This window comes from Neolamprologus brichardi, chromosome 4, assembly GCF_056152115.1.
Source record: "Neolamprologus brichardi isolate AB-2024 chromosome 4, ASM5615211v1, whole genome shotgun sequence".
Lineage (NCBI taxonomy): Eukaryota > Metazoa > Chordata > Actinopteri > Cichliformes > Cichlidae > Neolamprologus > Neolamprologus brichardi.
In genome coordinates this window covers 7171471-7284565 of record NC_142107.1, presented here as the reverse complement: position 1 = coordinate 7284565, position 113095 = coordinate 7171471, and the positions used below count along the sequence as shown (strand labels likewise).

Here is a 113095-nt window from a genome sequence, read left to right as displayed (position 1 = left end):
TGCCATTTTTTATTTGTATTTTTTTTTTTTTCTACAACACAATCTGTAACACCTGAACTCATAAGAGATGAGGAACAAAAAGAAAAGAAAAAAAGGAGGCCAACAGGAAAAATGAACTTCTACGCACCACTTTGTTTTGTTCCACTTTTGCTACTGAACTATGCCAAGCATCTCTTTCTCACCGACATTACTTTTACTAAAAATCACAGTCCAGTGGCTGTTTGCCACCAGCTGATGATCTGAACTGCACATTTTGAGCGGTCAGCCTTACAGCCTTTAATACACACGCACACACAGATACATTCATGCACTCACACACCGAGAGCAGGAAGAGACATGAAAGATCGTTGCAGATATTTTGTTCGGATATGGCATAGAATTTTCCTGTACATGAGGTTGTATTTTTGTAAACTCATTTGTTTTATCTAAAGTGTTTGTATTTAAAGGGAATTGTTCCTTAGAGAACAGTTCAGTGAAACCAACGCAACTCGCTTTTGAACAATGGTCACGGTTGACCACCTATTATTGCACTTTTACAAACAGGCCATGGATGGCTTTGAGGGGGGATGGGGTTGGCCTTTCTCCCCAGTCTTCTTTCTCCAAACGGAGACAAAGAGGAAACCTCTCCTCTCCTCACTTACAGTACCTCTTGTCACCAACAACATGATGCTCTCAAAGTTCTGCCTTGGTCTCTTTTTAGAACCGGTCTGCTTATCGACAGGTCTGAGAACCAGACGTGGTAAAAGTTGGGGTAATTTGCAGCTGCTGGCTGCAAATCAGTTTTGAATTTCTAGCAGTAGTCACTGCTTCCAAGTGTGGGCCCAGCAATTTGTGTCTCTCTCTCCCGGAACTGTGGAAATGCCTGGAACTGGCTGTAGATTAGAGGTACAGATGACCATGGCTTGGTGGAGTCTTCCTGGTCTTCCTCCTCAGGGAGGTGGAATGGAGGGCTCAGTCACGGCGAGCTCCTGAGCGAGATCATTGAAGCGAGCGATGTAGTCTATGCTGCTCTCACTCATCATACAAGCAAGCTGAGAATCCATCTGCAAGCAACACCAAAGAGCTTTCAGATTGACAACAAGGGCAAATCCAAGAAGGAAAAAAAAACCTAAAAACAAGATTTTTCCAGACATCCCTTGAACAGTTTCATGCTTTAGGTCATATCTGTCAATGAAATTAAATTATTTACTGAAAAAGCAGATGTGTTAGTCCAAACACAGGAGGCAACAGTCACCGGGCTCTATTCACCTCCCAGGCAGGTTTGGGCCCCATCCCAGGAAACAGGTTTAAGCTAACAAGTCTGCGTTTGTTAACGCTGAGATGAGTCACTTAACATAATCTGAACTAAACCTGCTCACTGGCAGGTTTTCTTTAACAAACTTAGAGTTTCTCTCTGCCTCATCCCCTCCTGCCACACCTGAACCAGCTAACTGACACTCCCGATTCATTTCTTCATAAAGTCGCTATCAAAGCACGCAAGAGAGCGAGAGAGAGCACTAAAAATGGAAACATGTTCACAGACTGAGATTCAGATATTAAATGCTGTCAGCATTTTAAAAGGTATGGTGTCTGAATCTCAGAGTATGACTCAACAAGTTTTTCATTAAAAATCACCTAAAAATCAGTGGATCAGCCCAGAACCTGATCTACCCAAAAAGGTACCATGTGGTCCCTAACACAACCGGCTCTGGGTCAGAGTCCACTTGCACAGCAGGACAGATCCAAAAGGGGATAAGGACCACATTTTCAGAGTGGATATAAATGCAGGTTATTTTTAAAATGGGAAGTGATGTTTTTACATTTACATTTTAGAGATTAATTAATAACATATAACATGTTGGTTACTAAGATTCAGAGGACTGTGTTGTGTTTGTGGCAAGTGTTGCTTCTCAGTCACAACTTTCTTTCATTTAATAAACAAGCATTTACTTACCTCTGCCACATCAGGAAGGCCACGGGATTGAAAGGAATCATGAGAATTGCAGTCCAGGAGGCTAGGACCGAGTAGAGCTGTGCCGCTGGAGGGGCCAGTGGGGGTTAGGGTGGTCCGTCTGCCCTTATCAGGAGAGACCATGCTGGCTGCAAGGAAAATAAGAGCAAAAGACTGAGTAAATGGCCTTTCATCATACAGCTGTGTCAGTAATATTGGGGATTTTACAAACAAATCTTTGTAAATGTTGACTGTACGTGCTGCTGTATGCAGCATTTTTAGTGGGAAGTAATGATAAAAATACATCCACTTAATATTCTGTCTTTCTTGGCCTAAAATTTAACTTCTGACACACTCTTGAGAAAGGAAGCTAAAAAACAAAACTCTTACAAAGGAGGCATCCCAGTGTGGAGTCAGACGAGTCGCTGGGGTACCACTGAGGGTCGTGGCTGGGTGAAGGGATCCAGCCTCTGGATGGGCTGAGCGATGGAGACGAGGCCAGCAGTTTGGAGCCGTCGCTGTTGCCCAGCTTGGCTGGAGAGAGAGCAGCCTCCTCACCTGCAGTGCAGCAGGCAAACAAAAAATGAGACATCAGCGATTAAACTCAGCAGGCTCAGATGTTTAGCCGCTTGGATGTCAACGTGCACTCTTTTCCACAACCTGCAGAGGAATTAATGCTGTGGAGCCACAAAGCTGACCTCAGTGGTAATTCCAAAACCTTTCTAACCTACTCTCACTTTTCATTTCACTAAACAAACATCAATAAGCTTTATTTAGCAGTTTCGTGTCAATATGGCTCGGGTAAGACGTCTGCACGTGCACGCACCGTAATGTGTGGAGTTGATGGCAAGCTCGATGATGGAGTCGCTGATCTGCGTTTGAGGTTCTCCGGGGGTTAGAGCCTCTTCAGGAGGGCCTGGGAGGGAGATATCAAGGAGCGAGGCAACGCTCGGTGGAGAGAGGAGTGAGTCTCCCCCGCCGGTGACTCCAGGAGACGGAGGTGGTACGCCATTCTATGGAAAGAGCGATTTAACTTAGCACATCACATTTTTTTTTAAACCATTTATTCAAGCATAGCTGACAATTTTCTTTATCAAATGGTGATCAGCTACGACTGGAAAACAAATGAGGTTACGCAGACTCGCTGCCGTTAACTAAGCCAAGTGTTCCTTCACAAAGGCCCACTGTGAGCAAGGAAACGCCCTGATGGCGATACAAACAGCTTTATTAATCCCATCAGGGCAAACTGTTTGGAGCAGCTTGTTTTTAAACCGTAACAGACAAATAAACAGGTAATCATGAATATGACAACTGTATGCAAGAATAATGTCTACAAATAAAACCTATAAAAATTACTAAAACATTTGTGAAGTCTTGTACAACAGATGCACAGTAAAAAGAAAAACATTATGCAAAACCTGGCCTACACCGCACAGATAAACAGAAAATCATTAGAGTGAGCAATAACTTTCATTAAAGTAAGATAAATCAAAAACTGACAGTTTTAACTGTAACACTCCAAGATGGTAATGGGCAATATCATTTATTCTAATGCCAAAGGCAAGGAGGAGACATCAAATGAAGGAGGCTTCTAGTCTGTGTGTGTGTGTGTGTGTGTGTGTGTGTGTGTGTGTGTGTGTGTGTGTGTGTGTGTGTGTGTCTCTCTAACCTCTGGAACATTTTGCTGGTGGAGTTGAGAGTCTGGCTCAGCATCAGCAATGGGAGTGGTGGCGAGAAGAGCGCTGTTATCCACAGTGGAAGAATCCACCTCCCGACAGGGACTGCCTGGGATGATGCCTGCAGACTTAGCTGCCAGGTCAATGGCACCTGAAAGTATTAACAGTTCAGGCAAACGAGAGATTTGTCATATCGCTCCTGATAAGCATTAACAGCAACAGCATGTGAAGAGCAGAGCAGGAAGAGAAAAAAAAAAAAAAAGGATGGTCCAAGGTCTTCTGGAAAAATGTTTTTGCTTCTGTCGTCTGCACAGAAATACTGTCTGTCACTGATCTTCTCAGAGTTCTAGATTTTGACACAGGAATCTTACACAAATACAACTTGGACCTTAAATATGTTTTTAAGCAATTTTATAAAATATGTCTGTGAAGGTTCTCAGTCATCCAGGTCATCGTAGTCAAAGGAGCTTGCAAAGAAAAGCGCCTGGACTTCTTTAAGTTACTTGAAGACGTTTCACCTCTCATCCGAGAAGCTTCTTCAGTTCTAAGGTCAAATGGTGGGGAGTCCCAGATATAAACCTAGTGGGAGTATCCCCCCACAGAGGAAAAGGACCCCCTGATGATCCTCTAATCGCCTGATCCAAGGTGTGAAACTGGGTGTTTATAAAAGCAAAGTTTCAAAAAGAAGGACAAATTTTTCCCAAGGATCTGGTTGCTGGTGTGATAGAAGTCCTTTACAGAGGTTAAAAGTAAATAGGATGATTAATATGTAGGTTAATTTAAGTGCTTGTGGTATTTTACAGAAATTCCCAAGTTGTTGACCCCATAAAAACAACAATATGTAATTTTTTTGCAGTATATTTGGTGTAGAGTTTATCAATATTTCAATAAAACAGAAAAATGTAGTAGATAACAGAAGAAGTCCATACTAGAGAGCTGGCTGGCCCCCACAGAGCTGGATGTTGCTGGGGTCGTTTTAGTTTGGACAGAGCGAGAGGAAGGAGCTAGTCGGGGATGGATCGGCCGGAAAGATCCAGTTCCTGAAGGAAGAAACAGGAAGTGAGAGAGCAGACAATTACCAGAGGGTTTTGCTGAGAAAGAGAAATTGTTTTTAGCTGTGATTTCATTAATGCATACTGTAAAACTATGCCCTAAACATTTCCAGTCTCAGCTGACGACATATTCTATCGTTCTGTCCTGTCATCTGAGGAGTACCTGTGGCAGAGGAGTTGGAGAGGATGGAGAAGGAGCAGACGTGTTGAGGAGTGTCTCCTGTAGTTCTGGGCAGCAGTGTTCGCTGTGAACGAGAAAGAAGTGGCCAAACAAAACACACTTAGGAAAACCCGCCTTCCACCCAACCAAGCGCAGAACTGATGAATGGATAATGATCCTGCTCTCACCTGAACTACAAGTGGTTTGCGAAGTTGTCTGTTCCGAGGTTTTCTCTGTCTAGAAAGGAAAAGATCTGACTGCATCTGTGAGAAAAAGAAAAGAAAAAAAAACACATATTAATGCTCGTTAATACATCAATTATGTCTTTGTACAACTGGCATAAACAAAACAAAAAATGATGCATTATTTTGGCTTACACTGATCGAGTCGAGCTGCTGTCTGAAGGCTAGCTCTGCCTCTTTGTTAGGGGAGAACATTCGGTTGTGCCGTGAGCTGTTGGGTGGCAGCGTGGTGGGTACTGCGAACACGCTGCTTTCTGATTCGCCAACTGCAGTAGAACCCAGCAGAGAGCGGGGTAGGTTGCGCCCACCTGAACAGGATTGAAACAGATGTGGTGCCACATCAGGAAAGGCAGCTATTTGAAAACAACTTCTAAAGAGGAAGCATCGGTGCTGCATAATTACTTCTCGCTGTTTAATAACTACAGCACTATAAGTACAAAAATGACTTTAAAAAGCCTGCAGGAGAGAGACATAAATACCTCCAGCACTTGGCAGCTGCAACTTGGGCATGCGCAAAGATGCCTGCGGCCGCCCACAGCTGGGGCTACGGGCGCCTGCAACAGGACCCTTCGCCGGAGGTGTGAGGACCTGGTTTTGCTCCTCCTGATAGGTCTTGAGGGGTGATGTGGCTGTGGAGCACAGCTCTGGAGCCTGAAGGAAAAGGCACATGATATGCTCCTATCTCGAAATAGCACTTTCATTGAAAAAGACAAAACAAAAAAAACAAACCGTGGTGTTCATAGTACATAACCAGTAACATGTTTTTCATCAGCTGGCTTTGTACTGAATATAAACTCTTCACACTGCTGCGTCTTAAAAATTTTTAATTTTAAGCCTTAATGCCACTGATAATTACACATTTTTCATCTTTTCAACTTGTAATTTAAACAACACACCAGGCCACAATCTTGGAAGACAGAAAAGGGAAAACTTACCAGAGGTTTGGGGTTGACTTCAGTGGAAACCAGCTTGAGTAAGCAGCGCAAAACTCGATTTGTCCTGTCGGGCTTTGGCTGCACTGAGGCTTGTCCCTCTTCTGAGTTGCTGGGTGGAGCTGTGACCGGCTGCCACTCGTACTCCAGCTGCAGCTTGCCTGGCTTCCCAAACATCAGGTACAGCTCGGCCAAGGTGACGTTCTCTGCGTCACGGGCGCTCCAGCCTTCCTCTCTGATTTGCTCAACGACCCGTTCTTTGGTCGCTGGTGGGGAAGCTTGCGACGCGGCTTCGTCTGAGCCAGTCACTGGAGGTTTGACTGAAGGAGGCTGGTTTGCCTCCGAGGAAGACGCGCTGGTGCTCTGCTCCTCTTTGTACTGCTCAGCGGAGCCATCGGCACCACTACATGACCTGTCCGTGCTTCTGGTCATGGCTAAACCACCACTGACCTCAACGCCAGTGCAGGCCTTTCCTGGATCAGAAGATCCCATCCCATCTCCCTCTTCTCTGACAGTCTGCTGAGAGGAAACTGGGACACAAGGGGACTGAAGTCTCTTCTCCTCTACCTTTGCAGAACTGTCTGCTGATGGATCAGGGTTGAGGGTTTCAGTTCGACGAGCATCACCCGTAATAGTCAGTGAAGCACCAGCAACAGCAGCGCTTCCCCGCCCAGATTTGCTGCCAGTTCGAGGTTGTGGAGCTGCATGGATGCCCAGGATCTGGGCAGCTGGCAACTCCTTGGCATTAGGCCGGCTCTTGCCACTCTCGATCCAATGGACAGTGCAGGAGGCTTTGGAGTGAACCACACGTGCCACCCCAGGCAGTGCAGTCAATGTGCAGCTCTCAGCTGGAAAAAGAAAAAGTTCTTCCTTCTGAGTTATGCTGGGAGAGGCTGTGCTGGTCTGGTTGCCTTCTAGAGCCTCTCTCTCCATGAGACTCTTAAGCTGAGTTTTCAAAGTTAAGGACCAGTTTATATTCGACACAAGCTGGTATATGCCCCAGAAAGCAGCATGTTAGAGCAGTACATTTCTAATATGTACACTAGGAATGAAAAACACTCTGAAGAGTTTTGCATACATATTGCACTGTAATGTTTTTTTTTTTTTTTGTAAAGGATACAATCCGCTGGTCATGATAAGCCCACTTCTGTTTCAGATACTCTATGAGGCTGGAGACTTTCCTGTGGAGCTCCACCACCATCCTGAGAAAACAGAAAAAAACACTTGATGTCAACTTTGCAAAATACAACACTACCAGGTCTAATACGTCTGACCTAAACTACTTCTACATTTTACACTTAGACTACTGTGGATCAAATTTAATAGAGTTTTCTAAAACCAAAATAATCCTGTGTGGGAAAAATCAAAACGCCAACTACGTGCTCCAAAAATAACTAAAATAAAACAGAAATTTTCATTAATGTATAGTTTTACTATATTTGTTTTGTCACGTTTGCAAACAAATGCATACTGACATTGTGAAAAGGGCTGAATTACAGCAAAGTCTTTACTCTTCTTCAACCTACCAATGATAAATAACCCCTTATTATCATAATAACTAAAAAAAAAAAACCCTAACACTGAAACCAACGAAAAACGAAACTGTGAACCTCAAAAGAAGCAAACCCAGTCTGAACACTAACTGAAAACTGAACTGAGAACAAAAATTAAAAATGAAAGAAATAGAGTTTAAACTTTAAACCGCATCATGTCTGAGGGAGTTTACACTTTTCAAATTTCACGAGTTAACTTAAAAAAAAATATATACACATATTTAATTTGCACAAAAAAAAAACAAACAAAAAAAAACAAAAAACCAGACATTTCATTACTTTCATTTCTCAAGAGCTGACCCAGAAAACGGTGGAAAACATGCAAACCATCAAACTGAAATAAGCAGTCTGAAGCCAAGAAGAGGTTCTTAAATTAGCTCAGGCTTTGTTGCATCGCCATGGCTTGAACTAATAAAATAAATAAATAAAATAATAATAGAAAATGAATTAAATAATGAAGGTATGACATCTCTCTGACTCTTGGATGTTATGCTTTTGAAAATATATTGTGGTTCTTATCCATGTCAGACCTGAGCCGAGGGTTGTGGGCAAGACTCTGAACTCGGGCCCAGGAGTGGTTACTGCGTGGTTGGAGCTCCACTGCCACCTTCAAGGGCAGACGCACCGGCTTCTGGTCCTCTTCATCACTCACTCCTGCAGGACACAAAATTACAGATTCAGCCACTATATGAAAAGCCCAAAACCTGTAAACTCAACTATGCTCTCTCACTTAATTACGACAAAATGAAAAGGCAGTCATCAATCTCAGTGGGATCCATTCACAGATTTACATACAACAATGACAAGAGACAGTCTTTTTCTATCCTTGATTAAAGCAAATATTTTCAGTAAGTGTGATGAGTGGGTGTTATTGAGCAGAGGGGTTGATGACAGCTGGTCAGAACAGTCATCTCCTTCATCCTCCTCACTTTGCACCCAAAGTTACCATGGAAACACCACCAGCCCACTTGATGCCATGGTTTTTGTAAAAGCCCCGCCCCCGTGAACCCCCCAGTCTCACCATCGGTGAGGTTTTCAGTGCTTGTTCTGTAACGCGTGTGCAGGGTTTCTGCAGGCTCATACTCACCATCTGGATCACAAAGTTTCTTCAACGCTCTGCACATTGGAGCTTTGATCCGCAGGTTCCTCCCCTTAGAGCGCACGGTGGTGGCCCTGGTGGAACAGAAGAATCTTTATTCAAATATGTTGTAAGCTCTAAAACTTGCCGTGCCACAGAGAAAGCATCTGACTACATACTGTCAACTCAGCCCTCAGATTTGTTTTTCATACTAGCAAAGTGCTAATCTGCATCTTTCCAAATGTGATCTAGTGCATCAGTTTAACGTATCACAATCCCAGATGTGTGCATGTAAACCCACTAACCAAAGCTTCTGCCACAGACTTACCCTTGCTGGATGAGTTCGTTCAGCTTTGCCACATTCTTATCATCCATCACTGTCAAAGACAAAACACAAGACAGCTAGTTAAGACATGCTCCTCAGGGGCAACTGCCCCGAGCCACAGGGATCATCTGGAGTTTAATCACATCCCCTGTGTCCTCAACCAGCAGAACAAAACAGCAAAACACACGCAGTCTACGCTGCATCCAAGTGCTTTCACAGGCCTCACTTACATCCTCCAACTTTTTTGCGAAGCTCGGCGTAGCAGATGAGGCCGTACAGTTCTTGAGAAGATTTCTTTAACACCCTGGAGTACACTGAGAAGGAAAGGAAGCACAAGTCACAACACTGGTGGAGGCCTGTGCGTGCTACATAAAGATAACATAAGAGTAACACTGGGTGCTTTGTGTAGGGGAAAAGAGCTCCAGCTTATCTGGTGAGCTTCTTTAACATATGTTTTGCTTGCTAAAAAACCAAAATGTCAGTGTGAGTTCTGTTGTAAGAAAAAATAATAATATATGTGGCTGTTTGACAGTATCTCTTCTTTACTTCTCATTCACAGTGTCTGCAGTAAGTAGCATAACTGAAACAACTAAACACAAACCTAAAATAAACCAATTAAGATCAGCCTAAGAGATCACCTTGTTGTATGAATTGTACACATTTTTATGAGGTGTCATTCGATAAAGTCATTACAGTGTACAAACTTAATATTTGGGGATCAAAAATTCCAAGGTGAATTCATTTATTCACCCCACGTGTTCCACATGTTTTCTGTGTTTAACAAAAAAAAGAGAAAAAAAAGCAACTCACCGTTAGCGAAGTCGATGTGTTTGGAGATCTTGTGCCAAGTTCGGTAGTAAAAGTGGCGGACCTGTTCCTTGTTCTTCACCATATTTGCTGGCTTGCCTCTCTTCTTGTACTTCATTGCAATGTTGTTCTGGATGGCCTCAAAATCCTTCCCGTGCTGGGAACAAAGGAGGGCAGTCGTGAATCTACGACGTCAAAAGATCTACACATGGTAAACTTTTAACTTGGTAAAAGGTTGTTGCAAGCTTTACCTCATAAAGACCCTCAAAAAAGCTGTTTTTGTCCTCGGCGCTCCAGGATTCCCACTGCCGACGGGCTCTTTTCTGGTTACCAGCTTGTTCTTCCTTCTCTGTAGACCCTTGGCCCTTGGAGGTCTTGGATACTCCCCCCGTGGAGCTGACCACAGGCCCGGTCTGTCCCACCACACCCTGGGAAGAGGAGCCATTCTCTGCCCCTGTTTTAACACAGAAACATTCAGAGGAAAGGCACAACTTAAATATCAGCTCACCACCCTGGCTGTTTTGTATGTCATAACAAAAAAAGGTTGATCTGAGGTGTGTGATTTGCAAGATGTTAAAATACATGCACACAAAGCCACCCACTGCCATTACAGCGCACAGAACCTGCAGAGCTTCCCTCTCTGTGGTTAAGCTCTGGCAAGGAGACAGGAAAAGCAATCAGTCCCTATGGTCAGGTCTACATTACACAGTTCCAAAACAAACTCATGGTGGGCTCCACTGGCCAAGTTTTCTGGCCCAGCACTGCGCACAACGCCATGAGACATTAGCAGGAGCACCCAGAGAGTTGCTGTTGCAGTACTGTGCTACATTAAGCACTTTTTTCTTTATTTTTTTTATTATTTTTTTTAGCCCAAATAGGTGTTAATTTACAAACACAAGCATGTGACTGGCTCACAGACAATAACCTAGATGTGTCGCCTTCAAAATAGAAGTGCACCGATATAGCATCACATAAAAATAAGTGAGGCTTTCTTGGTCAGACGGTCAAACGTTTGTGCTCAATCTAAATATAGTTTCTGAGACAATCAGAGCTTTTCTGTTTCAAACAACAAAAATCCACCAGTCATACCTGTCAAAGGATACACAAGTAAATAATATTGTTTCTGATCTGATCAATGGCTGCTGTTTTGTGGACAAAGCAATTTTAAAAGGAAAAATGTACAAATTAAAATCACAGATATATAATGTACTGAAATATTTTTCCAAATAAATTCCACTTTTCAATGAGGAACACACAGATTACTGGGTGGCATAGCCTCATTAACAAACTCAAAGACCACCACCACCTTACTAAGTCTCAGCCCCACCCAAAGCTGTCTGTGCCTCCAGAGAGACAGGTAGTGTGGAAACCCAAGAGGTAATGCCTCGTCTGCATAGATAAACTGACACCAACCAGCTCACACTTAGCAAATACAATACTATTAGTGATTGGTAGCCTACAAGGGAATCCTTCATTGTGTTTAAAAGTCATCCTGAAAGCCTTAAGTCATCTCTAGCTTTGATTTATTGTTCAGAAAGTTCCTGATATCGGTCACCCTCTGAGTTACTACAAAGGCTCATTCAGATTATTTGCAAAATCAAAACTGAATAATGGCAAATAAATTACAACCTCTGCTTTACTGGTATTTGTTGTAAGGGGGGGGGGGGGGGGAGAACAAAGGTAGCCTAGGCTAAATCTGTGGGTCAATGAAATGATTGGCTGAAAACTGCAATACCATTCTTGTCCAATTTCCTATATAGTCCCAGAAAGACAAAAAAACTGTAAGCAACCCTGTTCAGTAATGTCCCTTTCCTGTTCTGATATCAGGTCCATTTTAAGCCTGTGATTTATTCCTCCTGCTGATAACAACACCATGCCTTTATTGTTATTGCTGCCAGTTTCCAAGAAACTGCAAAAATCAAGTGACATCTTAATTAAAATCTAACTTCTGGCCTCTCCTGTTTTTTGCTTCTTTTTTTCCCGCATAAGTGGTGTACAGGATGGTGTTGCAACATGGGCTGGAGCAGCCAAAAATGTACCCAGAGAACAACCCAGCAAGTGGCCCACAGGGGATACACGGCAACACAACGGCATCACAGACAAGCACACTGCAAGCACCGACAGAGAAAACTAAAACTGACAGCGCAGCCCCCAATCTCTCCTGATCCCACCTGTACACACTCTTTCCCGAGCTGGTCACTCACTTACCTTTCGATTTTGCCCCGCCATGTCCATTGATGGAGGAGCCGATTGAATCCTTCCGTATCCGTTTGCTCGGAGGTCGAACGCTTGATCGGAGAAAATGATGCTGGTCGGGGCCCGGAGGGCCGGGCTCAGCTGATGTCTGAGGAGGCTGGGTCGAGCCTGGTCCGGTTCGGTTCGGAGCAGAAGCAGGAAGGACCGGGGCTGAACCGGAGCTGAGACCCGTGGTTGATGGATTAAGAATTTCCACTCCGTCCTCTCCCTTTGTACTGCGCTCCTCGCTCGCCTGCTCTCCGTTCTCCTCTTCGTCGCAACCGTCGGGCTTTCTGGACGGATTCCTCCTCCCATCGACACCGATCCCCTCCCTGGAGCCCGGTGTCATGCTGCCACAACACAATTACACAAAATTTGTCACATTAGGAGCAAAGCGATGAGCAAAATTAACTTCTAAAGACGACGTTCACTGTCTCTCAACATGGCCGCCGCTGTTTGTTTCAAATCCCCTCTTCAGTCCCGTCAAAACAACACCAAATATATGCATTTCATGCCTTGAGATAAATTAGATTTAACAGCTGAAGCAGTTAGAAGACTGGCAGCGATGCTTTTCCGAGTAGCTTTCCGCTCTAATGGCCAATAATAACGATTTAATTTAAACTGAATTCAAAAGCAACCGCTTTTCAGTTTAGCGCCCTGCAGAAACGACAACGAAAACCCCCTCGGTGCCTTCGACCTCTAAATAAAGTGTTTATTTCAAACCTAATTTTACCCATTTTGGTGCTCCTCTGTAGTAGACGATGTCTTCTTTCTCTTCACCATGGGTCCGAGCGGTTAGACTGGCAATTAGTGGTCAAATTGAGCATAATAAAGCCGAGAGCGATCGCTCCGCTTTTATGCCCTCTCCTTGCTCCTGATTCGACTGAGCTGAACTCTCTGCGCAGTTCAACTGTCTCTTCTATCAGCAACAACATTACTCAATGCTTTCCATGCAACGAGACATAAATGACACAAAACCAGCCGCAAATACGAGATATTTAACTGCATTTTGATGGATAATAATTTACAAAAAACCCGTGTCGGTTGAGCTCATTTGAATTGATATAAGCAGGGATAGTTTTATTAAGCTGTGAGTGGACTTCGCTTCACACTACGTCATCATAAGCAGAAATTGTGCCTGCAAAAGAAATCATTTTATGCTCAAACCTTTGCCATGGTAATGTTATTAATTGCCAGCAATACTACAGCCCCTCATAAATACACACGACGATGGCACATGAGGAAAATCAGGACGTGGCTTTAAGTACACGTTGAGTAGAAGGAGTAGAAGGAGCTGGAGGAGTAGAAGGGGTGCTGCACTTGTGTTAAAATGTGTAAACACTGCAGAGTTTCTTATCCTATGTGCTCTACTGTTTTTCCACAACTTAATTTTATGCTTGCTGAATAATCAGGAGAGGGGGTGTCCAGTGCTTAAGGACGACAAAAAAAAAAAAAAAAAAATCAGACCTGGGCAGCTTTAGTATGGGGAAACATCACGAATGTCTTCTTTTGCCACACAGCATTTAAATCTCTCAGTTCGTGTCAGCATACAGCTGATTATCAGGCAATTCTGGCACAAATTGAGACGAATTAATAATTTATGAAAGCCTTAGATAATTGCTTCAGCTATTTAATGTTTCAATTGAGCTTAATTAGATCTTTAAACTTCAAGTGATGGACAGCTATAGCTGTCACTTATTCTGTTTTATCATATTCTTTCAGTGCAATCTGAGTTGACTCGAACACACTTACACTGAAACACCGCGGTTCTGTTTTTACTTCACTAAATGACATTACTCGCGTCCCACAGCAGTGTTACATTAAAAACTACTTAGCAGCTGTAATAGTCTCATCACGAGTATAATATTATATCGGAAGCTTCACGTGTATTTGGAAGTACAGTGGTGTAATAATTTGAGGTGTTTACAAGCAGTTGCTAGTAAGTAGATGTAGCAAAATATATTAAATGCAGTCAAATATTTCTTCCGTGGATAGCCCGCTACTATGTCCAGCATGGCTGCTGTTGTTGGCTAGCTAACATTAACAGTATAACAAGCCAAACAAGATTTTACGTTATAAAACTGCTCCTAGCATAACGGCTATTTTGTACAGAGTCCAAAACATGTTGTTGAATTGGTAAATATTACTGAGCTTACCTAAAGCAGAAGATTGCTGGTAGTATTCCCAAACGAGACACAGTTTAGCATTGCTAGCTGACTGTAGACCTCCAGCTTGCTACCGATGACAGCTCCAGCTGCTCCGTTGTCAGCGCGCGCAGACACGCCCATTACTATACAAAAACAAAGACTGTGATTGGCTAAAAAAACACGAGGTCGGCGGTTAAAGTTTGATTGACAGAAACCTCCGCCAACTGTTAGTGGAAGAGTTAACAACGAAAGACCAATTGTCATTCTCTTCCTGTCACGCCTCGCCAAGTTTACCGACTAGTACACTAAACATTTTAAGCGACTCTGGGTAATATATAATCTAACCTTTTTGTTTAGCTATTAAATTTTTGTTTGTTTGTTTTAACAATAGTTTATCACTGCAATTAACATTTCTGGTCCTGTAAGACAAGTTCCGCCCAAAAAATGATTGACATTTTGACGAACAATTCAGTAGGCGGAACTCAGGATGCGCTTGAATTTTGTATTGGAGTATAAAAAACCCCACATGTCTAAGAAGAACTGAAACAAAACATTAACTATGTTGAGCACTACGTTTGAGTTGATATCATCATCTCAGACTTAGCTGTTTAAGAATAAAACAAGCGCACACGTGGAAATTAGTCCATGTCTACTACTGTTTAAAGCGTTTTTGAGACTCACAAGGCGAAACTTTCCTGCTTTTGTAGAAGATGTGTATAACCTATTGCAATAATTAAACAGCCGTGTAAATCATATTTAAATAAGAAAACTATAGCCTCAGTGCTGTTCCGGGAACAATGCACAGTTGCTTCTCCAAAGTCTTTCACTTGTAATGGGAGTCTGGGTGCAGTGAAACGAGCGCACCTCAGCTTGGCAGAGGACCAGTTATATTCCTCTGTGTCATAGTTGGGTGGGCTCGAAATTCTTCACTACGGAGTTGAGCCGGGCACGCGCAGGCAGAGGGGGAGCTCGCTCGTCGTCCAGTTGGCAAACTGACGAAGAAGTTGTCTTTGGAAACTTGAAGGGTCAAAACAGAGCCACCATGACTTCGACTAACATGTTTCAAGGGTTGGATAGTGGTTCGAAACCGAGTTCAAGGTAAAGACAACAGCTGCGCGGCTTGGTTATGTGCGAATAAGAGCCGCCAGTAATGTTTTATTCCGACTGCAGCCAGGAGCTCGGACAGTTAGCAGCCCAGAATTTAGTATAACGTTGCCTGTCAGAACCTCGTAGGGTTTTTTTCTTCCACTAATTTCTTTAAGCATATCTCAAACACGCAGTGCTCCCAGAAAGCTTAAATGTCTCAGTGGACGCTTAAGTGGAGCTGCAGTGGTTTGAGTTAGCAAACTTGTTAGTCATGATAGCTTTCGAGCTAGCCATTCAGGCGTTGTCTACTGCGCCTGCGGAAGTGTGAAATGCTCCTCGGAAGGCTCTTCTTTGTATCCGCCAACAGAGGCGTTATGGTCACACTTTCCTTAAAGCAAGAGGTTCGGGTGCTTTTTTTTTTTAAATCTCGAAAGCACCAGTTTCCGGATCAACTCCCCTAAGTAGACTGATCAAACTTTCAATAACGAAAAAAAGTAAAGCGTCTGTCTGATATAATCTATAGCAGACAATGGTTTCCATGCGTATATGGCGCCATTCCCGGGTCTATAATCAAGTAACCTGTTATTTAGCTCAGTTGACCCAGCTAACATATTTATAGCCCGGTTACTTAACGTTTCCTACAAGTCTTTGAATGTAAGACATGACAGTAACAGTAGACGGTAAACATGAATCCGCATTCTGTTTATTTAACTTGTATGTTAATCTGTAGGGTGTTGCAGCCTCCTGGAGGTGGCTCCAGCAATCTGTTTGGTGGCTATGAAGAGGATTCTGCAGCATCAAAAAGACCCAATAAGATGGCCTCCAAAGTTTTTGCTCCACCAGAGGAAGCCCAGAGTGCACCGAAACGCTCCAATCCTCCAGGTGAGATTAACCTGCTGGTGGCTGATGCTTTGGCTTTTCTGTCTCTGCAAATCCATGTTCAGAGTGTGACAACTATTACTACAATGTTATATTTCCACTGTAAACATGTTGGCTGTTCTCTGTGTTGGCTGCACATAATACACCTGTTCATATTACTCTGGTATAGCTGGGTTTATTTACAGTTCAGGGTACTTGATTGCCCTGATGGTCATAAATATTTTTCTCTGAAATGGTCAGAACATTCTTGCCATTTAGCAAGTGCACACAGTACGCAAAACTAAACTGGGTATGTGCTACATCTGGCACAGAAGAGTGACTCTTTATGAAATGGACACAGAGATTTTTTTTTTTTTTTTTTTTTTTTTAACCATTGCTGAATTATTTTAGAAGAATGCGTCACTATAAGGTATGTTTGTTAATCTTTTGTAGGTGGAAAGAGTAGTGGAATATTTGGTGAACCTGAGCCTGCTGCTCAACCACAGAGACCCATGCCACCAGGTGGACCAACCAGCAACATATTTGGGCCTGAAGGCACGGCACCTGCCCAAAGTCCAAGCCGAAGCCACCCAAATAAGCCAAAGGTACTTTTTGACTTGTATTTTATGAGTTGCAGAACATTTTTATTCCAAGCCTGTGCAAAAAAAAGTCTCTTTAGTGAGGAATACATAGGTTTGCGACAGGCAGCACTTCAATAATAATCTCTAATAAACACACACTAACTAAGCCCCACCCTAACACCTACCTGTCTGTGCCTCCAGTGAGACCAGTGGTATGGTAACCTCAGAGATGATCTCTAATTTGCATAGATAGTGACTGTAAACCTGGCTGATGTCAGCCTGTTATTGTAGATGTCTGTGATTACTAATCAGCAAAGGTGTGTTTAAGTCAGCACAAAAGCCTGAAGCCACCTCTAGCTTTAGCACATTGTTTAATGACTCAACAAAGGTCCTGATATTGGTAACCTTTGAATTGTAGGGTCATTCAGATTATTTGCAAAAGTAAAAAAAAATGTGGCAAACATAACCATTATGACCTTTAAAACTAAAGAAATGTACACAGTCATGTGTAATAATTGCACTTTCTTGTCCTGTTCTCATGTCCATTTGATATGCATTTTTATGCCCATTTACTCATCTGTCATTTCAATAAACACACCATCTAGAGAGGTTTTAAATGACAAGCTGACATTAAAAAGAAATGAGTTTGTGCTTGCACGTCACGTCTTTGTGTTGATTTCTTTCTTTTTTTTTTTTTTTCTTTTTTTTTTTTGGCAGATTGAGAGGATTTACCTTCATTAACATTATTAATTTCAATTTTAACTGTGTGCAGTGAAACAAGAACACCTGTGGGAGTTTTTTCTTTCATCCTTATCTTTACTGTTTTGTTTTGTTTTTTTTTAAATACAGGACAACCTAAGTGTGGGACCTGAACCTGAATCACCAGGTGAGTACTGTACATGTTCTTTGTGTATAATTTATTTTCATTATACTATTAAACTACCTCTGCTAAGCCTTGCTGTTCAGACAGATCAGATTTAATCATATTGTACTGTTTTCTAAGTTTTACACCCTAAACTTTTAATCAGTGTTCAGTTAATGAGAGAGAAAAATAAATTGAGTCTATTTATGTGCTCATCTGTGCATTTCCACTGCTTAACTGCATATAGCTTCATGCAAACAATAAAAATATGTGATGGTCTCAATAAACTATCCTCCATCTCTGCAATTCTTTTTTTTAACGCTTATTAGTTTCACTTAGATCTCAAATGTAACAAATATGTGATTTAACCCTCCTCTGTTAGTTAGTGAACTGGACTTGAAAACGGCAGGGCTTGTGGTGTCTTACATGAACTCAAGCTTTCTGGCTTTAGATTATAATTTGGTACTCCATGCTCTCGTATAATGATCATCACTTCTGGATCCAAAAAATCAACATGGTGGTGTCCATCACACTACACACAACACACAGTGCAAAAACCAGGGGGTCGGGTCACGCTGGCTGTGTCCAATTTGATATCACATGTCAGCGTGTTTGTTTTAGTTCCTCAAGCTCCTGAAGCCAAAGCCATCCAGCCTGAGGCGAAAGAAGAAACGGCACCCCCAGCCGATGCACCAGCCAAGGAAGAGCCACCCGCTGCCATTGCTGCTGCTGTCTCGGCACCCTCGGAGCCTGAATCCACACCTTCCCCATTTCCTGATGACACTTCGCTGAAGAACCACGAGCCTCACCTGGGACCCAAGCCTCGCTCCCACAACAGGGTCCTCAATCCTCCTGGAGGAAAATCTAGTGTGGTGTTCTACTGATCAGCTGAGCGTGCCACCTCTCCCAATTTGTGTCCATAAACCTCTTTGTGTGCTCCCCTGTTAATCTTCTCTCATTCCTACACTGCTCTTTTGATGGTCGTGTGATCTGTACACCTAAATGCAGCCCAGTTATTGTTGTTGTTCACACCTGACGCCTGGGTTCATAAGTTGTCCTCAACATCTTGCACTTTCATCCCTCGTTTCTGACTTCCTGCCATCTGTCTTCTCCTTGATATTCTTCTATAATGAAACCTGCAATCATTACAATCACCAATGAGTCAGCTGAATGGTTAGCTGTCACCTTATCACTTTAACTGTAACACAGTTCGGTTTCAACTTTGCAGTTACTGTTTTCATCGTTTGTGTTACAAGCATTTGTAAGTGTAATTTGTCTGGAGGCACAATCATCTAATTTTTGTGTGTGTGAAAACGTTTCTGCATCTCAAGAACGGTTTAGAGTTTGGCATACTTGCACAATTTTCAGATTTAAAACTGACCTGCAATTTGGTTTGGCTAAAAACTTCACAGCAGACATTTGCCCAAATTTTTGGGAGCTTTCTGGGGTGAACACAGATTCTCATCAGTTTAATTTATGAAGTGCCAGATCTTTATTGGATGACCACTTAATTTCAGAATTTAAGAAACGATCCATGTGACTGAGGCCTGATATAAGCTTGGCATCCTTTCATCTCTCTAGCCTTTTTGTTAATTATGCCTTACTAAAAACGTGTACAACAGAGAGCACAATCTGTGATTAGGAATTGAAACAGCTGTTTACTCCCCAGATGTTTCTGTGTCCTCAAAGAAATTCCATTTTGATTTATGTGAATGTATTGTGCAGGTACTTTCTCTGCTTCGACCTCATTGCTTGCTTTATCTGAGAACATAATCTGCCTTCTTTTAGCTTGGGGTAGGCCTCAGTTTATGTTTTAAATTAAAACGGCTTGAAGACAAAGTGAACTCTGGACAAGCGTGCGGCCTACCTGAAGTCCAGGTGGGCTCGATGATAATCACATTTTCACACTTATCTCGGGGCAGACCTGTGGTGTTCTGGTGCCAGCCTGTCTCCTCCGTGTCGATGTGCCTGGTAGGCAGCGAGCGCAGCAGAAGAAAGAAATCCTGTGTATTGCAATAAAATGGTTGTTTTGCAGTAAGAGTTTGTTTACTGTGTCTGCATTCATCATCTACTAAAAACTGAGAAACACTCAGGGGTGATCAATTTAAACACGTACATTTTGTTAAACTGGAATTCGTCTCTCCTGTTGATGGTTATGAGGATTTGTGTAAATCTGACATACAATCCAAGTGTTGTCTGTCCCATTTTGAGTCTCTGACAGTGGTGCTTTTGTCTGAATTTGTCCTCGGGCAGCACTCTCTGGAAGCCGCTTCTTTTTTTCTCCCCACATATAAAAATGGCCACTTCTGTCTGGAGGGAGTTTATTTTTGCTTCGCAGCCGCAGAATCTGTATAGAATTTTTAAACATTTCTATTTTAAGCAACGGTACAGATGACAGCACATAAAACACTGTTTGCTTGTGTGTGTGTGTTTGTGTATAAAAACTGTCCAAAAGTTGATTCTGTTCATCTGGACGTATCGTTTTCAGTGGGAGAAACGTTTCGTCACTCATACAAGTGACTTTTTCAGTCTCAGCTGACTGCAGGTTTCCCCAATCTTATAAATAGAAGAGTTACCTCATCAGGCCAGGACTGCAGTCTATTTCCACCTACAGGGCAGTGGACACTGTTTCAATGATGAGGATGTACACATCCTGGATGGGGAGGAACGCTGGTTTAAGCAGAGTCAAGGAGGTCATTTACGTGAAAAAGGAAAGATCATCTCTGAATCGAGGAGGGGGCCTAAGGGTACATCTTTCGCCATCTTACAAAGTATTAAATAGCTTGACTAGTTAAAAATCATGAGGAGCAACAACTCCATGACTGCTCTTCTTTTATGTGGGATATATTAAAAATGGACAAGCCGTTTGAAAATATGATGTGAAATCACTTAAATAACCTGCTGGGTTTGCTAAAAGTTAAAATATTTATACTACTTTGGCTGATGGGTTTTGCACATCACTTTTAATTTATTAAGTGGATATTAGTGAGGGTCATGATAATCAGTTCAATTGAGTAATGGGTTGATTAAGTCCATTTCCAGACTAAGAGAAAAAGTCAGTGAACATATCAGTAGGTTTAGGTGAAGGCTAATCCATGTCTGGTTATGGATGTTCACTGACATGGTGTCTTCTTACTTGGATTTATCCAAATGTATGTAAGTTTTGGTCTGTTGAGCCTTCATGTAGCACCAAGCAGTAGACCTAAACCTGGATGTGCTTCTGGGTTCTGCCTCTAATGAAAACGGATGAGTGTAAAATGCAACCATTGTTTGCAGTTTGCTGCCACCTACTGAGTGAAAAAAGAACCGAAGCTGTAAAAAGCAAACAGACATTACAACAAAGTCAGTATTCCTAATGATAGGCTTCATTCATTGTTTCAGTTTTAGTTCACCATACAGCTCATTAGACTGTTTTCCCTTTGCATTTTGATATAATAGCTTTTTAGTGCTACTGATACACATATTGTAAATTAATTACTGCCTTTTTCTTCCATTACAGTAACTTTATATTTTCTTGAGCTGTGTAACTGGATTTGTTCAAACACAGAGGTAGTTTGGATTCACTTGACACAGGAGCCATAAGCACTTTCTGCAGTTTTTGTGCTTCGTTAGCTCGTTTTTGCCTCAATTGTTAATTCTCTCCTGTGCAAACAAAAGCCCAAGCAACACTTGTCTGACTGAAAGAAGGTTCAAGAGAAGGACATTTGCTCTCAACTTTTCCCCCCTTTAAATGTTATTCCAAGAAAGTGAGTTTCCTACAGGGTATGGAGGGTCCAATTTGAGGGAGTAACTTTCACTTTTCTTTTATTTAGTATGTGTTAATGATTTCAGTGTCACACAGAGGAAAGTAGCATTCAGTGGAAGCTTCTTGTTGATTGTTTTAAATCTAAAGATGACCCTTATTTGTGGCGCATGATAACGTACACTCACCTCAGGAGTTAGTATCAGTGATCTGGTTTTAAAATGAGTAAATACAGCCTCAGATCATCACACAACAATTAGGAAAAAAAACAAGATTCAATTAAATTATCAACAAAAATTTAATGGACTCTTTGCTGGCTGAAACTCACGCGCGTGATCACCTGTAATGTAAAGACAGACATGTGACCATACTGTATCTGCAGGTGAATCAGTGAAGCTACATAAACATTTACATTAGCATAGCTTTCCAGCCATCATGGAAAACCCGGTAAGAACACAGTGGGGGGGTCGCTTGACATTCTAACTTTAAACCGAGGATTTTACAAGTGTTTGGTGTAGGTTAAAGAAGTGCACTAGTAGGCTACATGTTTGACATCCACCACACAACTTTCACTGAATCACAAAAACTGTGGATCATCGTTGATCGTCACCTTGGCATACCCTTGGTTTTTAAGTGTGTTTTATAAATAAAGTTTATTATTATTATTATCTTAGCAGTAGGATTTACATTTTCACTCAAACAAATTAAGTTTGAGTGAAAATGTAGATTTTTGCAATCTCTTCGCTCCCTTTTAGCTTGCGCTTTGTTTAGACCCCCAAAATGGCGGATCGGGCCAAAATCCTTTCCACGCCCACCCCCGTGACATCACGCTCCAAAGCCCTATAGCGGTTGCTAGGTAACGGCACGTTGCCGTCATCAAGGAGGTAGGCGGAGCTTAGCGCTAGAATGCCTTTGATCCTTTGATCCTTTGACGTCTCAAACCCCCTAAATACAACCTTAAATACAGGGTTAGTTACCCGTTCAGTTTAGTAAGAAGCATTAGTGTTTCACAGCCAAACGCAACAGTTTACAGAAAACGCCTGAAAATATAAACATGAATTCTTCCAGTCAAATTAGGGAAACTATAAAAGACAAAATTAGGGACTTCTTTATTACTATGACAGACGAACAGTGGGGTGCACTGAAAACAGGGTGCCCAGATGAAAACACCATGCGGTCACTTGGCAGCATTACATCATCCGTGATTCACATCGGCTTAACGGAACTCATGGCAATGATCAAGGACTGTGAGGGTGGTTTCGGCCAAGGGCAGGGTGTCAACTTGGGGGAGAAATCGGAGCACTGTGCATGTTGCCCCAATTCATGCACCCAGCAACTGAATCATGAGGGGCCAAAAGATGCACCAGTGCCTGAGCCCACCAAGGACTCCACAAAGGAGTGTGACGTGTGCGAGGCTCAGCCCTCTGCACCTTGTGATGATGTGACAGTGGAAGCTCCACTGTCAGAGGAACAGTTGCTTGTTAAAGAGCTCATAAAGGCAGTAATCACACATGCCTCAAGAGAGGCAAATGTGTCGCCATCCGATGAGATTCAGCAGGGTCTCTTCATAGCTCTGTGGGCGCAACTTAAAAAAGGAACTCTAAATATTAAAAAAAAGAGGATCAAAAGTCTTGAAAAGGCAATTTTCAAAGACATTACAAAGGTACTGGGTATTACACCTAACCTTGTTATCATTGCGTTGGCTGTAGCTTCGCCGTACCAACAAGTGGTGATTTCGATATTCAAAGACCACCTGTTCCGAAAGAAGCAAAACCTACTTACAAGGTTTTTCGCATGGTGTGGAAAAACAGAGGACGATGAAGACCAGCTACCAGAAACTGACAATATCTCCCAGACACTTTTGAACGAATTTAAAGATATTATGTTTCCAATACCGGGAGAAAAATCATCATCTGGAGTTACTGGCAGATCTTGCGATGCTGACAAAAATGAGCATGTGAGCGCACTTATTCATGGTGTACTCTCACACGCTGAAAAAACGTCCCGCTACAAACCTTCAGCTAAACTACACAAGCTGCTCTTTGATAACGTGGTGTCTGATGTCAACATCAAAGACCTGTATGTAGATGAAAAAAAATTAAAAGGTCTCGATAAGACCATTTACCAAGAGCTCCAAACACTTTGCAAAGAAAAACCTTTGTTAAAGTTACTAAATGACAGGAACCCCTTAATGCGCAGGGTGACGGTTCATACAATTAAAAATCACTTGATTGAATCGTTGCAGAATCCAGCCCTTAGGGCAGCTGGAGAGGTTCAAAAATACAAGTATTCTGCAGAAATGTGTATTGAGGACTTGGTGAAGCAAGTTGTCGAAAATGCAGACTCACCCTGCTCTTCTGAAAAAGCTGATACCATCGCCAAACAGCTGTTCAGTAAAGTCTGGCCTCGAATCAAAAGGATTCCAATCCCCGCTGTACATGTGATATTCCTCAGTAATATGGTGTACAATTCTCTCATAGAGAAGTGGAAAGACCCAGATGTAATACTGACATTCATGGCATTAGACCACAGATATGTTTACGAGCTCATTATTAGGGTCTTCAAAGAGCATGCTGTAACCATATTAGAAAGTGAACCTTTCATCGGAAGGTTCTTTTCCTCTGTGGGTCGAGCTGTAGGGTTCGCACACGCACAAAACAAAATTAATATTTAGAGTTAATCCATCAGGATTGACTCTAAATATTTCTTTAAAATTATTTGGACAGTTTAAGTGTATTAGTTGACATCAAAGTGACTCTTTAAATTGGCTAACAACAAACGATTCAAACAAGCTAATTTATTTCACATCCAATGAGTCACTTTAAAAATCCCACGACCGGTCGAGGCAGATGGCCGTCCCTCACTGAGCCTGGTTCTGCCGGAGGTTTCTTGCTTTTAAAAGAAAGTTTTTCCTCCCCACTGTCGCCGAGTGCTTGCTCAGAGGGAATTGTCAGATTATTGGGGTTTTATTTATTTTTTGTCAACTAATACACAACTCAGGGCTCGCAAAATCGTCCCGGAGCTAGCGATATCTCCGGTCGGGCGACCAAAATCTATCTCAGCCCGTCGGGTTATCATATAGCCGACGGGCGATTTTGCGAGCCCTGTGATCTTATTGGGCATTCCAAATTGATTTTTTTAAATTCATTAATAAATTCCTAAAAAGATTATATTTTGAATATTGCATGTTTTCATTGTCACACAAATGTGTACATTTTCAGCCTAGACGGAACACGTGTGTTTGTCTTCTATTCAAAATCAAACATTTTAGTAGCGACCATTGTATTAAAATATGGCAGATGTTTTACTCTGATTACACAAACTTTATGTAGGAGTAGGTCACAGATAAGAGGTATTTATTTGTAAATTTGACCTCTGACCTCACAGAGATACAGGATGACAGGATATGTGATATTAGAATCCACATATATTGGTATATAATCTCCTAAATGTTGCCAATAGCAGTAAGGAACATAGCTCTAAATAACATTATCATCTTTTTGACCCTCACTATAGTCTGTATGGCAAGTCAGAACAAAAGGTCGGAGGTCAAATGCGGCATTAAATCCTAATGCGGCATTAAATCCTAATGCGGTACATTCCTATGTTGACAATGCACACCACACTTGTAAGAAAGTTATAAGTTAAATTATAAGGCTTTTTATAAGGTGTTTCTCTATGAAAGCAGTTAAGATCAATATGCAAATACATAGGGCAGCAACTGGGGGACCCCAAAGTGCAAGCCCACCCTCAGTATATTGGGGTCCGGAATAAAACTGGAATTAATTAAAAATGTGTAATTAATTATTTAAAAATAGAAATACAGAGCATTTTAAACTAAGTCAATGTATATTTTAATTACTTATTTATATATCTAGTGAACTATTTCCTGACATATTCAGTTATTTTGCTACTCATCAGCAGCAGTGCTGTGCATCCTGCAAATTTTGTTATCGAGTAAATTAGGAGCAGTATTGCAGATACCGATACTTTTAACCTATAAAGGGAGCTTATGTAGGGGAGAGCAGTGTGTTATTATTTATGAGCTGAATCATCGTACATTTGCCAAGTTCGGAACACATTTTCATGAACACCAACACAACAATGTTGTAATTTTAACAACTCACAGTAATATACTAGTTAACACAGTTTTCTTGTGTATTGATACTGTGGATTTTTAGAGACCTGAAAAGTAAATGTGCTGTCTTTAAAGGAGTTTGTGTCAGCTTCTGTTGTGTAAGTTTGTTATAGGCTATAAAGACTTGGAATGAAAATATTTTTTAATAAAAAACAAGATTCAATTAAATTATCAACAAAAATTTAATGGACTCTTTGCTGGCTGAAACTCATCGTGCGTGATCACCTATAATGTAAAGACAGACATGTGACCATACTGTATCTGCAGGTGAATCAGTGAAGCTACATAAACATTTACATTAGCATAGCTTTCCAGCCATCATGGAAAACCCGGTAAGAACACAGTGGGGGGGTCACTTGACATTCTAACTTTAAACCGAGGATTTTACAAGTGTTTGATGTAGGTTAAAGCAGTGCACTAGTAGGCTACATGTTTGACATCCACCACACAACTTGCACTGAATAACAACAACTGTGGATTAGTGATGCGCGAATCATAAACGAATCTTTCAATACTCGAGAATCACTTTACTGACTCATGAATCATGATTCACACGCTAAACTGACTCACTGACTCATCCCTGTTGCTGTTAGCAGCAATATATCTAGCTTATAATTAAAATTGTGGAGAAAAACACAACATCCAGTATCTTAACAAAAAAAATTCTGCTCTGAACTGGAAGAAAAAACCCTGAGTAGAAGCTCACATCAAGACAATAGCTCCTCGGTTCACAGTAGCATCGCTCTGCTAACATGCTAACAGCACATTTGAGCTACTCACTCCCTCCCTCGTGTGCTGAATCGTAAGCTTAAGCGAATCACTCAGGACTCGCTCACCCCCTCCCTCCTGGCTCACAGCTTCTTCTTCTTCTTCTTCTTGGTTGGCCACCAATGTTAAGGCGCATTACCGCCCCCTGGCTCACATTTCAGTGGACATTTAGATGAGAAAATATATATTTAACACATTTAAGGAAAATACTAATTAAATAAAAAGAAACAAAATAAATGTTTATTAAGCAATTTTGATAGGAAATTGCTTCATTTTAGAAATGTTTTGCTCTTTTTGCTCTATGAAATAGTTGGGGTTTTTTTTTAGAATCATTCATCTCTCACGACTAAAAACCCACTTATTCAATCTTGCCTTTCCCTCTAGTTAATATTTCTTTTATGATTTTATATCATGCACTTTTATGCTCATTTAAATTAATGTTTGCTCTGTACCTGTTGCTTTCCTATGTATCAGTGACAGCTACCTGCTTGCATACTTAGTACTTGCTTTGGTCCTATTTCTATTATCCTCCTCCTATTCTCTATCTTACTTGTTAAGCACCTTGGCATACCCTTGGTTTTTAAGTGTGCTTTATAAATAAAGTTTATTATTATTATTATCTCAGCAGTAGGATTTACATTTTCACTCAAACAAATTAAGTTTGAGTGAAAATGTAGATTTTTGCACTCTCTTCGCTCCCTTTTCGCTTGCGCTTTGTTTAGACCCCCAAAATGGCGGATCGGGCCAAAATCCTTTCCACGCCCACCCCCGTGACATCACGCTCCAAAGCCCTATAGCGGTTGCTAGGTAACGGCACGTTGCCGTCATCAAGGATGTAGGCGGAGCTTAGCGCTAGAATGCCTTTGATCCTTTGATCCTTTGACGTCTCAAACCCCCTAAATACAACCTTAAATACAGGGTTAGTTACCCGTTCAGTTTAGTAAGAAGCATTAGTGTTTCACAGCCAAACGCAACAGTTTACAGAAAACGCCTGAAAATATAAACATGAATTCTTCCAGTCAAATTAGGGAAACTATAAAAGACAAAATTAGGGACTTCTTTATTACTATGACAGACGAACAGTGGGGTGCACTGAAAACAGGGTGCCCAGATGAAAACACCATGCGGTCACTTGGCAGCATTACATCATCCGTGATTCACATCGGCTTAACGGAACTCATGGCAATGATCAAGGACTGTGAGGGTGGTTTCGGCCAAGGGCAGGGTGTCAACTTGGGGGAGAAATCGGAGCACTGTGCATGTTGCCCCAATTCATGCACCCAGCAACTGAATCATGAGGGGCCAAAAGATGCACCAGTGCCTGAGCCCACCAAGGACTCCACAAAGGAGTGTGACGTGTGCGAGGCTCAGCCCTCTGCACCTTGTGATGATGTGACAGTGGAAGCTCCACTGTCAGAGGAACAGTTGCTTGTTAAAGAGCTCATAAAGGCAGTAATCACACATGCCTCAAGAGAGGCAAATGTGTCGCCATCCGATGAGATTCAGCAGGGTCTCTTCATAGCTCTGTGGGCGCAACTTAAAAAAGGAACTCTAAATATTAAAAAAAAGAGGATCAAAAGTCTTGAAAAGGCAATTTTCAAAGACATTACAAAGGTACTGGGTATTACACCTAACCTTGTTATCATTGCGTTGGCTGTAGCTTCGCCGTACCAACAAGTGGTGATTTCGATATTCAAAGACCACCTGTTCCGAAAGAAGCGAAACCTACTTACAAGGTTTTTCGCATGGTGTGGAAAAACAGAGGACGATGAAGACCAGCTACCAGAAACTGACAATATCTCCCAGACACTTTTGAACGAATTTAAAGATATTATGTTTCCAATACCGGGAGAAAAATCATCATCTGGAGTTACTGGCAGATCTTGCGATGCTGACAAAAATGAGCATGTGAGCGCACTTATTCATGGTGTACTCTCACACGCTGAAAAAACGTCCCGCTACAAACCTTCAGCTAAACTACACAAGCTGCTTTTTGACAATGTGGTGTCTGATGTCAACATCAAAGACCTGTATGTAGATGAAAAAAAATTAAAAGGTCTCGATAAGACCATTTACCAAGAGCTCCAAACACTTTGCAAAGAAAAACCTTTGTTAAAGTTACTAAATGACAGGAACCCCTTAATGCGCAGGGTGACGGTTCATACAATTAAAAATCACTTGATTGAATCGTTGCAGAATCCAGCCCTTAGGGCAGCTGGAGAGGTTCAAAAATACAAGTATTCTGCAGAAATGTGTATTGAGGACTTGGTTAAGCAAGTTGTCGAAAATGCAGACTCACCCTGCTCTTCTGAAAAAGCTGATACCATCGCCAAACAGCTGTTCAGTAAAGTCTGGCCTCGAATCAAAAGGATTCCAATCCCCGCTGTACATGTGATATTCCTCAGTAATATGGTGTACAATTCTCTCATAGAGAAGTGGAAAGACCCAGATGTAATACTGACATTCATGGCATTAGACCACAGATATGTTTACGAGCTCATTATTAGGGTCTTCAAAGAGCATGCTGTAACCATATTAGAAAGTGAACCTTTCATCGGAAGGTTCTTTTCCTCTGTGGGTCGAGCTGTAGGGTTCGCACACGCACAAAACAAAATTAATATTTAGAGTTAATCCATCAGGATTGACTCTAAATATTTCTTTAAAATTATTTGGACAGTTTAAGTGTATTAGTTGACATCAAAGTGACTCTTTAAATTGGCTAACAACAAACGATTCAAACAAGCTAATTTATTTCACATCCAATGAGTCACTTTAAAAATCCCACGACCGGTCGAGGCAGATGGCCGTCCCTCACTGAGCCTGGTTCTGCCGGAGGTTTCTTGCTTTTAAAAGAAAGTTTTTCCTCCCCACTGTCGCCGAGTGCTTGCTCAGAGGGAATTGTCAGATTATTGGGGTTTTATTTATTTTTTGTCAACTAATACACAACTCAGGGCTCGCAAAATCGTCCCGGAACTAGCGATATCTCCGGTCGGGCGACCAAAATCTATCTCAGCCCGTCGGGTTATCATATAGCCGACGGGCGATTTTGCGAGCCCTGTGATCTTATTGGGCATTCCAAATTGATTTTTTTTATTCATTAATAAATTCCTAAAAAGATTATATTTTGAATATTGCATGTTTTCATTGTCACACAAATGTGTACATTTTCAGCCTAGACTGAACACGTGTGTTTGTCTTCTATTCAAAATCAAACATTTTAGTAGCAACCATTGTATTAAAACATGGCAGATGTTTTACTCTGATTACACAAACTTTATGTAGGAGTAGGTCACAGATAAGAGGTATTTATTTGTAAATTTGACCTCTGACCTCACAGAGATACAGGATGACAGGATATGTGATATTAGAATTCACATATATTGGTATAAAATCTCCTAAATGTTGCCAGTGGCAGTAAGGAACATAGCTCTAAATAACATTATCATCTTTTTGACCCTCACTATAGTCTGTATGACAAGTCAGAACAAAAGGTCGGAGGTCAAATGCGGCATTAAATCCTAATGCGGTACATTCCTATGTTGACAATACACACCACACTTGTAAGAAAGTTATAAGTTAAATTATAAGGCTTTTTATAAGGTGTTTCTCTATGAAAGCAGTTAAGATCAATATGCAAATACATAGGGCAGCAACTGGGAGACCCCAAAGTGCAAGCCCACCCTCAGTATATTGGGGTCTGGAATAAAACTAGAATGAATTAAAAATGTGTAATTAATTATTTAAAAATAGAAATACAGAGCATTTTAAACTAAGTCAATGTATATTTTAATTACTTATTTATATATCTAGTGAACTATTTCCTGACATATTCAGTTATTTTGCTACTCATCAGCAGCAGTGCTGTGCATCCTGCAAATTTTGTTATCGAGTAAATTAAGAGCAGTATTGCAGATACCGATACTTTTAACCTATAAAGGGAGCTTATGTAGGGGAGAGCAGTGTGTTATTATTTATGAGCTGAATCATCGTACATTTGCCAAGTTCGGAACACATTTTCATGAACACCAACACAACAATGTTGTAATTTTAACAACCCACAGTAATATACTAGTTAACACAGTTTTCTTGTGTATTGATACTGTGGATTTTTAGAGACCTGAAAAGTAAATGTGCTGTCTTTAAAGGAGTTTGGGTCAGCTTCTGTTGTGTAAGTTTGTTATAGGCTATAAAGACTTGGAATGAAAATATTTTTTAATAAAAAACAAGATTCAATGAAATTATCAACAAAAATTTAATGGACTCTTTGCTGGCTGAAACTCACTGCGCGTGATCACCTGTAATATAAAGACAGACATGTGACCATACTGTATCTGCAGGTGAATCAGTGAAGCTACATAAACATTTACATTAGCATAGCTTTCCAGCCATCATGGAAAACCCGGTAAGAACACAGTGGGGGGGTCGCTTGACATTCTAACTTTAAACCGAGGATTTTACAAGTGTTTGATGTAGGTTAAAGAAGTGCACTAGTAGGCTACATGTTTGACATCCACCACACAACTTTCACTGAATCACAACAACTGTGGATTAGTGATGCGCGAATCATGAACGAATCTTGCAATACTCGAGAATCACTTTACTGACTCATGAATCATGATTCACAAGCTCAACTGACTCACTGACTCATCCCTGTTGCTGTTAGCAGCAATATATCTAGCTTATAATTAAAATTGTGGAGAAAAACACAACATCCAGTATCTAAACAAAAAAAAATTCTGCTCTGAACTGGAAGAAAAAACCCTGAATAGAAGCTCACATCAAGACAATAGCTCCTCGGTTCACAGTAGCATCGCTCTGCTAACATGCTAACAGCTCATTTGAGCTACTCACCCCCTCCCTTCCTGTGCTGAATCATAGAGCGAACGAATCACTCACTCACTCCCTCACTCACTCCCTCCCTCCTGTGCTGAATCGTAAGCTTAAGCGAATCACTCAGGACTCGCTCACCCCCTCCCTCCTGGCTCACAGATTCTTCTTCTTCTTCTTGGTTGGCCAATATGTTAAGGCGCATTACCGCCCCCTGGCTCACATTTCAGTGGACATTTAGATGAGAAAATATATATTTAACACATTTAAGGAAAATACTAATAAAATAAAAATAAATAAAATAAATGTTTATTAAGCAATTTTGATAGGAAATTGCTTCATTTTAGAAATGTTTTGTTCTTTTTGCTCTATAAAATAGTTGGGTTTTTTTTTTAGAATCATTCATCTCTCACGACTAAAAACCCACTTATTCAATCTTGCCTTTCCCTCTAGTTAATATTTCTTTTATGATTTTATATCATGCACTTTTATGCTCATTTAAATTATTGTTTGCTCTGTACCTGTTGCTTTCCTATGTATCAGTGACAGCTACCTGCTTGCATACTTAGTACTTGCTTTGGTCCTATTTCTATTATCCTCCTCCTATTCTCTATCTTACTTGTTAAGCACCTTGGCATACCCTTGGTTTTTAAGTGTGCTTTATAAATAAAGTTTATTATTATTATTATCTTAGCAGTAGGATTTACATTTTCACTCAAACAAATTAAGTTTGAGTGAAAATGTAGATTTTTGCACTCTCTTCGCTCCCTTTTCGCTTGCGCTTTGTTTAGACCCCCAAAATGGCGGATCGGGCCAAAATCCTTTCCACGCCCACCCCCGTGACATCACGCTCCAAAGCCCTATAGCGGTTGCTAGGTAACGGCACGTTGCCGTCATCAAGGATGTAGGCGGAGCTTAGCGCTAGAATGCCTTTGATCCTTTGATCCTTTGACGTCTCAAACCCCCTAAATACAACCTTAAATACAGGGTTAGTTACCCGTTCAGTTCAGTAAGAAGCATTAGTGTTTCACAGCCAAACGCAACAGTTTACAGAAAACGCCTGAAAATATAAACATGAATTCTTCCAGTCAAATTAGGGAAACTATAAAAGACAAAATTAGGGACTTCTTTATTACTATGACAGACGAACAGTGGGGTGCACTGAAAACAGGGTGCCCAGATGAAAACACCATGCGGTCACTTGGCAGCATTACATCATCCGTGATTCACATCGGCTTAACGGAACTCATGGCAATGATCAAGGACTGTGAGGGTGGTTTCGGCCAAGGGCAGGGTGTCAACTTGGGGGAGAAATCGGAGCACTGTGCATGTTGCCCCAATTCATGCACCCAGCAACTGAATCATGAGGGGCCAAAAGATGCACCAGTGCCTGAGCCCACCAAGGACTCCACAAAGGAGTGTGACGTGTGCGAGGCTCAGCCCTCTGCACCTTGTGATGATGTGACAGTGGAAGCTCCACTGTCAGAGGAACAGTTGCTTGTTAAAGAGCTCATAAAGGCAGTAATCACACATGCCTCAAGAGAGGCAAATGTGTCGCCATCCGATGAGATTCAGCAGGGTCTCTTCATAGCTCTGTGGGCGCAACTTAAAAAAGGAACTCTAAATATTAAAAAAAAGAGGATCAAAAGTCTTGAAAAGGCAATTTTCAAAGACATTACAAAGGTACTGGGTATTACACCTAACCTTGTTATCATTGCGTTGGCTGTAGCTTCGCCGTACCAACAAGTGGTGATTTCGATATTCAAAGACCACCTGTTCCGAAAGAAGCGAAACCTACTTACAAGGTTTTTCGCATGGTGTGGAAAAACAGAGGACGATGAAGACCAGCTACCAGAAACTGACAATATCTCCCAGACACTTTTGAACGAATTTAAAGATATTATGTTTCCAATACCGGGAGAAAAATCATCATCTGGAGTTACTGGCAGATCTTGCGATGCTGACAAAAATGAGCATGTGAGCGCACTTATTCATGGTGTACTCTCACACGCTGAAAAAACGTCCCGCTACAAACCTTCAGCTAAACTACACAAGCTGCTTTTTGACAATGTGGTGTCTGATGTCAACATCAAAGACCTGTATGTAGATGAAAAAAAATTAAAAGGTCTCGATAAGACCATTTACCAAGAGCTCCAAACACTTTGCAAAGAAAAACCTTTGTTAAAGTTACTAAATGACAGGAACCCCTTAATGCGCAGGGTGACGGTTCATACAATTAAAAATCACTTGATTGAATCGTTGCAGAATCCAGCCCTTAGGGCAGCTGGAGAGGTTCAAAAATACAAGTATTCTGCAGAAATGTGTATTGAGGACTTGGTGAAGCAAGTTGTCGAAAATGCAGACTCACCCTGCTCTTCTGAAAAAGCTGATACCATCGCCAAACAGCTGTTCAGTAAAGTCTGGCCTCGAATCAAAAGGATTCCAATCCCCGCTGTACATGTGATATTCCTCAGTAATATGGTGTACAATTCTCTCATAGAGAAGTGGAAAGACCCAGATGTAATACTGACATTCATGGCATTAGACCACAGATATGTTTACGAGCTCATTATTAGGGTCTTCAAAGAGCATGCTGTAACCATATTAGAAAGTGAACCTTTCATCGGAAGGTTCTTTTCCTCTGTGGGTCGAGCTGTAGGGTTCGCACACGCACAAAACAAAATTAATATTTAGAGTTAATCCATCAGGATTGACTCTAAATATTTCTTTAAAATTATTTGGACAGTTTAAGTGTATTAGTTGACATCAAAGTGACTCTTTAAATTGGCTAACAACAAACGATTCAAACAAGCTAATTTATTTCACATCCAATGAGTCACTTTAAAAATCCCACGACCGGTCGAGGCAGATGGCCGTCCCTCACTGAGCCTGGTTCTGCCGGAGGTTTCTTGCTTTTAAAAGAAAGTTTTTCCTCCCCACTGTCGCCGAGTGCTTGCTCAGAGGGAATTGTCAGATTATTGGGGTTTTATTTATTTTTTGTCAACTAATACACAACTCAGGGCTCGCAAAATCGTCCCGGAGCTAGCGATATCTCCGGTCGGGCGACCAAAATCTATCTCAGCCCGTCGGGTTATCATATAGCCGACGGGCGATTTTGCGAGCCCTGTGATCTTATTGGGCATTCCAAATTGATTTTTTTAAATTCATTAATAAATTCCTAAAAAGATTATATTTTGAATATTGCATGTTTTCATTGTCACACAAATGTGTACATTTTCAGCCTAGACGGAACACGTGTGTTTGTCTTCTATTCAAAATCAAACATTTTAGTAGCGACCATTGTATTAAAATATGGCAGATGTTTTACTCTGATTACACAAACTTTATGTAGGAGTAGGTCACAGATAAGAGGTATTTATTTGTAAATTTGACCTCTGACCTCACAGAGATACAGGATGACAGGATATGTGATATTAGAATCCACATATATTGGTATATAATCTCCTAAATGTTGCCAATAGCAGTAAGGAACATAGCTCTAAATAACATTATCATCTTTTTGACCCTCACTATAGTCTGTATGGCAAGTCAGAACAAAAGGTCGGAGGTCAAATGCGGCATTAAATCCTAATGCGGCATTAAATCCTAATGCGGTACATTCCTATGTTGACAATGCACACCACACTTGTAAGAAAGTTATAAGTTAAATTATAAGGCTTTTTATAAGGTGTTTCTCTATGAAAGCAGTTAAGATCAATATGCAAATACATAGGGCAGCAACTGGGGGACCCCAAAGTGCAAGCCCACCCTCAGTATATTGGGGTCCGGAATAAAACTGGAATTAATTAAAAATGTGTAATTAATTATTTAAAAATAGAAATACAGAGCATTTTAAACTAAGTCAATGTATATTTTAATTACTTATTTATATATCTAGTGAACTATTTCCTGACATATTCAGTTATTTTGCTACTCATCAGCAGCAGTGCTGTGCATCCTGCAAATTTTGTTATCGAGTAAATTAGGAGCAGTATTGCAGATACCGATACTTTTAACCTATAAAGGGAGCTTATGTAGGGGAGAGCAGTGTGTTATTATTTATGAGCTGAATCATCGTACATTTGCCAAGTTCGGAACACATTTTCATGAACACCAACACAACAATGTTGTAATTTTAACAACTCACAGTAATATACTAGTTAACACAGTTTTCTTGTGTATTGATACTGTGGATTTTTAGAGACCTGAAAAGTAAATGTGCTGTCTTTAAAGGAGTTTGTGTCAGCTTCTGTTGTGTAAGTTTGTTATAGGCTATAAAGACTTGGAATGAAAATATTTTTTAATAAAAAACAAGATTCAATTAAATTATCAACAAAAATTTAATGGACTCTTTGCTGGCTGAAACTCATCGTGCGTGATCACCTATAATGTAAAGACAGACATGTGACCATACTGTATCTGCAGGTGAATCAGTGAAGCTACATAAACATTTACATTAGCATAGCTTTCCAGCCATCATGGAAAACCCGGTAAGAACACAGTGGGGGGGGGGTAGCTTGACATTCTAACTTTAAACCGAGGATTTTACAAGTGTTTGATGTAGGTTAAAGCAGTGCACTAGTAGGCTACATGTTTGACATCCACCACACAACTTGCACTGAATCACAACAACTGTGGATTAGTGATGCGCGAATCATAAACGAATCTTTCAATACTCGAGAATCACTTTACTGACTCATGAATCATGATTCACACGCTAAACTGACTCACTGACTCATCCCTGTTGCTGTTAGCAGCAATATATCTAGCTTATAATTAAAATTGTGGAGAAAAACACAACATCCAGTATCTTAACAAAAAAAATTCTGCTCTGAACTGGAAGAAAAAACCCTGAGTAGAAGCTCACATCAAGACAATAGCTCCTCGGTTCACAGTAGCATCGCTCTGCTAACATGCTAACAGCACATTTGAGCTACTCACTCCCTCCCTCGTGTGCTGAATCGTAAGCTTAAGCGAATCACTCAGGACTCGCTCACCCCCTCCCTCCTGGCTCACAGCTTCTTCTTCTTCTTCTTCTTGGTTGGCCACCAATGTTAAGGCGCATTACCGCCCCCTGGCTCACATTTCAGTGGACATTTAGATGAGAAAATATATATTTAACACATTTAAGGAAAATACTAATTAAATAAAAAGAAACAAAATAAATGTTTATTAAGCAATTTTGATAGGAAATTGCTTCATTTTAGAAATGTTTTGCTCTTTTTGCTCTATGAAATAGTTGGGGTTTTTTTTTAGAATCATTCATCTCTCACGACTAAAAACCCACTTATTCAATCTTGCCTTTCCCTCTAGTTAATATTTCTTTTATGATTTTATATCATGCACTTTTATGCTCATTTAAATTATTGTTTGCTCTGTACCTGTTGCTTTCCTATGTATCAGTGACAGCTACCTGCTTGCATACTTAGTACTTGCTTTGGTCCTATTTCTATTATCCTCCTCCTATTCTCTATCTTACTTGTTAAGCACCTTGGCATACCCTTGGTTTTTAAGTGTGCTTTATAAATAAAGTTTATTATTATTATTATCTCAGCAGTAGGATTTACATTTTCACTCAAACAAATTAAGTTTGAGTGAAAATGTAGATTTTTGCACTCTCTTCGCTCCCTTTTCGCTTGCGCTTTGTTTAGACCCCCAAAATGGCGGATCGGGCCAAAATCCTTTCCACGCCCACCCCCGTGACATCACGCTCCAAAGCCCTATAGCGGTTGCTAGGTAACGGCACGTTGCCGTCATCAAGGATGTAGGCGGAGCTTAGCGCTAGAATGCCTTTGATCCTTTGACGTCTCAAACCCCCTAAATACAACCTTAAATACAGGGTTAGTTACCCGTTCAGTTTAGTAAGAAGCATTAGTGTTTCACAGCCAAACGCAACAGTTTACAGAAAACGCCTGAAAATATAAACATGAATTCTTCCAGTCAAATTAGGGAAACTATAAAAGACAAAATTAGGGACTTCTTTATTACTATGACAGACGAACAGTGGGGTGCACTGAAAACAGGGTGCCCAGATGAAAACACCATGCGGTCACTTGGCAGCATTACATCATCCGTGATTCACATCGGCTTAACGGAACTCATGGCAATGATCAAGGACTGTGAGGGTGGTTTCGGCCAAGGGCAGGGTGTCAACTTGGGGGAGAAATCGGAGCACTGTGCATGTTGCCCCAATTCATGCACCCAGCAACTGAATCATGAGGGGCCAAAAGATGCACCAGTGCCTCAGCCCACCAAGGACTCCACAAAGGAGTGTGACGTGTGCGAGGCTCAGCCCTCTGCACCTTGTGATGATGTGACAGTGGAAGCTCCACTGTCAGAGGAACAGTTGCTTGTTAAAGAGCTCATAAAGGCAGTAATCACACATGCCTCAAGAGAGGCAAATGTGTCGCCATCCGATGAGATTCAGCAGGGTCTCTTCATAGCTCTGTGGGCGCAACTTAAAAAAGGAACTCTAAATATTAAAAAAAAGAGGATCAAAAGTCTTGAAAAGGCAATTTTCAAAGACATTACAAAGGTACTGGGTATTACACCTAACCTTGTTATCATTGCGTTGGCTGTAGCTTCGCCGTACCAACAAGTGGTGATTTCGATATTCAAAGACCACCTGTTCCGAAAGAAGCGAAACCTACTTACAAGGTTTTTCGCATGGTGTGGAAAAACAGAGGACGATGAAGACCAGCTACCAGAAACTGACAATATCTCCCAGACACTTTTGAACGAATTTAAAGATATTATGTTTCCAATACCGGGAGAAAAATCATCATCTGGAGTTACTGGCAGATCTTGCGATGCTGACAAAAATGAGCATGTGAGCGCACTTATTCATGGTGTACTCTCACACGCTGAAAAAACGTCCCGCTACAAACCTTCAGCTAAACTACACAAGCTGCTTTTTGACAATGTGGTGTCTGATGTCAACATCAAAGACCTGTATGTAGATGAAAAAAAATTAAAAGGTCTCGATAAGACCATTTACCAAGAGCTCCAAACACTTTGCAAAGAAAAACCTTTGTTAAAGTTACTAAATGACAGGAACCCCTTAATGCGCAGGGTGACGGTTCATACAATTAAAAATCACTTGATTGAATCGTTGCAGAATCCAGCCCTTAGGGCAGCTGGAGAGGTTCAAAAATACAAGTATTCTGCAGAAATGTGTATTGAGGACTTGGTTAAGCAAGTTGTCGAAAATGCAGACTCACCCTGCTCTTCTGAAAAAGCTGATACCATCGCCAAACAGCTGTTCAGTAAAGTCTGGCCTCGAATCAAAAGGATTCCAATCCCCGCTGTACATGTGATATTCCTCAGTAATATGGTGTACAATTCTCTCATAGAGAAGTGGAAAGACCCAGATGTAATACTGACATTCATGGCATTAGACCACAGATATGTTTACGAGCTCATTATTAGGGTCTTCAAAGAGCATGCTGTAACCATATTAGAAAGTGAACCTTTCATCGGAAGGTTCTTTTCCTCTGTGGGTCGAGCTGTAGGGTTCGCACACGCACAAAACAAAATTAATATTTAGAGTTAATCCATCAGGATTGACTCTAAATATTTCTTTAAAATTATTTGGACAGTTTAAGTGTATTAGTTGACATCAAAGTGACTCTTTAAATTGGCTAACAACAAACGATTCAAACAAGCTAATTTATTTCACATCCAATGAGTCACTTTAAAAATCCCACGACCGGTCGAGGCAGATGGCCGTCCCTCACTGAGCCTGGTTCTGCCGGAGGTTTCTTGCTTTTAAAAGAAAGTTTTTCCTCCCCACTGTCGCCGAGTGCTTGCTCAGAGGGAATTGTCAGATTATTGGGGTTTTATTTATTTTTTGTCAACTAATACACAACTCAGGGCTCGCAAAATCGTCCCGGAGCTAGCGATATCTCCGGTCGGGCGACCAAAATCTATCTCAGCCCGTCGGGTTATCATATAGCCGACGGGCGATTTTGCGAGCCCTGTGATCTTATTGGGCATTCCAAATTGATTTTTTTTATTCATTAATAAATTCCTAAAAAGATTATATTTTGAATATTGCATGTTTTCATTGTCACACAAATGTGTACATTTTCAGCCTAGACTGAACACGTGTGTTTGTCTTCTATTCAAAATCAAACATTTTAGTAGCAACCATTGTATTAAAACATGGCAGATGTTTTACTCTGATTACACAAACTTTATGTAGGAGTAGGTCACAGATAAGAGGTATTTATTTGTAAATTTGACCTCTGACCTCACAGAGATACAGGATGACAGGATATGTGATATTAGAATTCACATATATTGGTATAAAATCTCCTAAATGTTGCCAGTGGCAGTAAGGAACATAGCTCTAAATAACATTATCATCTTTTTGACCCTCACTATAGTCTTCCCAGCCAACATGTATATATGGGCCCCACCTGGTTTTTGCTTGGGCTGGATGGGTACCATGTGGGCATGGGCTCAAACTGGGCTTTTTGTATGGGGCCTACTTGGGTTTTTTACATTAAACCTATATGGGCAATCCCAAGTGGGCACTTTTAGTAGGTCCTAGCTAGGTCAAACATGGGAAACACTTAACTTGGTCCAAAATGGGAAACACATGTAGGACCCACTTAGGTTTTCCACCTGGGATAGACATGGGCAAACACAGTCATTTAAGGATAGGCTGTTGTTGTGTGCCCCAGGTGGGGCAAAGTGAGGTAATCAATATATATTTTTTAGTACTGATGATGTAGATCAATCAATCAAAATTTATTTATATAGCACATTTAAAAAAAACAGTTTTGATCAAAGTGCTTCACAAATTAAAAAAACAAAATAATAAAATAAAATAAAATAAAAATAAAATAAGACAAATACAACGCAAGACGAGACAAACATAGAAACCAACCAAATGATAATCAAACTATCTTACATCAAAGCCAGGGTAAAAAGATGGGTCTTTAAACGAGATTTAAAAGACTGAACAGTCTCAGAAGAGCGAATGGCAATAGGGAGGTTGTTCCACAGTCTAGGAGCTACAATAGCAAAGGCACGGTCGCCTCTGGTTTTCAACCTAGACTTAGGTTGCATTAAGAGCATCTGGTATGAAGATCTTAGTGCTTTTATAGGATTATACAAATGAAGAAGATCTGTTAAATAGCTAGGGGCAGTGTTATTTAGGATTGTATAAGTGAATAAAAGAATTTTAAAATCAATGCGAAATTTCACAGGGAGCCAGTGTAACTTGGTTAAAACTGGAGTCGTATGGTCATGCATTCTGGCACCCGATAAAAGACGTGCAGCAGCGTTCTGTACTAATTGCAACCGGTGAAGAGAGCAGTGGGGGAGGCCTAAATAGAGGGAGTTACAATAGTCCAGTCTAGAGGTAATGAATGCATGAATAAGCTTTTCAAGGTCCTTGGGGGAGAGGAAAGGCTTAACTTTAGAAATTTGACGTAGCTGATAGAAACCGGATTTAACCACAGTAGATACTTGTTTCTCTAATTTGAAAGAGCTATCCAGGAGTACCCCAAGGTCTCTTACAACATTGGAGAGGTAGCTAGCAAGTGGGCCAAGGGTAACAGTTAGTTGGTTCAATGGAATATGGCTGTCAAAGACAATAACTTCAGTTTTACTGTCATTCAATATTAGAGAGTTTTGAGATAGCCAGGTTCTCACATCATGAAGACAATTAAACAATGTATGCAATGGATCTGTGACATTCAAACTCAAAGGGAAATAAATTTGAATGTCATCGGCATAACAATGGAAAGAAATATTATATCTTTGGAAAATAGATCCCAAGGGCAACATGTACAGAGATAATAGCATAGGGCCCAAAACAGACCCCTGGGGCACACCACAGAGAAAAGGAGCCGAGGAGGAGGAATATTGCCCCATAGTGATAGAGAGTGACCTCTCTGAAAGATAAGATTTAAACCATGATAAAGCTGTGCCCTTAAGGCCAACTACTTGCTCTAACCTTGATAATAAAATGTTATGATCTACTGTGTCAAACGCAGAAGTCAGATCCAGTAAGACTAGAACCACAGAGCAACCTGAGTCGGTGGTTAAAAGGAGATCATTAAAAACTCTTAGCAAAGCTGTCTCAGTACTATGTCAAGGCTTGAAGCCCGACTGGAATTTTTCAGAAATACCATTGGAATCTAGGAAGGTCTGAAGTTGTTTACAGACCACTTTTTCCAGGATCTTTGACATAAAGGGAAGCTTAGAAATTGCTCTATAATTTGAAAGAACACTGGGGTCAAGATTAGTCTTCTTAATAACGGGTTGAACAACAGCATGCTTGAAGGCAGACGGTACGCAGCCCGAAGACAATGATGCATTCAAAATTAATAAAATACAAGACCCAATAGTATTCAAGGCTTCCTTAAAAATACGGGCAGGGAGAATATCATGTGGGGAATTGGAGATTGTTAAGTGGTCAATTATTTCCTTTACATCAGAAAGAGTCACAGGCTCAAACTGCTGAAAGACAGCAGAGCATTTAGAAACTGAAACTTGATGTGGAACTACCGATAAAAACGGGGCTCTTAAAATAGTGATTTTTTCAATAAAATACCTTAAAAAACTTTCACAAAGAGCCGGAGAAACTTCCTTGTGTGCTGTTGCACGAGGATTAATCACGGAGTTAAAAATCTTAAAAAGAGCGTGGGGCTTGTGACAATTGGTCGAAATAAGACCTGATAAGTAGGCAGATTTAGGAGCTTTGAGATGGGGCCTACCTGGTCAAACTACATGGGTCGCACATGGGCAAATGCAAGTCAGACCCTGAAAACATGTCTATGTGGGCCCCAAATGAGTTATGTTAAGTTAATATGGGCATATATTTTACGTGGGCTCAAGAATGTTTAGTATATATGGGACCCACTTGGGTTTCTCACATTAAAGCCATATGGGCAAAACCAAGTGGAAACGTATAGTAGGTCCTGGCTGGGTCAAACATGGGAAACACACGTAGAAGACCCTGAAAAATGTCTATGTGGGCATTTAATTATATTTTTATTATTATGTTAATTTGGGTAAATATTATATATTAATTTTCTAAACATATTAACCATCCCTATGCTTAAAAAACTCTTAAAAATATTGTTTTTCTTTTAAACTTGTGTATTGTTTGACTTTTAAAATGTTTGTATCAGGTGTAAAATTACTTTTTAAATAAAGTTGTTTTTAATGTGAGCAGCTCCTATTGCCTCGTTTAAAAAGAGGGAGGAGCAGATTGCATAGGAACTGCTTGGGGTCATTTTTGACACCACTTGTGGAAGAGTGAGGTAGTGATACAAAAACTGCATTTTTTTTAAAATTAATGAAAAATAAATAAAAATAGAAATGGCTTCGTGTTACAAACATATTTTATGAGGAATACCTGGAATATGAATATATTACAACTTTTCATTTTAAAGATTTTGAAGAATAACAACCCGTGGGGTCATTTTTGACCCCATGTGTGCATCTAACAGTTAAAAGGAAAAAGCTGAAAATTTAAATAGTTAAAAGCTGAAATGTAAATAGTTGGTTTTTGTATTATATGATTTATTTATTGTATTTTATGTGGAGTGAATAAATAAAAGTATATTTATGGTGCCTGCTAGAGACAAAGCACGTACAAACCCCAAAACACGTAAAAATTCCAAAACACGTAAAAACTCCATAGCATGTACAAAGGCTGTGTAATTTTGTAGATAATGTCATTGCCCTATGCTCACTGTCGACAGGTGCAGAAATGAGGTTTTTCCAGGACACTGCTGTCACTAGCACAACAACAGTGGCCTCAATGGAGACAGAGACAGCTCCTGAACATGCACAGACCTCTAACACAGTTGACCGCAACACGGAAATGCCAGTTGATATTTCACAGGAAACAACAGTCAACTTGCACAGCACAGCAGAAGATTGCCCTGGTGCCAGACTTATCACTAATATCCAAAATACCAATAATGTCAAGGTTATTCGATTTAACATCTTGAAAAACCTGGAATTCAGTTTAATACGAAAAACCGAAAAAACAATTGTCATGCCCAATACTCCAATAGACAAGAAAGATCGTGATGACACTCAGGCTGTAGGAGAGGGCATGGGGTCTTTTCAAGCAGTCACACTTCAACTTCACTAAACATATTAACCATCCCTATGCTTAAAAAACTCTTAAAAATATTTTTTTTTCTTTTAAACTTGTGTATTGTTTGACTTTTAAAATGTTTGTATCAGTCTCAGGTGTAAAATTACTTTTTAAATAAAGTTGATTTTAATGTGAGCAGCTCCTTTTGCCTGGTTTAAAAAGAGGGAGGAGCAGATTGCATAGGAACTGCTTGGGGTCATTTTTGACACCACTTGTGGAAGAGTGGGGTAGTGATACAAAAACTGCATTTTTTTTTTTAAATTAATGAAAAAATAAATAAAAATAGAAATGGCTTCATGTTACAAACATATTTTATGAGGAATACCTGGAATATTAATATATTACAATTTTTCATTTTAAAGATTTTGAAGAAAAACAACGCGTGGGGTCATTTTTGACCATGTGTGCATCTAAGGGTTAAAAGGAAAAAGCTGAAAATTTAAATAGTTAAAAGTTGAAATGTAAATAGTTGGTTTTTGTATTATATGATTTTTCTATTATATTTTATGTGGAGTGAATAAATAAAAGTATATTTATGGTGCCTGCTAGAGACAAAGCACGTACAAACCCCATATCACGTAAAAATTCCAAAACACGTAAAAACTCCATAGCATGTACAAAGGCTGTGTAATTTTGTAGATAATGTCATTGCCCTATGCTCACTGTCGGCAGGTGCAGAAATTAGGTTTTGCCAGGACACTGCTGTCACTAGCACAACAACAGTGGCCTCAATGGAGACAGAGACAGCTCCTGAACTTGCACAGACCTCTAACACAGTTGATCGCAACACGGAAATGCCAGTTGATATTTAACAGGAAACAACAGTCAACTTGCACAGCACAGCAGAAGATTGCCCTGGTGCCAGACTTATCACTAATATCCAAAATACCAATAATGTCAAGGTTATTCGATTTAACATCTTGAAAAACCTGGAATTCAGTTTAATACGAAAAACCAAAAAAACAATTGTCATGCCCAATACTCCAATAGACAAGAAAGATCGTGATGACACTCAGGCTGTAGGAGAGGGAATGGGGTCTTTTCAAGTAGTCACACTTCAACTTCACTAAACATATTAACAATTATTTGACAAATATTATATATTAATTTTCTAAACATATTAACAATCCCTATGCTTAAAAAACTCTTAAAAATATTTTTTTTCTTTTAAACTTGTGTATTGCTTGACTTTTAAAATGTTTGTATCAGGTGTAAAATTACTTTTTAAATAAAGTTGTTTTTAATGTGAGCAGCTCCTATCCGGTCGTTAAGTGATGGCGTGACGAATCCTACTTCCGGGCCTAAAGTAGTCTGCGTTTAATATGGCTTTTGTGTTGTTAACATATTTAATGTTATGTATTTTCTTCTATTTAATCTCAAAAAGCTCCTAAAACAGTCAGTGATCACTGTTGACCTCCCTCGGCTTTTATTTTATTTTTACTAATCATTTATTTAAGCTCAGTTTTTAAAACCTTAGGATGTAACTACAGCCCAGCCCATCCAGCAGTATATGAATGACTAACCTCGTATTGTGGATGGATTATCTCAGTTGTTCTCCTGGCTGAAGTTTGGTCCTTTTACAGCATCCTGCCATACATTTGTTCCTGACCACCGAGAACACTCACGTTAACTTTTATCGAGTGGAAAAAAAGTTAGCTTGTTTATATTATGCTAACATAGCTGTGTCGCTAGCGGTCACGTAGCACATCATTATATACCAGCTAGCCAAACTTCAGTAACCCTACAAACGTCACTGCTGTTTAGTTTTCTGTCTTCATTTATGTTGGAAGTGATAACAGAGCTGTACGTTTTAGTTTGTTTCCAAAACCCCGCAGTCAGGACATGCTATATTGTATTTAGATAGAAGCTAGCGAGCTAACTTTCTGCTAACTTCTAACTCCGTTAAATGTCATAAATTCCGTTTTCATGGATGCCTGGATGTTAAACTCAATTGTTACACCTGGTAGCGCAGAACGCTGATCATTTTATTAAAGAGGAAAGACTTTAGACAGTTTTTCAACTCTCAGTAATGCCATAGTGATCGTTTGATATATGGACCTGAAGCGGAGTTTAGGCCCAGACACGGCTAGTGACGTCAGACTTAACGACCGGATTGCCTCGTTTAAAAAGAGAGAGGAGCAGATTGCACCGCCTAGCGTCTAGTCTTCGCGGTCTTTCGTCAGTTGCGGCCTTTTCGCTCCCTGGTGTTTGAGAACGTGGAGGACAAAAGGATACCAAAGAATCGAAAACTATGACAAAGCTAAATACTGAACGTTTGATAAGTTTTCATCAATGATTATTTTAGTAACTTTCTATAGTTATCATAAACGGTATAAATAGTAAATGGCCTGTATTTGTATAGCGCTTTTACTAGTCCCTAAGGGGGAGAAGCATAACATCTTTAGCTAGCAGGTAGAACTGGGTTAATTTACTGTCATTGTCTTTGGCAAACATAATTAAAAGTTAATTACAAAACTCTTACTGCCTATATTCTACTCAATAAAGTTAATCTTTTCTTATTCTGTTTTCATTGCGCCATTCTCTCTACAGTTTTTGAATTTACATACTATAACGTACACGGCAGTTTTTTTCTGTACTTCTGCAACCTTTTCTTAGGTTTTCCTATAAGGTATTTGTAATTGATTAACATGAAATTTCCCCTTGTGGGACTAATAAATGTATCTTATCTTAAAAAAAAAATAATTCTTTTTTTGGCTTTACTGGATTCCCACTCAGGTAACTCGGCCATTATGCACTACCCAGTAAACAAAATGGCTGAACAGTATCTTAAATGTTTGAACATGAGCTAGTCATGCCATGTCACGTAATATTCATGTGCAGTGTAGCAAGTTCACCTTATAGGGGTGTAAAACATGAGGCGTATGAGGTGATTGTTTAAATTACAGCAGTAGATACCTGCAGCTGAAACGGTTTTCTGATCTGAACCTACTGGTCACGTTTACGGTAATGTTACCAGATATGCGTTGTACTATAGGAAAACGGTGGTGGATCAGTGTGCAAAAAGCCCCCAAAAGAAACACACAGCTTCTTTAGCTCAAACACTGTCTGATCTCTCTCTTAGATACTGTGCTGTTCCATCTAGTTATTGGTTACTGAGAAATGTTTGGTTATTAATTTATTAAGAGAGTGCAGCTGTTCAGATCAGATGGTGAAGTAGGAAAATGCAGAACATGTTACTATAGCTGAACGCTGTGTAAAATACTAGTAATAAATCTAACTCCCATGAAAACACCATGCGGTCACTTGGCAGCATTGCATCATCGGTGATTCACATCGGCTTAACGGAACTCATGGCAATGATCAAGGACTGAGAGGGTGGTTTCGGCCAAGGGCAGGGTGTCAACTTGGGGGAGAAATCGGAGCACTGTGCATGTTGCCCCAATTCATGCACCCAGCAACTGAATCATGAGGGGCCAAAAGATGCACCAGTGCCTGAGCCCATGTTAAGGGTTCAAATATTGAGGAGGGATACAGGAGGAATTCCAAAATAACAACACTGGTCTGGCCGGGTGGAGTCAAACAATGATTTTAATGAACACACGTGTGGGAGATGAACACTGTACGCAGACAGCATCGATCTCGCTCGAACAATACACAATCAGTTGTTTTTATACCATCAGGGAATGTTTATGACGCCCCCTCATGCGTCATCACATGCATAACTTTCAAAACCACAATGACTTTTAACACAGTTTGAAAAAGCAACATGCTCGTCTCCATGCTAGGTGTCTTCCTGTCGCTGCCGGACGCTCGCTTATCGTCTGGAACATCAGGCACACATTCTGCAACAAACTGTTCTTTTGCAGGCACAAGAAAAATATGATTAACCTCTCACCTATAAATGAGTCTATCTACTGTGTGTGTGTGTGGGTGTGTATGTGTCAACCTGAAATGCACTCAGTTTCACCTCTCACCTCAACAGCTGAACCTCGTAACCTTTCCACCAGACCAGAGGCTCATCCTTATGTGTAATAACCTAACTGAAACTATATCTGTAACATGTTGAATAAATGTTTTAATCAAGAACCTCTACTAAAAGCTTAATCAAAAGATATAAATGAATAAAAGACAATAATGAATAACCTGGTTATTCAAACAGCATCCTCCCAACAGCTCCTCAAAGTAACTTACACTTAGACTCTACTTTAGTTTCACTTTCACAAGCACGCTCTGCAAAAGCCTGCGCTTCCTGTCTACTTTGGCACAGAGCGTACTCAGAGTTAGGCCTTTCTTTTATAATGCAATGTAATCTACATATAAACATTTAAGATTATGAAAACCATTCCGAAGCATTTAAGATTATAGATTTAACTCAACAGTTTAAAGTGGTTATAACTGCACCTGTAATAAAGGCTAATTGGGTGCCAATATGTTTAAACATCTGAATACAATATCAATGCTGTAGATTATGTTATTAATGCAATGATAATGATGATGACCATGAACAATAGCAGTAAAATATTTCTCTGATTTCCTTACAAACATTCACATTAGTGCAGCATAAATTCATTCATGAGGGGAAATTACAGTGAGAACATGTGGAGGCTGTTAAGAGGGATAACATAGTGAGTTCAGTGCATTGATGTGACATTGTCCTGAAGGATTTAGTTATTCTTTATGGTTAAAGAAATTGCACTAATTAATTCATATTTATTATAAATAATTCTAATTATACATCTTGCTTCCATATTTGTATCTTGTGTCACTAAAAATACATTTTATTTTAATTTTATACATTAATGACCTGCAGAATCTCCTTATCATATTAATTGATTCATAATTGTCACTTTATGCTTTCTCCATCTCTAAAGTGATTACATCCTTGCATTACATACTTTAGGTTCATTTTCTGCAGGCAGGTTTCTGACAGAGAACAGGCAGATTTACACTATAACATGCAGCGTTCTATAGATGGACACATAAAGAAATGAAAAATTACATGTATGTATGTCTGTGTGTGTTTCAGGTACTGCACTCTCAAAGACTGAATGAACCAGCATTGCAGTCATGGGTCACTGTGAGCATCACGGGGAAGGTTGAAGCCGCCCACTGCACCTGTAAGGCCGGAGTCGCAGAGACCTGCACCCATGTCCCTGCTCTTCTGTTTAATGTAGAAGCAACAGTGTTGATCTGTGGCACAAGGACTGTTACAGATGAACCTGCATACTGGGTTTTGCTGGGTAATGTGACGATGATACAGTCAGTGGTTGGCTATAAGATAGACTTCTCCTCTTCAGCTGCCCAAAAAAAGGCTCTTGATCAAAACAAGGGACCTGCTTCAAACATACCACCATGCCAATCAGATTACTTCTTCCATGTGAGGGTGAAGAGGTGACCCTTCTGGATAAGATGGTGAAGGTTTGCTGTGTTTGGTGAACAGTGTGATAATAAAACCAGGGAAAAATGAAACCTGCTCCTGTTAAATATTCTAAAGTCTTGTGCTTTTAAAATTGCTGTATTTTTTCAAAAGATACAGTAAATAAAGTAATGTTAGTAGTGGGTGATATCATGTAAACACTGTCATGATTTTGTGTAAACATTTTGTCATTTGTAAACTATAAATGACATGGATTCTACACTGTAACAGATGTGATGTTCTATAAAGTGGTTTTAATTAAAAAAAAAAAGAGGCAAATTAGTTTGTTTCTTTATTCAACTTTTGAACAGTGGTACTCAGTCAGTACATATTCAGTAAATGCAAATTATTTACATGGCAGTGCAAAACAGGCATAAATCTAGACCCCTAGATAAAACATTATGGGTCATTCCAAAAACCCACAGCTTTACTGTGTTCCTGCTAAGTATCCAAAAGCAGTGACAACTCCTCCAAAGTAGCAGGTGGGATTTTTCTTTTTTGAGGACGGCTCCTTTTACCTGTCACTATGGATGGTCTGTTTATGTTTTGATCAAGAGCCTTTTTTTGGGCAGCTGAAGAGAAGTCTATCTTATGGCCAACCTCTGGCTGTATCTTGGTCATATTACCCAGCAAAACCCAGTATGCAGGTTCATCTGTAACAGTCCTTGTGCCACGGATCAACACTGTTGCTTCTACATTAAACAGAAGAGCAGGGACGTGGCTGCAGGTCTCCGCGACTCCGGCCATACAGGTGCAGTGGGCGGCTTCAACCTTCGCTGTGATGCTCACAGTGACCCATGGCTGTAATGCTCGTTCATTCAGTCTTTGAGAGTGCAGGACCTGAAACACACACATACAAAGTTAATTTAAAGACAAGAACTATGAGCCAAGGCCGTTATAAATGTGTTCTATCTACTTTATCATAAATGTAACAAAGTGTTTAGAAAGTTAGCACATACATGTAATTTTTCATTTTTTTATGTGTCCATCTATAGAACGCTGCATGTTATAGTGTAAATCTGCCTGTTTTCTGTCAGAAACCTGCCTGCAGAAAATGAACCTAAAGTATGTAATGCAAGGATGTAATCACTTTAGAGAGGGAGAAAGCATAAAGTGACAATTATGAATCCCTTAATATGATAAGGAGATTCTGCAGGTCAATAATCAATGTATAAAATTAAAATAAAATGTATTATAATAAATATGAATAAATTAGTGCAATTTCTTTAACCATAAAGAATAACTAAATCCTTCAGGACAATGTCACATCAATGCACTGAACTCATCCCTCTAACAGCCTCCACATGTTCTCACTGTAATTTCCCCCTCATGAACGAATTTATGCTGCACTAATGTGAATGTTCGGGGGAAATTCAAACGCATTTCACACGCAGTACTCGAGCTGACTTGCCTTTGTTTGAATGACGACTTGTACGCGCTGACTCCACAGACAGGGTACGAAAATATGTCAGGCTACGTCAATAGCGGTTGGTCTTCAGGGTTTCTACTCCACGGCCGTATTTCATGCAGGTCCAAATTTCCAATGCACGCTATTTTCTGCAAGTACCGCCGCTTCACCTCTGGACGCAATCGGTCTCTATACAGTCCATTCTCTTTTGAGCTGCTTTTAAGCATCTTTCTTGTAGTCATCGTTCCAACAGTGTGTTTGTTTTGATTCGTAGACCCCGAAAATGGCGCTGCGCTCCCATAATGCATTGCGGCGTGACGTCAACTCCAAAGCCCTATTGCGGTTGCTAGGTAACGGCACGTTGCCGTCATCTAGGATGTAGGCGGAGCTTAGCGCTAGAATGCCTTTGATCCTTTGACGTCTCAAACCCCCTAAATACAACCTTAAATACAGGGTTAGTTACCCGTTCAGTTTAGTAAGAAGCATTAGTGTTTCACAGCCAATCGCAACAGTTTACAGAAAACGCCTGAAAATATAAACATGAATTCTTCCAGTCAAATTAGGGAAACTATAAAAGACAAAATTAGGGACTTCTTTATTACTATGACAGACGAACAGTGGGGTGCACTGAAAACAGGGTGCCCAGATGAAAACACCATGCGGTCACTTGGCAGCATTACATCATCCGTGATTCACATCGGCTTAACGGAACTCATGGCAATAAACAAGGACTGTGAGGGTGGTTTCGGCCAAGGGCAGGGTGTCAACTTGGGGGAGAAATCGGAGCACTGTGCATGTTGCCCCAATTCATGCACCCAGCAACTGAATCATGAGGGGCCAAAAGATGCACCAGTGCCTCAGCCCACCAAGGACTCCACAAAGGAGTGTGACGTGTGCGAGGCTCAGCCCTCTGCACCTTGTGATGATGTGACAGTGGAAGCTCCACTGTCAGAGGAACAGTTGCTTGTTAAAGAGCTCATAAAGGCAGTAATCACACATGCCTCAAGAGAGGCAAATGTGTCGCCATCCGATGAGATTCAGCAGGGTCTCTTCATAGCTCTGTGGGCGCAACTTAAAAAAGGAACTCTAAATATTAAAAAAAAGAGGATCAAAAGTCTTGAAAAGGCAATTTTCAAAGACATTACAAAGGTACTGGGTATTACACCTAACCTTGTTATCATTGCGTTGGCTGTAGCTTCGCCGTACCAACAAGTGGTGATTTCGATATTCAAAGACCACCTGTTCCGAAAGAAGCGAAACCTACTTACAAGGTTTTTCGCATGGTGTGGAAAAACAGAGGACGATGAAGACCAGCTACCAGAAACTGACAATATCTCCCAGACACTTTTGAACGAATTTAAAGATATTATGTTTCCAATACCGGGAGAAAAATCATCATCTGGAGTTACTGGCAGATCTTGCGATGCTGACAAAAATGAGTATGTGAGCGCACTTATTCATATGTGTACTCTCAGACGCTGAAAAAACGTCCCGCTACAAACCTTCAGCTGAACTACACAAGCTGCTCTTTGACAACGTGGTGTCTGATGTCAACATCAAAGACCTGTATGTAGATGAAAAAAAATTAAAAGGTCTCGATAAGGCCATTTACCAAGAGCTCCAAACACTTTGCAAAGAAAAACCTTTGTTAAAGTTACTAAATGACAGGAACCCCTTAATGCGCAGGGTGACGGTTCATACAATTAAAAATCACTTGATTGAATCGTTGCAGAATCCAGCCCTTAGGGCAGCTGGAGAGGTTCAAAAATACAAGTATTCTGCAGAAATGTGTATTGAGGACTTGGTGAAGCAAGTTGTCGAAAATGCAGACTCACTCTGCTCTTCTGAAAAAGCTGATACCATCGCCAAACAGCTGTTCAGTAAAGTCTGGCCTCGAATCAAAAGGATTCCAATCCCCGCTGTACATGTGATATTCCTCAGTAATATGGTGTACAATTCTCTCATAGAGAAGTGGAAAGACCCAGATGTAATACTGACATTCATGGCATTAGACCACAGATATGTTTACGAGCTCATTATTAGGGTCTTCAAAGAGCATGCTGTAACCATATTAGAAAGTGAACCTTTCATCGGAAGGTTCTTTTCCTCTGTGGGTCGAGCTGTAGGATTCGCACACGCACAAAACAAAATTAATATTTAGAGTCAATGACTCTTTAAATTGGCTAACAACAAACGATTCAAACAAGCTAATTTATTTCACATCCAATGAGTCACTTTAAAAATCCCACGACCGGTCGAGGCAGATGGCCGTCCCTCACTGAGCCTCGTTCTGCTGGAGGTTTCTTGCTTTTAAAAGAAAGTTTTTCCTCCCCACTGTCGCCGAGTGCTTGCTCAGAGGGAATTGTCAGATTATTGGGGTTTTATTTATTTTTTGTCAACTAATACACAACTCAGGGCTCGCAAAATCGTCCCGGAGCTAGCAATATCTCCGGTCGGGCGACCAAAATCTATCTCAGCCCGTCGGGTTATCATATAGCCGACGGGCGATTTTGCGAGCCCTGTGATCTTATTGGGCATTCCAAATTGATTTTTTTAAATTCATTAATAAAGTCCTAAAAAGATTATATTTTGAATATTGCATGTTTTCATTGTCACACAAATGTGTACATTTTCAACCTAGACTGAACACGTGTGTTTGTCTTCTATTCAAAATCAAACATTTTAGTAGCAACCATTGTATTAAAACATGGCAGATGTTTTACTCTGATTACACAAACTTTATGTAGGAGTAGGTCATAGATAAGAGGTATTTATTTGTAAATTTGACCTCTGACCTCACAGAGATACAGGATGACAGGATATGTGATATTAGAATCCACATATATTGGTATAAAATCTCCTAAATGTTGCCAGTGGCAGTAAGGAACATAGCTCTAAATAACATTATCATGTTTTTGACCCTCACTATAGTCTGTATGACAAGTCAGAACAAAAGGTCGGAGGTCAAATGCGGCATTAAATCCTAATGCGGTACATTCCTATGTTGACAATACACACCACACTTGTAAGAAAGTTATAAGTTAAATTATAAGGCTTTTTATAAGGTGTTTCTCTATGAAAGCAGTTAAGATCAATATGCAAATACATAGGGCAGCAACTGGGGGACCCCAAAGTGCAAGCCCACCCTCAGTATATTGGGGTCTGGAATAAAACTAGAATGAATTAAAAATGTGTAATTAATTATTTAAAAATACAGAGCATTTTAAACTAAGTCAATGTATATTTTAATTACTTATTTATATATCTAGTGAACTATTTCCTGACATATTCAGTTGTTTTGCTACTCATCAGCAGCAGTGCTGTGCATCCTGCAAATTTCGTTATCGAGTAAATTAAGAGCAGTATTGCAGATACCGATACTTTTAACCTATAAAGGGAGCTTACGTAGAGAAGAGCAGTGTGTTATTATTTATGAGCTGAATCATCGTACATTTGCCAAGTTCGGAACACATTTTCATGAACACCAACACAACAATGTTGTAATTTTAAAAACTCACAGTAATATACTAGTTAACACAGTTTTCTTGTGTATTGATACTGTGGATTTTTAGAGACCTGAAAAGTAAATGTGCTGTCTTTAAAGGAGTTTGGGACAGCTTCTGTTGTGTAAGTTTGTTATAGGCTATAAAGACTTGGAATGAAAATATTTTTTAATAAAAAACAAGATTCAATTAAATTATCAACAAAAATTTAATGGACTCTTTGCTGGCTGAAACTCACCGCGCGTGATCACCTGTAATGTAAAGACAGACATGTGACCATTCTGTATCTGCAGGTGAATCAGTGAAGCTACATAAACATTTACATTAGCATAGCTTTCCAGACATCATCGAAAACCCGGTAAGAACACAGTGGGGGGGGGGTAGCTTGACATTCTAACTTTAAACCGAGGATTTTAAAAGTGTTTGATGTAGGTTAAAGCAGTGCACTAGTAGGCTACATGTTTGACATCCACCACACAACTGTCACTGAATCACAACAACTGTGGATTAGTGATGCGTGAATCATGAACGAATCGTTCAATACTCGAGAATCACTTTACTAACTCATGAATCATGATTCATAAGCTCAACTGACTCACTGACTCATCCCTGTTGCTGTTAGCAGCAATATATCTAGCTTATAATTAAAATTGTGGAGAAAAACACTACATCCAGTATCTTAAAAAAAAAATTTCTGCTCTGAACTGGAAGAAAAAACCCTGAGTAGAAGCTCACATCAAGACAATAGCTCCTCGGTTCACAGTAGCATCGCTGTGCTAACATGCTAACAGCACATTTGAGCTACTCACCCCCTCCCTTCCTGTGCTGAATCATAGAGCGAACGAATCACTCACTCACTCACTCCCTCCCTCCTGTGCTGAATCGTAAGCTTAAGCAAATCACTCAGGACTCGCTCACCCCCTCCCTCCTGGCTCACAGCTTCTTCTTCTTCTTGGTTGGCCACCAATGTTAAGGCGTATTACCGCCCCCTGGCTCACATTTCAGTGGACATTTAGATGAGAAAATATATATTTAACACATTTAAGGAAAATACTAATAAAATAAAAATAAACAAAATAAATGTTTATTAAGCAATTTTGATAGGAAATTGCTTCATTTTAGAAATGTTTTGCTCTTTTTGCTCTATAAAATAGTTGGGGTTTTTTTTTTAGAATCATTCATCTCTCACGACTAAAAACCCACTTATTCAATCTTGCCTTTCCCTCTAGTTAATATTTCTTTTATGATTTTATATCATGCACTTTTATGCTCATTTAAATTCTTGTTTGCTCTGTACCTGTTGCTTTCCTATGTATCAGTGACAGCTACCTGCTTGCATACTTAGTACTTGCTTTTGTCCTATTTCTATTATCCTCCTCCTATTCTCTATCTTACTTGTTAAGCACCTTGGCATACCCTTGGTTTTTAAGTGTGCTTTATAAATAAAGTTTATTATTATTATTATTATTATCTTAGCAGTAGGATTTACATTTTCACTCAAACAAATTAAGCTTGAGTGAAAATGTACATTTTTTCACTCTCTGGTCAACTGACTCAGTGAATCCAATGACTCAAAACCGATTTACTTTGGTGAGTGACTCATTAAAACTCGATTCAGTAAAAAGAATCAAATTTACCATCACTACTGTGGATCGTCGTTGATCGTCAGCGTATAGCGGTTGCTAGGTAACGGAACGTTGCCGTCATCAAGGATGTAGGCGGGGCTTAGCGCTAGAATGCCTTTGATCCTTTGACGTCTCAAACCCCCTAAATACAACCTTAAATACAGGGTTAGTTACCCGTTCAGTTTAGTAAGAAGCATTAGTGTTTCACAGCCAAACGCAACAGTTTACAGAAAACGCCTGAAAATATAAACATGAATTCTTCCAGTCAAATTAGGGAAACTATAAAAGACAAAATTAGGGACTTCTTTATTACTATGACAGACGAACAGTGGGGTGCACTGAAAACAGGGTGCCCAGATGAAAACACCATGCGGTCACTTGGCAGCATTACATCATCCGTGATTCACATCGGCTTAACGGAACTCATGGCAATGATCAAGGACTGTGAGGGTGGTTTCGGCCAAGGGCATGGTGTCAACTTGGGGGAGAAATCGGAGCACTGTGCATGTTGCCCCAATTCATGCACCCAGCAACTGAATCATGAGGGGCCAAAAGATTCACCAGTGCCTGAGCCCACCAAGGACTCCACAAAGGAGTGTGATGTGTGCGAGGCTCAGCCCTCTGCACCTTGTGATGATGTGACAGTGGAAGCTCCACTGTCAGAGGAACAGTTGCTTGTTAAAGAGCTCATAAAGGCAGTAATCACACATGCCTCAAGAGAGGCAAATGTGTCGCCATCCGATGAGATTCAGCAGGGTCTCTTCATAGCTCTGTGGGCGCAACTTAAAAAAGGAACTCTAAATATTAAAAAAAAGAGGATCAAAAGCCTTGAAAAGGCAATTTTTAAAGACATTACAAAGGTACTGGGTATTACACCTAACCTTGTTATCATTGCGTTGGCTGTAGCTTCGCCGTACCAACAAGTGGTGATTTCGATATTCAAAGACCACCTGTTCCGAAAGAAGCAAAACCTACTTACAAGGTTTTTCGCATGGTGTGGAAAAACAGAGGACGATGAAGACCAGCTACCAGAAACTGACAATATCTCCCAGACACTTTTGAACGAATTTAAAGATATTATGTTTCCAATACCGGGAGAAAAATCATCATCTGGAGTTACTGGCAGATCTTGCGATGCTGACAAAAATGAGCATGTGAGCGCACTTATTCATGGTGTACTCTCACACGCTGAAAAAACGTCCCGCTACAAACCTTCAGCTAAACTACACAAGCTGCTCTTTGACAATGTGGTGTCTGATGTCAACATCAAAGACCTGTATGTAGATGAAAAAAAATTAAAAGGTCTCGATAAGGCCATTTACCAAGAGCTCCAAACACTTTGCAAAGAAAAACCTTTGTTAAAGTTACTAAATGACAGGAACCCCTTAATGCGCAGGGTGACGGTTCATACAATTAAAAATCACTTGATTGAATCGTTGCAGAATCCAGCCCTTAGGGCAGCTGGAGAGGTTCAAAAATACAAGTATTCTGCAGAAATGTGTATTGAGGACTTGGTGAAGCAAGTTGTCGAAAATGCAGACTCACCCTGCTCTTCTGAAAAAGCTGATACCATCGCCAAACAGCTGTTCAGTAAAGTCTGGCCTCGAATCAAAAGGATTCCAATCCCCGCTGTACATGTGATATTCCTCAGTAATATGGTGTACAATTCTCTCATAGAGAAGTGGAAAGACCCAGATGTAATACTGACATTCATGGCATTAGACCACAGATATGTTTACGAGCTCATTATTAGGGTCTTCAAAGAGCATGCTGTAACCATATTAGAAAGTGAACCTTTCATCGGAAGGTTCTTTTCCTCTGTGGGTCGAGCTGTAGGATTCGCACACGCACAAAACAAAATTAATATTTAGAGTCAATCCATCAGGATTGACTCTAAATATTTCTTTAAAATTATTTGGACAGTTTAAGTGTATTAGTTGACATCAAAGTGACTCTTTAAATTGGCTAACAACAAACGATTCAAACAAGCTAATTTATTTCACATCCAATGAGTCACTTTAAAAATCCCACGACCGGTCGAGGCAGATGGCCGTCCCTCACTGAGCCTGGTTCTGCCGGAGGTTTCTTGCTTTTAAAAGAAAGTTTTTCCTCCCCACTGTCGCCGAGTGCTTGCTCAGAGGGAATTGTCAGATTATTGGGGTTTTATTTATTTTTTGTCAACTAATACACAACTCAGGGCTCGCAAAATCGTCCCGGAGCTAGCGATATCTCCGGTCGGGCGACCAAAATCGATCTCAGCCCGTCGGGTTATCATATAGCCGACGGGCGATTTTGCGAGCCCTGTGATCTTATTGGGCATTTCAAATTGATTTTTTTAAATTCATTAATAAAGTCCTAAAAAGATTATATTTTGAATATTGCATGTTTTCATTGTCACACAAATGTGTACATTTTCAACCTAGACTGAACACGTGTGTTTGTCTTCTATTCAAAATCAAACATTTTAGTAGCAACCATTGTATTAAAATATGGCAGATGTTTTACTCTGATTACACAAACTTTATGTAGGAGTAGGTCATAGATAAGAGGTATTTATTTGTAAATTTGACCTCTGACCTCACAGAGATACAGGATGACAGGATATGTGATATTAGAATCCACATATATTGGTATAAAATCTCCTAAATGTTGCCAGTGGCAGTAAGGAACATAGCTCTAAATAACATTATCATGTTTTTGACCCTCACTATAGTCTGTATGACAAGTCAGAACAAAAGGTTGGAGGTCAAATGTGGCATTAAATCCTAATGCGGTACATTCCTATGTTGACAATGCACACCACACTTGTAAGAAAGTTATAAGTTAAATTATATGGCTTTTTATAAGGTGTTTCTCTATGAAAGCAGTTAAGATCAATATGAAAATACATAGGGCAGCAACTGGGGGACCCCAAAGTGCAAGCCCACCCTCAGTATATTGGGGTCTGGAATAAAACTAGAATGAATTAAAAATGTGTAATTAATTATTTAAAAATAGAAATACAGAGCATTTTAAACTAAGTCAATGTATATTTTAATTACTTATTTATATATCTAGTGAACTATTTCCTGACATATTCAGTTGTTTTGCTACTCATCAGCAGCAGTGCTCTGCATTCTGCAAATTTCGTTATCGAGTAAATTAAGAGCAGTATTGCAGATACCGATACTTTTAACCTATAAAGGGAGCTTATGTAGAGAAGAGCAGTGTGTTATTATTTATGAGCTGAATCATCGTACATTTGCCAAGTTCGGAACACATTTTCATGAACACCAACACAACAATGTTGTAATTTTAACAACTCACAGTAATATACTAGTTAACACAGTTTTCTTGTGTATTGATACTGTGGATTTTTTGAGACCTGAAATGTAAATGTTCTGTCTTTAAAGGAGTTTGGGTCAACTTCTGTTGTGTAAGTTTGTTATAGGCTATAAAGAGTTGGAATGAAAATATTTTTAATAAAAACGAGCTTTTAAAAATGCACAGTTCAGTGGGATATAGTGGGATTAGATTGTTGTGTCTCGGTGTAATCTGTAGTCCTGCGACAGACTGGCTGTCTGTCATTGTGCAATTGCAGAATAAATGGATGGATGGATGGACAATGGGATACATGCTGAATTTTGAGGATAGAAACAAAGTATCAATCCAGTTGTGTTCGTATTGATCCAATTATGAAACCATAGATCATATTAAAGGGTTAGAACCTTCCCAGGAGTGTCCAGCCTACTAAAATTACTCCAAGAGTGCAGCAATGACTCATCCAGGAGGCCACAAAAGAACCAGAACAACATAGAATAGAATAGAATAGAATAGAATAGAATAGAATAGAATAGAATTCAACTTTATTGTCATTGCACATGCACAGGTACAGGGCAACGAAATGCAGTTTGCATCCATCCAGAAGTGCTTTAGCCGTGATATAGATATATTACAATATATATTAGCAATAATATAGATATGTAAGTATATTACAGAAATGGGTCTATTATGGTATGTTATAATGTACACGGTATGAAGTATGTTATGAATATTCTATAACTATATGTATGTACAGGCTGTAGTGAGTACAAGCTATGTACAGGCTATGAACAGGATATAAATATGAAATAAAAAAAACTATACAGAAATCTGAGATATACAGTTATACAGAAATGTGAACTATGCAAGTTATAAACAGTTGTAGGATTAAAAATTATCGTATGTACAGAATGATTATTTACACAGAGCTATACAGTAGTGCAGTTAAGATAAGTGAGATATGTGGATAATTTCTACAGAGGCTGTATAAAGTGCTAGTGGTTGTGAGAGGTGGTTCAGTCCATGTTATTATTGTGTGTTTGAGGGTACAGTTGTGCATTGTGTGTGTGTGTAGGTGGTTGTGGGTGTGTGTATGTTCAGTCCATGAGTTTAATGTGGGTCAGATGTCAGGAGGCAGAGTTCAGGAGTCTGACAGCTGTGGGGAAGAAGCTGTTCCGGTACCTGGTGGTCTTAGTCCGGAGGCTCCTGTAGCGCCTCCCAGAGGGCAGGAGGGTGAAGAGTCTATGTGATGGGTGACTGGGGTCTTTGATGATTTTCCCAGCCCTTTTCAGACACTGCTTCCTGTAGATGTCCTTTATGGCAGGAAGTGGTGCTCCGGCGATGCGCTGGGCAGTTTTCACGACCCTCTGCAACACCTTCCGGTCCGAGGCAGAGCAGTTCCCGTACCAGACTGTTATACAGTTGGTCAGGATGCTCTCGATGGTGCAGCGATAGAAGTTCACCAGGATGTCTGAGGACAGGTGGTTCTTCCTCAGAGTCCTCAAGAAGAAGAGGCACTGGTGAGCCTTCTTGACCAGCTTGGAGCAGTTGGTCGTCCAGATGAGATCCTCAGAGATGTGGACTCCCAGGAACTTGAAGCTGCTCACACGCTCCACAGCCGTCCCCTTAATGTAGATGGGTGGATGTGGGTCAGCATTCCTCCTGTAGTCCACGATGAGCTCCTTGGTCTTCTCGGTGTTAAGCAGCAGGTTGTTTCTGTCGCACCACTCAGCCAGACGATCCACCTCCTCCCTGTAGGCGGCCTCATTGTTGTCACTGATGAGGCCAATCACCGTGGTGTCATCTGCAAACTTAATGATGGTGTTGGAACCATCAGCAGGTCTGCAGTCGTGGGTGAAGAGAGAGTAGAGGGCTCAACACACAGCCTTGTGGTACACCGGTGTTCATTGTGATTGTAGATGAGCAGCGGTTATCCAGCTGGACATGTTGGGGGCGGTTGGTCAGGAAGTACAGTAACCATTTGCAGATGAGGGAACTGATGCCCAGGTCTGTCAGTTTCCTGATGAGTTGTGAGGAGTGGATTGTATTGAATGCTGAACTGAAGTCTAAAGAACTGCAGGCTTCCCTTGCCTCACTTAAGGTCAGTGTTCATGATTCAACAATGAGGTAAAGACTGGGCAAAAATGGCATCCATGGGAGAGTTCAAGGAGAAAAACAAGATCCCAAAGGCCCTCTCACGTTTACCAAAAACATCTTGATGATCCCCAAGACTCTTGGGAAAGGCACTGACATTATAAATTCACTTGTATATAAAATATAAACAGGGTAGAGTTTTTGGGAAGGAGAAAAGTAGTCACACAAAACCAAACAGGTCTCTGTATCAAGCTGTAAACGTGTTTATTTCTGCTTTAAAGTTGCACATTTTAACATGAGAGTCTATGGAGAGACAGACTCAAGTGGCCATTAGAGGAACTGCAGGTCTTGGCACAATAACTCACAGTTATTGATCATTTCATACAGACCAATCAGCTCCCTGAGATGAGCTCGGATCCAGTGAGGTACTGACATAGGATGTGAGCGTCTGTCATATGTTGCACGCTTTCGGCTCATCCTATTGGCTCATTCCTCAAGCTCCTCCAGCTGTTTTGAGCTGCTGCAGAAGGCCACTGCCATCGAGGGAACACTTTTGCCACAGTTGTACACACACAAAAAGATTCTAGGTCTGACCAACTGTCCCAGCCGTAGGCAAAAAGATGACAGTCAATAAAATTCTAAAAGGTAATTTATTAACACAATGATCAAAAAGTAAAAGATAAAACAGTCCAGTGTCCAATTTGCCTGTGAAGTAAAAACACACAGACCAAGGCCAGAGCCAGCTATGCCACAAAGCCAGTTGTGGCATAGTAAGTAGATAGCCAGTGATCACTCTGGCCTCTGCAACTCAGCTGCCTTTAGGCTGCGGCATATAATTGGCCCTGGCCTGCACAGAGACACAAAGTAACATGTTTCATGTCTCTCTGTGCAAAATGGGTTCAAAAACATAAAAAACTGTGGTATACTGTTTGTCCGTGATTTGTGGCAGGATTAGCCTGATATTATTTGTGTTCCACTGTAACTTTACTGTATAAAGAGCTAAGATCTCCAAAATGTCAGGAGCAATGACTGTAGTCATTGGTCAGGAGTAGTTTATAAGAAGTATTTGTGAACTAAAAATCAAGAATGTGGGATACTGTTTGTACGTGATTTGGACAGCCCAGCGCGTGCTCCCGACGCAGGGGGAACTAATTCTGTTGGGGAGACCTGCCTTGGCACTTGTGCAGGTGAAGCCAAAAGCAAGATAAGATATGCCTCATCATATTTTCTAGTATTTTGCTTGGAAGGAAGTTAGTTTGGAAACATATTTGCTTCATCTTCTGCTTTGCGTTTGTGTGGAAGCCCTGTCAAAAACCTGCCCATTATGCTAGCACTCTCTGCTCTAACCTATGCAGCTTATTGTGAAATTTTGCAACCAACTTCCGGTTTTGCCTCGCTGACTTGACGCACTGCATCTGCTTGCTCTATGCAGACGGTGTGACGTCAGCCAGAGTCGGTCAGCTGGCTCCTCCATCTGAGCAACACAGAGAGCCTCTCCCACAGGGAGATATCACCAAAAAACGCCCGAGTCTGGCCAGCAGCATCGGCGGCCTGCCGGAAGAGGAAAAGATATGGATAAAACGAGACTATAGTGGGGGATCGGCCATCGGCGATTATCGGGAAGACTAACTAGAATATTTATTTACCTATTTATTAATTATTTATTTTCCCTGCCAGCAATGGCTGGGGTCCATGGCTGCGGCTGCTGAGAGGCAGGTGCAATACCATCGACGAAGGCGTTTCGCTCCTCGGCATGGACGATCTACAGGCTGGCCCAGTGCCCATCCACAGCGCCCAGGATCTGATGCTTTCTGCCGGAGGACAGGGATAACAGGGCCGCGACTGGAGGCGATAGCCCGTAACTGGCTGGAGGAGCGGGAGGAGGAGGAGGAGGAGGAGGAGGAGGGGGTCTTTTCATATCAGTTTATTAGAACCGATATTTTCAGCAGGGGAATCAAGGTTATGCGCACACAACAGTCTGCCTCCGTTCTGTAAACCTGCTGCAAAATGGCATGACTGTTCTCCTTTTTGAAGGCAGACTGTGATTGAATGTGCCCCTTCCCCCGTGCTGAGCGCATTCAAAAGCGGTGACACCCTCGCCTTTTAGGAGGGCCTGAAAAACTATTGAGAGGAGGCGTAGCTTCATCTGGACCACAGCTGCCAAGATGATGGAGCTGCAGATAGACGAGGTGGTCTACCAGGACGACTATGGCTCCGGCTCCGTGATGTCGGAGCGGGTGTCGGGCCTGGCAAACAGCATCTACCGGGAGTTCGAGCGGCTGATACACAGCTACGATGAGGAGGTGGTGAAGGAGCTGATGCCGCTTGTGGTGAACGTCCTGGAAAACCTCGACGCGGTGCTGACGGAGAACCAGGAGCACGAGGTGGAGCTGGAACTGCTGAAGGAGGACAACGAGCAGCTCATCACCCAGTATGAGAGGGAGAAAGCGCTGCGCAAGCAGGCGGAGGAGGTGCGTTAAAAGAGCTCCCCACACAGCACCACCGGCCACCGCAGGCCCGTCATTATCATCACTTCCAGCCGTCCTGTTCTGTAGGCACATGTGACTCATGTTTAGGCCTGTGACAGGGATTGCTAAACGTATTATTAGTGTCAATGCACTGCAGTCACTCCTAAACACACTGCTTACATTACTTAGGGATATTTAAATGAGTATAGAGACACCACTGGAAGTTTCTCTTTCTTTTAAATAGGGTCAACCAGGTAAACAACAGGGACGTTTCCGGGATTTCTGAAATCAGGGGGCCCAGGAATGGGCAGACCAAGGCAGGGGTGCACAGCAGTGTTGAAAACACTAGGCACAATTATCATAATTATCAACTAGGAGTCCTCATGCAGATGGTGTTATTATAAAGGTAAACCATTGTTTTGGTTTAAAACAATGTTTTTGCAACACGTTAAAGACGTATTTAGATACTTTAGGTGAGTAAAAGTTGTAATCCTGCATCCAAATATGGGTTTATGGCAGAATCCTAAACATTGCATTACCGGATCATAGTTATTGGTCCATTTATATCTTTATCACTTTAATCTTACGACTGGAGACAATTTTAATCATGTTACTCATGTTGCTACGGGGAGTTTTATGAATAATGGTAATAATAATAATACAGATTTTTAGATCCATAGATTTAAATATTAAAATCTGCTAAATTAGAGTAAATTAAATGGTATGGAGTACAAGGATAATAACTGTACTGAAAATATAGTGAAGTGGAAATAGAAACCAGGAAAACTTCAGTAACATACTTGAGTAAATGTGCTACAAGTAATACACCATCACTCATTATACTCCAGCTCGCATCTGTACTGTAAGAACTGTCTGAGACAATCATATTTCTGGGGGTGGGCAGTGCCACCCTGTGCCCCCCTTCTGACCTTTTAAGTTAAGCACATGCATTGAAACAAAAGACATCTTACAGTTTTACCCTCGTTGTCTGTTTATCAACATCAAATTCTTTATGAAATGAAGTTAAAATCTAACATCGATTAATTCTGTTACTACAAGTTTTCCACATATTGCTGTTTAACTTTAAAGTTAAAGTTAATAGCTTTGTCACTATTACAGATTTTTATTATCACTTTTTTCCTGCCAGTACTCCAGCTAACCATTAGCAGTGCTGCTACCACCATCATCACACGTGGAATTTTAAGTGCTCCTTCCTTAAACTTTAAAACAGCACAGCAGAAGTATATGCAAATATAACTAAAACACAGTATGCAAACACAAAGTGAGGGAGGACATGATAGCAGGACATGCATGAAGATAAAGGCACAGTCGGCGTGACTCTCTGTGTGGGCGTTTGCACTCGAAAACAGTGAAAGAACAGGAACACAAACAACAAAAAGTGTGTTTCAATACGGGGCTATTAAATTACAGACTGAACTCCACCTGCAGCCACTTTTATCTCCTCTGTTTTTACCTGAGTGGTGTCATAACAGCAGTGAGATCCTGCAGGCAGGCATCATAAAGCAACTTTAATCCTCCTCCCATCCAAAGAGGCCTCAGAGTATCACTGGCAGCCTTGCTGGTGTCAGCTTAGCTCAGCTTTTAGCCCACTTTGTCATCTGCTCTCCCCAGCGCCGTCCCCTCTGTTAGTTATCTAGTTTGTTTTCACTTTAAGCTGCCTTGTATTTACGCTTCAGTTTAATATCATTACAGACAGAAAATGCTTATTGTGAAAATGGGATTTTGTAGGGCCAGTACTTGAAAATGAACATGTGCTGCAGGTTAAAGTAGGTGCTGAGCCATCAGTCGTGCCTCTGCAGAAACTGAAAAGGAAAACTGTAACAACAATGCATGCCTTTACATGCTATTTATATGTGTGCCAAAAAAACCCAAAACACTGTAAAGAAATCAGATCTTCTCTTTGTGGTCAGCTAGGACTCTTTTCTTGCCTAGATTTCTTTCACCCACATGCAAATCTCTCTTTGCACTTCTGGCACAAGCTGTCTCGAAGACATTGCATATTTAAGATTTGAAGTTTCGTGCAGGGCTGCCCACACTTTTGCACAAACCTGTACTTGTTTGATGACATTAGATGACAAATAAACAGACAGTTTTCTCCATCACTGGGGTGCAGAGGGGGATGGGATGATGTGCAAATGGGTAGAAGTCACAGGAAATCAATAGCACACAGAGCTCACTGGGGGAGTCTGGGACTGTAATCTGATTTGTGCTCATGAGAAGCAGAGAGAGAGTGAGAATAACAAAAGCAGAGAGAAAGAAACAGACTGAGGTTTTTTTTAAAGCTACGGCAGAGGCGAGCAAACGCCCGGCCCAGCCCAGGCCAGATCGGAAAGAGTCTAAGGATAATAAGAGGAAAAAGAAGCAAACAGAGTCTGAGGAAAACAATAATGCCTCCTCCTGCAAGACATGGACAACAACAAGCAGAAAAGGCAGCTCACATTACAAAGTTATTAGAGCTAATGGTAAACAAAGACAACAGCCGCATCTTTTTACTCATGAAGCGTTCGACCGAGATACCCGCAAGCACAAATTTAACCATTTTGTAGCATCTCCTGCTAAAACATCCTGCGTTTGTCTCCAGCCATCTTTTCCCCATCTCTCTTAATGTGATTTACATACAAAGGATTAACCAGCTAAACTCCACATGTTATCTTAACCTCTAGATTTTATAATAATTTCAAAGATTTCAGATTTTCCTCTGCTCCTCCTCATGCTGTTGTGACTTCACACCCTCCTCAGATATCACTCAGATATAACTCCTCAGATATCAGTGTGGTCACAGTTGAGCGTGTGACCACACTGCAGTCACACTTAGAGTCAGTTTGTCAGGGAAGCTCCTTAGTTTCACTTGTCACACATCGCAGGATAGCTTAATGAGAATTATTCCGACTGGACCGCGCAAACATTCATTCCTACGCTGTGTCACGTTACCTGTCCGAGTGCTGTTCGCACAGTTTAAAGTTATTTATGAGAATGCACCGTGTTTTTCTTGCTTCTGTAGTTACACCAGTGCACACTGCAAGCTGTGCCTCACTAACACTGCATTTTAATGGAAAGCGATGTGCCTTTACCTGCACGGGTTTAGGAGCCTCGTGCAGATAAAGGCATGGGGGATAGAGGGATGGACTTGAAGGGCACCTTCCCAGTCTGAGGGGGGCAGGACGAAAGATATTGCTGTGTTTTGTTTCAGCGAGAAACAAAGACATCTAGTACGTCACAAAGACAGTGTTTTGATGCGTAAACTCGGTCGTTTATCATTGAATCTATAGTATGTTAATGCTGTGGATGTTCAGCAGTGACAAGGCTGGAGGTTCGCTCTTCCTGCACCATGAGTACAGTGCAAAAACTGCAGCAGCTACAAGAATGCTGCAGCAATCACTCTGCAATTTCTCCAGGAATTTCACATTCTCCTTCTGCTAAAGCTGCAAGGAGACCACAGCATTAGTGTTGTTTACTGTGCTGCGTGTTTCAGGGTGTGTTTTGCCACATTTTCGGTAATTCATTAAACTTGGTTAAATTCTTTAGTGACCTCTTCCCTGTAGCCGTGGACATATTTCTACATGTGTCAATGACAAGTGTTGTTCATTCCCTGCAATTAATGCTTTAGGTACAGCATCAGCACTGGTTGTATTTTCAGAGTGCTGTTGTGTTGCAGTGCTTGCTATTTTGTGTGGCGTGTATCTGCTGCACGTTGGTGTTTCCAAGGTCTGCCTGCAGTCAGAGGATTACCGTATTAAGACTTTGTGGACTTGCGGAAAAAAGGACGTCATTGTGAGCAGCTTTATTTAAAAAAATGGAACAGGCAGCATGGCGGGGGGGAGTAGGCAGCTCTGTGTTTCTGCATGTATTGTGAGATAAATTTATTATACAGACCTGAAGGTGACAAACTGTGAAATACTTTTACCATAATACCCAGATACTACTGGCACATATAACCACATGTAAAGTGAGTTCAGTTTTCATTTTTTGACATGTGCACAAAAGCCCCGATATATCCTGATATATCACTGCTCTGAAGCTGATATGAACAATTATGTAATTCATAGACAATATGAAGTAAAATGATATGCTGTTTCCCTTCATATGAATTATAACAAAAATACTAATTTTATGTGACCTTTCGCTTTTAGAGTCTGTAAATTAATTTCTCGGTCTATTTTTTTCTCCTGTTTGCCTTTTATCAGAAATTTATTGAATTTGAGGATTCGCTGGAGGCCGAGAAGAAGGACCTGCAGATACAGGTGGAGTTTTTGGAGCTACAGGGGAAACAGCTGGAGCTGAAGGCAAAGAACTATTCTGACCAGAGTGAGTGCATAGACGTCATATTATATGCTGTGCATAGGTGTAGGACACCTGGCTCAACGGGTGACCCTTATACCGAAGGTTGTACTGCTTACTGCAGGGTCCTGGGTTTGAGTCCGCCCCAGGCTGTCCTCTGAAGGTCATCGTGCTCCCGCTTTTCTCCACTGCCTTCCTGTCTACACTACACTGTCCTGTCTAATAGAATATGCTGTACATGTGGCTGCTGAGGCTCGTTCAAAACACTGGAAATAGTGTTTAACAGCTGTGTGTGTGTGTGTGTGTGTGTGTGTGTGTGTGTGTGTAAGAAGGAGGACAGCAGGAGAGATAACACAGAGGCTCCAGGATACATTTCCACTGTAGTTTTGAAGGGAAGGCAGAAAGAGAAGTAGACACGCTCAGGATGTATTTTTAGACTTTGGTTGATTTTGAAACGAAACACTGATTTTCTTTGCTGTACATTATAAATACAGGCATCCAGTTAGCTTAGGGATTTATTTATTTGCATGTTTGCGGGGATCCACTGTACCCTTAATGTTTCTTTGTTTCTCGCCCAATGATTACTATATTAAATAGTGCAGCAATTTAAATACAAGCAGGCAAACATAAATTTGCAATCATTTCAATTTCATAACTTTGCACTCCTACTATGCAATCCAAAATGATACTTCATGTCCATTTAATTGGTGAAAGGTTATAAAGTGAGCTGGATGTCACGGCTGTTTAAATGTACTTTTGTTCTTGTTGCTCCTGAAGTTGACGTTGTGTCCGTCTGCTTCACAGTCACTCGGCTGGAAGAGCGAGAGTCAGACATGAAGAAAGAGTACAACGCTCTGCATCAGCGCCACACTGAGGTGAGCAAACCTTGGGCCCTCCTGTGAAATCACAAGAGTTAGATAGTCTGCTGAACACCTACTCTTTTCTTTTTGATTTCTAGCTAGGATTTATTACACATTAGGCCCCATATCGGCATAATCCACCAAACATGCTCACAGTCATTTCAAATATTCATGATACTAAGCTTGAATGATACAGCCATCATGAGCAATGTTTCAGTAAAAGAAGCAGAATGGTGTTTTTTTGTTTTCTACAACTCAGAGTATCTAAATATGTGTGATATATGTGAAGTATTCAAAGCACTTTTGACCCCCATCAGTCTGGTTATCCATTAATTCACAAAACACAGTGTGTAGTAGATTATACTAGTTATTTTCAATCATGAAATAACTCTAATCCTTTATATTTTCAATGTATTTATTTAAAGAGGACCATGTGGTTCAACATACACTATATTGCCCAAACTATTTGCTCATCTGTCTTCGCACGCATATGAATTGAGTAACATCCTGTTCTTAATCAATAGGGTGTAATATGATGTTGGCCCACCCTTTGCAGCTATAACAGGTTCACCTCTTCTGGGAAGAAGACTTCCACAAGTTTAGGAGTGTTTATGGGAATGTTTGACCATTGTTCCCGAAGCACATTTGTGAGTTCAGACACTGACGAGGTCTGGCTCACAATCTCCGCTCTAATTCATCCCAAAGATTTTCTGTTGAGTTGAGGTCAGGACTCTGTGCATCCCAGTTGAGTTCTTCCACACCTAACCTCCTCATCTACGTCTTTATGGAGCTTGCTTTGTGCAATGGTGCACAGTCATGTTGGACCATCTGGGACCCAAAACTGTTCCCTTAAAATCGTTAGCATGAAGTTGGCCAAAATGTCTTGGTATGTTGAAGCATTAAGAGTTCGTTTCACTGGAACTAAGGGCCTGAGCCCAACTCCTGAAAAACATCCCCACACCTTTATCCTCACTCCACCAAGGTTCACGCTTGGTACAGTGCAGTCAGACAAGTACCGTTGTCCTGGCAACCACCAAACCAAGACTCGTCCATTGAATTGTCAGACAGTGAAGCGTGATTCGTCACTATGGCTTGGATGCAGCTGTTTCCATGGAACTGTTAAACTCTCCACACATTGCTCTGAGCTAATCTGAAGGCCACATGAAGTCTGGAGTTCTTTAACGATTGAATCTGCAGAAAGTTGGCGACTTCTGCACACTATCTGCCTCTGCATCGGCTGACCCTGCTCTGAGTTCCTGTCATTCCCAATCGCTTCCACTTACCACTAACAGCTGACTGTGGAATATTTAGTAGTGAGGAAATTTCATGTGTGGACAGGTGGCATCCTATCACAGTACCACGCTGGAATTTACTGAGCTCCTGAGAACGACAGATTCTTTCACAAACATTTGTAGAAGCAGCCTGCATGCCTGGGTGCTTGATTTTTATACACCTGTGAACATGGAAGTGATTGGAACACCTGAATTCAACAGTCTGGAAGGTTGACTGAATACTTAGCATTAGCACTATAGCATGCTACCAATATGGAGCATGAAACTGACATTTATAGCTATTGCTAATTTTTGACTCTTATTCCTTGCTGGGCTTTTACATTCATAATGCACAACATTCAGTTACATAACACCACAAGATACTATAAACAAAAGTACAATAAATAAATAAATAGTGTAAAATATAGTGTAAGAAAGATAGATATTGTCTTCTACGCTACATCCATGCCCTCAGTCCAGATTGCCCTGCTCTCCGGTTGTTCTCAAAATGATTTTTTTGTTCTTGATTTCTTGGATCACAGATGATTCAGACGTACGTCGAGCACATAGAGCGGTCCAAAATGCAGCAGGCGGGGAGTAACAGCCAATCAGAAGGCACCGGCTGTGGACGATCGTGAGTGTTTTGTTTTTTCTTTCATTTATATTCTGTGTGTGTGTAATTGTCTGTTTCTGTTAATCTGAACTATCACCCCCCGTCGTGTTGTTGATGATGTTTTGCACAGATCTATCATCTATCTATTTCGTGTTGCAGCACATTTCTTGTGTTGAAGCTGGCGCCGTTTGTCATCAGCCACACTGAACAGCTGCTGTGTCCCGCTAACAGAGAGGAGAGGCGATGTGCAAACGGACGCAACAGTCATTATAAACCTCTGTGGAAAATAATTAGAAAAACAAAGGAAGTTTGACTTTAATGTGCCAGCTTGTCGTGTTGAGCCAGGGCCAATCCCATGGGCTTGACAGCTAGAAGAGGAGCGGGACATCTGGTGTAGCTGCCTATCTAAGCTCCAGATTAGTCACTTTTAGCAATATGTCCACTAACTCATAAAATAACCACAGTGAAAGGCATGCAAGAAGTTTGCTCCAGACTTCTGATACTGTAAATAATCAATTGAGTAAATGATGAGCTTGCTTTCAGCAGTACCAATCTTTTAGTTTTAGTTTAGATTTTTTTGCCTATTTTTCCTGTAAAAGGTGTCAAACTGTGAGATTCTTGCATGCAGGTTCTCTTGAAGTCTACCGAAAGACCGCGAAAGATGTTTAGGTTACAGATGACCATAAAGGTCATAGCAAAACCTTCAGCTACGAGTGGATGTCCAATGTCAGTGGCTGCAAAATGAATCCAAAACATTATTGATTCAACCCCGAACAGTTGCAGAGATGGTCTCATGGTGATAATCTGCACCCTTTTTTCCCCCCTTTCCTTTTTTGGCATTTGCAAAGTTTTGATGCAACTTTGTGTTAAGTATGCAGGAAAGATTTCCCTTTAATAACTTCCCTGTGATGATTATATCTGTGCTCCACAGTCTCCTAAATCTCGTTGAAGGGTTGAAGTGAGAGAAGGGTTTGATTTGTAATTGTTCCAGAAAGTTTTCTTTTTCTTTCTGAACTAAACCAAACCTCCAGTATTGTCACTAGCTGCCATTTCTCCGAGGCTCTGATTGAGTTTGCTGTATTTTTGTTGACTTTTCCTCTTTTTTGGACATCAATTACTTTAATCGTCTTACTGCCATTAAGCTGCTGGGACAGGACTTTGCTTCCGCTGGCCTTTCTTAACCATGACTGTGAACGAGCCAGAGCCCTAAAAAACTGAGACACTAGAAAAAGTTAAAACACCAAAAAGTTAAAACACCAGATTTTAAATGTTAAAGAGAATATTTCATCTTCACCTCAGCTCATTTTTTCCTCACTAAGTTATGCAGTTACAGAACTTTTGACCAGTCGTGCTCAAAGCTTTCCATGCCACTGTGTATCGTGTATCTCTAAAGTCAATTCGGCTACAGCGTCTAATGAAATGCATCTCAATCCTGCAAGTCTTCATCAACTGTACTTATTACTGGAGAATGCATGAGGACAGTGTTATAGGTGGTTGTTGGAGTCCTGCTGGGGTGTTCAGAATTAATAAAGTGAACATTTGATTATCCGAAGCAGTTTTAAAGACAAGACAGTGAAGATGTGCAGAAAAAACTAAACAAACTGTAGTTTAACTAAATGTGTAAAAGTGGGTGTTTGTTTGTGCGGTGTTATGCGTCATGGCATGTTCCTGTCTCCTGTCCTTCTCTAATCAGTGTCTGTCTTGTCTGTCTTGCTGGCTTGCTCTCTGTGCTGCTGTTTGCACAGTCAACGACACACATGGAGGAAAAGGTAAATCCAACATGATTCCTCGACTGCCTCGCTCCGCTTCCCTTGACTCTGAATTAAAAATATCCCTCCCCTTATATTTGCTGCGCTTCCACACTTTATGAATGAAAGTATTCCCTAATGCACTTAATTTGCTAGTTATCGATGCTTTAAACATCTATTTATTATGTTGGATGCATCAGCGATGTTGTACTTCAATCTTAAATTAAGGACTAAGGAATGGATCAAGGGTCATGTTAAGCATATTTTCCCAATATCTCCCCCTACCTTCTCCTCTTTCTCCCTCATGTGTTTCTGCCAGTAAGTTTGTCCCCGTCTGTCTGTCTGCCTGTCCTGCTTGTCTTTTGCTTTGTCCATGTTATATATAATTTTAAACATCAGGATCTGAGGTTGTTTTTTCTTTGGATGCTTTTTGTTGGGATTAGTGAGATCAATGCTGTCATGTCTGGGCAGTAATTGTGATGTTTAAACCAAAGGTTAGTGTAGCTTCACACAAACACATGGTGCAGCTAGTCTGGACCTTTCCAAAGGCAGCAACAAAGCCATAGCACATCTAAAACTCATTAGTTTACATGTACGGGGTTAAATCTATACAAAGCCAAGTGTTAAACCATCAGTCTGTTGTTTTAGCAGTTTTTGGAGGTCATGATGTGGAGCCTCTGCTGCTAGCTAAAACAGTAGGTGGATCTGTTTGCCTGTGGACTGAAACAAAATAGCACTCTAAGCTAAGCTAACTGACAGCTTCACCTTTATTGTACAGAGACAGCAACAAAGAGTCATGAATGAGAGTGTGAGTGACTGTCTATAGCAGGGGTGTCAAACATAAGATACCGGGGCCAGAATCGGCCCAACAAAAACTCCAGTCTGGCCCATTGGATATGTTTGGAAACTGTGAAGGAGGGGAAAGATTTTGGACTAACTATATATTCATAGAGCTTTTTTTTAGGGCTTTTCCTACTGATAAAGACCTCCCCAAATGCCATTCATACTATTCTAGAGCAAACAAGTAAGAGTTAAACTATTAAAAGACAGAAACATGTTAGCGCGGTTAGCTCGTTAATGCGTTGACGCCGTCCAGCCCCATGCACAGGGCGATCCGCGGTAACTCGTTAACGGAGATTTGCCGCGTTAATGCAGTTATGTCGTTAACGCCATTTTAAAGAGATTAACGCTGACAGCGCTAGTTTTTTGGGGTTTTTTCAATGTTAATGATAGAAATGCATTTATGTTTAGGCCTTTTAGCATTTCATCCTGTAGAAAAACTGAATTGAACTGTTGAAATGCAATTCTTTTTCCTATATTGAAGATATCTCTGGATTTTTAAAGGTGCAGTAAAAAGGCTTTAAATTGACAAAGGGTCAATAATATGATCAAAGTGAATTGCATGTGGCCACGATGTAAAATGAGTTTGACATTCTTGGGCTATAGTTTAACCCAGGCACAGACTTAAAAAACTGGTTTTGCTTTGCATTATATGCCTGCCAGAGTGAGCTCCAGCACCCCGGGGGGGAAGGGCGTTGAATATAATACACTGAAACAACCAAGAGGCAGTCTCACCTAATCTCCACCACCTCTGTGTCTCCTCCTCCAGCAGCAAAGCAGAGCGCCCACCATCGTTGAGCCTGTACCCTGATGGCATGGTACGTGGGGGACTCGGGGGGGCTAGGATGATTCCCGGGAAAGACATCTGGCAGGTCAGCGAGCTCGGCCACTCTACCTTCAGCTCCGCCTACCAGGTGGGACGGAAAATGGCCCTGTCCTCCTCCCTCGACCATAACAGCAGCCTGGGGAGTGGAAAGGGGGAGAGGCTGGCATTACTGCTGCCGGCCACACCCACACGGACCACCTCCCCTCCCACGCCTGCTTGTGTCACTTTTGAGGAAATTAATTTTGCATTGGAAATCTCAGTTGTTGTTTTTAATCTAATTAGTTAGGTATAAACGATATGTTGACCCAAGCAAGCAGGGACCGCCGTTAGATGTTTGTTTTTGGCTTCATGCAGTTTTTTCTTGTGTCCTTATTTTACTGTGGCGTTGTGAAGCTGCTTTTTGTGTCGTGTTTTAGTTTACGCTTTTACGCAAAGTTTAAGCTCATGTTTATTAATGTTCGTATAAACTGACAGCATACAGTGCTTCATATGCTATCCAAGGAAACCCCATTTCCTTGAACTCAGTCTGAAACACACAATTTAGAAGCAATTTTAATATACTCAATACAATTTAAATGACTCAGCATAATTTTTTTATCCAGAGTCTAATGTGTTTTGCCTTACATATTTAGCCCCGTCACTTTACCTATTTGTTATCTAAGATAAACGTTTAAACCCATTCGCAAAATAAAATAGCAGAAAATTCCCAACTTTACAATCAGAGAGCAAAGTAAGAGACATCCCCGGCCTTCTTTCATTGCACGATGCTCATATAATGTCATTTGTGTCTCACCAAGGAGGACGGATCAGAGTCGGACTCGGTGGCAGCCACACCCAGCAGCACAGGAAGTAAGTCCAACACACCCACCTCCTCTGTCCCGTCCGCCACAGTCACCCCCATCAACGAGAGCTTCCACGGGCACGACTTTGACGTCACGCGGCCTGGAAACCGCAGGAAAAGCGCTAAGCGTCTCAGCCGGAATATGGAGGTGCAGGTTTCCCAGGAAACCAGGAATGTCAGCATCGGTAAGAGGATGTCACTGAGCGTGTCCTCACTTCAGAGGTTTGAAGTTACGCTGCATAAAATGTCAGTAGATTGCAGAGTTGCTCACAAAACGTTCAGACAGCTACACTCGGTACTCTGCTCTTCCAGGCATGGGAAGCAGCGACGAGTGGTCCGAGTTTCAGGAGCTCATCGATTCTACACCAGAGCTGGATATGTGTCTGGACCCCCGTATTTATGGAGGAGGAAACAGGTACAAGCAACAGTGTTGCTGTTTTAAGCACGCAGTGTAAAAGGATATCAACATCCATGTTTTCCTGTTAAAACAAAGACAGAAACAGATCTAGAAATCCTTTAGGTGGTCAGAGCTTTGATGGATTAGTCCTGCGTGTCAACAGCATTATATTATATATTTATTAAATAAATAAATATATGTTTCAGCCCCTCCCAGGGCATAGTTAACGAGGCCTTCGGCATCAACACAGACTCTCTCTACCACGAGATCAAAGACGCCAAGTCGGACATCATTGGGGATGTGGATGCAGGTGCTGAGCTGCTAGGTAAGAACAGGATTCTGGTTTCAGTATGTTTTGATATATTCATTATTGACACCCTAATCCAAGAGCCCTAAAGCCTGGAAGATAAATAATTTTCCCATGAAAGTGCAATGCTGGTCAGCAGCACATGATTTACTTCAGAGGAGATACTTGTAAACAAATAAAAGCGCCATCTTCACCTCGTCCTCCCAGGGTGACTTTTACTATAAGCTAACAGGCCAATATGCCATGTTATCGCACTCTAAATAGAGAAAATAAGGGCAGATGCATGTGCAGTGTGCGTGTGTTACACAGAGCCAGCATTTGTATTTTCTTTGCACTGCAGGCTCCGAGCTCCATGCGAGGCTGTGCGAATCTGCTGCACTAACTTTACATTCTTTGTCTTGCATGGGGCGCTGCAGCACACGTCTGCATCACCACACAGTCATCCTAAAAAAAACCACAATCTCACACCCCGGCTCCAGCTGCACATCCATGCACTTTTTCTTTCATTGTTTGTCTTTGTTATACTTTGCTCTTGTTTTTACAGCAGTTTTAGGGGCAGAGGAACAGTAAATGGAGCAGATTTGAACAGATGTTTTTGTCACTTATGTTCACATTAATCAGTTTAGATGCCCACTATCGCACACATCCCATTTTGGGCTTATTCACACTGGGAGATTCTGGGAGATTTTGTGTATCAGTATTGACTCACTATCCCTGAGTTTTATGTTACAGAAGCAGCAAGCGCACTCTGACCCCGTCTCCTTGTCCATCTGTTAACTTCTCACCCATTTCCTTTTTTCCCCCTTTTATGTGCTTCTGCCGGTGACACCCATAGGCGAGTTCTCAGGTGTGTATCTGAACACACGTTGGTTGGTATTGTTTTCTCTTAACTTTCTCAACTCCTCTCTACTTTCCAAAATCCACTTTTAAAAGTAGATGCTAATCAGTGGATATAATTGATAACAAAGTAACTTTGGAGTTATTGTGATGCTATGCTAGTAGATGACAAGTGTCAATTAGCAAGCAGTGCAGTGGTTTAGTTCCAGTCCTTTGAGGTAGCGGTGAAATAGCAGTTAATATTTTATTTTTATAATATTTTATTACTACAAGCCATCCCTGTTTAATTTTCAGTGAGGATTTCAGTGGTGGGTCCTTTCAGTGGGTCTTTCTAATAGATTTGATGATATAAAGGTCAGATTGTCCTTTGGTTCTGTAGCCATGCCTAAAAACCAAATCAATAAATGCTTATCAGCGTCTTCTCTCCTCTCTTCCCGTTCTTCCTTTTCTTTTTTCCATCTCTAATCTTCACCCTTTCCTCTTTTCTCTCGTCTCCTTTTCTTCTCTCCTTGTTTTGCTTCCAGTCCCTGATGATTTCTTAGGTAAGGCGCCCCATGCCTGCGCTCACATTTGCTTTAGCTTTCACATCCCTCTGTTTGTTTATGTTATGTGGCTTCTTATTTATAATTTTTTTTAAACCTCATATGCCTGAAATGTTATCATCCTTCGGTAATTGCAGTAAATCGTTCGGACATTATAGAACATTAAAATAATCCAGTGTTAAAGAGATGTTGCAGAGCTCTTATTCAAACAAATACTAAATGTATATATAGCGGAAGATATAATAACAAAAGAGAGTCAGGCAATGATAACAAATTAAGAAATGCATGAGCTCAAAAGCGGTCATGTGATAAAGAAAGTTTTCATATGACTGTGTGCAGCTCTAAAGAACTATGTGATTCAATCACCCTGTGATTCAGTGGGAATTAAGAGGGTCAGTAGCTGCCAAGCAAATGCACTTGACTAACTGATCATCGGCGAATGTGAGCACCTCCATCAAAGCAGAGGTTTTGGCAGTTTGCTGGTCTGGAGGAACGCTAAGGAGGAAAGACATCATCGATGATCTTCGAGAAGTAACATTCAAGACAGATGCCAATCTTCCCATGAGTGAATGTCTCAGGAAATTCTATAGGCATGTTAAATGTTACTGTTAATGACAGTACAATTAGAAAAAGACTGAACAAGTATGGAGATACTTTCTCATATTGCACAGCACCAACAACTCATACCAGCTGTCAAGCACGGTGGTGGAGCAGTGATGTTTTGGGCTTGTTTCTCAGCCTGGGCACCTTAAAGTCATTGAGTCAACCAAAATATTCTACAGTCAAGTGTGAAGCATCTGTCAGACGGCTCAAACTGGGTCATGGCACAGTGATTCCAAGCGCAGCAGCAAATCTATAACACAATGGCTGAAAAAGTAAAGAATGAAGGTGTTGCAATGAACCAGCTGTGCATAAGCAAATCTCTCAAATTTCGATGACCTGAAGCAACGTTGTAAAAAAGAGTAGGCCAAAAATCCCCCACATAGATGTGAGAGACTGTCATACAGAAACCAATTAATTCAAGTTATTGCTGTTAAAAGTTTTTCTACTGAATCATGGGGTCTGCTTAGTTTTTTCACAGGTCTGCATCGAATGATGTGAAAACTTTCTGTTTTTCTTCAGGCTGAAATTCTTTAATTAATTTGAGCTCATTTGAAATTTGCTGTCAGAAGTGTTAAAACATGACATCCTGATACTGAGGAGTTATTTTTCCATCCCTGCAGTCACATCACACACCACAACATAATACTTACATTTTTAATCCAGCGTATAATATAATCCAGTAAATGTAACACCTATAAAGACCCATCAGTATTTTTGTTTTGCTTGTTTTTGATGCGTTCTCATGTCTCAGAGTTTCTCTGAGTCGATGTGAGCTTTGCTTTTGCTTTTGCGTCCATTTTTTTTGTTTGTTTTATTTTTCAGTTCAGTTTGGGCAATAACGTCGATAAATAGAATTGAATTTTCAACACGATGACATGTTTATGCATGATAACACTAATACTATAATTATTAAAAGATGAACCCTGAATTTTAAAAGTTTTGCAACTAGTTTGGATTTTGTGTTCAAGGTGAAAATAACCTACTTTACTCTGTCACATTCAAGACATAAATAATAAGAGCAATGAGTTATTTTTAAGATTTCTCAGTATGTTTCCAGTCCTTTGTTAGCTTGACTTCTCCTTGTTGTTAATAGTAGAGCTTCAATCATTAATAACTTATTAAACCTCTTATATGAAAACTCATCCTTTGTCCCACACTTACTTTGGTTTGAAAGCAGCGTTACCACGTAAATGTTTTTCTCATCAATCAGTCAATTGAATAGATCAACTTATGAATAAATTATGATTTTTGTTGTGGGGGAGTAACAGTGATGTAAATGTGATTGTTTCAGGGATGAGCAAGGAGTGGGAGAACATGCTGGCAGAGAACAAACAGCTCTTACAGACCAAGTAAGAGACTCGGTGAAGCCTAATATGCGCCTGATGATGCTAATGTCACACCCTTTCTGCATTTCATTCAAAGGAAACGCTGAAAGATTTGTTTTTAGTATTGAGACACTTGATCATGGTTACCTCCTGTTTTCTTATACAACATGTTCTTAGACCAAAACCCTACGTGTGAATGTGAAATTGCAGCTCGTAGTTTCCCACTATATCCCCTTTCTGTCCTTTGCTTCACAGAAATGCTCTAAATATTGTCAAAAATGACCTTATTGCCAAAGTGGACGAGCTGTCGGGGGAGAGGGAGGTACTAAGGGAGGAGCTGGAGGCGGTGAGACAGTCAAAGAACAAGGTGGATGCCAGAATCAAGGAACTCGAAGAAGAACTCAAGAGGTAAAAAATAGCAACCTTGCACAGACGCAGGATGCTGTGCTTGCTTTTGTGTAATTTAGACTTTAATAGGTTTTTTCACATAACACCCACCTTTAATATCATCAGTAAAACAATAAAATCAACCTGCAGCAACAGAAATGATTAAAATGATCTAATGAGACATGCCAACAATAACTGTTCTATTTCTGTTAGCTAATAACATCTTATTGAGTTCAGATGCTATTGTTTAGTACTTGTCTTGGAGGAGTATGTAATCTCTGTGTTTTTGTTTGTTGGCTGCAGGTTACGAGCAGAGGCTCTGGGGGCTTCTCGGGACTCCAAGGATGAAGTTGGTGATGATGTGAGTAGAACTGCCCCTGCCTCAGGCTGAACTACTGATGCGTTCATGTCTCTATACAAATATGAGAAGCAGAATAGAAAGTCTTCAGCCAACCAAAGTGCTGGAAACATTCCTTAGAATTCCTTATTTTGCTCCATATTGAAGTGACAACATCACACAGTTGCTGCAGATTTGTCGGCTGCACCAGCAGCACCAGCGTTACCCAGGATGGATCCATGCTTTCATGTTGTTTACACCAAATTCTAACCCCACCATCCAAATGTTTCAGGACAAATTGAGACAGTGGAACAGTCAAAGTTTTTCCAATAGTAGCACACGTAGGCTTTTCTGCTCTACTCGAGTACTCTGTACAACAATCCTCATTCACCCATATATACAAGCACTTTTTGAAGTACTGTTCCTATCACCTTCTCTTTTTTGGACCATTCTCTGTAAAACTTGGAGATGATCATGTGAGAAAATCCCAGTAGATCAGCACTCAAATACAGCAACGCGATTGGTTGAATAGATATTTGTGTTAACAACCAGTTGATTGGGTGTACCTAATAAAGTGGCCAGTGCATGCATATGCCACAGACTAGTTTTAGGCTGATGTAGAGAGGGATTTCCAAATTAACACCAGGTCTCTGTTCTCTCATGTGACCAGTTTTCATCACCGATGCAAGACGGCGACATGACAATGACCCAGCGGCGGCGATTTACCCGGATGGAGATGGCCCGGGTGCTGATGGAGAGAAACCAGTACAAAGAGAGACTGATGGAGCTGCAGGAGGCCGTACGGTGGACAGAGATGATCAGGTAGACTTGAGAGAATAGGAAGTGAAATGCTTCTGGGCTTAAAGTCAACACACAGAGTTTTCCTTAAATGTGAATCCATATTCTGTGTCAGTATCTTGTTGTTCTGAGGTGGTTTTTCTGAGTGGCATCATATTTTTTACAGCATTTTTAACTGTTTTTATTCCATTTTTGTCATTTTCTTATATTTTCCAGTTGTTTTCACTTCATGTGCCCTATTTATAATGTTAAAAGTGTTATATTATAGTACTATAAATAACTTTTATAAGTAGTCTTATTATTTTAATGTCATCTTCCCCCTCAGAGCATCCCGTGAGAATCCTCCCATCCAAGAGAAGAAGAAGTCTACCATCTGGCAATTGTGAGATTCTGCTTATAATCAGCTTTCTATGGTGATATAAAAGAAAAAGAAATATCCTAAGCAAATTTCTCTTTCTGTCCATCTTCTAGCTTCGCACGTCTCTTCAGCTCATCATCCAGCCCGCCGCCCGTCAAGCGGCCGTTCTGCAACGTCAACATCCATTACAAATCTCCCTCACCGGCCGGTTTCCCTCAGAGACGCAGCCACACCATGTGTCAGATCTCCACCTCCAACCGTACCCTGGAGTTCTTCCCTGAAGAGTGAGCGGCGGCTGCACTTCCCCACATCACGCATCACTCTAAACCCCCACACTTATCTGCTAAACAGCTCGCTGCTCGCTCGCTCGCTTGTGGCCACTTGCAGAAAGTTTGCGTATATTATCAGCAGAGAGATGTGTTTTTAAATGCTTCCAATAGAGATTGCTTATTTTGGTCTTGACGTGCCATTCAGGTGCATTAAACCTTTTGGTACAAGTGCAGCTCAGACCTCTTTTATTTCCCCTTAAACGCAGTTTTTTGACCACAAATGTTTGTCTGGTAAAGACACAAAAGCCACAAAAACACCAACCTCCCAATCACACAGACACAGAGGCCTCCAATTTTCTTCTGTTATGTCTGAAAACACTAAACTGCACGTTACTCTTAGTCATTTTAGAAGATTGCTTGGCAGTAGTTATTGCACTTGCTTTCACTTGCCTTCTCTTCTTCATCTCTCTTCTCTTTGTCCTGCTGCTGGCTGGCCAGGCTGCTAACGCTTCGCTTTTTTCTTCTCTTCCTTTCCCTGCCTCCCGCTTCTTCCAGACTGGCCAGTAACGGTGTTGCGTCTCTCCTCAGTGACTCGGCGATGTTGGCCCGCCGAGAGCAACGCCGTGAACAGTACCGGCAGGTTCGTGAGCACGTGCGCCGTGATGACGGCATCATGCAGACCTGCGGCTGGAGCGTGCCATCTCGATTCAAACAGGTACCCAGAGTGCTGACTGTGCGAACAAGAAAACACACATGAGGAGAAACATAAGATTTTAACAAAGCATTGACTGCCAAGAGAGTGAATACTTAAGTGCGTTCCAAATAATTTTTAAAAATCTTTTGTAAAGTTGTGAAAAACTCCAGATTCCATATTATCTCCAAATTAAATGAGTGTGCCAGTTACTTAATGGGTTTGAATGAATTTCTTAGTAGTCCTTAATTACGTGTGATACTAAAAGTTGGGTAAAACCAATATTCAAAGTCCCAGAAGTTTGATTCTGTTCATCTGGACGTAGCGTCTTTAGTCGGGGAAACGTTTTGTCACTTGGATGTGTGAACAGAATCAACTTTCTGGGATTTCCTTACCTGGATGACTGATGACTGAGCATTCATCAAGACAGTCTATGAAGTCATTTCTGAACCTTTGAACAGCTACTGGATCTTATTTAAAACTATACATCCCTCTTTTTTTAATGCTAATTCTTATATGTGAAAGTTGAGGGCATTGATCATTATTCTGCAGCACACTGTCAGCGAGAGAAGATTTCATTCAGTGATTTTAAATTTGCTTACCCAAGCTTCAAAGTGAAATTATCACTAGTTGGCCCTGCCGGGCATTTGTATAAACAGGAAATAAAAGTATGCAAAAGCCAGTGAGAACATGTAATCCTTTTGATGTTTGTCTGCTAATACATGCAGAGCTGTTTAAAGTTACCCAACAGAACTAAACGAGACGGTTGGAAATATTTTCAGCTGTGGTTTAAACACATTTGGTACTTTAGTGAGCATTTGCTTGACATGCTGGACAGCATGACTGACTCATAGCTGAACTAGCTAACAAACTTCCTGTTTACTGACATGATGGAAAAATATCTGATCATTGGATATTTCCTCTTTTTATGGCCACATTCTGTAAACCTTAGAGTTGGTAGTGTGGGAAAATCCCAGTAGATCATCAATTTGTTGATCAGCTCATGTCTAAATGCATAAATGTACAAAGATCCTGCCATGTGGAAACAGGTGTACCTAATAAAGTGGCCAGTGAGAGTATCAGGATATACTTTTGCATATAATTGTTAGAAGAATCGGTTTATTCTGGGTTCTGGCTTTTATGAGGTTTGCTGATTATAAAACTGATCAGCATGGAGACGAGCCGACAACCCTCAGTGTTTGATTTTAAGCTCGCAGCATGGAAGCGTGCTTTCAATTTCGGCCAGCGGACTTTAAGGTTGGCTCTGTGCAGCTTGAAGGCCAGAGTGCAGAAGGTGCTGGTAGGCAGGTGGCTCTAACTCTGGTCTCCCACAGACTGGTGGTCAGACGGACAGCGCTCAGGACAGCCCGCTGAAGAGGCAGCAGGCAAGTGAGACCGACAGAGTCCCAGCATGCGCCTTTATGGCTCCCTCTCCCTTTTAACCTTCCAACCAAAGCTCTGACCCCTAGACAGCAGTGGACAGCTAATAGCAGAGGAAAGACGTGCAGATACTTAAGGAAGACTTTTATTTTGAGCACTTCAAGTGAAGGCTTTTCACAGAAAGACTATTCTGTGAGGAAAAGGTTGCCACTGTACAGTACATTTACTGTTCCTCTGGAAATGCATGAATAGTTTTGTTTTTCAGCATGATGCAAATCAGAAAAGGCTGTATTTCGAAAACATACATGTGTTACACACCTTGCTCTTTGATGAAGGCCTTCCTGTGGAGTTTATTCCATCTGATCTCCTCTCCCTCTGCTAGTGGTGTTGCAACCTTTTAACCTTTAACCTCTGTCTGTCTCAACCTGCCCTACTTAACATATGGATGTTACTCCTGTGCATTATCTCAGTATCTTAAAGGAAAAATCCACTTGGAAAAATACTCACAGTCACTAAGTCATTAGGCAGATTTTTGTCAACCCGAGATGTTTAGATGTCTCATTTTGCTAACAGAATTCTATCAATATATTATGATTTTTCAAGTAGAGCTACAAAGGTTAGCAGCCGTGTAAAGATTATACTTCGGTTAGAGAGCTGCACTGTTTTGCATCTGTGTATATTTACTGTGCCAGTCAATTCACCTCCTTATAAAGGTGTTATGCTTTAACTAAGTGGTGAAATGCTTTTTCCCTAAAATTATGTGTCTCACCTCATGCATAATGCACACGGTCTCTGGGGACAGCCCTGCGGCATCCTGGGAAAAACAGGGAACTGAAAAAGGAGTTGAGATTGTGTTAGCCCCCTGTAATGCCAAGTGTTTTATATTTTATTCATTAGATTTTTAGACACCGTCCAAAGACATGCAGCTTGTGGGGACAGGTTAATTGGAAAATCCAAATTGCCATTAGGTGTGAATGTGCGAATGAAAGTGAGTGCGAATGGTTGTCTGTCCCTGTGTGTTGGCCCTGCGACAGACTGACGACCTGTCCAGGGTGTACCCCGCCTCTCGCCCTATGACAGCTGGGATAGGCTCCAGCGCCCCCCGCGACCCTGAAAAGGAGAAGCGGAAGCGAATGGATGGATGGAGATTTTTAGACATCTACATCATCATTATGATTGATTTTTTTTTTAACAAACTTTGAGCAATAAATTACACAAAAATGCCAGATGTAGCAAGATTTATACAACTTAAAAGTCATATTTCTGATATAAACTGATATTTCATATCTTTTTTTAAAAAATTCTATAGGTTAAAAAAAAACCTCCCATTTTTAAAAAAATTTAATTTTCTGGCAATTATTTCATGGTTAAGGCTTGTGGAGTTTTCCTTTAATGCTTGCTGTGTATGTGCTGTACGTGTTGACAGCACATTCACATACTGGGAATGTTTTCGTTTTCTTCAGTGTCCGGTAAAACTGGAGACCAGATGATAATTCACTGCTTTTGCTTTTCTGCTGACAAATTCCCACCTGTGCTTTTAGACAACCAACGAGAAAGAGGATAACCGCATGAAGAATGTCCCCGTCCCAGTTTACTGTCGCCCTCTGGTGGAGAAGGATCCCAACAGGAAGGTGGGAGAAAATCAGGAGGGATGAGGGTTTTCTGTGAAAAAAATGTCTTCCAATGTCAAAGTCTAGCTGTGCAAAAGCAGTAAGTGGACTCCAGAGACATAATGTGAACTTAAAATCAACCTTTAATGCTGATCATTCAGAGGAATAACAAAAAAACTTCTGCACATTCAGAAACTAGGTAAGTATTTAAGTTGAACAGAAGGCAGAGACACACAGCTATGGTGGAAGACATGACAAAGAGCTGAGGAAAACTGAGGACTTAAATACACACGAGGTAAAAGAGAGAGCGGAAACAGCCGGGGGGAAATAAAACACAGGTGAACAGAATCTAACTGAGGAGATGAGAGACTAGCAAAACTAAACAGGAAACATAAACACTGACACTCAGACATATGAGCATTAAACAGACATCATCTAAAGAAGAACCGAGAACTAAGAAAGAATATAACAGAACTGGAAATAATATTGTACATAATAGACATCTAAGACTCAAAAGAACACATCATGAACTCCGCATCACTCAAAAGCCTGGCTCATGACCCAAAGTCACATGACTATACAGATTATTTTGCCCTGAAAACATTTTCTAGCATTTTTGTCACAATTTGTTTGTGTTTCTTTTCTGCTATCTCACTTCAAGTGACATTTTCATGAGGATCTGGTGACAGCTGGTGTTCAGTCACTGCCAATCAAATATGATCAGCCCACACTCACAGAGTCACCATAAAGCACTTGAGCTGAATGTCTCTGTGCTAAACTCTGTTATTCATGCACTCCACTTGTTTAGCTATAAATAATTATTCTATCTGAAGGCGACATTATAAGACCCAAATTATGACTCTTGAACCGGGAGCCACATTAAGCCTCCAAATCATTTTTAAAAAGGTCACTATTGCAGGCATCTGCTTGCTTTTAGAAACCACATATATTAATATAATATGTATATATGTATTTATTATGCCTGTGTGTCTGTGTGTAGCTGTGGTGTGCAGCAGGAGTGGATTTGACAGGATGGAGAGTCAGCAGCCAGGAGACATCGGAGAAAGCACCAGCGTGCAGCACTGACCCTCTGCACGCTGACGAGGACGGAGCTGATAAGAAGAAGAACCACACGTCTCCCGAGAAGAGGAAGGTGATTACAGCTCGCTTTCAAAACAGGCATTCATGTTGGCTAAAGCAGAACACTATAAGTTAATATGTGCAAGAATTATCCTCAGTCGTTTAGAGTATCTAAAAATACTTCTGCTGGTGCTGGTTTCACTCACCGAGTAGACAAAGTGATCTATATTCTATAAAGCTAATGCAGAGGCCTGGGTGCAAATGTGCAGTGAGGCCATTTACTGGATGTCTTTCACCACATTTCCTGTCTTCTTGTCTAAAAAAAATGTTTAGATGCATTTAACTGCTCAAAACGATTCTAGATAGCATACACGAGTCATGGCTGTGTTATCCACAGTTATCCAAATACTAATGAATGGTGCTTCAGTGCTTCCTTTACTGACCCATCGTTTATGAAACAAAAAGAAATAAAAGCATCTCAAAGCCTCAGATCTGGCCCACTGCACAGCTTTGGAAAATGTGGAAGACTATTTAACTTGGGTCTTTTAACTGTTTTACATCTTTTTCTACTGATACAGACCGGCTCAGTACTTAAATAATACAAAAACAGTTAAATGACAGAAAAGTTCCTATTTTTTCACCGCATACTATAGAAATATTTGTGTTTTTTACAATAAGTTAAAAAAGGGTGGTGTATGTGGCTCACATCCCTGTCCTAAGGGCTTCTTAGACCACTGAGACAATGGGCTCATGTGCTGCTGTTTGGAAACAAGCCACACCTCCTCTTCAGGGTGGAGAGGACTGAGTGATTTCTATCATATTTCATCTCTGCTGTATTTGAAGAATCCAAATCTGTTCTAATTATCATTAAGGGTCCAGGGGAGGTCGTCACATGTCGTCTTTACGAGGGGAAAGAGTTAAACCAGAGCTTGTTTCATTTTGCTACTCTAGGAAAATGTGTAACGCAGCTGGTCGGCAATGAAGTGATATTTTCTGCTGGGTTTTCCATGTTTATCTAATGTGCAGAGTAAAGAAGGAAAGTGTCTAAGATGCCATTTTTGTTGTCAGGTATTGAGACGTAGTTTAACAACAGCAGGTCCACATTATCCACATCACATTAAGCATCCCAGTGTAAGTGCAGCACCAGGCTTCTCTTCTGTGAGATTTCCTCGTGACGTTTTCCACAATAATCAGGGAAAAGTGATCATTTAAAGACATCTGTGCTCTTTGTCATCTTTGTCTCCTCTTTCCTTTGCTCCCTCAGTCAAAGGAGCTCCAGGAAACAGACACAATGAGCAGTCGAGTGTGGATCCTCACCAGCACCCACTCTGCCAGCAAGGTGGTCATCATCGATGCCAACCAGCCCGGCTCACTGGTTGACCAGTTCAATGTCTGCAATGCCCATGTACTCTGCATCTCCAGCGTGCCAGGTGAGAGTGGAAGTGCTGCTTTTTTAGATGTTCGAACATGTGACGGCCTTCAACTTCTTGTTGCTTTGCGGCAAATGGTGGGTTTCTTGCATTTTCATATGTTAAAGTGTGTCTGTGTGTCTGTCTGTGGGTGTGTGCCTGTGCACAGCTGCCAGCGAGAACGACTATCCAGCCGGAGAGATCGTGTTGGATCCAGGTGAAGGTGGAGCAGGGGGAGGAGAGGACACCGGCAGCGTGGAGGGCATGTTGGCCGGCATCACTCTAGTCGGCTGCGCCACCAACTGCAGCGTTGCACGTAGCAACTGTTCCTCTCGCACAGATACGCCAATCATGGACAAAGGACAAGGTGGGCGCATGATAGATACTCCTTCACTCATGTACTGTTAAGGAAAGTGAGAGGTGTGGATGTCATAGTGTCATTTTGCTTTAGCTCCCATTGCTCCACCGATGAATGGGAAGATTCACCCGGCCCAATCAGCCGAGGAAGCCACGGAGGCCACAGAAGTTCCCGAGTCAACGGCCAGCAACACAGAAATGAGATCTGGACCTCCGGGACCGTTTACTGAGCACGTCTTCACTGATCCTCAGCCTCGCCCAGCAGATGCCTCTGATAGGTAGGAGGTCAAAGTCTGACAAGTCCTCAGGATTGTCTAGGATAAATTAAATGGCACGTTATTAGACAAGGGAAGGAAACAGTTACTGTAAGCATGCCATCAACAGTGGATCAACTTCCCTGTTTGGAACCTGAAACTCTGAATTTTCCACACAGGAGCTCAGGCCAGTCCAAGGAGGAAACATCACACCCTCCAGAGTCAGAGGATGGAGGTGATGAGACCAAAAACTACACCAGCGTGGCCCCCACCATGTGGCTCGGGGCCCAGAATGGCTGGTGAGTCACTCACAACGTCTGCTGAAGCCTCACAGTGTCCACTATCACAGCAGTTTATGGCGTTTTTCAGCATTTTTAACCCTGGGAAAATTAGAGTCCTTAGAGTCAATTAGAGTAAGTTAAAGCTTAAATCAACATTTGATGGATGATTTTTGATAAACATAACAGCTTTACAATTACTTTATCCTTATCCTTGTGCCTTCCAGCTAAAACACACATAAATCTTGTGCGTCTTATAGTTTCTGTGAGCTCGGGAGTATCCTGATTCTGTTTTTCCTTCCAGGCTTTATGTCCACTCAGCTGTGGGAAACTGGAAGAAGTGTCTCCACTCCATCAAACTTAAAGACTCAGTGCTCAGTCTGGTGTAAGAAGAAGAAACAGAAATCAATGCATCTCTTATTTTTATATGTAGTTTTAAGCAGAGTCGAGGATTTTATTTTTATGAGTTTCAGTTTGTCCAGTGATCTCCATCCTTGTAATTGCAGGCATGTGAAAGGCCGCGTGCTGGTTGCCCTCGCCGATGGGACACTCGCAATATTCCACAGATCAGAGGGTAATCGAACTTTAATAGAGACACCAGACGTTAGTCTGTTAGGGGAAGTTATGATTGCAGGTGGAATTGGAGCACAATGTGCGTGGAGAGTCAAAATCAAAGATAGAGAAAGCAGTCAATAAATGACTCCAGTAATATGACACAAAAGGCACAAAAATGCACATTAGAAAGGAATGTAGGGATGATTTAATTTATATGTATGTTTATTTACCTTTGTATTAATTCTTCCATATATTGATTTTATATAAATAAATAGCCCCAACCCACAGTATTATTGTTAGCTAGGTTAGCCCAGCAGCTCAGGTCTTGAGAAATCTCTTGTCTGAGATTCATCAATTGTCTAACAGGCTGTGATTCAAAGTGTTTCCAGAGGACAGTTACAGGGACGGTCCCTTTATTTACCTCATTTAATGAAGCAGAGATGTGCAAAAACTCACAGAAACACATTTAGCTAATGTGTGTGTTTCTGTCATCAGATGGCCAGTGGGATTTGTCCAACTACCACCTCATGGACCTCGGCCGACCTCATCACTCCATCCGGTGCATGGCCGTCGTCCACGATAAAGTGTGGTGCGGCTACAAGAACAAGATCCACGTCATTCAGCCAAAGAGCATGCAGATAGAGGTGGGGCACGAGCCCGCTGTCGCATCATTGTGCTGCTTCAGTGCCGCAGACGTGTTATTTTTAGTTGTAATAATATAATAAACACCACTAAATCCTTTCTGTTTGGCAGAAGTCCTTCGATGCCCACCCTCGGAGGGAGAGTCAGGTACGGCAGCTAGCCTGGATCGGTGATGGAGTCTGGGTGTCGATCCGACTGGATTCAACCTTGCGTCTCTACCATGCGCACACGCACCAGCACCTCCAGGATGTAGACATAGAGCCATACGTCAGCAAGATGCTGGGTGAGTTTATTTTAGTTTGTTTTGTGAAGTGTGACGTTTCACTTTTGGAGTTGCATGTGATCTGTGCAACGTCCCACTCACTCTGGTTGTGTCTCGTAGGTACCGGCAAGCTGGGATTCTCTTTTGTGCGAATCACAGCGCTTCTGATTGGTGGAAATCGTCTTTGGGTTGGGACTGGAAACGGTGTCATCATCTCCATCCCACTGACAGAGAGTGAGAGTCTTTTTTCTTTATTTTTTGGTGCCTAAAGGATCAAAAGTGATTATTTGTCATAAATACTTGAAGTTTTAGGTGGTTTACACAGCAGAATATCTGGATAACCTGTCAGCAAATGTTTGTTACATTTGATGCACGGGACCAGGCTCCCAAAGGATACAGATACAGGTGTACAGTTCATAAAGTTGGCTTTATTTTACCCTCCAAAATGTTAAAAGGTAAATCAAAAACACAACAGCACTTTACAAAATAAAAGAAGAACTTATAAATTGACCAAATGGGCACAACTTGACTTATATTATTCATGGAGCAAGCCATTATAAACACAAAGGGAGGTAATAACCACACTCACTACAAAGAAACCCTGCCCAAGCTATCAAAGCAGATGTTTAATGCACTTGTTAGGCATCTCCATGCAAACCAGCTCCACCCTCAGCTATAAGCAATATCAAATATTTACGTAGTCACTGTGACCTCACCCACTGCTTTTAAACTGCATTTTTAAAATTCAACTTTTAAAGGTTTTTTTTTGTTTTTTTTGTTTGTTTTTTAACCTGATGAGGTTGAAGTGATGGAGTCCTAATTTATCAGCTTCACCATGGTGTAACACAGACACCCATACTGGATAATTAAACACTAGGACTTTAACTCACCAAAACCTCTGCAATGATCTGAACCACACAGACATGAGTACAATAATCCATTAGAAAGGGACACCTCCCAATCAATCACACATAACACCATGATCATAATCATCAAAATATACTTTATTTACTTTATAATGAAATTGATTTGGCAAGTTTCAAGTTAAGGACAGCCTCGTGAGATGATGATTTTAAGTAGCAGAATTCCTAAAGTCTGACTTGCATGCGCTCCACAATCTGTGTCCTTTTCAATCATGCTGCTACGATTGGTGGTAAGTGGCTCCTAGAGGAAATGCAGTTTCTGGTCTCAGCCAGTTCTTTTTGTAATAAACAGGCAGGACTGGAGCAGCACAGAGGTAACGCAAAAGACAGAGAAAAAAAGAGTGTAATTGAAATTTAGATGACAGTGAACGAAGACAAACAAACTGAATGTGTGCTGAATCTGAAGCTCAGCAGGTAGGACTACAGTAAACTTAACATGAACCCAGTCTTGTCAAATGTCCTCCGTAAAGGAAATTCATTAGGTGGCCGAATTTGGCTCATTTGTCCACACAAACACTCTCCGCTACCGTAGCACTCTCTATCCGTTCTCTTTAGTTTCCTTCTTCTTCTCCCCATCAGCTCCCCAACTTTCTCCACCTTCTGTTTTTCTTTGCTTCCCTCTGTGGTTTCACCCCTTTCACAAACTCTCCGTCGTAACTGTTACTGTTGCTGTGCTCTTTCTCCCGCTCTCCCTCCACTCTCCTCCGCCTCCCGTAGCGGTGGTCCTTCACCGGGGACAGCTCCTGGGTTTGAGGGGTAAGTGGGAGCGCTCCTAACCTCCTTTTCACCCGGTCGAGCCTCCGTGTCTCCTGATACAACGTATCGCTTGCTGTTAAACTTTGTCTGCTATGTGCTTATTCTACGAGGGTACGTGTCGAGCTCTTTGAGCAGTGCAACAGTTTAGCTGAAGGTCACAGAGTACACTGTGTGCAAGGATTTCACAGTTTGCTGAACTTTAAAAGCAGCTTTTTACTCGGGATTTGCTTTGCATGTCTATGATTCGTTTATTTTTATGCGTAACAAATCCATTGCATGCAGCGGGCGTCTTATAGCGAGCTGAGATTTTTTTTTCAAAAATCTTTTGTTTTCAGTTGATCTGTGGAAAATGAATTTTTATTTGATTATGTCATGCTACCGAATGTGATTTGTTCACAAACACGTGTTACTCGTGTACTCTTACCCTTTACTCTCACTCTATCAGCCAATAAGGTGTCACCTACATCTTCTGGCGGGGTGATCCACGTGTACGGCGACGATGGCTCTGAGAAGAGCAGCGGCAGCTTCATCCCCTACTGCTCAATGGCACAGGCCCAACTCTGTTTCCATGGACACCGTGATGCTGTCAAGTTCTTCGTCTCTGTGCCGGGTAGGCCTGAATCTCTGCCTGAATCTCTGCTCCCTTTAATTCTGAATTTTAAATGGACTGTGAACTAATAGGCATGTTTAAATTTACACGTCTTGTCTTAAATGTTAAAAGACACATATGTAGACATCACAAATCTGTGATAATACTGTTCCATCGCTCTCAAAATGTTAGTGACTATTTATTATCTAAGCTCTGCTTCTTTCCAAACCTTTCTGATATATTCATCTGACGTTAAAGAAAGATTGTGTTTTTGTTACTTTGTGAAGGTGTCATCAGTGACACTTTCAATACGTAAATATCATTTTCAGTAACATCTTTCTTTCCTGTTTTTCTTTTTCTTTTGGTGACAGGCAATGTCCTGGCTACCCTAAATGGCAGTGTGTTGGACAGTCCATCAGAAGGACAGGGCTCCACAGCTCCCACAGAGACGGAGGCGCAGAGTGTTCAGAACGTGTTGGTGCTGAGTGGCGGCGAGGGTTACATCGACTTCCGCATAGGTGAGCATTCAAACCTGTCCTGAAACCAGTGCGTATATCCGACACTGCATATTTTGGTATCGATTTGATATCGAGTAAATACGGTATTGCCGATACCAATACCGATATTCATACTTTTAACTTATTCAGTTCAACTCAGTTTTATTTATTTAGCACCAAATCACAACAACAGTTCCCTCAAGGCACTTTATATTGTAATGTAAGTACCCAACACTAATAAAGGTACAACTTTTAAAGCCAGCTTATGTAGGAGAGGGCTGATAAATCACTGTGGTTTTTACTTTCCACAGTAATAATTAACACAACAAAACACACGTTTTATGTTTTTTTCCATTTTCACAAACTAAATTATCGATCCTGTGGCACTAGTATCGGTCCAATACCAATAAAAGCATTGGTACTTGTGTTTCTGATACCTGGATTGAACCACTCACCCCTAGCAGCCATGGTTTTTTAATTTGAGAAGTTGGAAATAGTACTTTTTCCGTTTGGTCCAATGGTCTTGGACTTGGATGGTTTATTAGCAAGTAATGAGTAATTAGTTAATTAATGGTTAAAGAAACCTACTGGAATAGGACATGCCTTTTATAATCCATGTCACCAGCATAGTTATGTACTTTCTCATGCCTGCTTCTTTACCACAGCAGCCCATCCAGGTAAGTTGGTTAAGTGTAAATAACAGCAGACGGTCTTTGTTTTTGCTTGAACAGCGAAGCTGATTAGGTGTCTGAAAGAGCAACGTGAGTGTATTTAGACTCGTGAAAAGTACAATAGTATCACATCAAATTATGATGAATGAAACAGTTTCAAAAAGTACACAAAATGCATGTAACTATTTGAGCACAAAGTTTGCTTGCAGGTTTTCATGGCTCTGCTTTGTTTTTTCTTTCTTCTCAGGCGATGGAGAGGATGATGAGACGGAGGAAGGAGAAAATGGTGGTGGCGGGGCTTCGCAGAACAAACCTACTTTGTGTAAAGCTGAGCGGAGCCACATCATCGTCTGGCAGGTGTCTTATGTACCCGAGTGACACCTGAGATCTGCTTTAACACCTCACCCATCCACCCATCTCCTTAAAGAGATCTCTTCTCCCGCCCAGAAGCTTTCAGCCACCCAAACCTTGTAATTTTCCCCCGGTCATGTAAAAGTCCCCCCTTTGGCTCTAAAACGACCATTAAAGCCGTGTATCGTCCCTTGTAACTATTATACCCCCTCCTGTCCCAGACCTTAAAACCTAGAAACCTGCCTGCCATCCTGTTTCTGTCCCACGCAGGGCATTGTAATGATTCATGAGCTTTGTAACCCAGCCTCATAACTACCTCCCTTCTCTGTATCAACCTTATATTCACCCTGTAAGCACACTGTATCTCTTCCTATATTTACCTCAAGTGTCCTGCATCTGCCCCAGAGTTATTCCTCATCTTCCTCCATTTAGTTAATCATCAGTGAAAACTCCACCTCATTTTAAAGCAAAGCCCCAAAATGCACAAAAATAAGGAAAAAGAACAGCAGCAGCAGGAAAGGCAGCACCGGCATGTAGACATCAGTCCTACCAACGGCCATTTGGCAGTCCATTAACAATCAGGGACTCCGTTTTATGCATCTACATATTCTTAGACGGTGTGCGAGGAAGCAGAAAGCTGAGGCCTCGGTTTAAGGTCAAAGTTCACACAAAAGTGTGGCGTTCAAGTCAGGATGAGCATACACGGAACAAATAGGAAGTCAAATTCCTTCATTTCCAACCCCCTGCAGAAGCCTGGGTTCTCCCGGCTGCTGCTTAAAACATGTTGCTTCACATGTCACAATGAGTCGCCTCCATAAGAGTCCTGATGGGGCTCTAAGGTCAGATTGTGTCCACATACAAAAGGATTTCAACTGTGTCGAGGGTTCAGTCCAGATCTCATCTCTCTCATTTCTCTGCCTGGCTGTTGATGGGACGGTGAACAGTGGCGTGTTGTCATCGTATGTACAGGGAGTTGTGTAAATCTCCACTGAAACCCATCCTCTTTGTTCAGTATGGAAATTCTCGCATTGATCTCTATCTCTGTGTATTAAATATTAAACATATGTGTGCTCAGAACAATTAACCCGGGTTTGTGTCGTCTCTGTGTGTGTGTCTCACTTCACAACAAGAAGAACATTTTAAAAAGTATGTTAGGTTTATTCTTTTTTTGGTGGTAAAAGAAAGCTTCTTAACAGCCAACAAAAGCATAAACGTGACCAATCAGGTAAACGTTATTTAGTGCAGCATCACTTTAACAGGCTATATGCATTTGGGGAGCTGGAAAGTTTACATTCAAGTACTTTTACTTTGTACTTGGAAAGTACAAGAAGCTGAACATGTGTGCAAGGCAAAGACAATGTGTTGGTAAACTGCTCCCATTTAGTTAGAAGTGCCAAAATAAAATACAAAAAACATTAATCTATGGGACACACTTCATATAAACATTACATGTTTGTACCATACATGAACTGCTTACATCAGTGCCTCTCAAACTCAAAAAGTTTTACTTTTTAATATTGTGGACTGAAAAAACAAGCAAAAACTGGAAAGAAAGCAGAAGCCAGGTTATTGCTCGTTTAGTGCATTTTGCTTGGTAGTGTCGTCTCACCTCCCTTAAGATATAAAATAATGTATGAAAAAGATGAAATGCAGGACGGCAGAGATGAGCTTTCGAGTAGCTACAAACTACTAAAGCCAAACAGTTCATCTGAGGTATGACGTGATCCACCTTACATGATAAAAACAAAAAAACGTTTACGATCAGACAGTGTTTGTGCAGAAAGTCAGTTGTAGAGCCAGCGGCTGCTGCTGCTCTCCCAGCGGTTGAGCTCGCTCTGACGAAACCACAGAGAGATTTCCTTCTGCGCGCTCTCCACAGAGTCGCTGCCGTGGATCACGTTTCTGCCAACAAACATGTAAAGAACACTGAGACTCGCAATACCATCTGCCCCAAACACAAACTGAGTCATTCATTAATAATAAGCAGGGGTCTGAGGGACAATTCACCTATGTTTGTCCTCATCATTTACGTTATTTTTACAAATAAAGACTTTTTGAAGTTGATGACATCTCAAAAAGTCTGATTTAATATGTTTACAGTAATTCAATTCAGCTTTATTTATATAGGACCAATTGAGAACAACAGGTAATTTTATTTTGCAAAGCAAAAGCCCAACAATCACATGTTTCCTTATGAAACGAGAGAAAAGGGAAACAGAGCGCACAGGGAAACAAGGACAAAACAGGAGCTTTGTGAGAGGGACGACAAAACTATGACATGCAGTAGTGAAAAGAGGTGAGTGGAGAAGAAGTTCTCAGTGCATTATGGGAAGTCCTGCAGAAGTCTGAGCCTATAACAAGGGAGGATTCAGGGTCACCTGATCCAGCGTGAACTATAACTTTATCAAAAAGGAAGGTTTAAAGCCTGATGTTATATCAGCGCTTCTGTGTCGGTATTGTCTGAGTGGCGACTATCTTTCTGAGCATGAACAGAAGTGACCGTGTGATGATGTTGTGTCAGCAAGCAAGCCACCAATGAGGAAGGTACACTGGCGCCCTTAGGATAATAAGGTCCTTTGACATGTTAGCTGTCGGGGCAGCTGCTGCAGCTGCACAGTCAACAGTAGTACCAGCAACAACTAATAACAAGCTCTCGCAGTCACAGGAGGCTGTTGTTGCTAGCACCAGCAGTGCAGAAGTGCAGGAGGAGGGACAGCGATCCCAACAACAGAGGGAGAAAGAGACAGAGGAAGGTATAATTAAGGACTCGTGTAAAATGAAAGGCTATATAGAGGCTTTCTAGTCTCTGCCAGTGCTCTCAATGCCACATTCGGGATCAACTGCAGGCTTTTCAGGGAGCTTTTAGGACATCCTGATGGTAAGAAATTACAACAGTCTAGCTGTAACAAGTAGTTTTTGAATATCACTCTAAGACAGCATGTTTAAAATGTGAATGGCAGCACTTATCCTGATCAAAAAAGACTCAAAGGTTCCTCACAGGCTTACTAGAGGCCATGCAGAGTAATTATCTGCTTAGACAACATGTTTCTAAGATTGTTAGCTCCAAAAAAAAGCATGAAAGCTTAAAATTTCAATAATTACCATGTATATTGATTAACTTGCAAGAATTCAGTCAATGACAGTTCTTGCCTCTTTATACCACCACAATGGAATGAGATGATACAAATCAATTGAGACATTCAGCTTTAATTGAAATAAATAAAAATGCATGGCATAAAAATCTAATTCTCCTTTAAGTAGAGTGAAATCGCTCACCTGCCCACCTCCACACAGAAATCTCCCCGGATGGTTCCCGGCAGCGAGTCTGCAGGGTTGGTCTCTCCCAACATCTTCCGTGCAGTCTTGACCACATCCAAGCCCTGCCACACCTGGAGGAGCACAGAGAGGTTCACTACAGCGCATCTGTAATCGGAGTGACCCCACAAGCTACTGCGAAAACCTCAGCGTGGAACAATGTGCGCATCACGGCGAGGAGTCTCACCATCGCAACAACTGGTCCCGAGCTCATGTAGGTTACGAGTCCACCGAAGAAGGGCCTGCTCCTCAGGTCCCAGTAGTGTTCCCTAAGAAGCTCCTCTGAGGCCTGGTATACAAACACACACGCGACAGATTAATGGATAACACCGTGGTTCATGGGTCACAGATCAAAATATTTTGGAAACACGGAGCTGCTCCAGGCATACCTGCACAAGTTTCAGCCCCACCAGTTTGAAGCCTTTCTTCTCAAAACGACGCACGATTTCACCCACCAGTCTCCGCTGCACGCCATCCGGTTTTACGGCAACGAAGGTGCGTTCATTCACCCCGGTCCAGCCTAGAGTCGAATAAAACGTGCTTAAACTCGAGCTTAAACGAGCAATGGCAGACAATACAATTACAATTATTCTGCTTGTAGCCACTGCACTCTGCACATAAACACATTAAAGGGGGCCTGTTGTGCATTTCCTTATTTTATGTCACATATGTACTGTTACAGTGTTGGCTGCTCACATCAAAGCTGGTCAAAATATCAAAGAATGCCATCAGCGTGGGCCACATTTATCCCACGCTGATGTCTTTTCAATATAAGAAAAGGAAGTGTGATGGCAACAGTACAGCCCAGTTTTCTCACTGCTGTAGTTAATGAAAGAAAGCTGTCAGCACAACTCTTTGGGCTTAAACTGCAAGAAATTAGTGTGTAAAATTACGGAAAAGGTTCTCGTAGCTTGTTGCCAAAACTGTCCTGTAAATATAAGGAGGAAACTTTTTGTTAATTCACAGTAAATACAGTATTTTGTGCATTTATTTGGTAGCACTATATAATGATGTTACACAGATTGGCATTATTAAGGTATTAGCAAGTGCTGAACTCATCATTTACATAGCATTACTCCTCCTCAGTATGCAATTTGTAAATACAGACATTTTATTACTATGACCATGACTGTGATTATTACTAGCAGTGATAGTAGTACAAGTTGAAACAGTAACAGCTGAATAAACATCTGTATTTATAAAACACATGCTAAAGAGGAGTAATGATATAAATGATGAATTAAACTTTACTAATGCTTAATAGTGTTACATTATTATAAAGTGCTACCACTTATTTTACTGTGGAAACAAAAAACCAGAAACATTTCTGGGGGGATTTGTGGGGGAGGTCTTAAATACAGTTAAGAGCCCCAAATTTATGTTTATTTATTGCCGGGTGATTCTGGTCCCTGGAGCCTTATGTTTGGCACCCCTGGTTTAAACCTCTTGTTTGCACAGGGATGAACTGGATGGCTACACCCAGATCAGTAAAACGTCTACAATGATTATTTGGAACTGTTAATCATGCAAAGTAGAGCCCAACAATAGAAATACAGAGTTGAAAATAAGCACAGAAAGCCCCTTTTAAAACTTCACAAACAAAAGTGCACACGTCTGAAAGCACTACATGCATTTGCTGTTTTAACCACACTACGTCTTGATGCATGCTCAATCATCCAGCTAAGTAAATGCCAAAAGGTTGATTCTGTTCATCTGTACGTAGCGTTTTCAGTGGGAGAAACGTTTCGTCACTCATCCACACTACATTTCCCACACCGTGGAGGCCTGTGGAGGATCAAACCTAACGCCCCTGCCGGTATTACACTCAGCTGCTCGTGCCACAAACCTCGCGCTTACAACTTTCTGGGTGTTCCTCACCAAATTCTTCGATTCTCGCGTGTTTAGCCACCAAATCCTCGAGCTCGGACCGGTCTGGCTGTCCCCTCTTTCTCGGCCCCATTGCAAAGCTCTTCCTGCAGCAGCCAATCAGCGCACACACGCGCTATTAATAGGACGATGAATCAACTTTTCTCACGCTGGGGAGGACACATGGACCACGCGGCTCTCAGCATAGATTAGTTAACAAGCTGGCCACACTGCAGTATCACCCACGGTCACAGAAAAACTAACCACTAGTCAGTCCGAGTTTCTTCTGTCAAACTAAAGTTAGTAAAGGCAACACAACACCACTGCTGTACCGGTTAACTGTGCCGCTGCCTGCAGCTAGCCGAGGCATCTGTCCGGAGGGTTTCCTGGGAGAAAATGATCCTGTGAAAGTCAGACTGGAGGCCCGTGAGTGACAGAGGAGCAGATACAAGCACGTTTATTACCAACCTGACTGAAAGATCTGAGCAAATATGGACAGAAATAAGCAGATCATTGTCGTCAGCGGACGGGGATCAATGTCGGGTACGATAAAGAGGAGGAAAGAAGGACGCGCGTGCACGTAGCTTAAACGCGGGCTCGCGAGGAGCGGCTGAAACTGCAAATCATGTGGCGCAAACGACCAATGGCATGCCGCTCCCAAAATTTGCTCCATCTGATACCAAGTGCCGATACTTTCAACCAATGAAGGTAGCTTATGGAGGGGAGAGCAGCATATCATGACTGCAACATCACTGTGCTTAATCTGAATACTTTTAATGACAACGAAGTGATGTGATTTTTGCTTTCCACTGTTAAAAAGTATCCCTTCATAGTATACTGAATTATACTGATATACTCTAACTATAAGTTGCAGTAATTCATGCAGTTTGGTAGCAAACATCTAATAAGGTATTGCAGTGCAAGCTCAATGTAATTAATCAGTTCAAAGTAGTTTAGTCTTGCTGCAGCAGTCCAGGATGACACTGAACAGATGTGCATGCACGGGTCAGACTATGGGAAGTATCCCTCCTGTCTGTTAAAAACTAAATACATCATCAGTTTGTGCAGCTGGTTTGAAAGCATGGCCCTGCTTGAAAAGGGCCACAGCCCTTGCCAAACAAACAGAATGGTAATGTGTTTGAGGGTATTGTGTGCTCACCATGAGCTGTTCTTGTGTGTGACAAGTTCATCAATCGTGCACAGAGAGACAATGTCTCTCCTGTTTGGCATTTGCAGTCTAAGACAAATATTTGTGCGCTTTTATAACTGTAGCTACATTTCTTTCTAAACTGACAGGCAGTTCACATGTTCTGCTCCCAGCCCTGATGATACCAGTGCCAAAGGTGTTATCCATACTATCAATTTTGCCAGAGTGAGATGTAGAATAAATACAAATAAGTAATGTCGCGTGTCCAGAATATTGAGGATGAGAACAAAACAACGATGGTCCAGGAGAGTTTGGTCAAACGATGATTTTAATGAACACACGCGTGGGGGATGAACACTGCACACAACCAGCATCGATCTCCGCCCAATAATACACAAGCAGTTGTTTTTATAACATCAGGGTATTATTTATGACGCCCTCTCGTGCGTCAAAGCAGATACAATACATGCATACGTTTCAAAACCACAAATGTTCTGGTAACGACTTTTGACACATTTGAAAAGAACATTCTCTTCGTCTCCACGCCAGGCGCATCCGGTAGCTCATCTTACCCTCGCTTATCTCTGGAACATCAGAGCACGTCCTACAACAAACTGTCACTTATGCAGGCACCAAATGCAGTTGCAAGCTTGCAAAATATGTCTGAACTCTTACCTAGAAATGAATCTACCTACGATGTGTGTGCGTGGGTGTGTCAACCTCAATTGCACTCTGTCTCACCTGTCACCTCGCCTACTAAAACTCACAACCAGACAGAGGCCACTCTCATATGTATAACAACCTAACTGAAACTATATATGTAATATACTGAATAAATGCTTTAATCAAATGCCACTACTCAAAGCTTAATACAAAGGATATAAACAAATAAAAGATAATAATGAATAACATGGCATATGTGTCTTGTAAGCGTGTAGGCAATCCTTCCATAGCTCTAAGTCACTTTGCACAATAGATCGTCTGGACATAGCGCCGGACGAAGCTTCTGACCTTCAATTACTGACTGAGCTTTAACTCTTTAATAAGCACAAACTGCAAGGTGTGTATAAAAATAGTTATAACTGCACCTGTAATAAAGGTTAATATGGTGCCAGTATGTTTAAACATCTGAATGCAATATCAATGCTGTAGATTATGTTATTAATGCAATGGTAATGATGATGGTTATGAATAGTAGCAGTAAAATATTTGGCTCATATCAACAGTAAGTAAAATTTTATTTATATAGCACCTTTCTAGACAGAGAATCACAAGTGCTGCACATAGGATAACAAGTCATAAAACAGGCAAAAATTAACCAAAAGCAATTTTAAAAAGGTGAGTTTTGAGTTCTTAAATGTTGGTTTTACATCAAATGACTTCTTTATTGTAACTTTGTGAATGCGATAAGAGTTTGAGTGTAAAAAGTGTGGAGGACAAGGATAGCCAGGCACATCGAGAACATCAAAGCATTTAGGGATTTAATCTTTAATTGTGCAATAAAATACATATTAGTACATTCATTTACATTACATTATTTATATAGAAATTAATATAACAATTCATTATTAGATAATTTAATGGGCAATAAGAAGAAGAATGAATGAATAAAACATTTTCAGATTCAGAAAACCTTTTTTACCCTTGTTTAAAAAACGAAAATGAGTAAATTAATTCAAGATAGATAGATAGATAGATAGATAGATAGATAGATAGATAGATAGATATGTGTGAAATACAGTTGCCACATGTGCCTAATAACTGGCTGTGCCACGCTGGGCAGCAAGAACTGCAATCACATATTGTGATAACTGGAAATGTTAACTTTGTTTGTACAACACTATTAAAAACACAAAGTTACAGAGTGCTTCACAGTTTTAAAAACCACATGATAAATATACATGTTCAAACAAAGACACACATAATCAACCACAGAGTCAGACATTCATTCCAGCATAAATGCAGACGCACAAACGGTCGCAATCTATGGACAAAGATAAAGGGAGAAACATTTGGGGGAAGCTAACCTATAATTTTTTTTTTTTTTTTTGCAATATTCTGAAGTGAAAATATGATGATAATAGGGTTATGAATAATATGTTTGAGATATGTAAAAAGAAATGAATTATGTATGGAGCAGTAATTCATAATGGTGTGTTGTTATCATTTTAATTAAAAAAAAATACTTTTAAATAATTTTGGCCTTTTTGTGAAATAATTTTGTTTCTGTGTGCAAAATAAAATAAGCATCCAAAATAAGACTGTGATGTTTAGAAAATCTGTGTTAAAAAACTTGTATAGTTTAACATTATTTGGGAGCTACTTTTTTCCTTCTTTTTGTAAATGAAATTTAATAGGGGGACTAATTTTTCTGTTCTCATTTGTATATAAAATGTAATTAAACAGAACAGCAACACACATTGATGGAGTTGCCCATGGTGAGGCAGCAGGCTGGGGTGGGGGTCTTAGCTTGCTGCCTGATTGACAGGCTTCACCTATTTACCCAATAACGGGGAGAAACACAGACTGTATATGGAAGATGGACACCACCTAATATCACCTATTTTTTTAAGCTGTGCATTTTTACGGCTCTTTACGGTGTTTTGAAAACAGGTGTGATGACAGATGGGTAGCTTATGGAAAAATTGTGTTGTACAATTATCATTCAAATTTTCAGATTATCTTGAAATTTTAAATAGGTATCTCAACGTTTTAACTTTCTTTGTTGAAATTGTTTTTCTAACTAGAGGAGTGTGCCGCCAGCTGGCCATTATACTCATGTAAGACAGCGGTCCCCAACCTTTTTTGCGCCACGGACCGGTTTATGCCCGACAATATTTTCATGGACCAGCCTTTAAGGTGTCGCGGATAAATACAACAAAATAAAACTAGTACCAGTACCGAAAAAAAGAAAATTTATTCATAACACACGCGAAAAGACCCAGGAAAACCGAGTAAACGATAAAAACGATAACAAAATAATGCTGAAAACCGATAAAAACCCTGAAAACTATACATTTCACACCTGAGCCTCAACTCTCGCGGCCCGGTACCAAACGACTCAGGACCGGTACCGGTCCGAGGCCCGGGGGTTGGGGACCGCTGATGTAAGACACTGATGTGACTTTTCACACCCAGGAGCTGGGGTCCACATTGTTCTCACCTTGGTCCGTAGCAATAGATTAGAGCACATTTTTAAGCAGATCAGATGAATAGTTGTTGAGACAGTTGATGAACAGATGCCTTCATTTATTATTTATATGTCTGAATCTGACCAGCGATACGACACTCTACACAGGATTAGGATCCTTTTCATTAAAATGTACTTTTAATATCCTGGCAAAGGTTTGCCTTCTTAAAACACAAATCACAGGAAATGCAATAAACCAGCAGAATGGCAGCAGTATAGTAAAAACCACCAGTGACTCCATGTTTAACATAATTTGCGAAGTGACTATGTAGGTTAGCTTGGTAGCACATGCAGCTTTGGGGTCAAATGTTGAAAAACACTGTATGAACTGCAACATCACGCAAATGTCCCCTTCAGTCATTTTACTTGTATTATTATACAAGAAAACGACTAAAGTCTACTGTTTACTTTTATACTCTGATAAGGCTGCTGGGCTTTTTCTCAGATCTTAACCAGAATATATCCAAGTCAAAGTTACAAGTTTGCTGTGGACTGTGATGCAGCTGTAATTACCTGCACATAAAAACAATCTTAAATTTAATATTCAACATACAACAATAACACACACGCACAAGGGCCTGCATCAGACCCACAGAGAAGTATTCTGAGCGGAAGATTCAGCCAGATATTGAGAAGCGTTTGTCAACAATGATCTAGTCCAAAAATATCCAGGATCGGTAAACATTCAAGTGAAGCCATTACACCGCAGTCCCCTCTTTCCTCTGTCGCTCTTGTTCCTGCGTGTGGAAATAGTCTTTGTTAAGTAGAACATCCCTCTTTAAAGGCAGGACGGGCTCCTCTGCCTCTCTGCTGCCTCCTGCTTTCTTCTGTTGCGCCAGCAGCATTGCGCGGAGCAGGGGAGGGTAGGTGACGTATCGGACGGGCGGCTCGGGCAGAGGCTCAAAGTCCTTAAACTGCTGCTCCATGTGTTTGGGAATCACGCGCCAGTCATGGTACATCACCTTGTCCATCTCTTTGACCTCGCTCTCCTTTTTCCCTGCAAACAATAATTTGTTTGGAGAATATTTACCAAATCACACACTTCAGGCAACACAGATATTCATAAAATACTGATTAAAAATGGCTGTTACAGTAAAAACAAATAAGACAACACAGGCTACAATGACCATAAACAGTGCTATTATTATTATTAATACATAAAACTAATCTTACCTTTATAAGTGAGGATGCCCCACGCTTTGCCGTGATCCATGTTCTACAAAACACAAGGAATAGTTTCCATTCCTTTAGTAACAGGAATCTCACTTTTATCTAGCATAACAGTGTGCAGGCTCCATGCTCTCACCTCGGATGTGTAGTCCACCTTGACCTTGGTGATCTGCCAGTAGCTGGGCTCGGAGTGGTCCTCCAGCCAGGATTTGCGGGTGAAGAGTCGGCCCACTCCGAACAGCCTCATCCCGGCCAGTAGGGAGAAGAGGCGGCTCTCCCTGCGGACATCCTGCCATGCTAACACCGGCAGCATCTTCCCTGTGAAGGGCCGCTTCATTGTCTCGTAGTCCAAGGCGTACTTCTGGGACTCCCGAGGCCGGGACTTGAGCTCTCTGTACGCCCGGATCTTCCGAGCCATCTCCGCGATGAGGCGAAGTCTCTTCTTCTTCACCATAACTGCGGTGTCTTCCTCACAGCTACGATAGACACGGGTCAGCGATTATCCTGAAAAATAAAAATAAATCATGTCATAGCTGATCTTGAATTATGTCTTTGACCTGTTAGAGAAACTAAATAAAACTGCAATCAAATGGAGAGCATTCTGTTAGCCGGTGTTCCCGGCTCCGTGCTAAATAACACCAGTTATAAGTCGTTCCAAACATTTGTTACCCATAGCAGTGAGCTACTATCGAAAGTGTTTAAAACCATTAAATATCTACATTAAATACCTGAAAACTCCCCAGAAGAGAACTGCCGCTACTTGACCTCCGCAAGCAAGGTGCAGAGCTTCCGACGCACTCTTGGTCCGGGCATAAAATGGTCCGTGGGAACAGCCAGCGTGCTTTTGTTCCGTGTAAGGAGAAGTTCCGTCTTCATGAAAAATTATTTTAAAAAAATTAAGAAATGAAAAATTATCATTTCATAAGGGAGCTTAGATTAGCCAGTAAAACGTATGCCAGGCAATCACACACGAACACAGTCAATACAAAGTATTTTAAATACAAAACCACCAATTAATGTGTTTTTAAGATGCAGTGGGTTTACGGGTCCTCTCGTCATCTGAGTTTCCAAACAAATCCGTTTCATTTAAGTAACTTTATGTATTAATTTATTTGTTATAAATATCAATATTCCTTCCTTCTTATCTCAATAATTCACCGTTTAGTCCCCCTCTATGGAGGACCACAAGAGCCACTAGCCCGTCTGTCTTAGTCCTATTTTGCTTGTTGTATGTCCTTTTCCTTAAACCAAACACAAAGAAAACTTACAAGCAGTTGAAATGAATGACAGGTGAAAACATTTTTTGTGAGTCATTTTCAAAATTAAATCCCCCAAAAGAAAATAAACTTCTTTTCAACTATATGTAATATTAATTGTTAAGCTTTCTTTAATGTGCATTTATAATAATCAATAATCAATATTCTAAAATGCAAATGCATTTAGGCATGTAGACAGAGACCTGCTCAAGTTTAAAGTGAGCATCAACAAAGGTAATTTAAGTGACTCTGGTTCTTAGTGTCAGAGGGGGGAGCTTTGAGCATTTCAGAAAATGTTCATCTGCTGAGATTTCTCCAGTCACCACAGAGCACCTTTAGGATGTTAAATGTTGAATCTACGCCACAATGAACTAAGTAGTTCTACAGGCAACAGAGGGCCAAACTCGGGACCACTAAGGTGTACCTAACAAAGTGTCTGTGAGTGCAGATTAACACCAGACAGTAAACAAAGGACTTATCGTCATTACTAAAGAACACAGGAGGATGGGGAAGATGAGTGTGCTGTGAGAAATGAGACACAAACAGCAATGAGTCACTGTCAGCTGCAGAAACATTCACAACAAAAACCCGACCTCTTTAACAAGCGCCCAATTGACCAGCAAAAAACGAATTTGCTGCTACTAAATGAACAAATGGAGCCCATGCTGCATATTTAGCATTCATTTTATTTTCAGCTGAAAATCATGCTGATACAGAGAAAGGCAAGTGAAGGCCCTCACATACAGTATTAATAATATGACACAGTATAGAAGAAACACTTAGAATTTACAGTAAAACAGTAAGAAAAAAGTGCTTTGATGCATTGATGTGAAGACAAATTTATCTGCTGGACCACAATTAACTTCCTGGTGGTTACATTACTCTATATGGAGGACGAGGCGGCTGAAAGATTTTACTCAACTAGATGATCTGTGGCTTGTGAGTGATGAGCATGGTCCTCTGGTACTATCCCTGCTGCTCCATAATGACTCCCTAACCTCACCCACTGCCTCAGAGAATGCTTGTGTTGCATAGTACCTTAGGTATTTGTATCACTGTACTGAAACCAAGAACTTTGAGGACATCAGAAACGGGTGTCTGACCTCTGGGCAAAACACTAATGTTTCATTATTATGGTTTGCGACTACAGAGAATCTATTTACATATTTGACCCACATGTCTCACCGTACCCCAGGCTGTCATTCATGAACTCAAATACCTATCAAGTACTCTCAGCTTTTCTGTACTGAAAAACATTTATATACAAAAAGTGTTTGTATATATTAGGGCAAGCTGCAAAACATGGCTGCAGCATGCATGTTTACACTTTTATGGTAGTCCCAGCCATCAACAGTATAAAAGATGGACTAAGTGTCTCACGTCTGAAAACAGAAGCCACCAGGGGGCGATACCTGTGGTTCCTAAAAGACTTCTGGTCCCATAGTAATCTCTGGGGAAATGCCCCCCCTGCTGGGAGATCTGTAAACACTTTGCTGCAATAGATTTAATGTTCTAAAGAGCATTAAATCTATTTTGTAAATTTGACTCCTTCCACAGTGCTTAGCAAATTTCTCAGATCACCTCCCAGTGAAAGGTTTACGCCAGCTGCCCTAAATTATCAGTACTCAGAATTACCAAAATCCTAATGATTGGATTTTTTTTTAGAATATTTACTGTTTTATTTTTTAAAAATCAGAAAAAAATAGCAAAAACATTATTAATTTTTAACAATATGCCAAATTACAGTTATTTAAGCTTTAGTGGTTGAATATTATGGTTGACTTTTTTATGACTGGTTGTTTTGACTGGTAAATTAGTTAAGCACTGCACGTGTAAGAAAGGTGGATTATCCAGGACATGCTCACATGCGGTTTTATAGTCAACTCCGCCTCCTTCTCATTGCACTGGATACCAAAATGCCAAGACGGCAACAGCAGAAATTCTTGGTGACGCTATGTCCATCTTTTTTTTTACCATTTATGGTCCCAGGAGATTATTGAAACATAACATTTTCTAAAAGGTATAATGTCCCAATAATCGATGAATCAATCAAAACATGGCTACAGTCAGGTTTTTGGGCAGTGATGCAGTTTAGGTGATGTTGCCTCCGTCCACCGCCTGAGTGGAAAATAAGATGTACGCGAGGACATCTCAGGCCCATCCGTGTTACTTTTAAATAGTAAATGGCCTGTATTTGTATAGCGCTTTACTAGTCCCCAAGGACCCCAAAGCGCTTTACACATTCAGTCACCCACCCATTCACACACTGGTGATGGCAAGCTACATTGTAGCCACAACTGCCCTGGGGCAGACTGACAGAGGCGAGGCTGCCGGACACTGGCGCCACCGGGCCCTCTGACCACCACCAGTAGGCAACGGGTGAAGTGTCTTGCCCAAGGACACAACGACCGAGACTGTTGGACCTCGAACCGGCAACCTTCCGATTACAAGACAAATGGCCAACTCTTGAGCCACGATCGCCATTGAAAATGAGAGGAAAAAAAAGGATAAAGTCTCTTGATACGTCTACACTTCAGTCACAGCTTGACTGCTTCACTTCAGATCGACTGTGGTGGTGAACAGAGGCAAAACAATCCTTTTCACAGACTCCTCAACCTGACTGTGCATGGTCTCAGTCTCAATGGTCATTGTAGCAGTAGTAGCACTGAGTCTGTCACAATGATGACACCTTTAGCCATATAAACCCATATTTGGACAAAGTGAACCGTATTCATATAAAACACATAGTGTGGGAGCGGATTACACAGCAGGAGGATGGATCTCTTTCTGTACACAATTTCATATTTACTATTTTCTGCTCATCCACTGCACTGGAGTGGATTTACAACACAGAGCTTAAACTTAATTCAGGGCCAGAAAAGCTGCTTTGACAAAGTCTTTTTTTTTTTTAAAAAAAAAAAAAGCTGAATAAACAGACATACCAAAATAATAGCTTGATGATAGATCTAGAAAGAAAGAAACTTTGACTTTTAAAACATAAAAAGTAACAGCAATGAAAATGTTAAAATATCAGCATTAAAAGGCTACACTAAATAATGCACACAGCTTTTTAGAAGGAAAAAAAAGCTGGAAGCTAGATGGATGATGTCTCCGTGAATGTAACATATAACATATATTTTTCAAGAAATGACGATTATCTGATGTGTCGTGAGAGGTGCATGCCTTGCTCAAACGTTATCGCTTTTTTTTTTTAAGGCTAAAAGCTGCAAAGTGCACTCAGGTTCATTTACTGTTAACTTTTAGCATTTAAGGAGCGAACAGTAGTTACAAAATATAGAATATCAGCTGATTCTGAGCAACATAGGAGAAACTTGCAGATGCCATTGAAACAAGTAACAAAGTCCTCTGATAACTCACTGACAACATTTAAAGTGAGAAAAACAGACATTAAATGCAGGATACGGGATGAAAATACAGAAAATTTCTATACAGTATCTGCTTTTTTAACCCTCCCCATTTTGATGACCACCACATCCAACCATAACAAAATAACATGGTATATTTTCACCTTTTACTGAAGCTGGCTTTGATACTCGACATGTGATGAGCATGAAGAATGGCATAAGAGAAGATCACAGTTTTCCACCGACGTTTAGTTCCCTCTGCTCGACCGCCCTCGTTACTTTCTCCAGACGACACTAATAAAGAAAGCTTGAGGCAGTTCAGTAACACTACATCAGATGCCAAAGGAGACTAATGTCTGCCAGTGTTTAAGGGGAGGTAGGATGCGAGTCGCCCAGTCATGTCCAGCGGCATCTCTTCCTCTGACAGGCCTCCGGATCGGACGAACAACCCTCTGAGTCGCTCTCAGAGGAGGACGGTCCTGCCAAGGCGGGGACAGGCAAACGTGAGGACTGCTCAGCCCCATCTGGGGTTTCTTCCATTGTGCCGCAGTTAAGACTGAGCACCCAACCCAGTTTGTTGTGGAGCAAATGACGCAGGCCAGGTGGTAGGGGCAACACATCTAGGATGTCTATACAGTCTGGCACCAGCTGGCGAAGACGAGCACAGCACAGGTACAGCAGGGAGGTGGGTGCAGAGCAGGATCTGATGACCTTCATGCTGCTCTTCGCTGCTGTGGAGCACGCCATTGGATAAAGCCTCTTATTCTGCAGCTCTGTAGCAGCAACTCCTGGATCAAGACAGGCGAGAAACCTGTATTATTGAGTTTCAGGAGCACACTGCAGTTCACATTCTTGTAAGATATTACAAACAGCTAAACTAAACACTAAACAGCATCGCCTTTGCATATAGTTGACCTATTAGGGCTGAGTCACACAGGCTTACAAGCTGGTCCACAACACACTGGGAACCTGCAGTTAAAATGGAAAAAGGCTTATGAACTTATAGTGGTTGCTGGAGGTTGCCACCAGTTGCTAGGTGAAACTGGCTGCAAAGATTGGTCACCAAAAACCTCCTTATAATTGCTTTGGTTTCTAGCATTTTCAACTTTTCACACTTTCACTACCTCTTGGAAGTAGTTGGTGAGTGTTTGCAGATAAATCTGCATCGTCTGTGCAAACTACAGGCAAAGGAAGCAATCTGCTATCAAATAAAGCAATTGCAAGGATGTTTGTGGTTCCAAGCTGGTTGCTGCTCATTTTGTAGACCTGTGTGACCAGGGACAAATCAGAAATAAATTAGTATTTATGTAATCTAATCAGTAGAAAATTTTCCACAAACCTATGCACTTTCGATTTTTGAAGAATGTAAGTGTGCCGTGCCACGTGTCCAGATGAACTCCAATGATGGAACCTTGACCAAAACGTGAGGAGAAGTTCATTTTGTCTCCTTTATGATGCAACAAGCCTGGAAAATGAACAAAACCAATGATGTCTAAAATATAAAAACCCTTTTGAGCAACTACCGTTACATCAGGGGCACTTGTGTTTAAGTTACCAGTGTAAGAAAGCCCCCAGCTGTCTGCATCTTTCCCCAACAGGCTGCAGAAGGTATGTCTGTATTTGTCCAGATTGACATCAGATGTACCGATACCAACCATCTGCGCAGAAATAAATAAACATTTAGGCACAAATAAACATTTCTTCTGCTTCTAGGACAATTTTTGGTGACTGTAAGGAAAATAAGAAGTCGAGCTTTACCATGTCTGTTCCATACACTGGGGACGTCATCTTAATTTCCCAGAAGTGCTGCCCATCTGCAAGCTCCTTGGAGCCGCGGATTGCAGCTGTACCACAGCTGTATTCAGAGTGGAAGTTCACTTTGCGATTTTCGCAGCTCAGTAAAGTTGCCGTTGATCGGCTGTTGGCATCCCAAACCCAATCAAAATCTGAAACATAACGAGTCATTTATTAAATATTAATGAGCATAACAAAAGACGATGTACTGTGTCCTGCCCCAGCTGTCGTGTACCTTGGTCGTCCTCTCCACAGTGGCAGTCTTTAACCTGGAGAAAGCCTCGCAGACGAGGGTTGTAGCTGGTCTCTGCCTGGGAATCACAACCACAGTAGGACTCTCCGGTGACGGGTACTGCGCTGGGGACCGGTGGGACCATCACTGCTGAAAAGTCTCCCTCAGAGTCTGAATCACTTGCGTACTTTGGAGCAACAATGAAGAAATAAAAAGAGCAAAATGAACTGTCTGCAGTGTTATTTATGCACAGACTTCACTGTCAGCCTACGAAAAAATGCTAAATGGGGATGCTGCATTGGAGGAGGCAAACAATGCTTTCCATCAATATCCTTTCAGCATAGAAACATCTCAAGTAGGGGTGGGCGGTATAAACGGTATACGGTAGAAATGATATAAATTTGGCCAACGGTAGAGATTTTGACTATACCGCTCTACCGCGATAGCGCATGTTGATGGTGTCATCAAGCTGCGCCTGTTTTGGTCAAAAGCATAGCAGCGGCTGCAAACAACGTCATCTGCAAATTATGCCGGGCGACAGTAATAGCAAAGAGACAAAGCACTTTTGGAATATGGGGAAAGCCAAAAACTGCACTTCCTCCACTTCTGTAACATTGATTCATTAATGCCGAATTCTCTCGCAGCTGCTCTATTCCCATGTTGTTGCAGTATATTAATGACTTGGTCCGTTTATAGCATCCTGCTATGCAATTGCATTTGTCCCTAACCAGCAGAAACCCTCATGTTAACTTTTATCGAGTGGAAAAAAGTTTGTCCTTCAGCTTCACTGTGCTAATGTTATGCTAACGTAGCGGTGTCACTAGCAATCACGTAGCATATTATTGTATACCAGCTAGCTCAACTTCAGTAACCCTACAAACGTCACTGCTGTTTAGTTTTCGGTCTTCATTTATGTTGGAAGTGACAGCAGAGCTGTACATTTTAATTTTTTCAGAAATCTCTCAGTCAGAACATGGCATATTATGTTTAGGTGGAAACTAGCGAGCTAACTTCCTGCTAACTTCTAACTCAGTGGAATTTAATAAATTTTAAGTTTTCATGGATACCTGGATGTTAAACTTAATTGTTACACCTGGTAAAGCAGCAACACTGATCATTTTATTAAAGATTTATTAAAGATTATTAAAGAATTTAGACAGTTTTTAACTTTAAGTGATGTCGCAGTGTTCGTTTGACTTTGGGACCTGAAGGGAACGGAGTTTTGGACCAAGATTACTCCGCAAGGTAGCCGTAATGCTCCGGCAATCCATCAAGCCGTGCGGCTTCATAGCTTACCAAAGTCATACTAAAACATTTTTTGACAGATTTCTGTGCACCGTGTACCACATAAAATTGGTTCGAGGTCAGTAAGTGCAACCAGAATTCATACATAAGGTGCACTGTCGATTTTTGAGAAAATTAAAGGATTTTAAGTGTGCCTCATAGTGTGTAAAATACATTATACAGAAAAAAAATATATATCGCGATATATATCGTTACTGCACATGTTTCAAATTATACCATAATATGGATTTTAGGCCATATCGCCCAGCCCTAACCTCAAGGCGATCATAGTTCCATTCTTCACTCTCAGAAGCCAACACAAGGGCCCGGGCATCAGCATCCCTCCGTATGCCTCCCCACACATATCTCCATGCGCGACTGTTCCTGCTTCTCCTGGACATGGCAGCAAAGTCTCACTGTAGGAAGAACCTGCCAGTCTGCTGAGGTTTAGTCCAGATGTTGGAAGAACGGCATCAGTCCAGCTGCTGAAAGACAACAATGCAATATGATTATCTTGACAAAAACAAACAAAAAAACAAGAACTCACATTAACTGAGCTGCTTTTAGTACTGAACGACAGAGGCGTGCATCTGTCTGCAGACCCCGTGTGACGTATAATATGTATTATTCATATATCCTGGCTTGTCTGTATGGCAACATTTCCTACACCACGCGTTTGAGTGCTGTATTTTAAATTAATCCTGTAACCCGACCTCGAATCTCATGTTTAATCTATGTTATTTAAGACATTTCAGAAAGCATTTTCAGAGCAGCATTAGCCGTATACCACTGAAACATCCCCTCTGTATCGGCTAACGCTTACACACATCACCATATCAGCATAGCATAGGCTAACTTTGTCCACAAATCAATTATATCACAAGTAAAAATTATTACCCCCTTGTTTATGTAGGAGACTATTTTTCACAAATAGCATTTTTTTTAACTAACTAACACAAACAGCTAAAGCTAGCTACCTGGCTAGCCAGCAGAGCCGCGCATGTATGAACATGTTAGCTGGTAATAACAAGGTCAGAAGCACTTTACTGGTTATTATTGATACGTATTTACATTACAACACGGGGAATACATCTAAGGCACATAAGGTCGCAATTTATCTGATGACATGCATGAAGAAATCGGTCAAACCTGTTTAGGCTAGCTAGTTAGCTTTCGTTAGCTACCCGCTGCTACCATTGCTGAAAAATAAAAGCGAGTCGTTCTTATTACCTGATTGTTGGTCACATTCAGTTTCTACATAAAAACCGCTAAACCCGCAAAGACGTCGTCCCTTGAGTGTCTCGTATTACAAGCTAGTTCAGACAAGACAGCGCGCCGGGCTTCTGTTTTCCATGACCTACTTTTCATGAGTGCGACAGTAAACAATAACAGGCAGGCTGAGGAGGAGCTGAGGCGCAGGAAGTTTTCTGCACACATGACAGACTCCTGTCATCATCTCAGCAGCCAGGAGTGACTGGAGTCATTGTACTCAGCCGTAAAAACAGCTATCCACCGCAGTGGAGAACATTTAGGGCATTAACATGGTAAAATACTGCAAATTTTGGTATCGATCCGATACCAAGTAAATGGAAGGCCCTTATTGCCGATACCAATAACGCCCATAAAGCCAGCTGAAGGCGAATGCATTGTGTCATGATTTATTGGATGAATTATAATTGATTTGCACATTTTGAACAATAAATCACTGTTGTTGTTTTTTTTTTTAACTTTCTACAACTTATTTACTTATTTGACACAACAAAACACACATTTCAGGTTTTCACATATTTTCAAAAACTGGGTTTTTTGGAG

The 113095-nt window shown here is 41.1% G+C and overlaps 11 protein-coding genes and 1 pseudogene across 27 annotated transcripts; 8 read left to right on the top strand and 4 right to left on the bottom strand.

Moving 5' to 3' along the window:
• Positions 1–251: 251 nt before the first annotated feature.
• cramp1 (cramped chromatin regulator 1) lies at positions 252–14283 on the bottom strand. Of its 2 annotated transcripts, none has more exons than XM_087839717.1 (20): positions 14147–14283; positions 11964–12340; positions 10007–10209; positions 9759–9912; positions 9179–9262; positions 8952–9000; positions 8633–8718; positions 8076–8199; positions 7113–7194; positions 5996–6937; positions 5540–5711; positions 5196–5368; positions 5007–5081; positions 4822–4903; positions 4536–4646; positions 3600–3757; positions 2757–2943; positions 2321–2488; positions 1934–2079; positions 252–1043 (listed from the first exon to the last, which is right to left on the bottom strand). In XM_087839717.1, the coding sequence occupies exons 2-20, from the start codon at positions 12337–12339 to the stop codon at positions 930–932; spliced, it is 3486 nt and encodes a 1161-aa protein (XP_087695843.1). In that variant the 5' UTR covers position 12340; positions 14147–14283; the 3' UTR covers positions 252–929. The 2 variants fall into 2 exon arrangements, with proteins under 2 accessions (XP_087695843.1, XP_087695842.1); XM_087839716.1 differs by lacking the exon at positions 14147–14283 and adding an exon at positions 12724–12887.
• Positions 14284–15059: 776 nt separating this feature from the next.
• Positions 15060–19562, top strand: jpt2 (Jupiter microtubule associated homolog 2). Its single transcript, XM_006809134.3, has 5 exons — positions 15060–15235; positions 15954–16105; positions 16535–16686; positions 17512–17548; positions 18146–19562. Exons 1-5 carry the CDS (start codon positions 15180–15182, stop codon positions 18406–18408), a joined length of 660 nt encoding a protein of 219 aa, XP_006809197.1. The 5' UTR covers positions 15060–15179; the 3' UTR covers positions 18409–19562.
• A 2633-nt stretch (positions 19563–22195) lies between these two features.
• Positions 22196–24436, top strand: LOC148102923 (uncharacterized). The gene has a single exon (XM_087840270.1). It carries the CDS (start codon positions 22321–22323, stop codon positions 23938–23940), a length of 1620 nt encoding a protein of 539 aa, XP_087696396.1. The 5' UTR covers positions 22196–22320; the 3' UTR covers positions 23941–24436.
• Positions 24437–27032: 2596 nt separating this feature from the next.
• LOC148102922 (uncharacterized) lies at positions 27033–29292 on the top strand. Its single transcript, XM_087840269.1, has one exon. It carries the CDS (start codon positions 27178–27180, stop codon positions 28795–28797), a length of 1620 nt encoding a protein of 539 aa, XP_087696395.1. The 5' UTR covers positions 27033–27177; the 3' UTR covers positions 28798–29292.
• A 2725-nt stretch (positions 29293–32017) lies between these two features.
• Positions 32018–34189, top strand: LOC148102921 (uncharacterized). Its single transcript, XM_087840268.1, has one exon. It carries the CDS (start codon positions 32074–32076, stop codon positions 33691–33693), a length of 1620 nt encoding a protein of 539 aa, XP_087696394.1. The 5' UTR covers positions 32018–32073; the 3' UTR covers positions 33694–34189.
• A 2613-nt stretch (positions 34190–36802) lies between these two features.
• LOC148102920 (uncharacterized) lies at positions 36803–39040 on the top strand. The gene has a single exon (XM_087840267.1). It carries the CDS (start codon positions 36926–36928, stop codon positions 38543–38545), a length of 1620 nt encoding a protein of 539 aa, XP_087696393.1. The 5' UTR covers positions 36803–36925; the 3' UTR covers positions 38546–39040.
• Positions 39041–50321: 11281 nt separating this feature from the next.
• Positions 50322–52073, top strand: LOC148102919 (uncharacterized; annotated as a pseudogene).
• Positions 52074–55168: 3095 nt separating this feature from the next.
• Positions 55169–57406, top strand: LOC148102918 (uncharacterized). The gene has a single exon (XM_087840266.1). The coding sequence runs from the start codon at positions 55291–55293 to the stop codon at positions 56908–56910; it is 1620 nt and encodes a 539-aa protein (XP_087696392.1). The 5' UTR covers positions 55169–55290; the 3' UTR covers positions 56911–57406.
• A 4470-nt stretch (positions 57407–61876) lies between these two features.
• mapk8ip3 (mitogen-activated protein kinase 8 interacting protein 3) lies at positions 61877–93748 on the top strand. Of its 14 annotated transcripts, none has more exons than XM_087839714.1 (34): positions 61877–62904; positions 67107–67227; positions 68005–68075; positions 69874–69965; positions 71690–71713; positions 73302–73350; positions 74156–74384; positions 74512–74614; positions 74803–74921; positions 75739–75750; positions 76265–76282; positions 78177–78234; positions 78466–78618; positions 78901–78958; positions 79605–79756; positions 80058–80114; positions 80204–80374; positions 80948–81074; positions 82385–82435; positions 83972–84061; positions 85041–85193; positions 86385–86550; positions 86699–86896; positions 86981–87164; positions 87320–87439; positions 87723–87803; positions 87925–87992; positions 88469–88617; positions 88727–88898; positions 88998–89111; positions 90518–90556; positions 91002–91166; positions 91517–91663; positions 92561–93748. In XM_087839714.1, exons 1-34 carry the CDS (start codon positions 62599–62601, stop codon positions 92689–92691), a joined length of 3948 nt encoding a protein of 1315 aa, XP_087695840.1. In that variant the 5' UTR covers positions 61877–62598; the 3' UTR covers positions 92692–93748. The 14 variants fall into 14 exon arrangements, with proteins under 14 accessions (XP_087695840.1, XP_087695838.1, XP_087695835.1 ...); XM_087839712.1 differs by having other exon boundaries at positions 80915–81074; XM_087839709.1 differs by having other exon boundaries at positions 73302–73404; positions 80915–81074.
• Positions 93749–93801: 53 nt separating this feature from the next.
• nme3 (NME/NM23 nucleoside diphosphate kinase 3) lies at positions 93802–98450 on the bottom strand. 2 transcript variants are annotated; one of them, XM_087839697.1, is made up of 5 exons: positions 98314–98450; positions 96369–96499; positions 96167–96268; positions 95941–96053; positions 93802–94566 (listed from the first exon to the last, which is right to left on the bottom strand). In XM_087839697.1, exons 1-5 carry the CDS (start codon positions 98357–98359, stop codon positions 94449–94451), a joined length of 510 nt encoding a protein of 169 aa, XP_087695823.1. In that variant the 5' UTR covers positions 98360–98450; the 3' UTR covers positions 93802–94448. The 2 variants fall into 2 exon arrangements, with proteins under 2 accessions (XP_087695823.1, XP_087695824.1); XM_087839698.1 differs by lacking the exon at positions 98314–98450 and adding an exon at positions 97858–98046.
• A 3459-nt stretch (positions 98451–101909) lies between these two features.
• Positions 101910–104158, bottom strand: mrps34 (mitochondrial ribosomal protein S34). The gene is made up of 4 exons (XM_006807838.2): positions 104081–104158; positions 103489–103856; positions 103356–103398; positions 101910–103179 (listed from the first exon to the last, which is right to left on the bottom strand). Exons 2-4 carry the CDS (start codon positions 103804–103806, stop codon positions 102881–102883), a joined length of 660 nt encoding a protein of 219 aa, XP_006807901.2. The 5' UTR covers positions 103807–103856; positions 104081–104158; the 3' UTR covers positions 101910–102880.
• A 1116-nt stretch (positions 104159–105274) lies between these two features.
• On the bottom strand, positions 105275–112745 carry spsb3a (splA/ryanodine receptor domain and SOCS box containing 3a). 2 transcript variants are annotated; one of them, XM_006807836.3, is made up of 7 exons: positions 112514–112745; positions 111559–111765; positions 110003–110186; positions 109732–109919; positions 109529–109631; positions 109313–109438; positions 105275–108761 (listed from the first exon to the last, which is right to left on the bottom strand). In XM_006807836.3, exons 2-7 carry the CDS (start codon positions 111682–111684, stop codon positions 108370–108372), a joined length of 1119 nt encoding a protein of 372 aa, XP_006807899.1. In that variant the 5' UTR covers positions 111685–111765; positions 112514–112745; the 3' UTR covers positions 105275–108369. The 2 variants fall into 2 exon arrangements, with proteins under 2 accessions (XP_006807899.1, XP_006807898.1); XM_006807835.3 differs by having other exon boundaries at positions 111559–111768; positions 112514–112743.
• Between the last annotated feature and the right edge of the window lie 350 nt (positions 112746–113095).

Coding starts and splice junctions, on each gene's coding strand:
- nme3 (XM_087839698.1), bottom strand. CDS start 97,939: ATGGGGCCGAGAAAGAGGGGACAGCCAGACCGGTCCGAGCTCGAGGAT. Junction 96,269..96,368: donor TGGGGCTGAAACTTGTGCAG/GTATGCCTGGAG, acceptor TTTGTATACCAG/GCCTCAGAGGAGCTTCTTAG. Junction 96,054..96,166: donor CGGGACCAGTTGTTGCGATG/GTGAGACTCCTC, acceptor GTGCTCCTCCAG/GTGTGGCAGGGCTTGGATGT.
- LOC148102918 (XM_087840266.1), top strand. CDS start 55,291: ATGAATTCTTCCAGTCAAATTAGGGAAACTATAAAAGACAAAATTAGG.
- mrps34 (XM_006807838.2), bottom strand. CDS start 103,806: ATGGTGAAGAAGAAGAGACTTCGCCTCATCGCGGAGATGGCTCGGAAG. Junction 103,399..103,488: donor AGGTGGACTACACATCCGAG/GTGAGAGCATGG, acceptor TGTGTTTTGTAG/AACATGGATCACGGCAAAGC. Junction 103,180..103,355: donor GGGCATCCTCACTTATAAAG/GTAAGATTAGTT, acceptor TATTGTTTGCAG/GGAAAAAGGAGAGCGAGGTC.
- jpt2 (XM_006809134.3), top strand. CDS start 15,180: ATGACTTCGACTAACATGTTTCAAGGGTTGGATAGTGGTTCGAAACCG. Junction 16,106..16,534: donor GAAACGCTCCAATCCTCCAG/GTGAGATTAACC, acceptor AATCTTTTGTAG/GTGGAAAGAGTAGTGGAATA. Junction 16,687..17,511: donor GCCACCCAAATAAGCCAAAG/GTACTTTTTGAC, acceptor TTTTAAATACAG/GACAACCTAAGTGTGGGACC.
- mapk8ip3 (XM_087839701.1), top strand. CDS start 62,599: ATGATGGAGCTGCAGATAGACGAGGTGGTCTACCAGGACGACTATGGC. Junction 84,062..85,040: donor AGAAGGATCCCAACAGGAAG/GTGGGAGAAAAT, acceptor GTCTGTGTGTAG/CTGTGGTGTGCAGCAGGAGT. Junction 87,440..87,722: donor CTCGGGGCCCAGAATGGCTG/GTGAGTCACTCA, acceptor TTTTCCTTCCAG/GCTTTATGTCCACTCAGCTG.
- LOC148102920 (XM_087840267.1), top strand. CDS start 36,926: ATGAATTCTTCCAGTCAAATTAGGGAAACTATAAAAGACAAAATTAGG.
- LOC148102921 (XM_087840268.1), top strand. CDS start 32,074: ATGAATTCTTCCAGTCAAATTAGGGAAACTATAAAAGACAAAATTAGG.
- spsb3a (XM_006807836.3), bottom strand. CDS start 111,684: ATGTCCAGGAGAAGCAGGAACAGTCGCGCATGGAGATATGTGTGGGGA. Junction 109,632..109,731: donor CAGTGTATGGAACAGACATG/GTAAAGCTCGAC, acceptor ATTTCTGCGCAG/ATGGTTGGTATCGGTACATC. Junction 108,762..109,312: donor CAAAAATCGAAAGTGCATAG/GTTTGTGGAAAA, acceptor GTCTTGATCCAG/GAGTTGCTGCTACAGAGCTG.
- cramp1 (XM_087839716.1), bottom strand. CDS start 12,773: ATGGTGAAGAGAAAGAAGACATCGTCTACTACAGAGGAGCACCAAAAT. Junction 8,200..8,632: donor GAAACTTTGTGATCCAGATG/GTGAGTATGAGC, acceptor TGTGTCCTGCAG/GAGTGAGTGATGAAGAGGAC. Junction 2,080..2,320: donor CACACTGGGATGCCTCCTTT/GTAAGAGTTTTG, acceptor TTTTCCTTGCAG/CCAGCATGGTCTCTCCTGAT.
- LOC148102923 (XM_087840270.1), top strand. CDS start 22,321: ATGAATTCTTCCAGTCAAATTAGGGAAACTATAAAAGACAAAATTAGG.
- LOC148102922 (XM_087840269.1), top strand. CDS start 27,178: ATGAATTCTTCCAGTCAAATTAGGGAAACTATAAAAGACAAAATTAGG.